Here is a 127,935-nt window from a genome sequence, read left to right as displayed (position 1 = left end):
TCAGTCTGGATTGAATTCATGAGCTACTCTCTTTGTGCAGTTCAAGCCAAAACTAAGCTAATCTGACATGTAGGGCCTCGTCTCCACCCCACAAAGCCCTGCCCATTGCAAATCTCTTCCTATGCATTCTCCTGCATGGCAGGAGTTGTTTCTAACACTGGTCTTGCCGTGAAATCTTTAGCACATCTGCTCTCCTTGTATTCCCACTTGACAGCAAACCGAGAAACCGCTTTTGTCCATGCCATCAGCTCCGCGGGTGTCATGTACACGCTGACCCGGAACTGCAGCCTGGGGGATTTTGACAACTGTGGCTGTGACGACTCCCGCAACGGACAGCTGGGTAAGGAGAGACAAGCCGCCATCGCTCTCTCGTGTCCCAGACAGCAGGAGACAGCTCTTCTCCTCTCCTCCGCTGAGGCCTGCAGAAACAACTCCTCCAGTTCTGGTCCCCACACCTGGAAATAATGCCCAGAGTAGAGCTTTGCCTGGCTCAAACCAAAGTAGCTCTGTGGAAGGTACCTCCAATTTACACCAGCTGAGACCAAGCCCTTGATGTTTTCCGTTACTTTCTAAATGAGCAGGAAAGTAGATGGGGGTTGCAGTTTCCTTAGTTCAAATCAAGAACAACTCTGTTTAAGCTGCTGGAGGGAATGACTTTATCATGCAGACAGAGGAGAGGATCTGATGCCGTGCATCTAAATGGCAGGTCTGGTTAGAGCAGCGCTGCTCAGGGACCTTGGGGCTCCCAGGGTCTGCAGGGCCAAGGTGGCCCCAGAGCAGAATTACCAGGAGGAAAAGCAGGGTGGCACTCATAGACCCCTCCAGCATTTGTCGGCGTGGCAGGCATACGAGAGCACAACCAGGAGAACTGCTGTGGCAGCACACAGCTTTCACCCCGCTCTTGTCGCAGCGGTACCCAGGCCTGCAGCTGCTAAGCACCCCTGGGTGGGGAACCCCAGGCTGCACCATTCCAGCTCTCTGCGCAGCTTTCACAGAAAACATTGACATTTCAGTCTTTTGTTTTGAATGGAAAGAGGTCAAATTTCAAATTATCAAAATCTTTTAAAAGCCATTCCCCGCCCAGCCGCACTGGGCAGTTGGTACATGTCAGTTTATGACAAACTCCTCTAGAGTGTCCAGTATTTAGTAATTTGCTTTATTGACTAATGGTTTTTAAAACAGCCGCTGCTTCTTAGGTGTCCGAGGTGTGGGATAGCCCATCTCTAGCAGAGCAAGACTTTTTTTATCTTCTCTGGAAAAGACAAATATCTTCAAGACAAATTTTATCTTCTCTGGAAAACTGAGTTAGTCATGCTACACTTCTTTTCCCCAAAACATATCTGTTTTTCATGAAAATTTTCCATTGTGAACTTAAAACCTTGGAAGGCAAAGGAAACTTTTGGACTTGTCCAAAACAGTGTGATTCAATTCTAAATGCCGTTGCACTGAACCCAAGTTGGTGAAAGGTTTCCATTCTCCCTTCGGTCCCAGCTCACCCCTGCCTTTCCTTGGGAGAGGGAACTGTGATGCTCTGGGGAAGTCCAGGCAAGGGCCAGGCCTTTCAAGAGAGGCACAAGGCCATTAAACCACAACTCCCAAGATGTACCACCAAGGCACGTTAGGGTCAGAATATTCCAGATTTCAAATCCTCATAAAGAATTTGGCATTTTTCTCTAGGAGGAAAAGAAGCAAACCGCATGACATGTTTCCAGTCAGCCGAGCCAAATTATTGAGCTCCCATGCAGTTAGGAAAAGTACCTTCCACATCTTGCTGTGCCGTTTCCCAGTTCTGTGCTGACTCCTTTGTTTCTGTATGATCATTGGAAAATCAGACCCTTCTGAGATGCCAGACATCATCCCGGTATTCTGGGTGTACCAAAAAGAGGGCCTCCTCAATACAGTTGTTTCCCGGCAGAGGGGAATCTCTTCCCTCTGACCAATATGCCTCCACCAGTTCTCTAACCTACGTTAGCAAGATGCTGCCCCTGTGAGTTGGACTGGACCAGTTCAAGCTGGGGTTTGAGGGAAGGTGATTAAAGACTCAAAGCCTTATCTATATGGCTGCTAATGCATGATAATTAACAGCTTCTGAATCCTGCTCTATAGAAAGCCTGGAAATCCCTGGGTTTGTCGCACAGGACATACTCCTTAGCTGCCTGTATGAGCCACTTACTATCCAGGCCTCAGTAGAAATGGCATGAGCCCAAGGGGAGGGAATCGGGGAGTATCGTGAGGTGACAGGCTGGATTTGCCCCACAGCCCCTGTTCCCTCCCATCACTTCTGAGACCCTTTCTTGTCCCCAGAGCCACAAGCCAGGCAGGCGAGGGGCTGGTTGCCTGACAGCACATATCTTATCTCCTTTCCTAGGGGGACAAGGCTGGCTGTGGGGAGGCTGCAGCGATAACGTGGGCTTTGGGGAAGCCATTTCCAAGCAGTTTGTGGATGCCCTGGAGACGGGACAGGATGCCAGAGCTGCTATGAACCTGCATAACAACGAAGCGGGTAGAAAGGTGAGGCCCTCTCTCCCTCCAGACCTGCCAGCACATACCAGATTGGCTCTGGCCATTCACTGTGGAGAGTCACAACTTGCTGTGGCTAAAGGCACGTGTCCAGAAGAAACAACTACCTTGCTGATGAGAAGGGGATGGCAGCAGTACTGACGCAATGGGTGGTGTTTGTTCTAAGGTAGCAAACCTTCCGTGTTTACACTGTTAATGGCTTCCTGCTGTCCTCTTTCTCCCCGTTCAAGTAGGGGAGTACTGTGGAGAAGCAAATCTGTGAGCTTTAAGCCAACAACCCCTGGGCAGGACTGCTGCGCCAGGAGGGTCAATGGCAAATCCCTCCACAGGCCTGGAGCCATGTTTCTCCATGCACTGCAGCACAGAAATGACCCCTCTGGGCTTTTTCCTGAATCCCCTCTCTCTGCTCACCCTGTAGGCCGTGAAAGGAACCATGAAACGGACTTGCAAATGCCACGGCGTGTCGGGGAGCTGCACCACCCAGACCTGCTGGCTGCAGCTGCCTGAGTTTCGGGAGGTGGGCACTTACCTCAAGGAGAGGTACCACAAAGCCCTGAAGGTGGACTTGCTGCAGGGGGCAGGGAACAGCGCTGCCAGCCGGGGTGCCATCGCCGAGACCTTCAGCTCCATCTCCAAGAAGGAGCTGGTCCATTTAGAAGACTCTCCTGACTACTGCCTGGAGAATAAGACGCTGGGCCTGCTGGGCACGGAGGGCAGGGAGTGCCTGAAGAGGGGCAAGGCGCTCAGCAAGTGGGAGAAGCGGAGCTGCCGGCGGCTGTGCGGGGACTGCGGGCTGGCGGTGGAGGAGAGGCGGGCCGAGATGGTGTCCAGCTGCAACTGCAAGTTCCACTGGTGCTGCGCCGTGCGGTGCGAGCAGTGCCGCAAAAGGGTCACCAAGTACTTCTGCGTCCGCAAGGAGAAGCGGGAGCGGAGCGGGGGTGGCGGGGCCAGCCGCAAGCTCAAGAGAAAGCTCTAACTTGCCTCTGCTCCTCCGTGGTCCTGTCTGCCCCTCTCCTCTCCTGCCCTCCCCATCTCCCCAGCAGCCCCCCGGCACCATTTCCCTTTGGCTTAGCTTTGCCTCATTCCCAATACCGCCTCAGTGGGGCTTGGGCAAGGCAAAAGAGTGCTCATGAGCCCCTGGGCCTTGGCCATACAGGGCATTTCCCATTAGTGCAGTGGGTGATGACTTCTGGGAAGACCCCCAAGTGTTGACAAAACAAGGTGAGATCTGGTCCCTTCAACCCAGAGTCACTCTATCCAGTGACTATGGTTTTATTGCTGAAAACACAGGTGGTCTTGGTGGGCCCTGCTCTTTTGAGCTTCTCTGTTCCCCAAACAAGCACCTGCTCTGGGCTTTTGAGAAAGTGAGATCAACACTTAGGAAAGCACAAAGAAGCCGAGATGGCACCACCAGAGTTCGGCAACTCAGTGAGGTAATCCCTAAAACAGAAAAGGCTTCTAGTACCCTAAAAAAATAGAGGCACTAAAATAAAATTGTTATTGCCTTTTATTAAGCCTTATGCTATGAGGGAATAGAAAAGGTATGCAACTCCTTCCTGCAGCAAGCCAGCCTCCAGGAGGCTCACAGCATCACTTCCCATCCTTTGACAGCTTTGCTAAGCTCCCCAGTGCTTTACTTTGCATTTGAGACGGCAGCAGCAAGACTGAAGATGCTGCTTGACCTGCCCATTAAACAGCTGTCCAGAAGAGGAGTACCATCACTTGCTTTTTACACGCTTTCTCTGTATCTTCTAAGCCTCCAGGTCTGGTCTCTCTTTTCACCCCAGCATCCCTGCCAAAGCCCTTGATTGACGCCATAAAGATGCCCTCACACTGCTCCAGTCCCTCTTCCCTCCCAAATCTCTCCCAGAGAGGAGCTGCCAGCTGAAGCCCGTTCCCCACCTCCTGGTGTACTTGCCGAGCACTCTTACCCTGTCAGCTAACTAACTAAATACTTCCTCCTAGCCTGAGAAAATAATGTCAGTTGCTATTTAATGGTGTTGTAAATAGGAAAGTGAAGCACTTTGAAGTTTAATTTATTGCACAGTTACTGTGATGTATACATAACAGTTTTTCCTCTACCGCTTATTGTATATATTCTATAGGCTAAGCAAGCAGCAGGAAGATTTGGTTGATGCATCTCTGTTCCCTTGCCGTGGTTGGGGTAGGGAGGGAAGAAGCTGTCAGCTGCAGGACCTGGGGAATCTCACTGCACCATCACAGTGATCTCCCTCGGGCTGTGAAGTTATCATCTACTTTGCTGTTTGAAGTGTCCTTTAGACCGATGAGAAGCCAGCAGAGCTAAGTTACTGGCCATTAGACCTGTCTTGTAGCCAATATTTGTAAACCAATAGCCAATGCAATAAATCAGTAGCCAAGTGCTTGCAAAATGCTGTTGTGTCTAAGTAGCTGGGTGGTTTTTTTCATCCAATTGCACGTGTGGATGTATGTAGTTATAGTTCTGGAGACTAAAACCCAGGGGCTTACCCATCTGTTGAGCATAGGAATTGCTGACCAGTTCCCTCCATGCAGCACCACCTCGGTCCCCACCAGGCGGGGAACGGGCCCGCTCTCTCCTTGAGCTTGCTTTAGGTTGCATCCAACCGCAATGCAGCTGCCCGGGGGAAAGGGGATGGGAGAGGGGCAGACAGGGGCCCAGTTGCCCATTTCAGTCTGTGTATGTCTCTTAGTTATCAAATACCCCCTCGATCCCAGGACTACTTCATTGGGGATGGGAATTTGGACCTACAACAAGCTTGGGGTCTCACCAGAGCAAGAGCATTCGTGTCAAGCAAGAATCTAGCCCTTCAAAAAGTGCAAGAAATAATCTTGGCCCATTTTGAGGGAAAGCTGAAACACTTCCACTTCACACACAAACCACCAGCTGTTTGCACAAAGGTTCTTATTAATACAGTGACCCTGCCCACGGTCTCCCTTGCATCTCCACCAGCAGTTCCTCCATCTCCCTGCGGCGGGGATGCATCCTTGGGCAGGAAAGCAAAGAGGTGCAAGAGCCTCTCACCCAGCAGGGGAAGCTCCAGCACCGGCTGGCTTGAGGACCACTGCAGGGCAGAGAGGACAGCTTCTACCCCCCTGTCCCTCTGTGCCCCTCGTTCCACGGCCAGCTGGAAACGTAAGAAAAGGAGATGTGGAAGCTGTTTCTTATTTCCTCCCCCTCCCCAGCACATGGCAGGCTGCACTACCCCATCCCTCACCTGCTGACATTACTGCCCCACAGGATTGCCCCGTGAAGGCCACGGCACAGCCCAGATGCGCCCGCTGGGCACAGTGTCGCCTGTTGGTGAAGGGGACATGCAGGGAGCATTACCAGCCGGAGCCCCACCGCCGCATGCTTCTTTCTCTGGGAGAAAATGGCGACACCGCAGCTGCAAAATGTGCTGACCTCAGCAGCAGGTCGGGGCCCGAGGGTCCCCCCTCCCCGGCACAAGGAGCCCTTAGCGGTAAAGGCACTGCTGCCATTGTGCGGCAGGATTGGATGCTTCCATGTATTCATTTCGGTTTAATGAAGGCGCATTCCTCAGAGGAGAAATATTTACATTCAGCTTCCCAGGTGGTCACCTTCGCCCAGATGACACACAAACAGGCAGCCCCCCACTCCCTTTTCCAATCCAAACCTCTTTAGAGGGCTCAGGGAGGAGGGGAGCAAGGGCAGGGGGGCTGCTGGGCGAGCAGAATAGAGAAGGGAACAAAATGCTAATAAATCAGCCAGCCAGCCCTTTTCCCCTCCCCTCTGTGGAGTCAATGGAAAGTGTCATTTCACATGCTAATCCCCCTCCGCTCTCTTCACAACACCTTTTCCGAAAAGTGTTTGGGAAAAGTCCTTGTGGCCCGTTTACAGCTCCCTGCCGCTTGGGATTCCTTCTTGTCTAAGGCCGTGGCCCCCGTGTGGGTCTCTCCCTCCAGCAGGGCTCCTTACAAAAAAAATCTCAACAAAGACTTTGGAGTTCATCAGCCTCCCACTGAAATTCACAGCTGCTGAACAAACTAATCCCCTCTCTTGGCCTTTCTTCCTTTCAATGGGTTCTTGGCTTCAAAGACACTTTGGGAAAGGACTTTGTGGGGACTCACACTGCTCCCTCAATAGAAGTTAGTGCAAGCATTATCTTCAGAGCAAGTGGCTTTACAAACAAATACTGCCTAACAATCTCTGCCCCTCCAGCCCCCCCAAACACACACAAGCCTAGCCTGCAGACATGATGTTATCTGCAATGGGATTAGAGCTCTGTTCTCTGTGCCCAGGGATCCTTTCCTACCACCCCCCCAATTCTTTGTCAACCCAAAGGCCTTCTCACCTAACAGAAAGCGCTTTCTCTGTCGAGCGCGGATGCTGCAGTAGCATGTGCCCACAGGGGAGGCAGCAACACAGAGGAGCCGCTGTCCGTAGGCCAGAATCGTAGAATGGTTTGGGTTGGAAGGGATCATCTAGTCCTTAAAGATCATCTAGTCCAACCTCCTGAAGCTGTTACCAGCCAGCAGAGATAGTACTACAAATGGAGGAGCGCTTTCCAGTGGGCCTTGCGAGGACAAATACCCCACCAGGGCCACAGAGACGGGGCTTCCGCCACAAGCCTCTCAAAGACCCTCGCGTGGGTCGCCTCACTTCCCCCTGCCTGGTTTCCCTACCAAGTGTTTTGGGGACAGTGCTCGCTGGGGTAAACCTGAAGCAAAACTGAGCAACAGTGGGACAAAGGGGCACGCAGGAAGGACTCGCAGCAAAGGCAGGATAAATGGCCAGTCTCTGCATGAGTCCATGGGTAGCGGGAGCTGTGCGTGCTGGAGAGAACTAAAGTCAAATGCATCTGAGAAATACATGGAAAATCTGTGCTTATTTTGCAGTAGTACAAGTGGCCTGAGTTAAAGAAAGAGAGGGGCTGGACTGCACAGGGTACTATAACTGGATCCAGAAAGGCAGAATCTAAGAAATACCAGGCTTGTTAAATGATCTCAGAAAGCTAGGACTTTCCTTATATACTCATTAAGCAAATGTATGCCTCCGGGGCTACCTGCTCACTTGTACAGCATCAGATGGGGTCATAAAACAAGTGCTGCCTTTGAAAATCAGCTTGCATCTCCCTGACGGGGGACAGCCGAGAGGCCAGACTGGTTGCTAACTGCTCCCAGACCAGGCTGTAAAAGCTCTGCAAGACTCCCTTACACTTGGTGTTTGCCTCTGCCAGCAGCAGAGCTAACAAAGGCTGGTGTTCCCTGAATGCATGTGCTGTGTCCATAACACCCCAGAACTCCCATAAACCCTGGTCCCTTCCCAGCAATGGTCCTTCAAATCTTCCCCATCCAAACAATCTTTCTCAACCTTTACTTCCTCCGAAGTCCTCCAACCACAAGCCAGGTAATACAGTCCTGCATATTTCTGAGTTTCATGTGTGCTGATGGGCTGGCCTGTACAAATATACTAGCCAGCCAGCTGACAGCAAAAAGAAAACAAAATTTTTTTGAGATTACATCAGTCTTTTTGCAGAAGCTAGTTTGATTCCCCCCCGATTTTATCTCAGTACTGATGTTTCACTTCAGCCTTCTTACCTCCTTAAAAGCTTAAATGAAATGAGCCATTATTAACTAATGGTAAGAACTGACAATTCAGTGGTATAAATCTGATTTCCACACAGGTCAGATCCTCATCCTAGTTTAAGTGGCATGGCTTCAGTGGTGTAACATTGATTTCCAACAGGAGAGGATCTCATCAAGGGCTCTCTCTTTAGTCACTGACATACTTCCAACTCCCAATGTCAAGTGTAAAATCCCCAACACTGCTGTGATTCCCCAAGAGAACCTCAGCCATCCCGGGGACCTTCTTGTATCTGATGCAGATGGACAGTCACAACTGAGGTGGGTGATCTGGAGAAGATCAGTTCTCTGACCCTGCAGCCTTAGGGAGTGGGTAAGGCCTGAGGTCTCACCACACCAGGATGGTTGCTGCCCACACCAGCAGAGCCCAGAATCCAGTTTGCCCCACACCGTTCTCAATTGTCCCCCTCACCAAAGCTGAGAACTCTGCTCTCAGTGTGTGGCCCTGCAGGCTGAGGGAAGTCCCCCGTAGCCAGAGGTGACAAGCCTATGAAAAAAAGCTAGCAGCATCACAAAACACAGCTTTTATTTCACTGTTCTGTAATCTCTCAGTGCATCAAACCGCAGCAATAGAAACACCACAGCAGCAACAAGGAGGCACTTTGACCTGGAAAGGAGAGAATGAGACGCGTCCTCTCCCTCCCTTTTCTGATTCTCCTCCCTCCTAAGTCTCATGGTACAGCAGGCTGGTTCATGTAAGTTGCTGAACCACAGGCCCACGATGGCATTATCACTCAAGCAGCAAGCAGAGGAAGCAGGGGCTGGCTGCAGCCAAATGTTGGGAAGAAGCCTTGCTCCCAGGTAGGGCCCAATGATTATGCTGCCTGGTTAGCACGAAAGAGCGTGAGAGAGAGGAAGGCAAGGAGGGAGGAAGAACAGGAAAAGACACACACACAGATGTGCCCTAAAATCCAATCTGCCTTCCCAGACTTCTTCCCCAGGACAGGTATGCTTCATTCATCTGTTTTACCCCAGAGGAAATGCCACAGTGATGAAAAGCCCCAGCACAGCCATACCCTCCAGACCTGACAGCATCACCTCTTGCAGCATATTCCTACCACCATAGTGCCAAGGGGCCTTTGAGAATGACCTTTGCATGTATCTGTTACTGTAGGCAGAATGAATGCACCACACTTGGAGAAATGAGCTGCCCCCCCCCTGCTCAAGCTCAAGCCCAGGCTGGTCAGAGTAGCTTGAGGGGATTCTTTATGGGACGTGAACAATCCCTGCTGCTCTTAAAGCCCCTAGACTGTCTGAAAAGCCCGATGTAGGAAGCCTTTAGATAACACCAGTGGGCAAAAGGCCAACTGTGCTAAAATAAAGGAAGTGAAAAAGGCCAGGAGCCAGGGAGGGCGGCTTTTAGCCCAAAACCAGGATGCGACCGGCTCTGGGGAGGAGTGCACAGAGCAGTCCAACCTGCTAACAATTCTGAATGGGAGAGTCCTAGGAGCTGGAAGGGGAAATCAGCCCTGGGCCTGCAGCTTATCGGGGAAAAGATAAAAAGGAGGGGGGATAGAGGGTAAACATGAGACTCGACTATGAAAAGAGAGGGCTGGGTGAAGAAGAGAGAGAGAACCAAAGCTAGCCCAGAGCAGGCTGGTAGTTAGCCCTAGTTGTAGCAGGATATGGGTGCAGAGGGGTGACAGGGTGAGTTAAGGATGAGAATGAAGAGAAAAGAGGAACCAGAAGAGAGATCCTCACTGCAGCCCAACAGAGTAGGGGCACCTCAGCTTAGGTCCCAAGGGAGCCCACCTGTCACCCAGGCAGTTCACACTGCAGCAGGGAACAGAGCCCGAGTGGCACTCTGTCTGGTGGTGCTGCAGGTGCCAGCCCTGTTTGTCTCCTTAAAAAAAAAAAAGGCAACATGAGCCATGGAGGGAAGGAGTTCCTCCTTTGTGCTGGGGATACAGGGAAGAGGGAGGATCTCTGTGCAACCTGGACAGCCTGAAATTGAGATCCCTGGGCTGGGAAGCAGCCTCAGACTAGTAAGAAGGAAGAGACAGAAAGAACAGTCTTCAGGAGTCCCAGGCACCAGTGGGCTGTGTGGAAAGCAGATGGGGCCAGGTGTGCTGGCCCAGCACAGTTCCAGGCACTGGCACAGACTTATTTCTCCAGAGTCAGAAGGAGAGTCCACAACCTGCAGCACATCAACAGGTGAGGGAGTCCACCAGCTCTCAGTGTGCACTGTTCCAGCTCCACACCTTACACATTCAGCTTGCCAGCAATGGTCATGAGGACTTTCAGGATGGGCATGAAACCAGACACCTCACTGAAACTGCTGCTGCTCACCACTTGGGTGTGAACCAGGAGCCCCTGTTGGTAGTTCCTAGCCTCAATGCAGCGGGCAATTTCATGGAGACCCATGAGGATGGTTGGAGAGAGCTGTGGGGAGGGAGCAGAAATGAGTCAGCATGCTCAGCACTGTAACATAGGGCCCCGTCCCTCCACACCCTTCCCTCCTGTTCTCCACCTCATCCTCACCAAACAGCACCTACACAGTCAAGCACTGGCAGGAAGGATAGCCTGCTTCCTCCCTCAGTTTCCCAGCCTACAAGAAACATTAATCTAATACCCAGGCTGGGTTACAGTGAATGAAGGTCCTAAGTAATGACATTTCAGCATTAATTGAATATCTGATGTACCTGAGGAGGTCAAAGGTCTATCTAGCACAGAATCCTGTCTCTGTTCAGGCCTAATATGGACGCTCAGGGAAAGGGTGTATGTTAAAAGGATTCTTCCCTTGATAACTATCCCTCCAGCAATTGGCATCAGCAGCTTCAGTTTACTAAGACAGAGGTTACACTAGATTCACACTTAACTACCCTCAATTGCCCCTTCCCATCTGGAACCTGTCTATATGCCAGTATACTTCCTGGGGGTAAAAGTACCCTGCAAACACCTCCCCAGCTTTTCCTTACACTATGTCTGGGCCAAGTTAAGGAAGAAGAGATAAGGCTGGCTGGATTCAAGGTGCGTATAAGGTTTGGCACTCCCCTAGCTTTCTCAAGAGGGTATGTGCTGGTAACACTGGGACAGACACCAAGGCCCACAACCTAGTGCAAAGGTGGGATCAGGAACCCGGCTGGACCACAGGGAATGGCGGCATCTACTTACCGCCTGCTCGCGGAGCTTCTCATACAAACACTCCAGCCGCTGCAATGCATCCTCCAGCTTCCTTCGGGTTTTCTGAAGTGAAACAGGTATTGCTAGCTCTGCCAGAGCTTCACAGCCACCTCTCCCAGAACCAAGTTGTTCTCGCTCAGTCCCTCCCCTCCTCTGTTCTTCCCACAGCACCTTACAATTCAGCTGTATCTCCACCTCTGCTGCCTCTGGCAGCCACTGTGATACAAGCCAGCCATGCCCCCACTGTGCACATACACATGCATGCGTTCTCTCCCCAAGACAGGAAGCTGGATTTGCCCCTTTTCCCATCTCCCAGCCTAGACATTCTTCCCTTCTGCCAGTGCTTGCAGACCACAGGGCAGAGTGACTACTTCCAAAGCTTGAGAAACATCCACTAGTTGACCCATGGGGCATTCAGACAGCCTCACCCTGGCTGACCTAAGCAACAGCTTCTTCCTGGTCTCCTTGAGGAAAAGAGGGAATATCCTTCCCACTCTAGGTATCCACCAAGGAAAGGGCCTGAGTACTGAAGCTCTGGTGGGACTGACCCCATTAACCCCACCTTGGATAATCCACTCACAGGTAAATTATACCATGGATAGAAATGCCTGGCTCTGGGCAACACTGGGACAGGCCTGGCAGCCTTAGGAGCTCAGATGCATTGCATTGCTGTACGAACCCAGCTATTCAACCTCCATGTAAGCCAACTGCTTAAGCCTGAATGAACAGGCCTTTCTATCCATAGAGGGAAGCTTTAGGTTATCTCCCAGAAACTGCTACAGTGCACTCTCAGAAAGCACAGAGCAAACATGCCAAAGCTGCTGCTACACACAAAGTGCCTGACTCTGGGATAGCAGTTTGGGCTCAGTGCTCATCCCAACACCCCCTAAACAGAGGTATTCTGGAAGGCTTCACGGTACCCCCAAGATCTGGGAGGACTTAGCAACCTAACATGATGCTGCAAACACTGCTTTTCTGTTTCCAGACAGTCTGGCCTGATACATTCACACAATGTGACATGTATGCCAACAGCCTTCCAGGAATCAGGGTGGAGAAATTACAGTGACTCGGACACAAAGATTGTCTGGCTTTGTCTTCCAGCCAGGATATCTCAGCCTTTCCCTCTAAGCTCTGAGGATATCTGGTAATACCAGCTCTGCAGGAACTATCTACAGATGAAGACAGTGAAAAGGAAGCTGAATTAGCTTGGTCATTTCTTCTACTTTCCTCAGAGAAAAGAGCCAGGAGGACAGAATCATTGTTCCAGAGAGGCAATGAGAAGCATTGGATAAATTCTAGAGAATGCATCTCAGTTCCCAAGAGATGGACAAGCCTACGGCCTAAAGGAAGGAGGCAGATGGAGATTAACTTGGTTATAGAGACAAGACTCTTCCTCTCTTTTCCCAACCAAAAGAAGGAAGTACCAGTCAAACACCTATGAGGGCAAAAAAGCCAAAGATCAGAGAAGGGAAGACTTACTGGATCAGTGGCGACAGCAGAGCAGCGTTGCACCAACCCTTCAAATGTGGCTTTCAGAGCCTGGTGCTCAGGGGGCACCTCCTTCCTCTCCACCCTTTCCACGGGTAGCTGGTGATACTGACAGAGAGAGAAGCAGCTGAATGAATGCAACAGGAGCATGAAAGGCTGGAGCAGGTAGATTCCCCTCCTGCAACTATGAACAGAAAGAATTTCACCCCTTCGCAAACCCAGAGAACACCTGGAAGCACAGAGTTAGATTATCATCTTCAGACTGTGGTATAGCTTCAGGCCTCTTTGGATTCCCAACTCCAAGCAGACCGACAGCCTGCCTGGCCTCCCTCCCTCTCTCCCAGCCGTACCCAGGTGTCATTTTCCACCCTGGTAATTCCTCTAACACTCGGGCAGAGACGTCTTATAAGGGCTGGGGAGCAACGTAAGCCCTGCAGCTGCCAAGTAATAAGAATCTCAAAAGCTGAGTTGTTTTTCTACTTGACAAGGAGCTGGTGGCTGGGGAACGCCCCACTTTCCCTGGGTACCTGCAGGCTGCCTTCCTTGGGTGCTCCTGGGGGTGACTGGCCAGATTCTTGCAACCTGGACAGCTGAGGATGGATCCCTTGGGGCTCAGTGGGCAGGCTCATTACTGGAGCTGTGATGGGGGCTGGAGGAATAAATTTCTCAGGCAACTGTCAGCAAAAAGAAAGAAAAGAAAAAAAATTAAAAAAAACAAGTCCAAGGAAGGAGGGTTAGTTACACTCTCCACAGTCAAATTCAACTTCCTTTCTAACTTGCAGAATGCCCAGTTCTCAAGATGATGTGTAACCCATCCCTGTTCTTTCAGCCCCCCTGACTCAGAGCATGGGGCCCTTCCTCTTGCATCCTAGATGAACAGTCACAGCGACAGTAAGAAAACTCCTCTGGAATTGTTCAATCAAACAGAACCGTTGCCCCTGAAAGCACTGGTCTTCAGAAAGCCGTCTTGGCTCTGCAACGGCACGAGTCCTGAATGTAGAGATTAGCAGCAGTAAAGTGTCCAACAGAGCAAGTGTTGGGGAAAATCCCATGACATGGGGGGAGAATCCTCTTGCAAACACTTCATCGTGCCCCTGCTAAGCCAGAGAGTCAGGATAGATTCGCTCTGACAGGGCTAGATCAAAAGGAGATGGCTTTAACAAGAGGCTAATCCTGTTGTAGTGAGCACAGCCTGAAGCAGGTTCCCAGCTATGCTGCCAGAAAAAGGGCGAGAAGTCTGTTCCAAGCTAAAGAAGAGGAGTGGGGGGTGGGAATGGTGCCAAAGAAGCTTCTTGTCACACCTGCGAGCAGGCAGCAGTGATAGAAATGGGGTGCTGAGAGCATTTGTGAGCTGAGCTCTTTTGCAATAGGTCCTCCAGTGGAATCACTACAAGGCAGAGAGCAGCAGGGCCAACATGGCAGGCAGCTCACAGCTACACCTGTCCCAACTTCTTTCAGCAGAAGTGCCTTATCAGTTGGTATCAGCATCTGAGGAAAATCACTCTGGGTCTCACTGTGCTGAGGGGAAATGCTGCCCCCAACCGTCAAGTGTGAAGTGAGCGTGATCTCCCCAGCCACTATCAAAAAAGGTGTGTGGGAAAGGGGATAAGAATAAATCCATATTTCTAGCAACAAGTGACTGTAGTCAGCCTGGGAAGTACTGACAGAGTATGCAGCATCACAGATGATAACCATGTTACAAAAAAGCCACCCTGGAGAACGGCATGAGAGTTTGGATGGCAAAGGGTCAAGATGACTTAGACTTCAGTCCTAGCTATGCATGTAATGCAGAAGTAGACAGACTAACATGGAATGAGACCTGCTGAGAGTGACAGGGAGCACTTAGAGGAACATATCTGTTGCATGGAGCTCCCTGGCTGAAAGACAACCAACACATATTGCAGCTGAAAGCTTACCTTTTTCTTTTGAAGGCCTCCTCTTACAGCAGAGGGATCAGTCCAAGATTCCGGAGCTGCCAGGAGAGAGAACAAGACACAAATGTCAGACCTTGAGAAGGTGGCCACAGCAACAATTCATGGTTGCTTGCATGGTTTGGAACTTCCCTCAGCAAAAGGGCCCATGGCTCCAATTCCCCCATCATCGCACCTTCAGACCATTTCAACCGAGGAATTTCAGGCCCAGCTCACAGACCCAAGAACTGCTCTTGCTTCCCATTCTCTTTCTTAATTATATTCTTAGCATCCAAGTATGTGCACAGGCTTCATGAGGTGGTATCGGATCAGACTGAACCGGCACACACCCGCTCCCACACAGAAAGCTTTTTCACAACTACCTGAAGCTTTTCACATTCTGCACAGGCTGCAGAAGTCAGCCTCAGAGTCAGGCCTGAACCTTGGTCAGGATCTGCATGCGTGTGCGCATCAGGGTTCAGGGAGTTCCTGGGGTTCCTCAAACAAAGAAGCTAGTGCTGTGGTAGCACAGTGAGGGCTATGTTATGGGTGAGAGAGGGCTTCTCACCAACACTTGCAGGAGTGCCTAACGGTGGCAGTCCACAGCAATGCACGTTGCTGTGATAAAGGGGGGAAAAGTTAGGGGTGGGTTGAAATTTTCCCCTTCGAAAATCATGTTCAGAACCAAAGCTTAGCAAAATTCACTGGCTTCCCAACTAGAAGGGAACAGACTTAACCAGTAAATGCCTTTTAGTAAATGCCTTTTAGTAAATGCCTTAACCAGTAAATGCTGAGCAGAGGGGTGTCTCAGCAGATGCTTCTGTGGTACCTAGCCTCTAACCACACTCGAGGTAATTAAAAATCCATCAGGCAACATAACATCAAAAGACTTGCAACCACACTTCATTCTGCGAAGGTCACATTCCAACTACCTCGTCTGCTGCTGTCCTGTAAGGGTACCTGCATCTCTAGACAAAACCCCAGTGCTTCTTTTGTCACCCCAGTATTAATAACCTCAAGCCCATGAGACAGGAATAATCTGTGAGAAAGTAGCATAATTCTAAGGGGCAATATCAGAATCGCTGGAGCTCAGTGCCACACTTAATGAGCCACTGATCCTGAACTGAGCTTTAAAAATCACAGGGGAAAGATGCAAAAGGTGCTTCATTACTTTAATTACCTTTATTATTAAAATTCTGGCAGCCTCTTTTTGCCCTCCCTTTTCCCATGATTTCAAGACTCACTCTCTGATGAGTTTGGATCAGTAGTTTAATTAAGTTGGCACTTATTTCTAGCTTGGGGATTCTGTGCCCTAGAACTCTGCTGGCCCCCACCGAGCCTGTGGCCTAGCAGTCCTTGGCACTATTCCAACCCAGTGGCACTTTGAATCCTCACAGGAAACAGCTATTTAAATTATAGTCTTTAAGCCAGGCACTTAATCATCAGACACGAGACAAGAGGACCCTGCTGCATTTTGCTGGGATGAAACTCTGACTATCTTGCCTATGCTACTTGTGAAATAGGATTTCTCACCAACCCTGAAAGGAGTGCCCCATGGCAGCAGTCTCCAGCAATTCCTGTCCTAGAAAAAACAAGACCGTCACAGGCTGGAGTCAGGGATTATCCTGGCCAGAAAGGAGATCAGCCAAGATGTTGCTGTCCTTCACCCTGTCCCTGATGCCCCCCAGGAGCGTGGGATTTCTGCAAGTGGAGATCTCTCTTCATTGCACTAGTGAGACTGTGTTCATGAGCTGTTCAGACCATATTCAGGAATTTCCAAAGCAAGCAAGTTTGGCCAGTCAGATCGAGTGATCTTACAGTCCCCTTCCATGCTAAAGAAAAGTACCCATCAAAACCAGAATAATAGCAGGCAAAAAAGCACTCTCAAGGAAGCCAGTTTGCACTGCTGATCTGGGCATGCCATATGCTGCCATTAGAACTGGGGGTAAATGCTGCCAGGAGAAGAGAACTTCCCAGCAGTGAATTCCCACAGGGCATCTTCAGCCCAAGGAAGTGCTTGAAATCCTTGCCATGGAATCATCTTTCCTTTAACAGGGAAACATTGGGTCTTTTGTTTCTCTGCTGAAGGGACAACTCCCTTTCTAGAGCCCCACTCCACACAGCAAGGCTTGCTTGGTGGTGTAAGTGGCTACCAGGTACTCAGATTTCCTAAATAAAGCTGAGACTCCCTGGATAATCTTTTGTGCCTGGCAGATGGTCTTTGGCGCAAGCAGCAATCACTGTGCAGAGACAGCCCACTAAGACATTTGAGCCTTACCCCACTGACAGCGTAGACTGGAAGATACCTACTCTCCATCACCAATGAATCCCAAGGAGAGAAATCAGTACGAAGCATCAGTCTGAAAACCTCTACGGTACAAATTCTCCCCAGCAGGTGGACTGAGATTCAAAGCCAAACCTTGCCCTGTAACTAAAGCCAAAAGGGCTTTCCAGTTCCCCTTAGAATAGAGCCCCCAAATTCTGCTTGGGAAGCTCTACTCCACCACTGCTCATGCTGGGACCCACCTCTTCCAAACCACCTGGGGAAAGCACAAGTGCAAGTAAAGCCATGCATAAGGCTGGGAGTGTAAGAGGGAGAAAACAAGAGATGAGTTACAACCACTGGCCTGTTCCTTGCCTAGAGAACCAAGAAAGGAAAAGGGGCTGCTTCCCTGTCCTGCTGGCCCAGCGACTGCCTGAAGGGACACAGAGACTGAGAATGCTCCAGTTCCTCCAGGACTGGAGGAAAGTAGAGAAGGAAGAAGCTGGAGCCCCTGCTTTCTGTACCCAAACTCATCAGTAAGAGCACGGTGCTTTCATTTCACTTCCAACATCCCCAGCTGTCACTTACTAGTCCTCAGGACAAGTACGTCCACTACCGCAGCTGTATAGCTCCCAAGGCATGCAAGGAAACAACAAATAGCAATGAGCATGCACGCATGCACACACAGTACAACGTGCACACACACCCCACATTTCACTGGAAGCAGCAACATTGCCTCTCCCACAGGCCTGGAGGCTTCTCTGGGTACTACCTGCATGATCCACGTGGGGATCTAGCCAAGGGAAGAAACCTGAAAATCAAGGCAGGGTGGAAGAGTCATCATCACCAACAGCTTTTACTCAGTGAGTAATGTCCCTGGACTACTATCCCTGATAGCTTTTCAGAAGGAATTTGTCCAGCCTTAGCTTAGAGCCCTTGTGTATAGTCCCCACAGGCTTCACACAGTGGGATTTGCTATCCTTGGTTAAACACAACTCAGCAAAGGATTCCAGGTGGAGGCAAACCTCAAGCCTCAGTTCCTTCACTCTCAGAATATGTGTGGCTTGGAGAAGCATCTGCTCAAAAAATCTAAGGATTGTCAGCCTTGTTGTTAGAGATTTCCACAGCCTGGCTAAACCTATCCCCTGAGACAGCAAACAAAGAATTAACAAGCACCAGATGTGGTTATGTTGTGGGCAATAGAAAGAGGGAATGCCCATCCACTGGGAAGTAGGTCCAACAACACACTCGTTTTCTTCATCATGCTAGCAAGGACTTCACAGTACTTGCAGGCTGGGCTGGATTCAAACTACAGACCCAGATGGGAAAGGTTCCAGGTCTAGAGCACTGCACAGAGGAATCCAGAAGCGATTCCCAGGCAAGCACTTTATAGCAACAGGAAAAAATGGGGAGAACTAGAGCATAGCAGACAGGAATTTTATCCTGAAGCTAAGCAAGGGATATCCCATGGAGACAGAAGCAGCACCCTGTTCTCCCAGCATTTCAAATGCACTTCTTGTGTAAGTTACATAGGCAGGGATGAGATCAGCAAGCCTTTCACTAGGTGTTCCCTGGGAACCACCACCCTTTCAGTCAGAGAAGATGCCTCCGGAGTGGATGATTACTCAGGGTGCACTGGGGACCTGAAGAGACAGCATCTCATAACCACAACCTGGGGGACAAAGTAGCTGAACAGGCTGAATGAAACTGTCATCATTGCTGTGTTTCACCACCACAGCAAGACTCTGCACAATGTGCCTGTAAGATTAGCCTCAGCACCACATTCAGCCTTTATGGCGACAGACCAGACCTCAGAAGATCCATGTCCAGTATGTACTGCAAACCCCATCCAGGAGTGTCCTGGACACACAAGTCACACAAGCAGTACTTACCTGTGGGAGGAGGAGGAATGCTGGCTGCTGGCAGGGTCTTAGTAGATGGAGCTCCAGGACCTCCCTGAGGATAACCCATGTTCATGGGGCAGTTGAAAGGTGCTGAAGAGAAACCTAGAGGAGACTGGCTTGCCACAGGGAGCGGACAAGCTGCAGGAAGCTGAGATGATGGGACTGAGGCTGGAGTGAAGAGGGCAGGTCCAGGTGGTGGAACACCAGGAGATGTCATGGACATGGACTGTCCTGGCAGAGAAGGCTGGCTGGGGAAGGGAGCAGGACCAACAGGTCTGACTCCCGCTGATCCAAATGGCTGAGACTGTGGCACAGCTACAAATGAGAAAGAGAGTGTATCAGCATCACTTGTTTCATGTGCAAACTTCTCCTGATGCTCTCCTTCATGCTAGTAAGTCTGCCCTTCTCCAAGCCATACCCTAGAATATCCATGCCAGGCATATCCCCCATAACCCAGGCTACGTCAGTCAAACTGTCACAAAGTTAGCTGTGGCTTCTCCACCTCTATATATGCTTAATATCAGTGGATGTGCAGCAACAGTTGCTAGAACTAGATGTGTCAGAAGCACTGAGAAGCCTCTCAGACAGCTGACTTGTTCTTTGCAAGTACAATAGGCCTGTGGGGAAGAAAGCAGAGCAGCCAGCCACGTTGAAGGCTTTAGTCTAAGAAAACCTGGAGAACAGACACAACTATCAGACAATTTCAGGACTTACCTGGCCCTGAAATGGTTGCTGGAACCAAGCCCAAGTTGTACTGTGGGTACGGGGGCCCTCTGGAATAGACACTTGTTTGTGGACCCGTGCTGGCCTGGGGAGAGGCAATGTGGTGAGGTGTCACAGACATCGCTGGCACTGGCTGAGGCATGAAGAGGGAAGGCACTGAAGGCTGAGAAGGTGCTGAAGGGGCAAATGATGACTGATAGTTGGGCTGCAATTAAAAAACAAAGAACTTGCAAATGGCCAACACAGTCATGTGCATACATACACAAGCAGATGCACTTTCTATCCCTTTCACTTCTCAGGCAAGAGAAGATGCTGCTGCTGTCAGTGCCCTGGATGGATTGGATCAAAGACCTTTCCCACCACATAACTTGCTCAACAAGCTGGGCACCACACTCCTCAAAGTATTCTCTGGCTCTCAAAAGGATTAGTCCTCAGGAGCCAGTTCCCATACAGTGACTTCCTGGAAGCACAAGCAGAGGAAATAATGAAGGAACAATAATGAAGCAATAGAGGCTGGAAGCAAAACTTCCTGAACAGTCTTCTTGTGCAAGAACTGAGATGAAGCCATACTACACTAATTTTACTGAGATATGAAGGTGAAATGGGCATAGGAGAGTGAATCACAGCCCCCTTTTCCCTCAGTATGTAAGATCTCAGTGGATCACTACACTTGTAACAGTCTCCTCCAGTGACTAGATGTGGGACAGGGCTTTGTGAAAAGATGCCAGATAGCCTACTTTTGGATTATCATAGAGCTTGTGTTTGCTCCAGTGAAGGACATCACTGATGAGTTCCTCAATGCCTGTGGTCTGCGTCATCTCATATTACTTCATACGCCTTCCACAACCCAGTAGCCTTCCTCCCTCTCCCCAAGCCATGAGCACCTGAGTTTAAGGCCTACCTTCTCTGGATGTCTGGGACCTGTTTTGTGGGCTGCTCCTTCAGGGGCAGAACCACCCTTGGCTGCTGGAGATGTGTGTTTAATGACACCTACATTGACACGAGTGTAGGGAAAAGGGGGTGGCTGCTGATGACCCACATTCTCTCCTTGAGCATGGAAGAGCCGGTCTCGGAGCTGTTCAATCAGGAGCTGAAACAAACTATGTTTTAGGAGAAGTGCCTTGAGAGCCTCAGATGGAAGGTGCTGGGGAGGCATTCAAAGCAGATCCTGACCCAAAGCACTGAGCATCAACCTGCAAAACTAACCATTTTCCCAATAGCCACCCAAGGAAAAAAAACCACCAACCAACCAAAAACACCCAAACAAACAAACTGTAAGTGACCATATTCCCAGGCAGATGAAGTCTCACCAATCCTTCCCCCAGTCTTCAGAGTATTCCCTCCCCAGCCCCTACCCACATTTGGGCAGTAGACAGATTTTTTTTCAAACTATAAGGTGACCTTCCCATTCCCCTGCATTCCCTTCCTCTACCAGCTAGTTTCAGGAATAGATTCAGCTTCCCTGCAGAGCTGCTTCCCAGTGTTGTTCTCCAGGAACCATTTTACAGTTCTATAGCTCCCTCCTTTTTTCCTGAATCAAAGGTACTACAAAGAAAAAGCAAATGAAGACAAAAGCTGTGTCCTAGGAAAAAAAAAAACTACACCTCTACTCTCAAGTTACCATAACTAAGGTGAAACTTTACGTCCTGATGCATGTCAAAACCCAAGCTCTCTCTTGTACAAAGTATCATTTTTCCCTACTACTCTTTCCCATAACAACCCATTTCTCACTCACCTCTTTAGAGCTGCTGGGTAGGTAATTCATTGCAGCTGCCAAGCATCCTTGTGATGCCAGGAGACTGGCATATTGGGTGATTCGTTCTGCCAAGACAGGGCCTGGCGCTGGTACTGCTGTGCCTCGGAGCATCTCAATGGATCTGCTCAGAACCATCACCTTCTCTATGAGATCCTGAATAAGCCAGGGGGAGGGAAGAAATAGATCACTTGGAATCTGACTTGCTTTACTGGTCCATCTCATGCCGAGACAATACCAGATGGCTCTCCCCACTTTCAGCTGACATCGGGTCCAATGTGAACAGAAGTTACTTCCCTCTGCACCAGATACTATCACCGATGACCGTTTCCTCAGGTACACTTCATAGAGAAAAACAGAAACCAGGAAGCAAACCCTGACATTGCTACTTTTATGGTAAGGCAAAAAAGAAAATCAGAAGCCACAAGGACATTCCAATCAACTGTGGTCTTTTTACTAGGAATTTACTACTGTAACTCTAGGAGTTACAAGCTATCAGCTTGGAAGATGAAGGATTAAAACCATAGCAGGAGAAATTCACTAGGAAAAACCACTACTGCTGACAAACAGACCAGAAGGTTTTTAGTCATTCAAAGCTCCTTCAACTCCTAGAAATCAAAGTAACATTTATAACTATAGAAGGATACATGCATCACTGGCTGATAACTGATAACTGGGAGGAGGCCAGTTTCAAACATAACCAGGAATGCTGAAGGTGCCTTTTTGTTGCTGTTATTCACTAGTGGGGTTGCAAAAACCAGGGAACTCTGTAGCAGAGGGCATTATCTGCAGATATCTGAGTGGAAGACTTGTCTAGTTCATTCTAGCGACTAGTAGACACAACAAGGACGAATGACTTAGCCAGGACTGGTTTAAGTGTAACAAGTAGGTAACAACACTGACTTAGAAGCCCTGATTCATCTGCAAGGTGTGACTTCCCATACATGATCATTCTAATTGCAGTGGGAATAATACAGTCTAGATTTTCTTTTATTGTGCCAGAGGCTGTTCTGAAGGTACAGCCAGATAACTGGAGCATTACAGTTAGACATGATAAGTACAGCAGCAAATGTACTCCCAGGCAACTACGAGTAAGAAAACAGGTACAGTCTAAACTTCCCTGACTAAGAGGAAACTCAGAGATGACATCAGTATACAAAGACAGGTGGGTAGGCAGTAACTCCTGTCCATGGCTGGATTTATGTGCAATGTAATCAGTACTCTCTAAACACACAAACCCTTAATGTTTAAGAGTGCAAGCCTCCTTTAGATGTAAGCCCGTAATCCAGGCTAGAAGGAGATACCTTGGTGACTACGAACAGGTCTCCACTGTCTGCTGGAAGCCAGATACTCTGATGGGATAATGCAAACAGATCAGGGCTACCAGACTGGCCTAAAGAGGAGTCAAACCAACATTATAGAACCTGTACCTGCAGGGCAAGGGGTGACGAAGTCTCATGGTTTTTCACCCAGCATTCCACCAACCTCTCCACATTGCCTGATGAGATATAGCAGAGGCAGGCATCATTGGACAGGGCTGCATCTCCCTCCGACTCTAGGCGGGCACCCAGCATGTCTAGAGAGGAAGAAATACAGCCAACATTTAATACACTCTCTTTTTGAAGAGCTCATTAGCCCTAATGCTCATCTCTTAGCAATCCTACTCTGACTTGGTATGAAAAGGTGTTGACAGCTTTGGATCTGCACCTAATTAGAATCATAGAATCATTTAGGTTGGAAAAGACCTTTAAGATCATCAAGTCCAACTGTTAACCTAGCACTGCCAAGTCCCCCTAAACCATGTCTTTAAGTGCCACATCTACACGTCTTTTAAATACCCCCAGGGATGGTGACTCAACCACTTTCCTGGGCAGCCTGTTCCAATGCTTGACAACCCTTTCTCCTAATATCCAATCTAAACCTCCCCTGGCACAACTTGAGGCCATTTCCTCTTATCCTATCACTTGCTTCTTGGGAAAAGAGATCGACACCCACCTCTCTACACCCTCCTTTCACGTAGTTGTAGAGAGCGATAAGGTCTCCTCTCTGCTTCCTTTTCTCCAGGCTAAACAGCCCCAGTTCCCTCAGCTGCTCTTCATAAGACTTGTGCCCTAGACCCTTCACCAGCTTCATTGTATAATTCTTGGATAACACAGAGAAATGGGCATCATTAAGGAATCCCAAAGCGAACTTAGTTGAAAAAAGAAGCAATTTTTTATATATCTGCCAATTTTTGTGTCTGCCCAGCCATTAAAAGAAAGAAAAACCCTTAAAAATTACAGATTAATTAAGTGAAAAAAATCTAACACTTTTTTTTCCAAAGAGGTGTGGGAATCTCCAGGCAACACTAGTGTCCAGTACCAGGGACAGCTAGTAATCCGGTAGTTGTCAATGTTTAGCAAATGCTAGGAGATAAAGGTGGGCTGGAGCTATCTCACTATCACCACTGCCACAGTCACTTTCCACCCCTACAATTTGGTCTGTAAAAGATGTTGTGTTTTCTTGCATTTCAAGTTGTGTCTTCTTCCTTGTATAAAGCACTGGCATTTCTCCAACAGCACTTAGCTGTTCCTGTCAGCCAGGAGCTAGTTCCCAGCTAAGCAACATGAGTATCTTCATCAGATTCAGTCCCTAGATTGCCCCCTAACTCCAACTCTCAGAACAACCAGTTGCTGAGCATGTTGGACTATTAACAGGACTGAGGAAACTATTGAAGCCATGAAATGTTCATTAACCCCTGTTTCTGAGCTTAAAAGGGAGGGGAATGTGCTGGAAAGGAAAACCTCTTTCAGATGGAGTGAAGCCACCTGACCTTTTACTGTCAAGGAAATCCCTTTCTCCTCAGAATAAAAGAATAAATATTACCCTCTTATAGTGTCTCAGCCTAGCGTCTATCCTGTTTTTTTCCATGCTATTGGTAGAGGTGACAGGAAATATCAGCATATATAACTTTACACCATGATTCTCAGCTACAGTGTGCATCTATCATTCTCCTAACTCAACAGTCCACACTTATTAAATAAGTTCCAGCTAGCTGTAATGAGTTAGGAGTGCTTTCCTTCCTCAACTGTATCCACTTCTTTCTGTAAGCAGTCCAGAGGTGCCCTCCCCTAAGGGAAATTGTACCAAAACTTAGTACGCTGCATACCACAGAGCTGGGTATAGTCCTCATGCTTTGAGTATGTTAACAAGATGGCCAATGCCTCCTTCCAGCTCTGTAGATCACACATGCAAACAATATCTTGCCAGTTCTGCTGCACAATGGAGGAAAGCAGCTGTAAGGGAAGCAGAAGACCTGTCAATCACTGAAAACAAAGATAAGCTGACTGCTTAAGCAAGTGCACCCACAGTGATAGCTCACTTTTGGGCATGCTTCCCACTATGCAGCAACTACCTCACTGTACATTAAGGTCCACCAATCCCAGCATCCCAATGTTAACAGTAATTGGAACCTGATGCCTCTAAAGAAACTAAAAAAGCCCAACAAAGCACTTAAGAGAATATGGAAACAGCCGCACTAGGCCAGACTAAAGATCTATCTAACACATATCCTGTTTCAGAGCAGCTAGTATCAATGACTGTGAATATAATGTTAGGATATCCCAACCCATGTTATACTTCCCCATTTGTAAATGAATAAGCTAGGACCTTCCTAGCTGAGCTGTAAAGGAACAGTATGCTCTACAGGTTACAAGCATGGGGAGCTGAGGCAGAAACCATTAGATTAAAAAAAAAAACAAACCCCAAAAAAACTAACAGAGAACACAGACATTCTAGGTGGGCAACATGAAGTTGTCATAAAACTACCAGGATATTAGAGTAAATGTCAAGTCAAGAGGAGATGCACAGATTCTGCTGACATTCTACTTCCTGCCAAAGCATTTCCACATATCTTCAGACAAACATCTGCCAAGATAACGCATATCTTCCCATGCTCAGTGGGTACACAAAACTGTCACCTACCAGGGAGAGTTTTGTCTTCCGCTTGGCAAAGTAGTGCTTCTGGGTCTCCTTTAGGAGGTTCTCCCCACCAGCTATAGCTAAGATGATGGCATCAGCAAAGCGCTCTGCTCGCATGCACAGCTCCACTGCACCCTCAAAATTCCCCAACAAAAGAGCTTGGCTGATGAGTCCATCCGTATCTACAGAGGTGAGAAGCAGAGTCAACCCACAGGGGCATCATCCAGATGCATTGATGATGCTTGTTTTAAAGAGCAGGCAGTAAAAAACAGTAATGTATGGAAGCCCAGCTAAAAGAAAATTTGGAAACCTGAATCAGGTTTTGCACTTTAAAAAAACCACTGACTCAGCTGTAAGTCTTCCATCATCTAGAAGATTCTCCTATATTTTTAATGGGTCTCTTATCCGGGAAGAGTATTTCTCTGCACAGTGCTGAGATATGCTGCATGACACTGGGAGGGGTCATGCATTTTAAAAGTATCCATCTGCTGGAGTGGACCAGATCCTTCCCGGTCTCTCTAATTTTCTGGTTTTCCCTCCTCTCCCCTTTTCCTAAGACAGCAGAAACACACTTCATGTAACAAACCTTCTGTGACAGGAATCTCCAATGTGCTCATATTCTGTGGGATGAGGTTGTCAAAAAAGGCTGAAGAGGAGGAAACAGCAGCTACATCATCACTGGAATTTATCAAAAGCTGTGCAAAGAGTGCAAGAGGTTGATTAATTCACTGAACACACAGATCCTGCCCAAAACAGTGCAGTGGATTACTGAGTGGGATGGGGCTGCTCTCCATTTGGTTGAGCATGCTCATATAAATCTGATTTCAACTTGGAAACGCATCATGCCTCCTGTCACTGCTTTATCAACCTGCACAGTTTCACTAGGGCAGCAACAAGAGCAGCGCTGCTATTGACAAAGTTTAGGAGATTGACAGTATAAGACATGCAATACCAACAGTATTGCTTGCCAGCATTCATCAATTCAACTGCCAGCCCTTGAGCAAGCTGAACAATTTTGGATGGAATAGAGACAAGCCAAACAAGTGATATCTGTAACTAACAGGAAGGATCACAGCCATGCTTGGTGCTCTATTGAAATGCAGGACACAATTGCCCCCCCTAGAATATCTCAGCCAGTGTTTAAGGTTTGTGAAGAAGATTACTAATTTGAGGATAGCAGTTTTAGATACCTTAGAGGAGCAAAATTTACAGTGCATGGTGAACGAGGCCTTGGAAGGCATCTGAAGATGGACATCCCAAAATCATGTGAGAATACATTTCAAACGATAGAGGTGAAAAGGAAAGAAATGCAAAAGAAATGCAAAAGAAATACCACAGCAGAAGCTTCACAGAGGAAATCCAGAACTGTAGCATGAAGTTAAGCTGAGCTGAGGCTAATTCTATCACTGAAGAAATCAGCACTGGTGAAGCAAGCCTTCTTGCAGTGTTAACAGCCAGGAGTCCGTCTTCATCATTCACTGATTTGTTTTAAAGCCAGAAGGGACCGCTATCATTTAGTCTGACCCTGCGAGGGTCTGACAGGCCTGTGAACTGCCCTCTGCGATGCCTGCATTGAGCCCAACAACTTGTGGTTGGAATTAAACCTTCCTGTTCACTCTGCCCTCCACTGCTCTCCCAGGCTGGCAAGATGTACAGGACATACCTGATCTGGCTGTGCAGCGTTTGTCTCATCTGCCTGAGGAAGGGGCTGTTTATCTGGGATCCCATTACTCAAACATGAGGCAATCTAGAAAAGTAACAGACATGCACAGAGTGAAGCCCCTATCAAAGTTAAACACCCAGGCAGCAAAGCCACCAAGTGACCGGCAAGCTCCAAACACAATTCCCCTGGCTCTTTCACCTGTTTGAAAAGTTCCACCTCTCCCTATTCCTGGCTGGCTGCCTATGAGAGGTTATCCTTTTCAGAGCATTGTCCATGCTGCTGCAAGAGTTTCCTCCCCTGCAGCTCCATCAGTGCTATGCCAGACTGTCTTCATCTGTCACCTTCTTCCTGGCTGAGGAATCCTGAGATGCAGAGAGCTGGATGCTAGAAGAAGCTCTCACAACTGCACTGCTGTTATACACTTCCCAGAGCACCAACAACTGGAAGCAAGACAACTGGGCTCAAGACCCTTTTGGTTTGATCCAGTACAGCTACAGTTTTACCCTTATAAGTGCCCACATTTGCTTTTTAATGGGGGATACCCCAGGTGCCTCTCAGCTGAAATTTCATACAGTTTGGTCTTTTGTGTGCTGTGAGATCACTCACTCATTTCCACTAGGGACCCTACAACTCTCCTGCAGCAGCTTTAGTCCTGTAAAGGTTTCTCTCTGTTGGAAAGACCCCTTACCTTTTTTTGCAGATCCTCTTTACTGTAGCCCAGCAGCTTGAGGAGTTTGGTCCTAGACTCCTGCTCCAGATTCACCTGAGTCCCAAAGGATATTAAAAAGACAAGAAAATATGTGAAATCCTAGACATTTACACACTGCCAACAGTTAGCTGCTTCTGGCAGCAGCAAAGTTTAGAGCTCAGTTTATAGATAAGGAACTCAACTATCACAAGTCCACCTGTGGGACTTCCCACTACTGTGGGAAAATCTATGGAATTTAAATTATAAGCGTGATAAAAGGGTGAAATTCAAGTTTGTCACATAGTTACAATTGAGGTACAACTGCATATCAGGGCTATGACTGTATGCATACCTATTGTACTTGGGCATTAATTGCCTGGATGGTCTAGGGATTGCCAAGCTAATCTCTGCATAGAGACAATGGACTGATTTGAGTCCGGATGAAACTGAGACAAGATGGTTGCCTGAACTCCTAGCTGGCTTCACAAAAATTAGTTAACTAATTGTTACAGAAGCTCCCTCGGTGGGGATTTCAGACAGTCCCAGAGATTCCCACAGGCTGCATGCAGCCTAATTGATAGGCAGTATTTGCATGCTTTAATGCGTGATTAACATTCTGAAAGGAGAATCTGTCTGTTTCAGTAAGTCCCAGGCTGCTCCTACTACAGAACTGATCAAACTGTACATGGATAAGATACTTGTAAACAGTCAGTAGAAATGGTTCTTGCAGATGCAGAAATGGTCATGCAGGACAGTCTTTTGCACAGAAGCTTGGTTTGTAGTTTAAGACAATCAATAGTAATAGATCTTGTATGTGCTGGAGTGGTGTCACAGAACCATGGGCCAGCTGGATTATAAAAATTCACTAGAACAACAGTTCGTTGTACCTCATCCAATGCAGCTAAAGACATTGTTGCAATGACCCTTGCAATGGAGACTACTGCCACCACCTAGACAACACCTGGCCATCCTATTCAAGAGATATGTGATTCCCCATGCAAATGTAATACTATGGAAAAGATCCAAATACTTCGCCCCACACACAGTCTGCCTATAAGCGTCTGTAAACCGCTACCAAGGCTAAGCCCTGCCTCTCCAGAAGGGCAGCCACTTCTCATTACCGAACTCTTTCATATTACCAAATTGTCAATTAAACCATTGTCCTATGTAGGGCTACAGTCAGTCCTCATGCCACCACAGCTCTCTCCCTTATTACTGGGGAATCTCATTGCACATTTGGACTTTGCCTTGAAAAATAATAACGGTAGAGGTAGCAGGCAGATATAGCTTGGCAGTGGGTTGATATGAGAAAATCCTGTTTAGCAACTTGACAGGAAGCCCAAACGAGTCCACTGAAAAGACCATTCCTATTGAAAAATAAGACAATCTCCAAGACCTCAACTGCAAAAACTTTTCTTTAGACAAGTAACTAACTAGCCTGTTCAGTTCCATTTTATATCTTAAAGAACAGGAATACAAAGGCTAGAGGGGACCATAATGAACACATTCCACCCCAGGACCATAAAAGAACTGACCTCTGTGTTTCACCACAGCCATCCTACCTTCAAGAAATTCCAAAGGTTCTCATCAAATGGCAACTTGGCTGTCTGGATCTTGCCCTGGCAGTAGTCAAGGAGGTTCCCTGACTGCAAGGCCATCTGCAGTTCTCTGGATCGGAGCAGAAATTCAGTTTCAGTAGTGACTTGACTGATGAATACCTGGTGTGGGTAAGTCTGCTGCGTTTGCTGTCCAGGAGCTTTGGTAAGACCAAAGGTAATCAGTTTTCCTCCAAACTGAGAAAGACAGGGGGAGACACAGTAAGCATTCTTATAAAAGAAGGTTAAAGCAACTCACTTAGCTCTTCATTTAGCAAGGCAGACTCAAGCTCCAGCTGCGATCACAAGGAACCCACATAGTTTAATGTGTATGGATGGTAGGGACATTGAGGAAGTTCACATCACAAGCCCTTCAGCTGAAGACTGATAACCATGACACTTGTGTATGTGCTATCAGGCCTAGCCAATTGCAAATGCCACGAAGGCACAAAGGAGAAAGTACCATTTGGAACTGTTTGTTCTTTTCTGACATGGAGAGGCAGGTTGCAATGACAAAAACTATCATGCAAATGGCAGACACTAGACAGAGAGAGAACAAGTCAGGCCACAGGCTAAAAGAACAGTTCAGCCTTTTGATTTAGGAGCAAAGAGGTGAAGAAAATTAAATACTTGGATAGGAAGGAGAAAGACAGAGACGAATGGGAATGCATGTCACAGCCTACAAGGACAGCTTTTATGAGTCTTCCTCAGCTTTGTTAACTCCTACTTATAACCTCCCATTCTCTGCTACAGGACTCTTTCTTGTTGGAAATATATTTGAATGTTGAGCAAAAGACTTTTGCTCCATGGGACACCACACTGCACCTTAAACAGGCATTAAAACAACTAGCAACAGGAAGATAAATGTTTCTCTAGCAAAATAAAAGGATTGTGTCACAAGACGACACATCTATTGCATTTTAAGCTAAGGATGCTCCATTCACTTACTGCAAATGAAACCCCCACAGGTCTGCGAATCCACTTGGGTGGCTTTTTTAATGGTGGAATCAAGGTAGTCTGAGCTACTTGCTCTGGCACCTGCAGAGGAGGAAGGATCTGTCCTGTGCCAAAGGGATCCAGGTTGTTGAAGGAGGAAGAGATCTAGAATCAGATGGAGAAAAGAGTAAGATATAATTCAATTGCTCTCTGTACCGAGTAAGCACAAAAAACTATTGCTTAGTAATTAGTTACTTTCCTCACTGATGAAGAAAGAGGCTATTACAGCACCTCCTGCTGGAATACCACCAAGCCCCTATGTGAAAGAAATGGTATTTCCAAACAGTTCCAGAAATTATTTCTCAAGAAAGCTTCACCTTGAGAGATTTTCAAGTAATTTTTCCTTAGCAAGATGCAAATTCCCTAACAAACACTGCTTGGCCTAGAACCCAGCTCAAACACAGGAGTTACAAAATTACTTGTTTTATGCAAGACAGTGACCACATACGGCCAACAGTTGTCCAACTTACTTGTTGTTTTGCTCACAAAGGAATGCTGACTCCCTTTCTGTTGCTGGAGTCTTTTAAATGGGTTAGTTTTAAGGATGTCTCAAGCTTTTATAGCTTAGATGAGGCTGGCGAAATAATCTTGACAGACTTTCTTGCCTAGACAAGAGAGTGTCAAAAGTGGCCCCTGATCTGTATTTCTGACATTTAGGAAGTCAGTGAGCATACATAAAATGCTCTTCACAAGCATTCTTAATTTTTAACATTGTTGGCATAGATTTGTTGTTTGCTAAAGATAACCCTGTTCAAGTTTGACTGGACCATAGGGCATAGCTCCAAAATACAGCTGACCAGCATACCTGAAAGGAAGTAACATAAGGCTGATCAAGCTAAAGTTGCCAAACAAAGAATCACAGGCAAGACCTACATATTTTGTCTTTCAAGTCTTTCTTGAGGGGAAACCAATTCCAAAGAAAGACCATTTCCTGGAGGAACAGCTTATACCTAACAGATCAATCATCCTAAACCTTCAAAAAATAAATACACGCTACCAGGGTACCAGTAACATCAACCACCAGGTCTTCAACAGAGTTTCTGTCCTGGTACCATGGAACCAAGAGGAAAGAGACCTCTTGATCACAAACTCCCCGCCTCCATAATTGTCATTATCTCCTCCTATTTGTGTTCTTTCTTGTTATTCTATTTATCTAGGAATTATTCTACCCTACCGTTCTCCAATTTTGAACAGTGGAAGTGTGGCACATGCACATGAAGAATGCACAGAAAGAAAATTCTCCATGGGTTAAATAAATCCTTAATCTCCTACAGCTGTTGCTCGATAAAGTATTTTCTTTCTCTTGCAAATCCTATGAAACTGAACTCAGTCAGCTGTAAATGACTATATAAATAACACTTAAGCCAGCTCATACGTATTGCCTTAAAACCCGTATTGTAAGGCATTTGTTGGCTGGGAGAGAGGGAGGGAATTAAAAGACTAGACACCAGATTAAAACTAAAATTTTAGACAGTACTGACATTTAATCTGTTCAGAGTTTGACCATCTATTCGTTGGCTAAGTAATGGGTTTCAGTATCAAAATATTAATATGCTCCAAGTTATAGTGAACTGACTTGAGGAAAATTGCCAATAGTAGCTTGTAAGCTACTTTTCAAAATTCTCTTCTGCACTAATAAAGAATAATGTATTGTATTAATTAGTATCAATGTATTTAATTTTAACCTAATGACAAGACAAGCTTGTTGCTCTAACAGGTGTGCTGCTTTATTTTTAGTCTAGTAGTAATAACCATAACATATATATAACATCAAAACTACACTTGATCTTGGTTCTTTTTACACACTTTAATGAATTTTACAAGAAATACTGACACCTTTGTCAAGAGGCAATGTAGTCCCTTTGGGACTTGGTGGATATTAAGTCCCCACACAGGTAGCTTCTGGTTCCCACACCATACAGCTATACATCCTGGTGAGTGGGTCAGACTGCATCACCTAAAAATCATACTGTTACACATGTGTGCTTCTAACGCTTTCGGAAGTCAGGTGAGTAATTGCCAATCTGTCAAGCCATAACATTCACAGGACTTTACCTTGTCAGCCTGTGTCTTCTGCTGAGCTTCTAAGTTCCCACCCATAACAGAATAAATGTTGATCCACCCATCAAAAGTGGCAGCAGAGAAGACTGAAGGATTCCTAGGACACCACTGGACGTCAAAGCACCACTGACTCCGAATGGGTAACTCGTAAACCACCTATCACAGAAAGAGAGAAGGCAGAAGCACAACACAAATAGCCCCCTGCTTTCCCCAAATTACTTGCCCACAGCAAGTGTGTCACACTATTTACATATCACCACTGTATACAAGACTCTTATTTTTGCTCCTTGAAGGACACATTTGCAACTGAGTTACAGTGCACTGAGCCCAAACAGCAGAAAGCCACAGAAAGCTGCTATACAATAGGATTTTGATTGGAGAACAAAATCCAAAAGCAACAAGTCAGTTTTTCTCTGCTTTCTAAGCACTACTGTATCAGAGTACTATAGTATTGTCGCACCTGCTGTTAACCAAGGGAGACACACCAGAAAACAACACAAGAAAAACAGAAGCCAAAAGGCAAGAAGGTGTCATGAGCAAGAACACGTAAACAGAAAGAACAGTCTGGAATAACAAATTTAACAAGGAAAATAAAAGCCTACAGAAAAAAGTAGAACAACAAAACAGGACTGTAATAGGTGCAGATGAACTATGAAGGATATTGCAGCCAACAAGTTTCTGGTCCAGCACTCAAAAATCCAAAGTTCAATTCATGGCCCAGTCACAGACTTCCTGCCTGATGTTGGGCAACTCACTAACACAACCTTGACTTTGAACCTCCAGTTTGTAAAACAAAGAGATTTCCTGTATGCCTCACAGGCACAAAGCACAGAGAATCACAGCTTCCTTCTCTGTGGGAGCATGAGCTGTGTTTTCTGTTCCCAGGTATAAAACCTTGCATCTGCTTATATTAAAATCTAGATTGCTAAATTTAAAAACAAAACAAACAAAAAACCCAAAACAAAACAACCCAAAACCCAAAAAACCCTGAAAAACCAAAAAATCACCAAATAATCCCAAAAAACAAAGAAGTCAACCCTTCCCCCAAACTTACCAGATCAGCCATTCTGTATAACTGTACTGTCCTTACTACTGAAAACCTTCCCAGCTTTTGTATCACCTGAAAATTTTCTGTTCATTGGTACCAAGTCAAGAAGATCTCCCTAACAATAGTTTATGCATAAATGTCTAACTTCAATTTGGGCTCTGCAAATCTACAGCAGCATGCATAAAGATGAGCCAGCGGCATTAAAATTGTTTTTTAAAAATTTTTCCGCAAAAACACAGTGAAAAGACTTTCATAAAAATTAGCCATCAGGAACATTTCAGAGTCTGATTCTCTTCTAACCTCTAGACATCTGTACAGAGTGAGCATGAAATCCCATGAAACCACAACAGCAGCATTTCATGCATTTTATGAAAATGGATTAATTTTTTTCCATGCCCCTAACACAAAGGTGGTCAGCTAAGTGAAATTGTCCCATTAAATGAATCCAGCCTGGGGCTCCCAGCTGGACTTTGTTCAGTATTGTTAGAGTACTTTCCCCATGCTCTCATCAAGATCGACTGCGTGAATTTTGTTCAAAGTTCAAAATTAAGTTTTATCCAGAAATTCAGCATTGCATGAGTAGGTATGCAGAAAAATTTTTACACAGCCCTATTTTAATTCAGGTGATACCTAAATATTTCAAAGATAGCAATTTTGAGACACATGACTAGATAAGCACATGCATGTGAAACCACTGTACTATGAATAAAGTTTACACACATTTTTAATTACATTGTTTCCCTCTCAATGACCCTAACAAATGCTCCTCATTCTCCTTCAAGTTTTCCCCCAAAAAACTTACTACCTTAGGAGAATAAAGAAGAAACAAATGGACACAGAGAACACTACATGTGTGAACATAGCAAGAGTAATCATAATTAGTTGAAACTAAGTTTTAGTTAAAACTTTCTTCTCTCTATGATCGCTGGACAGAGATATATCAGAGAAAATCTCTGCCTGTCTCTGTTGTTTTCAGTCTGGATATGGACAACACTCTCATTCACTCCAGACAGAAAGAGTGCAGAAGACATACTGGAGGAAATTATATTGGCACTCCACAGGGATACAGAGAAGGGACACACACATAGTGTAGACACAACTCTATAAAGCAGACCACATGTACTTATAGCTGTGGTTATGTACCTCCCCCATACTTGGGTTCCAGCACAAGATCCGGTTGTCTTTGGCGCTACTCAACAGCAGTTCAGGATCAGCCTGGCACCAAGAGACAGAGAGAACTCCCCTAAAATAGATCAGAAAGAAACCAGTCATATTTCGTACCCAGTTCACTCTCCTACCCTGTCACCAAGAAAGCAGCATGCACCAGCACTTAAGCTCAGAAATGCTAGTTCTCATCTCCACCCTCAACCAGATTCATCTGTGAAACAAAGCAGCCTTGCAAAAACCCCTAGTTCTCCTAAGTCCAGTCTCCCAGATGTCTGCCTTCTAAAGATTGAGATCCTTGAAAAGGCAACACAAGCAGGCCCTCACCTCGTGTGCCCTTCCAGCTGGCTCAAAGGAGAGGTAGCAAAACGTAAGTCCCATATTTGGATCACTGGGAAGCGGTCATCCTCAGAGGAAAGGACCAGCTGGGTTGCAACTTCGGGATGCCAGGCCATTCCTGAACAATGCATCTAGGGACAAAAATAGCATAGGCTGAAAATTCAGCAAAGCAAGCTGGCAATAGCACAAATGGCCCAGAGCCACGTCATTCTACAGTTAACTCACCTAGAATGCTTGACACAAAGCAAGTCTAGCAATGTCTTGCTGTGGGAAGCAAGTATTTCTACCTTCTCTACACAGCAAAAAATCCACTAACCATACAGAAGTTGAAGGACTAGTTCAAAGTTGACCTAGCAAGACAGCTGGGATTAAAACACAGGAAGCTTCTCATAAATGAGCTGTGAACATAGGAACTGAATGCAAGGGTGCCCTAATTTTAGGAACAGCTAGGTGTCTTGTTTCTCCCTTTCACTAGGGGAAAAAAAGAGAGAGGCGCTTTGATGCTACAGCTCCAAGAGAACCAGTCCCAACAGCTCCCACAATAAAAACACTTGTTCCCAAGAGCCTGTGCCACTGCTTTGCAGTCACATGTGGCATGTTGTAAACTAGTTAGAACCACAGCCTTTCCTCCACTCACTCTGTTGCTGTGGTCACTGACTTTGATGATAGGCTCATTCTTCCTGAGGTCCCAGACGACAGCCTTGCCACTGGGGTGAGCGGAGGACAGGATATGCTGCACCTGCCGATTCCAGGACACCACACTGATGTCTTCATGAGGCTGCCAAGACAGGAAAGGCCACACATCCATTATGCCCATGTTGAGGGAACACTAATCACAGGATTCTGACACTAGCTTAACTAAGGGATTTGATGATATATAGATTCCTCTCTTCAATCACTGATCAACTAACTGTAAATATCAGCAGCACTGACCAGAAAGACTGGGGAGCATGGAAAGTCAGTCTTTACTCAGAGTACAGTGGACAGTCAAATTCTATGGGGGAACGTCACCTGGAAAAGCACCTTTGCCTTTTGGGAGCAGGTACTGGATTCTGCATTGGCATTCTGCATTCTGTTATAAATCAGTCCAGAGAGAACTGCAGCGGAGAGAACATAGATGCTTCTACCCTGACTCCTGGGATGAACTTAAATGGAAAGATGACCTTGCGCAATATTTCAGGAGTGCAGCGAGATGGAAAATGATGAAGTATTCAAGGCTAATTGTCCTTACTGTATCTACCGCAATGCAGGAGATAGGCAAGGAAACAAATGGGAGGCTTATTGGAGGAAAAACCTGGCCTGCTTTTAGGCAAGTTTACTATGATTTTTCCACTTTCAGGAGCTGATTACCCTGAATAACATAATCAGCATCAGAAGATCAGAAAAGTCTTCCTCTTCAAACTCAGGAAACACTACCTGGGAGTAATAGCCAAGATGCATTAAATGGCTCACTGGCTCTGCTAGGGATATTGCTTTCATGAGATATGAAAAGGTTCAGCTGAAGCCTGAAATAAATTCATTCCTCAGAGAAGGTCCAATAAACCTTCTTAATCCATCACACATGCCCCAGCTGGATCACAAGATAAACTGGTCAGTTACTTGATTCAAATCCACAAAGAGCTTATCCATCCATCCAAAGTGAATCCTTCCAGAGCTTGTCAGCCTACCTCCCCTCCCTTTACAACACTCTTTACACCTCCCCAGAATGAAGCTGATCAGTCACTTCTGATTCATCTTTCTCCTGACAGACATCAAGGTCATTCCCCCTTCTGAGACTGACTAGACCAGGATGACTCCACACACTCACATCTTTTTGCCTTGCCTACTGAGATATAAAACTGGAGGGGTATTGCCCAGAGGAAAGCTCGTTTACCTGTGATTTAGCCCCTGGAGTCATAGGCACACTGAAGTTATTCAAGTCCCAAATGAAAATTTCAGAATCATTGGCTCCAGAAGCCAAGAGGTTACTCTGTAGAAAAAAAGAAAAGCTCAGCTGAGTTTCCTGCTCACAGGGAAAGAGGATGGATTTCTTAAAAATAAATGTAAGCAAAACCCCCAAAATCTTCCAAAGTCAGATGACAGCTGCATTTCACAGCCACTGGTAAGCAGAAACATACTAACTGGATTATACACCAAGCACACCTCTGGCCTCTGTGCCTTCAGCTGTGCCATGGTACAGACCTGTTCAAAATTTGTCTAGCAAACTACATGTTCAGGTGGCTGCTGTTACTCATCATGAAACTCTGCCACAGGCCTGGAAGCCACTGTCTCTGGCCAGCGGAGCCTTTGCCCTGCATCCTGGCACCAAGGACATTTCTTCTGAGAAGATGCAGGCTTCCCACAAGGGTCTGCAGACAACTTTCAGTTTGCCTTTGTGCTACCACGAGAACTTGTGTTCTGTTCACTACTTGCTTATGTTGCAGTCCCTTCAAGTGCGATCAGAGTCCTACTGAGTTAGACACCAACTGAACAAATAAAAAAAAGAAGTTCTGATTTCAAATGGGTAATGGTCTAACATGTAACAGTATTACAAGACATGTTTTTACAGAGAGCTAAGAGACTTGATCAAGGTCACAGGGGAATTCAGTGGCAAAGCTGTGAATAGAACCCAAATCTGAATCCCAAACCAGCCTTGTGTCACAACTACCATGCCTCTTTCAAGTTAAAAGCTGTTCCTTCAGTTTATAAATCTCTATACACAAGGGAAAAACATTTTTTAACATGGAGGTTAACTTTCCTTTGGTTATAAGTACCTTAGTGCTGCATACCTGGAAAGGGTTGAAGTCAAGAGCTCGAACAGGACCTGAATGCTTCTCTGTCTGCCCAATTACAGGCTCGCTCTTTGAAGCCAAGATGCGGTGCACACTGTACATTGTCAGTACACCATTATCCCCTCCACCAATGATCACTCCGGAGGGTTCCGGAGACCCATTTCCAAAGTTACCCCAGATCAGCTTATGAAACCTAAAAAAGAAGAAAATAAAGATGGCGTAGGCCACAATATTTGGTGGAAGTCAAGACATCCTCTGCGTTACCAAAAACCACATCCATGTTCCGACCTATCAAACATAACCATCAGTCTGCACCTTAAATAATCATTTCCCTTTAAAGAGGACTGTGGCTCTTGCATGTAAAAAAAGATATTAGCTTCTTTCCAAAGATCTTTAAAGGGAACTTACAAAGGAAGAGCTTGTCTCTCTCTGTTTTGTTTTGTTTGTTTAAAATGTTTAGGACCTCGTATGGGATTTGGTGGGTGAAATCCTCTAACCTACACTATATAGAAAATTAGATTAGAGGACTATGTGCCTTCCTTTCCAGAGCTGTTATCTGAAAAATATGTTTACCCCCTTTAAAATCTGCTAGTTAGAAATCAAGGCTGTGTTTTACACTGGGTGCAAATGTCACCCACACTCATGAGCCTAAGAAATCACCTTGTCTTAAAAAGCTGGAAAATAAGTTTCACTCTGCCTCTAGTCTCTTTATTGCAAATCATTGGCCCCAGCAAATTCACATGATACAGAATGACTCTACTGACTGACTACCATATAAGTCCTTTCAGATTTCTCCAATGGTCCAACTACTCTACTTTTAACACCCAACATGATTTGTGTCGACAAAAACTTTCCATTCTTGAAGACAGAGGTCAACTGATCCAAAAGATCACTTTATACCCCAAAAACATGATCTCCTCCTCTCCTTCCTTGTACCAGAAAAGCCCTTTTCAATTCTACTGACTGATACATCAGTATGAGCCTCTAGTACCTGTTTGAGGCAGGAAGTGTTCCTTTCTGCTTCATGTCCAGGGAGGGATCCCTGAAGTCAACCTCAAATATTTCCAAGGTGGCATTTGTACTGAAGGATGCATCCAGCTGCTGGGCAGATGTTCCTAGCAGAAGTACAAGGGCAACACAAGTGGGCACTTTTTTCAAGAGCACAAGATACAAAAAGAGCAAGGCACTGGAAACCTATTTTTCATAGTCAACACAACCTTGGTGGTGTGCCCATTCAAAGAGAGGACATGTCTGAACACCTCAGAAAGAGGAACCAACAATTACGACAAAGACTGTGAAAGAAATTAGAACTTCTTCAAGAAATTCTGGGCACCAGGGTCACTGTTGCGCAAATAACTTTCTCTCTTGGGATAGATATAATTCACATACCCTCTTCCAAGCAGCCACGGCTTCTGATATTAAGTCCTTATCTAAATTACAAATGCAGTCGCATCACAAAACCCAGCTACAATTATGATCCCAAATGCTTCTATATACTGCTCCTCAATCATGACCAGATGTCTTGATCAGACCTTCTAAACCTAGTCTACAGCTAAAGTTCTTCAACCGTAGCCAACTAAACACACCCCAATGACCCACAGACAGCTAGCAGTCACACAGTGGTGGCTTCCTTCCTTCTAGCTTACAGAATAAAAGCTAAAAATTGATTTAACATTGCCTAATGGGACACTGCCAGGCAAACAGTCACCCAGTTACCACAGGGATGCTTTGTAACTGCCTATGGCATGGAAAGTGCCCAAGAGACTATTAAAAAGCAGTACAACTTATGAAACTATGCCGTTTCTGATCTACAGCGCACCGAAGCCAAGACCTTTGGTCCAACCAAAACTCTGGCCTTATTAGAGAAACACAAAATAGACTATTTACCCCAAAAATGGGCACGTTGCTTTTAAGGCAACAGTTGAACTTTTGTCACTTTCTTTTGATAGTCATCCCTGAAAAAAAGTCAAAACAACATGGCAGTGCTGCACAACCCAGGCAGGAGACAGAGCTGACTAGTTCTCATGTTGGGCAGACAACTGTGGTGGGTTGACCATGGCTGGATGCCAGGTGCCCACCAAAGCTGCTCTATTGCTCCCCCTCCTCAGCTGGACAGGGGAGAGAAAATATAATGAAAGGCTCATGAGTCAAGATAAGGACAGGGAGATGACTCACCAGTTACTGTCACGGGCAAAACAGACTCGACTTGGGGAAATTAGTTTAATTTATTACCAATCAAATCAGAGTAGAATAATGAGAAATAAAAACTAAATCTTAAACCACTTTCCCCCCACCTCTCCCTTCTTCCCAGGCTTAACTTTACTCCTGAATTCTCTACCTCCTCCCCCCCAGCAGTGCAGGGGGATGGGGAATGGGGGTTCCAGTCAGTTCATCACACGTTGTTTCTGCCGCTCCTTCCTCCTCAGGGGGAGGACTCCTCACACTCTTCCCCTGCTCCAGCGTGGGGTCCCTCCCAGGGGAGACAGTCCTCCATGAACTTCTCCAATGTGAGTGCGTCCCACGGGCTGCAGTTCTTCATGAACTGCTCCACTGTGGGTCTCTTCCACGGGGTACAGTCCTTCAGGAACAGACTGCTCCAGTGTGAGTCCCCCATGGGGTCAAAAGTCCTGTCAGTAAACCTGCTCCAGTGTGGGCTCCTCTCTCCATGGGTCCACAGGTCCTGCCAGGAGCCCACTCCAGCGCAGGCTTCCCAGAGGGTCACAGCCTCCTTCAGGCATCCACCTGCTCCTGCATGTGGTCCTCCACAGGCTGCAGGTGGATATCTGCTCCACCGTGGATCTCCATGGGCTGCAGGGGGACAGCCTGCCTCACCATGGTCTTTACCACGGACTGCAGGGGACATTCTGCTCCGGTGCCTGGAGCACCTCCTCCCCCTCCTTCTTCACTGATCTTGGTGTCTGCAGAGTTGTTCCTCTCACATATTCGCCCTCCTCTCTCCAGCTACGGTTGCTGTCGCACAGGGTTTTTTTTCCCCCCTTCTTTATGTTATCACAGAGGCACTACCACCGTCACTGATGGGCTCGGCCTTGGCCAGCAGTAGGTCCATCTTGGAGCCGGCTGGCATTGGCTCTATTGGACATAGGGGAAGCTTCTCACAGAAGCCACCCCTGTAGCCCCCCTGCTACCAAAACCTTGCCATGCAAACCCAATACAACAACCCAAGCTGTCAGTTCCACACAGACACTAAACTCACCTACTGCCAACTCAGTGAACAGGCTGACTTTGTGCTTCAGGAAATAAAATTACTATAACAATAGTAAATAATGAATAATATCAACAAAATGCAAATGTAAGGTTTTGCAGAAGTATTGCAAATTGACTATTAACCAAAACAGGCAACTTTAGAGAGAAGAGGTTTCTACTATTTGATTGTCAAGCCACGTGATAATGGGTGAAGACCAGCAAAAGTAAAACTGAGCTTAAATGAACATGACTAGAATGGACTTTTTTCTTCCCCACAGACATACCAAGTATGTAACCTTATTTTGTTTTATTTTTCATAGCAAGCAGGTATTGGAGTTCATACAGACTTAATTAGAAGTTAGATCAAAAAAGCCACATATTCACCCTTTGAAAATCATTGGCCTTTAAGGTGTCAAAGTTGGGCATAAAAGTAAACCTCTACCGGTCACTTTAAAAAAAATGAAAGCTGTAATGTTTTCAGTATATTGCTTGTAAATTTTCTAGAGATTATTAAGGTGGGAACTGTTGAAAGTTAAAACCAATACAACTCTACATAAAATCTCTCTGTGACTCATACCGTAATATTTACCAATTGTGAAGACCTTTACCTGTTGCTAGATAAATGGGGTGGTTGTTTGCTGGACTCCATGCCTGGACAGCTGTTCGCTCAATTTCCTTTAGCTTCATTTTCTAGGCTCTAGAAGAAATTTCACACAGTGGTTAGAATAGCCACACAAAGCCAACACGAAAATAATCACACCAGTAACAAAATATCCCCCTTACCAAGATACCATGAGAACAAATTGCTCTCAATAGAGAGAAGTTACTTGCTACTTCCTGAGGTAGTGAATACAGTTTTACTGGAATGACTTAGGGTATTTTAGAATTAAAAAAAACCACAATCCCAGCTGTCTGACCCCAGATTTTCTTTCATATATAGCCCTCTTTTTCATATGCCCCAATTACAGGAGAGTTTCAGAAAAAGGAAGGGGATCTAAATTAAACAACATACTCAAGTCTTCAGTCCAGGCTGGTTTAAATCAGCTGCAGAAATTAATTTAAACAAATGTATTTGCAAAGCACTAGTTGCTCTTTCTGAACAAGCTGATGTCAGTATATACATTGGCAAAAAGGGAGCAGAAAGAATCTCAGGGCAGGCTAAATTCCAAGCAGAAAAGTGACGTGGCAACAGAAAACAAAGTGCAATGCTGTCGTGTGCCAATTCCGTTAATGTACTTTGTTCTCGCTCCTCTGAGAAGCAAAAGGAAAAAATCGTTTGACTTTCTGCTTGGGTTTGTAAATGGCAGAAGAAGGTGAGAAGAAGCGATCCAGAAGTAACTACTGGGTTTCAATCTCAGCTCTGACAACAATTCTTCCTATTTACTCTGCATAGATCAACTAACACCTGTAAAACAGGAACTCAACTTCCCCATGTCACTGGAGAGAGATTAGTTGGGCAATAATGTAGCAGGATAACTGAAAGTCAAACATCAACAGCAGGCAGCCAGGAGGCTGCAAAACTGAATATAAATACAAATTACTGTTCCACGTAGGATTCCATTCTCACTGAGAAGTACGCACCCAGCACCTCTCCATCCCAGAGTATGCCCAGGCTTTCTAGGCCTGTGAGCAACATAAATGATGTGTGGACATATAATTCACAGGCTAGCGGGGTCACTCTCACAAGCAGTTCCTAAACCTTTCAAGCTTGGCTGCAGTGCAGCCTTTTAACTCTAGCTGAACAGAGCTGCTAACTATGCACTCAGATGATATCATGCTCAATAAAGTAAAACTGTCAGCAGGCAGCACAGCAAAACACTCTGCATCTTGCCAGCTCACTGTGATTAACCTCTTCTGGTTACTTGACACTGTGTTAGCCCAGCTGACAGTTAAACCACAGTCTGCACCACACAGCCCTCTGTTCAGATGCAGGGCTACAAGCGTCAGTGCTTCAGAGTTTGGCCTTACTCAGGCCAGAGTATGGATGTTTATTTGTAACCAAGTTCATAAAGGTAGCTTGCTGTGGCCAGCCCACTGTCTGGCCAAACCATCCAAGAAAAAAAACAACCCAGTTTTGAAAAAGCCTTCTGTCACCTTGTGGCTTTTATGAAGCTATGGTCTCCTGAGCCCCACACAAGGGGAAATCTGGTCAGCATGACTTCCTGGGCTCAGACCTCCTGGCTAATAACTCCACACCCTTTTTAGGGTTTCTTCACCACCACCAGTCAGAAGATAAGGACGGACACTCTCTCTCTCTCCCCCATGCACTATCAGGATATGCTGTTTGATTAGAATGTATTTAATGCTTTTTAGCATTAGCCTGCAGCAGTATCTCCCAAAGCTCAAACTGCCTCTTGCTATTCTCACATTAACCTTATCCCAACTCAGCTGAGGCCCAGAGGAATCTGAACAGAACTCTGTACAATAAAACAAGTGCAACTATTTCCTCATGCAGCCTAGGAACAGAGGTGGAAAGGTCACCTCCTCCTCATCACTATAACAGACCTCTAAAGCTTACTCTCCAATCTTCTAGCACATACTCTGCAGGCTGCTCATTAGGGCTCCATCACATTTTCTCTGCCAAGAAGTTCCAGCACCTACTCATCTGTCTCCTATACTACTGCAGGAACACTGTCCAGGTCTCCTCCCTTCATCAGCAGGGGGGAATGAAAATATCCCCAGGAGGAGTCAAGTGAATCTGCTAGCAACAGCCTACTGCACAAGGCACTACCTGACTCCCCTGACGTGGGGGAGCAGGCCAGCTGGTATGTTCCTTACCAATCCCTTTCTTGCCTCTTCCTCCTCCAGTTACAATCCATCAGCTGTGGGAGCTGGCTGTACATACAGGCCTCACTGCTTCTTGGCTTTTAAGAGGGCAACTCCCCTGCAAACCTTATTAGACAACAGCCAAGAGACCTCTTCCCTCTAGTAAATTAACTGGTAAGGAAACAATGAAGAATACAACCATCACAAACTTAGCCAGGTGAATGGTACAAGCTCCCCCTCTTTACCCTCTGTGCTGGACCGACTGCATGGCTGGCACAATTTGCATTTAACATGCAAACAAAGATAAGCCACAAAAACTGTGCAAAACCATATTGATCAATTGTCCAGCTTTTCTTGTCAATAGAGCATTTTGCATAAGAAAGTCAACATTACTGTTCTCTTTTCACAAACTTAAGTCAGGACAGAACGTGAAGGTAAAGTGTCTTGCCCATGGTAACTCACCTAGACATAGGAAAGCAAACAAGGCACCATTTAGAGTGGCTCAATATCAACAGAACAACTGTAGGAGTGCTGAATCATAGGTATTTAACAGGTACACTGTGTCCCTGGTCCTCAAGGCAAAGCAGCAGTAGTGCCAACAGACTTGAGAAGGCCCACAGGAGACGCATAAGAAGCCAAAAGATCACAGTATCACACCATCTCTTAAGCACCTCCTACCAGTTCAGCTCCATTGCAGCTGAGGTTCTGCAGGGATGCAGCAGCACCTCCTCCTTAAGTCAGTGGGCTCTGAGTTTGGAAGGGGAAAAAAAAAAAGCCTGATTTGAGTCTTACTCTTAGAGGAGTGATCCTTCTATACACTGTGCATGTCTGTATCCAGGACAGGACTCATGATCCTTAAAGCAGAAAGCCCTTCTTTAGCAACCTCTTGTGGCTGCCTGAGAAAAATTCACAAGTATTGAACTCTTCCACAGGAGACTTTTTAGGGAGAGGTTGCCACCTGCTGTCATCTCCCAAAATAGCATCTAAGACTTCTGAGAAAGCTCATGCTTTCCTCAGGACCTCTAATTAATTAATCATGACAATTCCTCCTCCTCCTCCTCCTTCTACAGACATCCGATTACAGATCTAACGTATTAACGAATCTCAGCCCCAAAGGGAGTTGCAGGACAGAAGCAGCATTTCCCCGCAGCCTCCCCCTGCCATGGTTTCCTGCACAGTGTCCTTAAAAGGTAACAGTGTCTGCAAAGCAAAACCCAGCAGGTCAGAGCACTCCCCACCACTAAGAAATGGAGAGCACACAGCTAAACAGTGAAAAGTAAAAGCACGTGTTCTCAAATCATGACGGACCCTGTAAACAATGCTGACAGAGGCAAAAATTCCTCACCTATGTTAACTTGAAATACTTGTGGCTTTAAAGTACATTATAAAAGACCGTGGTTGTTGTTGTATCAGCTAATTGACCCTCAAAGCTGCCATGATAATCATCCCTGTATCGCTCTAGTGAGGCCTTCTCTCTCTTGCACCACCCAAATACTGTCAATCAGAAACCCTGTCCTACTGACTTTCCCAATCCTCCTCCTGCCACTGGGCACCCAACTGTTCCTCTTCGAACAGTTCCTGCTGATATTGGACTTCCAGCACAGCACAAAAGGGAGCTGATAGCCTGACTCCCCTTAGTTAAAGGTGAAACTTGGGCAGAACAGAAAAGACTTGTCCAAGGTCACCCAGGTGACAAGCAGCCACCCTAAGAATCAAAAAAGGCCTCTCAGCCATGACACAACAGTTAAGACACAAACCATCCTACAGTCTCCACATCCCAGGGTCAATTTAAAACCTTCGTACTGCCCCTTCCCTTTGCATTGCTCTGACCCTCTCCTTTCGCAGCTCCCCAATACCCTGCAGCCAGGCTGTTGTCGTAAGTGCTTATTATAAACCCCGATTACAGAAGGCACAGAGACACTAATCTCAGCTAACCATTGGTGTTTGCAAGGTGGGGCTGTTGCAGAGCAGGGCTCAGCACATTCCTCCATGACAGCTCCCATGGTATATAAAGAAACTTCTTGTGCTCCGAGCACTTTCAAAAGCTATTGCTAAGTGCCACAGCATTGTACAGATGGGAGTGTGTATACACATATCTAGTCAGCTTGCTCCACGCAACAGCATTACACTGTGAAAAAGAGGAAAAGCCTAGGAAGAAAACATTGACCTCGGACACCGGGTGTCACAAACAGGCTCTCGGCTACGCCAGAGGCCTCTCCGCGGCCCAGGTCAAACAGCGTAGCTCCCCGCAGGCGCTCCCCGCCTGCTGCTGCCCAGAAGCCGGCCCGCCGGCGGAGGGGAAACAAGCTCCGGGGCTCCCGGGGCAGCGGGGTCTGGACAGAGCCACGGGACCTGGGGACGGAGCCGGCGCAGCGACAGCAGGGCGGGCAGGGTAGCAAAGCAGGCCTGGGTTGCGGGGGGGACGGGGGCGAGGAGCCCGGCCCCGGGGCGCGGCAGGGCAGGGGCGCCGCAGGCGGGGGTGGGCCGGCCCGGGGGCGGCTCACGGGCCCCTGCCCCCCGTGGCGGGGCTGAGGGGCGCGAGGGCCGGGGCAGGAGCAGCCGCTCGCGTCAGGCCGAGCGGAGCGGAGCGGAGGAGGCGGCGGCAGGGGAGGAGGAAGGAGGGGGAGGCGGGCGGCGGCCCTTACCGGCTCGCTGCCGTCCCCGCCGCGCCGCCGACCCAAGCCCGAACGGCTCCCGCAGCTGAGCCCTCACGACGGTGGCCGCCGGGAGCCGAAAAGCCCCCGCCCGCGAAGCGCCGCCCGTGACCCCGCCCCCGCGGCGCCGGAGGGAGCGCGCGCCGCCCGCGCCTGCGCCTGCGCAGGAGCCAGCCTCAGGCGGCGGCTGGGGGTCTCACCGCTGCGGTACCGCCGGCCGCCCCGGGGCCGCCGCGCAGGGCGGGAGCCGTCACCGCCGACAAGGGTGCGGGAAACCGCCCCCTTGGGGGGTTCGGCCGCTACCGCCCTTCGGGTGTGTCCCGAAAGTGTGTGGGGGCTGCTTTCAGTCTCTCCTGAGCAGGTTCAGGGTGCCTCTTCCTCAGCCGCGGCACCACAGCCGTGGGCCTCAGCAGCAGCCAGGGCTCAGCACGGGGCTCCCAAGCCAAGACGCTCCCAGGCACCATTTCTGTTTTTACGGTACTTGAATTTGCTCCATTCACTAGTCCGAAATGGTTTGTGCTGTTGAGCCAACTAGGGCAAGCGCCCCGCTGGACCTGTAATTTGTGAACAGAGAAGGACTTGTGGGTGATGTGACGGTTGTCTTGGGCATAGCAATCACAATATGTTAGGTTTTGATTCTTGGAGAAGTAAGGAGGGGGGTCAGCAGAACTGCCACCTTGGACTTCCGGAGGGCAGACTTTGGTCTGTTAGGGAGACTGGTTGACAGAGTCCCTTGGGAGGCAGGCCTGAAGGGCAAAGGAGTCCAGGAAGGCTGGACATTCTTCAAGAAGGAGATCTTAAAGGCTCAAGAGCAGGCCATCCCCAAGTGCCAAAAGATTAGCTGTCGGGGAAGAAGACCGGCCTGGCTGAACAGAGATTTGGCTGGAACTCAGGAAAAAAAGGAGAGTTTATGACCCTTGGAAGAAGGGTCAGGCAACTCAAGAGGACTACAAGGGTGTCGTGAGGTTATGCAGGGAGAAAATTAGACGGGCCAAAGCCCAACTAGAACTTAATCTGGCTACTGACATAAAAGGCAATTAAAAATATTTCTATAAATACCTTAGCAGCAAAAGAAGGGCTAAGAAGAATCTGAATCCTTTATTGGACACGGGGGAAAACATAGTGACAAAGGATGAGGAACAGGCTGAGGTACTTCATGCCTTCTTTGCCTCAGTCTTTAATAGTCAGACCAGTTGTTCTCTGGGTACCCAGCCCCCTGAGCTGGAAGACAAGGACAGGGAGCAGAATGAAGCCTCCATAATCCAAGGGGAAATGCCTAGTGACCTGCTCCACCACTTAGACACACACAAGTCTATGGGGCCAGATGGAATCCACCCAAGGGTACTGAGCGAGCTGGCAGAAGTGCTCACCGAGCCACTTCCAATCATTTATCAGCAGTCCTGGCTAACTGGGGAGGTCCCAGTTGACTGGAGGTTAGCAAATGTGATGCCCATCTACAGGAAGGGCTGGAAGCAGGATCCAGGGAACTACAGGCCTGTCAGCCTGACCTTGGTGCTGGGGAAGGCTATGGAGCAGATCATCACAGGACACGCAGGTGATCAGGCCCAGTCAGCATGGGTTTATGAAAGGCAGGTCCTGCTTGACCAACCTGATCTCCTTCTATGACAAGGTGACCCACTTAGTGGATGAGGGAAAGGCTGTGGATGTTGTCTACTTAGACTTTAGTAAAGCCTTTGACACTGTTTCCCATAACATTCTCCTGCAGAAAGTGGCTGCTCATGGCTTGGATGGGCGTACTCTTCACTAGGTAAAAAACTGGCTGGATGGCCGGGCCCAAAGAGTGGTGGTGAATGGAGTTAAATCCAGTTGGTGGCTGGTCACAAGTGGTGTTCCCCAGGGCTCAGTATTGGGGCCAGTTCTGTTTGATATCTTTATCAATGATCTGGACAAGGGGACCGAGTGCACCCTCAGTAAGTTTGCAGACAACACCAAGTTGTGTGGGAGTGTTGATCTGCTTGAGGGTAGGAAGGCTCTACAGAGGCACCTGGACAGGCTGGATCGATGGGCTGAGGCCAACTGTATGAGGTTCAACAAGGCCAAGTGCCAGGTCCTGCACTGGGGTCACAACAACCCCATGCAACGCTACAGGCTTGGAGAAGAGTGGCTGGAAAGCTGCCAGGCAGAAAAGGACCCAGGAGTGTTGGTTGACAGCCGCCTGAATGTGAGCCAGCAGTGTGCCCAGGTGGCCAAGAAGGCCAATGGCATCCTGAGTTGTATCAAAAATAGCGTGGCCAGCAGGACTAGGGAAGTGATTGTCCCCCTGTACGCAGCACTGAGGCTGCACCTCGAATACTGTGTTCAGTTTTGGGCCCCTCACTACAAGAGAGACATTGAGGTGCTGGAGCGTGTCCAGAGAAGGGCAACGAAGCTGGTGAAGGGTCTAGAGCACAAGTCTGATGAGGAGCGGCTGAGGGAACTGGGGTTGTTTAGCCTGGAGAAAAGGAGGCTGCGGGGAGACCTTATCACTCTCTACAGCTACCTGAAAAGAGGTTGTAGCGAGGTGGGGATCGGTTTCTTCTCCCAAGCAACAAGCAACAGGACAAGAGGAAATGGCCTCAGGTTGCGCCAGGGGAGGTTTAGATTGGGTATTAGGAAAAATTTCTTCACCAAAAGGGTTGTCAAGCATTGGAACAGGCTGCCCAGGGAAGTGGTTGAGTCACCATCCCTGGAGGTATATAAAAGATGTGTAGATGTGGTGCTTAGGGACATGGTTCAGTGGTGGACTTGGCAGTGCTAGGTTAATGGTTGGACTCGATGATCTTAAAGGTCTTTTCCAACCTAAATGATTCTACGATTCTATGCTGTAGGCCAAGGAACACCATAGCTGGAGCCAGGGTCTGCTGCCTCTGAAGTCACCCCCCCAGAAGATCTTTGCCTCAGCTACAGATTTAAGCCTTCCTGAGAGGGCATGCAGAAGGGAAAGGTGCACAGCTTAGGAATATATTTTCCTAAAAGCATTTTAGTTGCCAGGAAAAAAAAAAGCAGAAGGGTCACCTCTCTCCTTTTTTCAGAAAATGTGCCTATACTACAAAGCCCATTTTTAAGGATTTCTGAGCCATATTCTCTGCCCAACTCATTATGCCTTCCCCATGAAGAAAAACATCATTAAGATACTGGTTAGAGATGGGCTGGATGTGAAACTCCCCAGAGGAGGCGGCAGCAAACAATGCTGGGGCAGGGCAGCCATGTGGTGTGCTGTACAATAAGCTAGATGGGCCTCAACCTGCCTCTGTGCAACTGCTGCATTATTGTTTTGTATACACCAAGATAAGGTTCCTGTTACTGCTCTGATCATTTTCATTTTACTTGAAGACTCTTAAAACTCTCACAACATTGTATATAGTGCTGTCACATAACTGCTATGGAATGATAATTCTTACTCAAGTATCCCTAAGGAGTGTTTTCCCCTGCATAACACTTTGTAACAGAATGCAGTTTCAAGGTCCCCACAGCTCAAAAAATACTTTAAAAACCCTTCTGGGGTAAAACATCATTGTCTGTAATTTAAAAGTAAGCATTTCTGTACCTAGAAGAAAAAGTGACAGCTTACAAAAGCCAGGAGGAATGGTGATGGTTCAGCACCTCCAAAGAGGTTAGTTTATCTCCACATACATATTTGTATGTCCTAGCATTCAATCATGTAATTCCCTTGAACATACACCATTATAGAAACACCTACACAGAGATCAAGCTAACTATCCTTTAGAATCTGGGGTTAAAAATCATTATAGATTGAAAAATTGTGAATCACTGTCTTCAAATACCTGCTTCTCTTAAAACACAAAACTATGAGTCATGACAGGGTGTTGAGAGCAGAGCACAGCATCCAGTTTATAGGAAGCACCCAAAAGAGCCCAAGCCCTTAGCCTTCTGTGATCACCCACTCCTGCAGCCAAACAGCGGGGTCCAAGACATAGCACAGGGGAGCTGGGAGAACTTTCACTGTAAATCAGTACTGAAGGTACTGTCTCCTCCAGTAACAAGGGGAAAAATGTATGTTAAGGGAAGAGTGGAGCTGGAAAAATATAGGAGCTTAATAAAATTCTATGTATAACTTTCCCAAGCAAACTGCTGATGAAGCCATAGGAGGCCCTAGACCAGTGGTTTGCAGCAAGACAGGCAGACTTCATGGGTCAGACATAACTCCAACCCTGATGGATGAGCTCAGGCCATCCAGGAGCAACTTGGGCATCTGTGCTCTTGGACCAAAGCCCTAGGCGCAGAACAGGTCTGGCCAGAGTTGGACTTGCTCATGAGCCTTTTCGTACCACTGCTGTCCACAGCTCTGCTGTCAGCGTCAAGCCGTACGCTGCAAGGCTCTGTGCCTCACTAGTGCTCCCTACTGGTTGTACAAGCTTCACTTAAGAGGGCGTCTAGAGCAGGAAGAGGTCAAAGCCAAATCCCCATAAGGACAGACAGTTACTCACACAGTGTAAGACTCCCAAGCACTGGCACTTGCCAGTCTGGTTCTGCTTGTCACTTCACATTAAATGATGACACTCTAGTTCAACTCCAAGCAGCACCTGCAGGAAGTTGGTAACACCAATATCTCCTACATAAACACGCCTAGCTAAGGAATGTTTGTGCACAAGGTACATGAACTAGCAGCAGTGCTAGGACTGCACTCAGAACTTTGCCCCACAGACACTAGCCCGTTTAGAAAAATGGCAAAGGTCATTCCATTTCATTGGCCACCGTTCCGCCTCCTCAAAACAACAGAAGATAACTAGCACAGTAGGTATCATCGATATATTTCACTGCAGTTAGTGGTTGAACATTGAAGAACAAGTGTTAACATATGCCGCAGTGGACGCTCGGGAAGGTGCCATCCCCAGCAGAGCTGACACAGGAGAAACATAGCACTTCAACAACTTTCAGATTTCATAGTGCGTCACCACTGGTGGCTCTTTATTGGGGTCTCCTCCTCTCTCCAGATACAGGTCATTGAAGGGATATTGCTTCGGTCCCTACAGGGAGAAATGAAGAATGGCAAATTCATCACATTCACCAAGCAAGTTAAGGGGTAAGGGGAAAATGTCTCATCCCATCCCACCCCCACACAAATCAAAGCTTGTCATTTACGACTTAAGCTTCTATTTAAGTGCTTCAGCAGGAATATTAGAGTACAAGGAAAGTAAATTCAGAGATAGAGTTCTTTGTATAAACCTGTGTCCTTTAACAGAAACATCAAGGTGGTCTTGCATTTAATCTTAACCAACAGTTTGTCTCACAGCATGAGGATAATATACTGCAAAAGCTGTTTGTGTATTCAGATGTATTTTTCAGAAGTACATTCCAAATAATCCAGATCATGAGATACAACTAAAAACACAGGGCAAGAGAAGAGATAAAGCATCTCCCTTGAGCAGATGCACACAGGTAAGGAGAATACCTAGACTAAAGAAGGGATACTATAAGAAGCATAGCTTAAAATTAGTTCCCTGTGAACAGGAACTGCTCACTATGAAACAGAACCTGTGAGCTGAGCTGAGCCAAGCCAGTCAACAGACCAACTCAGGCTGGATGAGGCCTTGGCCCATCCCCTGCCAGCAGCAGGGTTTTGCATTCACACTCATCACTCAGCTTCAACAAAACCACTCTTCCAGGCATCAGCAGTGACAAGAAACACAGCTACTTCTCCTCCCTTTACCCAAGGGTGTCACTCACCACAGGCCTGTAAGATGGATACATCTCTCCAAGACCAAACATGATCAGCATGGTACCCAAAAAGACAAGGAAGTGTTTGCGCATGGTGTGCCAGGGAACTGGAGTGGGGGTTGTATCAACACGGTTCCGAATATACATGTCAAAGTCCCAGTGCATCTAAAGAACAAAGGAAAATGGCTGCGCATTTACCAACAGTGCTCAAGCTGCTTTTATCAAGGGAAGAAGTGCTTTACAGCATTCACAAAACTGCCAGAAGCTGTTTCATGTCTACCCCGCAAGTGGAGATAAAACCACAAAGGAGATAAGTGATTTACCTACAGTCACAGCAATTTGTCACTTACAGTAAAACTCAGGACTCCAAATTCCATCCTATGCTTATACCAGGCAATATGCTTAATTATAGGATAGCAGCAGCTTTTATTTACATGCATAATCACTCCACCTTAGATTTGTTCCCCAGCACTGTTGAAAAGGCATGGTATAAATCAGTACCCTCGTTTATGGAAGTTCAGTCACATACCCAAACAGAAGTAGCAGTGTTATTTCAAACAAAGCAGCAACTATACCTGCCACTTGGAAGCTGGTTCCTCAAAACAGGTAGAGCACCTGCCACTGTTACTCCATGACAAAAGCAGGGCTGGTAGCAAGCTAATGCCCTTCCTGATTGAAGCAGGAGGGCATTTAAGCTTCTGCCTTGAAGTATACATAGGCAGAACATGCTTGGGACTTCCCTATAGTCTCCTTTCACATTAATGAAAGCAGAGAACTCATTAATTTGCAGCTCAAGTACTGCCTCTAGCTCCCCAGCTTTCCCCTTTGCACACAGAGCCGTTTGCTATCAAAGCCAGAGAGCCAGACTGAGCAGAATTCAGTTGCCTAAACAGAGGCATCTGCTGACACCTGGAATGCACCCGTATATTCCACTTGGTCCCCCACTGCCAACCCCATGCACAAGGGTACCTATACAAGCCTTCCTGTACCAAGCACCACAACAACACAGAATTACCACAGGTTTTTTCATGTGCTTCTACAGTCATTACAACATGCACTTTACTGTGGTACACATGCTATGATGCTCTGGCATGTTTATACTATGATATATTACATACACATGCTTAGATAATCTCTGCTTTTAGTCAGGAGAGCTCAAGTCAATTACCAAGTTCAGTAATCACCGTTAGATTCCGCCATTCACAGAAAGACCACGCACTAACTGAAAAGTTACTCCTGACAAGGAGTTTGAGGAACTTAAATTTTGAACTTAGTTAACATAGGTGCTCTATTCATCCATTTCTCTTAAGGATATCTTGCAAACTTTCTTCAGAGAAAACCTCATTTGTATTCTATCCCAAAACAACCCTGGGGTAATAAAGCAGCAATAGCTGCTTCCCCTGTACTAAAAGGGCTTTACTCAAACGATGGCTTCTTTGCTAAATGATTCTGAACTAAGCCCTTAAACTGAGCCAGATCACGCAAAGAAAAGGGATGAGACTTTCCTATTCCTACAGAGAAACTTAAGTTTGTACAGTCTCCCTCCTCCTATGTAATAAGATGTTCACATTCCTCAGCACTTTCAAAATATTTACCTCTTTGGCCATAGCCTAAGTTTCCCTCCAACTGACCATCCCTGCTTGCATAGGCAACGCACACCTGCACTTGGGAATGCAATTACACAAATAATTAAACAGGAAACACTAACAAGATGTGCATGTTAGTATTTAGTAACAGTATCATTGTAATCATAATGAAAAGTACTGTTAGCATTCCTACCGGCTCTCCCCAGTTATGCCTCATGTCTGGCTGGTCCCACTGGTACCAGGGGTCTCTCTCATGAAGGGACTTATTAGGGAGCTTGGGATAGTCACCATACCTGTGAGAAACAGACAAAAAACCAAACATACAAGAAATGTGTATTAATTGAGAAATATTTTGTAGAAGACACTATAGGATAGGCCTATGGAAATGGAAGACTTAAATAGTACTTTGTTTTTATACCTCCTACATATATACTTTTTTTTAAATGCATACATGCAACTAGCACAACAATCATCACCTTGATACCAGTCATTGTAACAAACAGCGTTCCTCAAAGTGGCCTTTTTGGGCTATACTAGCTGGAAGAAGATGCAAGCTTAACTGAAATACAGAACCCTAGTTGTCTAGCATTTTGCAGATGTCAAAGTACTCCCCTGAAATCTTTATTCCAGAGACAGCTTTCAGTTCATCCCTCTTAGCCTTGCATTACAACACCATACGAAGTCTCTCATACAGTATTTTATTCACACAGGCCTCCAACTCATTCCATTTGTTCCTGTTTTAAAACACTGATGTGTGCCTTCAAAGCTCTAAGCTCACAGCACAGTGTCTCCAAGCATTCAACAGAGACTACCAGCCTGCAGCACCTCTCCACAAAGGCAGGAGGTGCTGGCCTTGGCCTGCTCCCCGGCTGCAGAGCCACGGCACCCCCCAGCTCACCCAAAGCCGTCGTCGGGGTAGGGCTCGTAGTCTTCCACCCGCATGTTGTACTTCTTTGCGGCTGCTGCCCGCTCCTCCGGTGTCCGGGGGTACGGCCCGGGCATCAGGTCCTTGGACATCTCCGAGGCTGGCGGAAGAGCAACAAGGCAGGGTGGCCGCGGGTCCCGCCCGCAGCCGCAGCCGCAGCCAGGCTGGGGAGGTCGCGCCGCCCTCACACCCCGACCCCGGAGTCACCGGCCCACCGCCCCAAGGACACCCGCCGCCGGCCGAGGCCGCCGGCCGAGGCCCCCCGCTTCCGTCGCCCCGCTCACCCGCCCGCGCCCCTGGGGGCACCGGCGCGGCGGCCCGCGCCGCCCACAGCCGGGCGGCCGCCCACTGCCAGAGGACACCACGGGCCCCGGCCGCCGCCATCACCTCCACCGCGCAGGCGCGGCCGACGGTGGCCGGTAGGGCCCTAGTGGGGCGGGGCTAGCGCGGGGGCGGGGCTAGCTCGGGGGCGGGGCCACCCCGGCCACCGCCTGCGCTGAAGGGTACGAATCCCCTGTCCAAGGCATTAGTTAATCAGCCGCTGTTATTATAATATTGACATAAGAGCTAATGGACGGAAGGGGCATCGGTGCGATATTTTGCTCTGCTGTCATCATCTGAAGCGGGGTAATGGGAATTTATGGCAGGTATTACCTTCCAGGCGCGGGGCAGCCTCCTGCGGAGCAGCTGGGTCGATGCTCAGTCGGATCAATGCCGTGGCTGGCAGTGTTATGCAAATTGCCTTCTTTGTATCAGTATCAATATTGTTAAAGTTAATACCCGAATGTAATCGTCTTATCCCGTGGAGCCAGGGAAACGCGAACAGCTGAAACGGCACGTTAATTTAGTGATGCTATTCTTCAAACATAAGCTATATATTATTGTAGATAAAATCGATATGAGCATTAAAGGATTTTGCAGTTTACTTCATTATGTAAACTCTGTGGTAGTTGAACTCATTTTCCTTCAGTTATTCACATCAGCCATAATGGGTAATGTCTCTATAACGATCTACATTAGAAACCTTTGCAGATCAAAAACTATCATGGACAATTTGTCAGTAAAGTCATTCCTTCTAATAACAACATTAATTGTAAACCTACTAATTGAATGAAGATAGTGATGAACCACAACAATGTATCTGAGATACAGCGTGCCTGAGGTGGGGGCATTGTCACAGGCTAGAATAGGGTCCTTCCACTTATCCCAAAGAAAGGCCTTGTCGTGTCGTTTCAGGGACAATGTCTTAATTCAGCCAACTCCCTTACAACCGAGTGTGCGGTGAAGTTACTATGTCAACTAGTTATTTAATAAAGTTACTAACTCAGAGCCCAGCCCTCCAGCGCAGAGGCTGCTGGTGTTTTCCGTGGAGCAGCGTTGGGTGCCTGTCCCACCTCTGCAGCGCACGGCGCTTTGGGGACAGCAGCATCGCGATGGAAGCGGGGACCTTCGGTTCCCGGCTGTGCCGTCGGCCTGGGCTCAGACCTTGCTGCAGGCTCGGATCGTGGTCGGCTGCTCCTTACATCGGCTCCTCACCGCTGGGTATTCATTTTCTAGCTTAATGCTTCAGTCTTCCACAGATGTGGCTCAAGCTTCCTAAGCACTCAAATACGTTTGAAAAACATTGTAAAAATTTGTCTTAACCTGTACAGGAGTAGTGCTGTAGATTTAAAGGGCAAGGGGGCACTCGTTTTCCTAGAAACTAAGCATATTAATAAATATTGGAAGGACAGAGGAAAAAAGATTGCGTTATTCTCATGAAGGCCAAGCTCTACACAGCTAGAACAGCAAAGCCATCTACTGTAAGATGAAAACCACTGAATGCCAGAGACCAAGACTTTCTCAAGAGCTGATGCCTCATGTGGCACTCATTCTTGGGAAAGAGCGATCATCGTTCTTGCTGCTTCCAGATTAAAAGCAAAATGCAGGCTTCGTCTCATGTAATAAGCATACACTAAAAAAAAAATTCAATCGCTCTGGCCCTAGGCACGCAGCTCGTCTTGCTAAAACCATGTAGTCACACAACGTCCGTTCACGACCGAAAGGCAGAGGTTGGTTACACTGAGCAGCGCTACGTAGTTTTTCGTGTGGCAAGTGTAATTAAGCTCCTAGTTTTCAGGCAGGAACCGCGGCTGTACGGCTCCTGCGGACGGAGCGGCTCCCGCGCCCCGTCAGCCACGGCGGCGGCGAGGGGAAGGGGCCGGCAGCTGAGAGCAGGCGGGGCGGCGGGGGCCAAGCCCCGAGGGCCGCGGGGGCCCGCACGAGGCCTCACAGACCACCCTTCTTGTCTTCCGGGGTGGGTTCTCCCCGCATGCACCCCCGGCTCGCGCAGGGGCCCAAAAACCCCGAAAAGGGCCAAAACGGGGAGCGGAGCAGAGGCCGCCCCCTCCGTCTCCCCGCGAGGGGGCGCTGCTCGCCGCCGCCGCCGCTCCCTCCTGCCCTCTCCACGGTACCCCTCTGCCTCCCGCCTTCTCCCTTCGCTTCCGGCGTTGCCATGGGCGGGCAACTTCCGCTTCCGGCTTTCTAGTTCCGGGTTCTCCGGTGGAGGCGGCGATGGCGGCGGCCTCCTCCTCGGCGGCGGCCGCGGGCTGCCGGGAGGGCCCGGCGGTAGCGGCAGGGCCCGGCTGGAGCGACTCCCAGTTCCGTCGTTACTCTTTCGAGACGCGGCCCATCCCGCGGCTCAGCCACAGCGACCCCCGCGCCGAGGAGCTCATCGAGAACGAGGTGCGGTAGGCAGCGGCGGCCCGGTCCGGTCCGGCTCGGCCCGGCCCGGCTCGGTCGGCCTGGCCCGGGGGCTGCGGTGGGGCCGGGGGGCTTGTGCTTCGCGGCGTGGGGGCTGCCAGCCGTGCCCGTCAGGCCGGGCAGAGCGGGGCCCGCAGAGCAGGGCGCGGGGCTCTCCCGGGTCCTGGTGCCGTCCGGGTGCGCTCCTCTCCCCATCCCGGCTCTGTGCCTCTGGACTACCGCGCTGTCTGCCGCGGAGCGCCCGCCATGCCCCCTCCCCGCGCCGGCTTGGTTGTGGCCGCTGTCCCGTTCCTCTTAGTTGTAGTGGACGACATTTCTTTTCGGTGCCACAGTGTTGAGTTGTGAAACTTGCAGGAAACGTTTGCTTTAAGTGCTTTGTTGTCCAGATGGAAATCGTGGAAATGTGTAAAACCATGGGCGCACATTCGTTATTTTCTAAGTGAGAGTGGCCACAGATGTGAAGGTTGCCTTACAATAGCGGCTCTTGTATTGGTTCTGGACAAGCTCAGCCTGTTTTGGTAATATTGCTAGTTGTTGTTTTCTAAAGAAAGCCTGCAAGAAGAGAAGTTGTGCATGCGCAGCTTGGAAGCACAGCAGCTGTCATTCTTGTTTAGGTTGCTTACTGTTTATAGGTGAGGAGATAGGTGATGTCCTTTGTCTTCCTTTTGTAGTGGTTCTTTTTTTGGTGTAGAAGAGATGGGGTAATCTCAGTTTTTTGATGGCTGAAGGTTATCTGCGATTCTCTGAGAAAAGAGATGAGTGCTGTCTCTGTTTCTGGATTCAGAGTTATCTTTCTGTCAGCATTTACCCCTTCATAGCTGAGGCTGGAAGTGACCAGACAGAATCTACTGTGTGTCCTTGCTACGTGGCAGGACCAAGTAGGCCTAAACCTGTTCCCAGCTAGTGTTTGTCTAACCTCATGTGTTAGAGATTAGCTAAGTAGATAGTGGAATCTGTCCTATTGCTAGCAGCAGCTTGCTTTGGGAGCAGGCCACCACTTTCTTAAAACTTCCTATCATGTTTTGCCTGTTTTTCTCCCTAGGCCAAGGCATCTGTTTACTCTAAATGCCTTTTCCAATTCCCTATTTTCAAAGAGAGTTTGTGTGGTTGCAATAATTAATGTGATAGTTCTCAAGTTCAAGAGGTCCTTGAATCAATAAACTTCTGGTTTCTCTCCAGGAGCCAGTGGTGCTGACAGATACAAATCTGGTTTATCCTGCTCTGAAATGGGACCTGGACTACCTCCAGGAAAACATTGGCAATGGGGACTTCTCAGTGTATAGTGCCAGCACACACAAGTTTTTGTACTACGATGAGAAGAAGATGGCCAATTTTAAGAACTTCAAACCTAAGTCAAGCAGGGAAGAGATGAAGTTTGCTGAGTTTGTGGACAGACTCAAAGAAATACAACAAAAAGGGAGTGCTGAGAGGTAAGTGATACGTAGAGGTTTCTCCATTTCTGCAGGTCTAAGTAGCAGGTAAGTTTCTTTTCAGTGAGTGCTGATGATTAAAACCTCTCAAACTTTTCATTTTTTTATAGCCTTGCTTTTCCTGCAGGGCTGCTACTTGACAGCAGCCTTGTTACCTGATAAAAAAAGTCACACCATTAGTTAATCAAACTGTTCACGTTGTCTGCAGAGACTTTTTTTTTTTTTTCTTCTCTGTCGGGGACAGGGTTTGGATAGAGAAAGCCTTAAGCTTCACTTTCTTTTGGCAGGCTATGGTATTGGTAGAGGAGCTTAGTTATCTGATTAAAAGGTACAGGCTATAGCACTCAGCCTTTTTTACAGAATACCAAGGTAGCTGGTGCTAACCCTCTTTCAGAAAGATGAGAAAAGGTTGCATACGTCCAGTGTATTTGTTGGTGGTGATGGCCTACACCACTAAGTTGTAAGTTGCTGAGAAGAGCTTCACATTTATATGGAATATATTATTAGCAACTGCACTTAAACCCTCACTTAATTTTATCAGTCACCAGCCCTCTAAAAGGACTTAATTGTGTCTTAATTGGAGGAAACTGTGTCTGTGTCTACTGGTCGTCTGTGCCTTTCTCTTCTTTCTCAGATTTGGGTGTGCTTTCTCCAAGCGAGAAGGCAGTCCTTGAGCTTAAAAATGCATTTTTCTTCCAGCATCGCAGACAGTAGTCTGTAATACTGTGATCGTTAATACAGATGTTTGATTCTTCTGATCCTCTATGTCTAAATATAAATGTGGTTTTAAAGTAACTTGATGCTGAAATGTGCTGGGTTTCCTGAGCCCTTTTTTACCCTCAAACACTTCTAGTAGAAGAGGTAACTCTTATCGCAGATGAGTTAGCATGGTTACATTTATCTGGGGATTATTCGTGAGTGTGTTTGATATTTGATAGTGGCCAGTCTGTTTACGGTTTCCTCTTCCTGGACTGTGAAGGGATCATTCTTGCTCTAAAATTCTTTTTCCCCTATGATTGTTCAAGCAGAACTGAGTTCTGTTCCCTTCTGTACCAGGAAATCTTTCAGCAAAGTTTGGGGACTTTTTGAAGCTGTTTCCTTCCACAGGTGTTTATGGTGTGTGGTGATAGAACAAAATCTCTAGGAGTTATGTCTCTCTGTTTTGAAATATTTCTGAAGAGATGCAGAGATAGGTCTTTATGTTCATGACAAAGCTTAATACTTGATTTCTGCTTGTCTCTGGGAAAATACAGGCTATATCTGCAGCAAACCCTGAATGACACAGTCGGAAGGAAGATCGTGGTGGATTTCCTTGGCTTCAACTGGAACTGGATTAACAAGCAGCAAGGGAAACGTGGCTGGGGTCAACTGACTTCTAACTTGCTGCTTATTGGCATGGAAGGTAAGCAGTTTCCTCTGACAGGAGGAGAAGGGGAGAAGATTTGGTCAGCAGTTCTGTATTTCAGTTCCAGAAGGTGTTTCAGATGGATTTTTCCACTAGTTTCTAGGTGTTTCTTCAGAGCAGGCAGTTTAAAGCTTTGTGTTGGGAGGGGACTGTTGTCACAACTTAACTTGGGTTATACAGAGGAAGCAACCAAAGGAATAGCCTGTGTTTCCCCAGGGACATACTATGAATGCCTGGATGTACTCTGCTCATGGAGAGGCTCTGTGTGATGCTGGTAGGGCTGTGTTATCAGTAATTGCTAATTATATTCTGAGATCTGTTTATTGTTTGAATGCTTCAGATGCTGTAGATTTAAAATGCTTAGAGTCTGCAGATTTAAAATGCAAAAGGGTTTGCAATTTGAGCAAAGTTAGTCTTCTGGGCTCTTCTTAGCATGTCCAATGTCTACCCAGGAGGAAATGTTGATTATTCTGTGAAGCATTTGTTCTTATTTGAGCTGGTACACTGTGCGGAGGAATTCTTTTTCAATTAAAAGCTGAATTTCTTCTTGGAAGGCTAGAGGGCACTGGAGAACTTGAAGATGGATAAATCCCAAAAATATCTAGATAGAGTGAAATTCCAAGTCCATGTGGAGACTGACTCATAGGCAGGTGCATTAGAATACAAGAGGTACTACTATGCTGTTGAAAAGGAGAGCATTCTAGTAGAAAGTAATCTCAATAACTGGGCAAGGAACGTACACAGTTTTGTGAAGTGGGATGGCCTATAATCAGTGTGGCCGTCACATTCAATTATAATTATCCACTTATAATTACTTGGCAATTTATGGCTGTTCAGTTCTGACAGCAGATGTTTTTTCCCCTTTGCAACAAGTCATACTCAACTTACAGTAGTTTGCCACTTGTTTTACTAGCTGGGAGAAGAGAACTTCATATAAAAGCACTGCCCCAACACTTCCCTCCAGGTCATAATAGGATCACTAAAATCCTATTATCAACAGGTTATGCACAAGAACCAAGTAATTGTCTTGAACCAGTGTGTGCTAGAAAAAGGAGTGTCTTTACAAGAGCATGTGATTGTACGATCTATTTAATGAAGTTATGGGGTTAACTGTTATCTTAATTCTCTTTAGTGAAAATATATATCGAAAGCAAACTGAAAGAGTAATATCTGAATTGGCAAACAGTCTGAAAAATGTATTTGTGAGGGGTGCAAAATGACCCACTGTATTTAAATATTTGATTAAATTTAAGATCTAGTGGCAAGGGTCAAGCTTCATAACTGTTAATCAGATGGAGGAGGTGCTATTGGGACTCCTGATGACAAAGAGATTTGTTTACTTGTTTTCTTGCAAAACTACTAGGACTTTTTTCAAAATCAGACTGTTAGACTCCTTTCGTCTAGACTAATAACTTTTGAAAGTCCATTCCACAACTTGTCACCTAAACAGTGTTTTATGAAAAAGCTTTCTGTCAACATTCACCGTCTGCTGCTCATGGAAACAAGCTGGAAATCCTAATCCTGTAGAGCATAAGTTGCTGAATATGGATTTAGAATGGAAATTAAGTAGGATAGCAACGGCTCAATAAAGGCTAACTGATACAGTGATCAGTCTGTAATGTTCCTATGGTCATTTTCCTTGTTTAGTTTTCTGAATATGTGGGAGTGTATTTACTGTCTTCAGCAAGGAATGTAACTTGCTTCCGTCTTTCATACCTGTACGTGAGACTGTCTTGATTATTGTCTTTTCTCTCTGTGTAGGGAATGTGACACCAGCTCATTATGATGAGCAGCAGAATTTCTTCGCTCAGATTAAGGGTTACAAGAGGTGTATCCTGTTCCCTCCTGATCAGTTTGAATGCCTCTACCCTTATCCAGTGCACCATCCGTGTGACAGACAGAGCCAGGTGAGAGTAGCAGATCTGCTCTCTGCTCCATGCCAAAAAAGGGCATTTGCGAAGATGCTAGGTGGGAGGAAGCTGCACTGGAATTAAAGCTGCACACCACTTGCTGAGCTTTTGCAAAACCTGTGTTCAGATCTGTTAACTGGTGAATACATTGAGAATAGATGGAAAGACTGGTGGTGTTTCTGTTTGTGTCTGGTCCTGACTTGCAAGCGCTAGGGCTATAAACATCTCCTTACTGATAGCACAGCTGGGCTGCAGTTGTTGCTTTCTCTGTTCTGTTTCATTGATCACTTGGTCAAACACAGATTTGCTCAGAGACAAATCGCAAGACTCCTGTCTAAGTTGGTGGTACTTCAGGGGTACTGCAGGACCTCGCAACAGAGTTAAGACACAAATGGGAATGTAAAAGCCATATAGGGAAGATAAGGAGGATTTGATACTGAGAGCCAATAATGAGAACTGTCATTGCAGGAAGTTCATCTGAGTTTCTTAATGTTTTCTTCTGTTAGGTGGACTTTGACAATCCTGACTATGAGAAGTTTCCAAACTTCCGGAGCGTGGTTGGATATGAGACGGTGGTGGGTCCGGGGGATGTGCTATACATACCAATGTACTGGTAAGAAGGGTGGCAGGACTGCACAGTGACCAGCAAACAGAGGTTTAAAAGGTCGTCTGCTTAAAGTGTTGGGTTGTCTCTTCAGAGAGTTTTGTTTTGACTTCTCCAGCAAGTATGATATTTTCTGTGATATTTTGGGCCAATCTGCTTCTACTTCCTATCTGTTGGATGGGAGTGGTAATTCTCCCTGACACTGTGTTATTGTGGAGTACTCCACTAATGTGTGCGAGAAAAGGATCTATATTTAAATAAGGAGAGCTTTCCAGAAGTTCTGAGGTCTTGATGATGAAAGTATAGGGCAAGGCTTGTCTAGTGTAGTCTGAACTCATCCATCCAAGGTATTTCACTATAAGCTACAGCAATCGTTTCTTTTCTTTTTTGCATGGTTTCCATGCAGGTGGCACCACATTGAGTCTCTCCTGAATGGGGGGATTACCATCACTGTGAACTTCTGGTACAAGGTGAGTACAAGCACCTTGTTGTACAGTTTGGATAGCTCTATCCCAGAGGATTTTTTCAGGTAGATGTGTATTAGCATATGTTGTCAATATGAGAACTTCATCGCACCAAATCCTTTGCTTGAAAGCTGAAAGCTACTTTCTCCCTTCTGAGTGGTGTGTGAAGAACTGGGTGGCTGGGAGAAGGTGGAGTAATCTGCCAATTCAGGATGCATGCAATGAGCTATTTTTGATATTTCAGGGTGCCCCAACCCCGAAGAGAATTGAATATCCATTAAAGGCTCATCAGAAAGTGGCAATAATGAGGAACATTGAGAAGATGTTGGGAGAAGCCTTAGGAAATCCACAAGAGGTACAAAAAAGAACCATATAGTCACTGCTGTTGAAATCGTTATGGCTTAATGCAAAACTCGAGATGCCAACTATTTGGCTCTGCAGGTGTCACAGTGAGGGTAGGAGAAAGCAGGGTTGCTCTGTTGCTGTGAATGGTTCTTCCTGCTGTCTTCAGAAGGTCCTTTGGCTACAAAAAGGCAAGCTCTTTAAATTATAGTTCCGGAGAGGACCACTACAAACAATGGAGTAATTGTTCTTGGATGTGGGGGAGGGTGTACTTTGGTTTGGGCACTGCCAGTAAAGTGTTGCTCCCAAACTCTCCTTAGCCTTCTCTGCAGCAACAATACCCAGTATTTGCCAAAAAAATGAAACTGTTTTACCTGTTGAATCCAAATCTCTTAAATAAGAGAAATCTTTTCTATTAAGTCATGCACTTCCCCCCTTCTCAGTCATCTCTGAATTCTTTGCTATTTTAACCAACTGGCATTTCAAAAAACAGATTGAAGTACTAAGAGTATGTTTTTGAAGATCTCCTGCTGATCTGAAAGTGGAAATACTGGATGCAAATAGAAATGTTTTCATGGTCTGTAACCCTTACCACTGTGCAGGAACTCCTCTTTAATGCACTCATGTGAGATCATGCCTCTCCCCTGAGATTACCTTACTGCCATAGCATGCTGAACTTCCCTCAGTGATCAGGCAGTGCTGAGAAATGGGAGAGGTCTTGACTGAAAACAAAACCTTAGCAAAATCGTCAGTCCTAGCCTTCCTTCCAAGTGACACCAAGGACCAGAGAGGATTCAATGAGTAAGAATGTTCCTTCTCTGCCCTGCAAAAAGCAACCCCTGATGACTAGTGGCTCCTTTTAATAGCATCTACTGAGAAATCACAAATCTAGGGTGGGAAGTGAAAAAGTTTCAAACAAATACGGTGGATGAAATGTTTTGGTGACAACTGAAGTTGGGTGTTGGCAGAGAATTTTGGTAGGGTATTTGAGGATGTGCTCAAGGGTGTCCCAGTGTTTTATCTACTTTGAAACTGATTCGGTGTACCTTAGCCTCAGTTTGTGCGCTGAGATCCTCTGTCTTGGGCTGCTCAGCTCATAAGGTGGTGTGATATGGAGGGAGCAGGCTCTGGAGTTGCCATTTCTGTGTAGCTGTCCTGGTTAATGATGTGCTTTTGCTTTGAACAGGTGGGTCCCTTGTTGAATATGATGATTAAGGGACGGTATGACTAATGCCTGGCTGCCCGGGTGACTGATGTTGGAGCTGCTTTGTTCACAAGCAACGGAAGATACTGAGCGCTAGTATTGCACGCAGCACTTAACAGACTGATGGGTTTCCTGGCCCATCCCTGCCCCACTACAATAAAGGGGGCTACTGGAACTGCAAAACCGTTAGTACCCCATTCATCCTCCACTCTCATCTAACCGAACCTCCCAAGAAAGAGTCTGCACTTATTGGAAGCTGGATTCATGCTCACTAACTTGTTTTTTCTCCCTCTGCCCTGTTTCCCACAACAAGGAGCATGGCTTCTGGCACTCGGATGTGTTGCTTCAGGATTTTCAGGCATTTGAAGAAGAGCTTGGAGGAGAACCAGGACTGATCTTGCTTCCTCAGCCTCATGGGGTTTGCGCCTCCTGGCTGGGTTTTGTGTTGGTGCCTGCAGTGGATATAAGATGAGAAGTGATAGGTTTCACAGTCCTCTGTTGTTGGAGGACCTGTCCATGCTCAGCTCTGGCACCTTTTTGTATAACAAACATATGGGGTGGCCTGTGTGTGATGAGCAACTGGACAAATGATTCAATTTCTTCAACTTAAGACATCTATGCTTTGGACTTAGTACAGGGTAGAGATCAGAGTGAATTCATCCAGTGTGTGAACGCCAAATCCTATGCTCTCCAAATAACATCTGTGTTGTAGGAGTCTAGATAAACGTCCTTTCTGACAGCTTTCTCTGGGGAGTGAAGGCTTCTCTCATGCTCTTCTGAAGCTGCAGTGTGGTTAAAGGAGGATGTAGCATTATGAAGGCAGATGCAGAAATGCCAGGGCACTCTCCAAGTCTTGAATGATTAAGCCACGTTTTTAAATTAAATTCCCAGGGGTGCTGAGCTAGACTGTCAAAACACAGGGTCAGATAGGTACAGAGCCTCCCTTCTCCCCACCAGGGGTGCTGGCTCCTCAGACTAACATGGGAAAGTGCCCTTTTTACTGAAACTGCAAGAACTCAAGTGTGTGTGGCTGCGCACAGGTGCGCGTGTTTGTGTGATGGTGTGTGGCTCCTGTCCATCAGTTAAATCCATGCCAGTGTGTGGTTCCCTTCCTTGTACAGTCACATGAAAGAGGTCAGGGCTTTCTGTTTAAATGTGGTTAAGTTTATCTTGATCGTTTTTGTGTTCCGGGACTTTGACATGGCAGGCCGGGCAGTGACAAGACCAGGGCATAGGAACCAGACAAGCCTCTGTAAGAGTCCTCAGCAATCACTCTGAAAAATCATTTTGCCTTCCTCCTCCTCCTCCTCTTCCATGCAAAAGCCTCAGGCTCATATGGAGGCTGGCATTTTATCCCCTGAGGTGTACTGCACTGCTGTCCCTGGTTTGGGGGGTGGTGCAAAGGTCTTGTATATTTGATGCAGTTGTAATGGGTCCCAAGAGCTAGAGGTGGGAGGAGCTGTTTCATAGCCCATATATCTCATCCCAGAGTATAGTGGGGATTTTGTTCTGTTGAGACTTCCCACTGTTTTCCCCCTTGTCTTCAGGGCTTGTTCTGACATGGGATTCTGATGAGTGTGTTGAGAACATGCTGCTCAAGAAGCGCTACATCTTTGGCCTCAGGCCCCACTTTTGCTGGGACAGCTTATGCACCACTTGCTGTGAGCTTGTCTTGCACAAAGGTGAAAGGCTTCTTGAACAGGAGGTCCCAGGGGCTAGTTTTCTAGCTGCTTTACAGGTTAGAACAAATGAAGTGTAATTGGCAGCTGCAGGGTCCTTGTTTAAGACCTATGTCTGTGTCACTGAGTAGTCTGACTGCCATGTTACTTGTTGCAGACTCTCCAGAGCTGTGATTAGATCCAGACAAAGGTCACTCAGCTGGATACTTGTCAATGCTCAGCCTTTGGGCAGGTGGGGAAGAAGGCTAAGCTGCTGACTCTGGCCACAGGCAAGGCCTTCCCAGGAATCCTGGGCACATGTCCTTGGTTGAAAGATGCTCAAATGAAATCCCATCTCTGTGCTACTTATTCAGCACATGGTAGTTTCCAGTACTACTTGTTAGGCACCATCAACTCTTGAAGCTCAGGGTGGGAGTTCTTATCCCATGTGGAGAGAGAATGGTACTTACAGAACTTTAGGATCCTCTTTTTTTTCTTTATTTGCCAAAGGTCTAACTTTTAAAGCGTCTGAACAGGTTTTGCTGCACTTGACTTTGTGAAAGCTCATTTACAATGCACTGATGGACTGACTCCCCCCCTTCCCTTTTCACCTTGTGCTTTCAATGCCCCTTGCCATGGTATTGGGAAGCTGTGTGTGTTCTCTGCTAGGGGTGTGTGTGCAGGGGGTGGGGTGTGACAAACACACGGTACCTTCTGAAGTGTAGTTCTTAAATACAACCAATGTTGAACAACAGAACTGTGTGGCTTTTATTTTCTGAGTAGCTGTATAGGAGAGCGGCATAAGGAGATGTGTGTATAAAGCTACCTTTCAGTCTTTCTAATAACTCCACTTGTGTTCTTCACTGGTGAAAGCTGCTGGTCTCCAGAACTGCCTTCGAAACAGCAATACCAACTCCATTATTGTGTGTCTTCACGACTTTCCCCATACTACTTCTGTAAGCCTGAAAGGAAAGCTGGAAATAACACGGTATCCTTGAACCCTCTCAACAGCAAGTGTTGGTGGGAAGGGAACAAATTCCCCTCCCTGCTGACCTGAATGATGTCACCATGCTTGGGTCACTGACAGGATGACAGAGCAAACTACACTATCAGGTCTAATAACAACTATCAGTTGCTTATCTCTTGGGATATCTTGGCCTCCACTTGGTCCTTTGTCCAATTCATACTTTGGTCAAGGAGATTGTGGGAGGACGTTTCCTCTGTGTACCTCTGCTGCATGTTAGCAGCCTTGGGTGGTGGAGTCTTCTCTATCTAATAAAGACACAGGTTATTGTATGGTAATATTAACTCTACAGCAATCTTGTCATCTAACCATCAGTGAAATGTTGGCTAAATCCAAACAAGTTTCTAATGTGTAGTAAAATGGGGAAGAGTTGAATAGGGATTAGGGATGTTGGGGGTAGTGAGGGGAGAGAGAGACAGCTGTCTGAGCCTGGGATACCACGATTGGCATTCTCTCCTTAACGCCCTTGGGGGACAGGGTGAATGTGGACGGAGTAGGAAAGACAAGTGGATAAAGTCTTCTGTGACCATGGGCGTTCACGCTTCCCTGCTGTGCCTGCTGGGATCGTCATGTCTGAACACACACTTGCTTCTGTTCCACTGAACTTAGTGGTCTGTTAATGTCTGATCCTGTAGTCTTTCTGTTGTGCGCATGCCTCTTGGGTAACATGCATGGCTGGGACCACAAAGTTCAGAAATGTCTCGGGTTGTGCAGAGAAGCGAGGAAACTGAGGTATGAGAACTGTGTCACCTGAAAACCAGATCAGACTCCAAGATTTTTCACTTGTACTTTTAGTCTTTTTCTTGTTTACTTTTATTACCTTAGGTTCTATAGTACTTCTCTTTTGTTTCTGCTATTTCCCTGTTCCTTGAAAAGTGAGATTTTTCTAAGGAGAAGTGACCTTTCTCTTAATCCTTGTAGACCATGGCTGCAGGATCTTTCCCATAGAAAGAGAAGAGCATGGAGTTTTAGACTGATGCCCTGTTTTACCTCTTTGGTGATCAGGGTCAGGCTCAGCTCAGTGATCAGCCAGGAAATTTGGAGTGATAAAGCAGGTCCAAGGTGAAGCCAGCGGGTCAGGATCAGGGCCAGGGTTGAGGAGGTATGAGACATAGCTGCGATGCAGGGGCAGCCTAACACAGGTGGGGGTGAAGGAGGAGATCCTCAGCATCAAAGCAGCTCTCGAGGGAAAGAGGGACAGGCCTGGGCTGAGACTGCTGCTGCTTTTCTTTACAGCAGTTCTTACCAATGAGCAACCCAGCCTTGAACACAGCCAGCTGCTCTTTAAAGTCCTAGAATGGGGACGGTGCACTCAGGGTCTTGCCATTCTCTTGGCATGCCTCTGTGTTGATGCACGGTCAACCCATGCTGCTGTTCCAGCCCTGGAAGCAGAGCAGCAACTGCAACAAGGAGTATGGTCTTTGCACATGTTTTTTCAAAGCACTTTTCTCTAAGCCTCCCTTCTGCCACATGTGTGTGGGGAGCTTCCTTGCGCTCTGTTTGGTTTATGCTCTTCATCTTCCGTTCCTGTTGCGGAGATGGCACCTCTCCCATCAATGTCCTGGGAAGTCCTGAAGTCACCATCTTCCCTGGGTGCTTTTCTGCATTGGTGCTGCCTAGAAGGAAAGGAAAAGAGATGCTGTTACTGTGACAAACACATGCAAAGTAAGTTCTAATTACTGCCTCGCAAAGTCAAATATTTGTTGCAAGCAGAGGACTAATTGTGGGGGGAGGGAGCGGAAGTCGAGGCTCTTGGAGTGTAAGTGGAACAGATGCCCGGACGCCTTGGGGAAACGCAGCTTTCCTCTACAAATCAGAGCTTTAAATTACAAGGCTTTTACCAACGAGAACAGTTGTGGGAAGTCGTCTGCTCTCATTTGCGTAATGGCTTCTGTCACTGGTGATTAGACACAGGATGAAGGAAAAGAAATTTGACAATTAGGAATGAGCGATCATTAATCAGAATCTTTGTTAGAAGGAGGGAAGGGGGGGAGAATATCCCACAAACAATGGAGGCAGCCACTACAGCCACAGTGAAGTCCATGAGATGCATAACTCTGAGTGCTACTGTTGCTCTACAGAGCCCCCTCCGCCTAGGTATGGAGCAGCAGCAAGGGTCTTGGCTTGGTTGGAAAGCTTGCGGAGGAAGGCAGCTAGGCAAAATCCTTCCTGTGCTGTTCAGTGATTCTCAGCTATCTACTTAGTAAGGGAGAGAGCACATCTCGGAGCCCTCTCCTTGCCCCATCAACACCTCGTGCTTCCTTCTCAGTGCCTGGCCACAAACTGCCAGCAAAAAACACAGAAATAGCTTCTTAAATTTTTGTGGTCTCCTTTCCCCACACCTTGCATGCAGCCTTGCAGTTTCTGGTATGGAGGAGAGCAGGCATGGGCCTTGACTGGCATGCAGAAAGATTAGGACAAGCAATGTGAAAGCAGTTCCAGGCTCTTTTCCTGATAATGCCATTTCCTACAAGAGCATGGAGGAATGTGATGGGCTGCATGATAGGTAAATAAAGGAAGGCAGTTGTGACTGTGTCTGCCGTTTGCTGGCTTAGCTCATCATCCAGCCATGCACAATCCCATATATGCATTTGTGGGTTTTGATCAAATTATTGGTACACATGAAATCTATGTTACCTATTTTTCCTACAGCTGTCATTCAAAGTCTTGTCAGGTTAAACATTTTGGTGTAGTTTACACTGCCTCTGATTAGATCAACAGTTATAACGTGGGAGGGGGGATGACAGACCATTTGTGGGGCATATAAGGTTGGTTGGTGCATCTCAAGACTTAAGCTTACTGGATTCATTGATTTCAGTGACAGTTCCTGTCTTTGCAAGGCTGGGTCATTCACTTGAGGCGGAGGTCTCTGTCAGGGTGATTATTCTTTCTGTGACTGGAAATCAAAGCAGATACCTTCAAAGGGGAGAGCTGAAGCCATGTTGCCTCATTCCCAGCTGGCTCCGAGCTCAGACAAATGACGGCAGCTTGGATTTTCAGCCTCTTCCCGTGGCTAGTGGTGTTCACCACAGGAACTCAAAATAAAAGAGAACACAGTGAATCTCAGGATCTAACAGGGCTTTTCATCCAGTGCTCATCAGGAGAGAAGTTAGGAGAATTCTTGGTCACATTGCTCAGGTAGTGACTTTTATCCCCTCTTAAGCGTGTGAGGGGAGGGCTGCTTCTCATTCACAGCAACGTTTTAAGTGCGTGCTTAAATTTGGAGGAGCGCAGCTCATGCTTTTTGTGGATGGTAAGGCAGCTTGTGGTGATGTAGGGTTGCTGTTGGAATTCACCTCACAAAATTGCTGTAAACCCTGAGAAAGCCCAGAATTTGACATAGTAGGGTACTGCCCTTGCTGTAGGAAATGTCACTGTGCTGGATGGCAGGAGCCACAGGTATGACTTTCATCTTGAGCTTCAGTTGTGTTTTTTCCTGGATAGTCAGGGTTTGCTATTGAATGCCTTGACAGGGAGGACCTTTGGATGTGACTTGAAACCCCTTGGGCAGCCAGGAAGGGAGGAGAGCGTATGCTATCCTGTACATGGGTAATCTGTGTTACGAGATCTGCTGCACGCTCCATGCTCCCCGAGCTGCTTAAGCACCGCTGGCCTCATGCAACGAGCTGTGGAGGACTCTAGCTAAGCCGAAAGCAGCTAAAGGAGTGAGGTCAAATCATTTGCTTCTATAAAAGGACAGTCCCTGTGCCCACAGAGAGGGCACAGGGGGTTATAACAGCATCTGAGGGGGTAGTTTCTGTGGGAGAGCTTAGTACCACGGGTGATAGACCGATTCTGCCCAAGCTTGGCTGCTCCCAGTTCCTCTGCCAGGACCTTTGCCAGTCTCTCAGAAGCTGCTCCTATCCATCTGTGTTTCACTGGAGTAAAATGCTTCTGGCAGCAAAGAATTACTGGTGCTGGTGGGTATTTAGGTCAAATGCCAGCCACTGTAGGCTCTGGAGCTGGAGGGTATGGGGCGGTAAGGCCTTGCTTGGCATTTGAGGTAATAAGCTTCTGGTCTGTCAGCTCACGCGAACTGCAGAGATTTGTGGGGCTAGGGAGTCGCAGGGCCGTGTTCCTTGGGCTGTCAGGGCTGACGCCGCTCTGGCAGGGCAGACCTTAGTGCTCTCTGAGCCTGTGTTCGGGGCTGGTGCAAAGCTGGGGGGTGAGCAGGGGCGGGGATCTCCAAGTGGAGTTCGGGGCTCTGAAGGACCCATTCGTCTGCCATCAGTTCACTCCGAGCGCAGCCTAGGGCCCCTTGCTTCCACCTCCTCCCCAGCACAGAGGCAATCCTGTGTCTCCTGCTTTTGCTGTTTGTTTATAGCTCTCCCCATCCCATCTGTCTTTCTCTCCTCCTTCCTCCCCTTCCTTTTCCCTCCCTCTCCCTCCTCCCCCTCATTCCCTGTAAGCGATTAATCATTTTGACAGGCTCGGCGATGGCCTTTATTTCCTTGAGGCGGCCAAGAAATGTCTGCGAGCACCTTCTCTGACACCCTCGTGTTCTCTCGCCAATCAGATCAGCCACTTCGCTTGGAGTGACACCACAGAAACGTGGGGAGGGGAGCGGGGGGGAACTCCAGCAGAGCCAGCTGGGGAAACGGGCAGTGGGGCAGCATCCAGTTGGGGTGCCACGTGGGCCCCCGTTAGCTGTGAGAAATATGTCATTTCACTGTAGCTTGGATGTGTCATACTTGGCTCCCTCCCTCTCCCCAGGCTCCCCTTCAAATCTTGGTTTCAGTGCAAAGGCAGTTGGGAAGAAATCCGGCTGCTCAGAAAAATATCAGCCTCCAACAGAGTGGCTAGAGGGAAAAGCTGGCGGAGAAGAAAGAAGAGCGGGCTGGGATCATCAAGGGAAAAAGAATGGGGATGATTTTGTAGATGGATGTGGAAGCCTTCCTGGGAAACTACCCTTTGTCTTGTGCAGGAAGGAAGTTGCCTCTGTCTTTGTCATGGTTCACTTGGACTTGTCATGTTGCCATGAGGATGCCTTCCATTCACCTGCAGCCAGGGGAGCTCTCAGGCCATGGTACACGCTATTGCAAATGCTCTGCCACCTAACTAGAATGCACACAGGGTGGATCAGGGTGCATGATGTTCCCAAAGGAATTTATCTGCTCTAATCAAGCTTTACAGCATCCTCCTTCCCCTTGGCATGGGACCAAGGGATGCCATATCTCTAGAGTTATTCTTTCTCCTCTTAGCATGAAAGCAGATATTGTCCACAGTGGGAAGGAGAGGCCCAAGAATAACCATTCTACCCAGGGCCTCTGGGAATGTCTAGATGCAGTCAGATGGAATGTGATGTAAAGATCTTGCATAAGGTGGTCAGGTATCGTAAGGCAGAAGACTGGATATAGTGACCCAAGGGATCTTCTCTAGTCTGGTGTTCCTATTAAGCAAGTAAATAAGCCCTGAGCTGAGCATAGAAGACAGTGAACAGGCTCATCCTGGACGAAAGGCCATAGACTAAGACTGCCCCAGCTCTTCAAGAAGGGCAAAAAGCAGGGCAGATGGAAAGGGGTGTCTGTGCTTTAAAGTCGCCACCTCTTGAGATGGGACAAGGCAGCACCACAAGGCGAAACCCCCTTGCTCAATGCAGCTACACCTCTGGGAGGAGCAGCCAGGCAGGTGATGGCTCCCAATTGACTCTGGGAAGCTCACACCCTCTTATGAAACATCAGTGCTCGCTATTCACCACATGAGCTTGAGTTCTTGCCCTACATGCAAGGCATGAGAGTCAGTTTTAACTGCAGGGCCTACTAGCAGCAGGCTGGATGGGTTCAGTGGAGATGCTGAGGGAAAATCACAACCTCACTCCTACACCTCCCTGTTGGCTGTTTTCTCCTTGTGAGAAGGTTGCCCTTCAGGTACAGACCTAAAAGCTGATACAGCCTAAGTCCAAAGGAAGGGCAACAAACTCATCTGGAGTAAATGTCTTTGCCCCTTGTAGGCTGACTCTGCATGAGATCTCTGGAAGGTAGGAAGACTTGAACTAAAGAGGAGTTAACAGGCACTTTCCAGCAGATGAAAAGGCAGTGTGGACTCCCTCTGACAGACATGCTGCCCCATGTCTTGGGAGTGACCTCTGCCAAGGTCACTGCTGAGTTTCTCTAAACTAGCATTTCTCTCAAGGAAATATTGATTTTGTGCTGGTGGTGCTAAGCACTGTTGAACGAGAGGCTATAAATGCTTGGCAGAACAGCGGTGGCCCTTCTTGGCAGCTAGACTCACTGATCTGGCTTGCTTTCTGCAGGCTTGTGCTCATGTGTCCAGGGTGAGGAACACTGGCTTTGTGCTTCCAGGCTAGTGACCACTAATGTCTTCAGTGCCTCTTCTCCAGTGTGAGGTAGTAGTGTTTGCTCCCTTGTGTTCGGTCAAGGACAGGAGACGTTCATTAGCAGCAGAAAATGCCCTGTCCCTGGACACTTTACATCCATGAATAGGCTTCTTTCTTGAATATAACACAAGAAGGGAACACGGCAGAGGTCTTAAACAGTTTATCTCCATGCTGGGAGTTTTCAGAGAGAATGTATGAGATCTTCAGAAATTAAGTCCAAGCCAGCAGTTAACGCTGGCTATCCTAGAAAGCCTGTTTTAAATCATGACCAGCCCTAGTGAGATCTAGGTCTTTAAGGTTCCTGCCTGTTGTGCGCACTCAAGGCTTTGAATCACGAAGACAAAATTGTGACAAAATTTGTGGTTTTGCCCTCCCAAGCCATGAGCAGCAAGCAGAACACAATGCTGTTTGTCTTTCCCTTCTCTCTTTACGAGGCCAAACCTTGGAAAGAGGACCCTGAGAGTTTGCAGCAGTGCGTTCTCACTGTTGCTTTCATCTGTTAAATTCAACTTTGCTTGCCCAGAGAGGTTGTTGTGTCTCCATCCTTAGAAATATCAACTTGACTGGCCAAGGCCCTGAGCAACCTGATCTAATTGTACCTGCTTTAAGCAGGAGGTTGAACTAGATGATCTCCTGAGGTCTCTTTCAACCCAGATTATTCTATGATCCTATGGGTTTGCCCAGGAGAACTCATCACCTGATGTGCTGTATTTCATCCCACACCATAAAATTATTATAGAGCTCAGATAATCCAGAACATAAGGGAAGTATCAGGTTACTTTATGTCTCTAGATAGAAGTCTTTGTGGCAGGGTGTTGTAGGCTACTTTCTTTGGTCTCCGGGGTTAAGAAGAGTTTCCTCACTGAACTTGCACTATGTCTGTCAGCAGAGCTGGTCACTAGGGCAAGCTCAGGTAGATGGTAATGGATTGAGAGCTCTTGATCATCGCGTGGCAGATGCTTGTCGCTTCCCCCCAGTGAGTGTCCATACCATGCAGCAGGCAGGGTGGGACATCTCAGTGCGAGGGCAGAGTTGTTTGACTGCGGAACTGAAGTGGTATTGCCACATCAGCGTAGTGCTGAGGCTTGGTTCACTACTGCAGAGGTCTTATTGCTGCAGCTGAGCCTGTGTCCCTCTGCTTGGTGCTGTGCTGAACTGATGAAGTAAATGAGCTCTCATGGGGATGTCAGTGTTGCTGTGTAGATGCATCTGTTGCCTGTCCTCTGCTGGAAGGCTGTGGCCTGGTTGCATGAGCACCGCTGTGGCCCCGAGCCAGCTGGAGTTAAGGGGAGCTCTGTCCTCAGGCAGGGGCTGACCTTCCTGCCAGGGTGCTACGTGCTGTGATGAGGTGGTGAGATGACTTGCCTAGTTGCAAATGGGAAGGTGTTGCAATCAGGAGCTGTGATCCCCACTATGGACAGGCTGGACTGTACCCAGTTAGCTGGAGGGTGAACAAGAACTCGCCCCTGCTTTCAGGGGTGCAGAATCCAATTTCAGAACAGGTCTGTGCTGCATGCTGCATTGTTGCTGTCCCTATGGATTTCTGCAGCTTCAGGTTCAGGTGCTAAGCATCCTTGTACTGGTCTGGGTCATCCCCTGTCTCCTGGAAAATCTGAGATATCCTTGGTTATTGGCAAGCATCTCCAAGTTGTGCAGCTGTTCCAGACTTCTGAGCAGCACCCGGTGCTTAATGGGAATGCTGGAGCATGAGGCTAACTTTGCATGTTCCTTTAGGTGACAGAGGTGCTTGTGCCTTTGGGGACTTCAGAATTGGAGGCTGGGTCAGTTGGATTTAGGAATCTCACATTTTGATGTGCCCTGGCCAGCAGAGACATTTGTGTCTGGGCTCTGTCTGTCTGGGCTGCTCTGAACGTTATGGATGTGTTGCTGCTGTCTTTGCGGAGTGGATGAAAGTGTTTGTGGTAAAATGTAATCAAGTGGAAAATTGCAGTGCATATAAACACATATGGCACTCAATGACTGGGCATTAGGCACAGTGACTGCAGGCAAAAAAAAAATTATCTGTAAACGTTTCGCAGCAAGTTTCGAAATCTTAAAGAACAATAAGATATTAGCAATTTAATGGGGTGATTCAGCGAGGCAGCGATCCTTGGGTTGGGAGAACGAGGATGCATGCAGCTGCAGTGACGGGAGCGGCTGGGATTACTCAGCCAAACTCAACAAGCCCTGTCTTCCAGCACAAGACAGCTGCCAAAGGTTTCCTTCACGTGGCAAGGTGGCTGTGCTTGGAGAGGAGAAAGCCAGGAGGTGGCCCATGAACCTCACCAGTGCCACCTTCCAGCCTCCTCCAAGAGCCTGCTGTTTACAGCAACATTTGGAAGAGGTTGCGTTCGGTCAATGAGGCAGAACTGATGGGCTAGGTGGATCAGGCCTGGCTCAGGTTGGGAGCTGCGGAGGCACTGCAGGTTAACGGCTGGCTTGGCCTCCCAGAAAGGGAACGCTGGGTCCTGTTCACCGCCTGTGCCTCCAGGCTCCATCTGCTTATGTTGCCCAGGATAGCACCTTCCCAGCTATTGCAGAGCCCACAGCAGTTCAAATCCTTCCTGGGGGCAACTATTTTGCACCCTGCCAAGGAGCTGTGTCATCTACTGGAACTGCACTTGGGTCTTTCACATCTAACACCATGGGACTTCACTGCCTGAGCTGGTTGTCCATCTCCAAACCTCTTGCTTTGATCCCGCTGCTTACAAGGGACAAAGGCATGTCAGGGCAGTGTATGAAAGTTGAGTGACAGAAGTACCAGAAAGGTGTTTTTCTTCTCTTGCTTTCTATATGCTGACTTCCCTTTTTCTGATGTGAAGAAGGTTGCCTGTGAGTGGGAAGAGAAATGCACCTTGCCAGTGCCACCTGGCTGTGCCTTCCCCAAGGGACACAGGACAGTGGCTTGAATACTGGGAGGAATATAGCCTTGGTGGCTCTACTGACTGCCCTGAGGACCTGGATTTGGTGGCCAAACTTGCTCAGCAGTTGATGAGGGAACAGCTTCTGAAGAAAGAGTGAAAGAGGGCACCAAATGGGAAATCCCAAGGGTATTGGCAGCTTGGTCCAACAAGGCCTGGCTGATTCCAATTATGTCTGGGGAGAAATCTTCCCAGACTAACCAGAGACAGTAAGAACTGCCCAAATGAAATAAAAACAGACAAAATCAGTGTTTCTGAGCCATAAGAGAATGCTTCCCAGGAATGTAAGGAACATAGTGGGGCCCTATGCTGATGTGAGTAGAGCAGTAGGTTCTCTTCGCCTCTCGCCATAGGACCTTTCATTTTCATACTAGTTTGTATACAGCCATGAGAACATGACTTTTCTTGGATCTGATCCTGGAAACTGAGACCCAAGTGCCTGGATCACTAGCAAAGTGCGGCTTCAGTGAGATTATAGGCAGGCCTGTATTGATGTCTTTGGCTTCATCTGGCAAACTGCCTAAGGCTGGACTTCGGTAAGACAACATACCTGCCACACTTGTGTATTCAACTCTGGATAGCATTGGCAAGAATAGTGGTAGGAGAAGCTTTTAATGAATTGCTATTAAATGATGTTTATTTTCATTAAATGTTTTATCCATTTAAGAAACTCCTGCTTTTAATCTTATTTCCTTAAACATGGTATATTAGAAAGATTATATTTCTTGCCTTGTGTCGCTTGCTGGCTTAGGCACTCACAGTGTTTACATCTATAAGCATGCTTGCTCGTGTTGACACATAAGTACCATAAGGAAGTCATTGTCCTACTAGCAAATTGAGCTGAGACATGCACACCTCTATTGAGTACAGATACATTTGCCTACAGAATTATCCTTTCTTTATAACCTTCAGATGAAGCCAGCCCTCAAAGGACTGCCCAGAAAACCCATCAAATATTCTGCTATGGTCAAATTCAAATGTGCAGTTCTTCTCCAGACTTGCCCCTTTTAAAGCGCTCTGCATTTGCTTGAACTATTCCACACTCTGCTTTGCTACCTATGGACAGTAGTTTGTTGCCAGCTTGGTCTTTTCTCTGGGTATTTCTGTGCTGCTGCAGCACTAAACCCAGGGGGTTTGAACCTCCCTTCTGCACATGAAAAAAGGGGTTAATAATCCCTGCCCTCTGCCTGCTTGATCTCATCAGTCTGCACATAGATCTGGAGGCAGAGGTCTCCTAGACCATGTACCATATGAGGTCTCCTAGACCATATGGTGCCCAAAGCAACAGAGTCTTTACCTACCTATCTCAGCTCTTACCAGCTCTTACCTCCTGCCAGCTGAGACAGGGGATCATATCTGCTGGGATTTTGGTGGAGATGTAACACCCAATTTCCACAGGGAAGTGCAGGACTGTAGAATGTACTGTTTCTAGGTACATTGGTATCATCAGTCCTAGCTAATATCTGCCCTCTTCTCTGTCCATCACGTAAGTCCTCTTGTGAGCCTTGCATGCATGATGCTACATGAAAATTCATCAAGACCTATGGACCTCTCAAGGCTGTGATCTATGTTTGCTTCAAGTTCCCTGGGTTTCAAATACATCAGAGGTGAGTAACTTCATTCATCCTGCCCTAGAGCTGGATTCAGATCACTTGTAGGCAGGAAGCCTCTGGGTGAAGGGAGCAGAGCTGTGGTCCGGGGTTGAGGGAATTCAAGTGCAAATGGAAGTAAATGTGTGAGGGCTGGATTTTCTTGGAGATGTTTATTATGGTGTATTTGCCTGAGGTGTGAATTGACCTCGCTAGAGGTCTGGAGCATCTGGCATCCTAGGGAGCTTCTACATGAGCTCTCAGTCATGGCATTGCTCTTCAGCATGAGTGAATGAACAACAGGCTGAAGCAGGGCCCTGCCTCAGGAACTTACATATACCAGTTTCTTTGGGGAGTTGCTGGGAAAATGTGGGCTTAGTTGAGAGAGCCTTTGCTGAGCGGCTCACAAGGGTGAGGTACTTCTGAGGACGACTAATGGAGGGGGCACTTTATGGTTCCCTGTGGATGACTGGTATCTTCCCCTGGGCCTGAAGTGCAAATAGGTCCTACCTGCATTGGCAGCTGCTTCTGTGTGCAGCGGTTACAGTACAGTTGCTGTCACCCTGGTGAAGGTCCCCTGGAGGATGACACATGGGTCTTCCTTCTGGCTTATGACCAGAGGAGGAGACAAAGTCCATGAGCAATTGTGTGAGACTTTCTGGTGAACCAGCTGGTGAACCAGAAGACTGCTCCCTTTGAGTAGGTACAGTCACCTCCACTGCTCCTGTCACTCAACTGCACTGCTGAGACAAGCAATTGGTGGTGCTCTTTATGCAGGTCAAGAATGGAAACACGCTGTTCTTGCTTGCTGTAGCAGGTGGTTTGATGCTCAGATAGGCAAACTGGAAATGGTAGGGTTGATAGAGTGCATGTGCTGGCTGTTCCTGTGACAGATTATGAAGCCACCTGAGTCACTGTCCCATTGTCCCCACCCACATGGAGGCTACGGTACTGGAGGCAGGTCTGCCTGTCACACCTGAAAGAGCTGTACAGCTCAAGCACAGCCAGGGAGAGATTTTAAGTCAAGAAGCAGCTGTTCAGTCACTCGGTGTAAGCTTGAGGGTAACTGAGGGAATTCTCCTGGTTTCTTTTGTCTAAAGCCCTCCTTCCCAAAGGGCCTCCTGTCAGGGTTTGAAGACACTGGGACAGAAAATATACTGCTGCTCTGAGGAACTTGCTCCAGAGGTGAAAGGCCCCCGTCACTTTGTGTAAAACCCATCACTGGATCTCGTTTTTGACTAGAATTTGGTTGTACTGCAGGTTCTTCTCTTCCTCTTTCTCTGTCAGCATCAGGAACCTGTGTGGAAATGGGCATGCTCCCCTGGCCCTCAATAATAAGTTGCCTTTGACCTCTGGGTGCTGTTCCACCCACTGGGCTGATTTTTGGTTTATTTGGCCTGCAGCTGCCCTTGAACAGCAGCCAGACCTTGCAGGTCAGCCTGGCCCAGCGTACGGAAGGATTTTCCATCAGGTCGGCTGCTGCCTTTATGCCTGCCTGCAGCCTCTGCTGCTGCAATGACAACCTGCCTGTCCCAAAGTGGGTCCCCAGCTCTGCGAGGGCCACTCTGCTCCTCAGAAGCAGCTGTGATGAGCTGTCTCCCCTGGTGCAGCAGGCCAAGGCATTACTGTCACCTCTGGCAGTTGCTGTACAGCTCTCAGACCCTCTCGCTCCTTCCTGCGCAGGACAGAGCTGCTGCTAGCGCCTGCTGATGCTGGTATTGCCTCCTGCATCCAAGAGGCTGGACGATTGTTGCTGGTTTATTAGACATTGCCCTGGGAAGGCACCATCAAACACCAGCCTTGCACCCTGGGCACAGCCAGGCAGTCACTGCCCAGCAGTTTCCAGGCACTGGGGCAAAAATATCTACCTGATGCCGGATGCGTCTGCCAGGGCCCATGCACCACTGGGACAGCAAAAGAGCAGGGGTGGGCGGGCAAATTCCCACAGTAATCCCTGGCCTCAGGGTGCGGCCCTGCATGAGGGTTATGATGAAAGGTGGTGGCTGTGGTGGGATACGAAAGCCCCAGGACCTGACGGCTCAGGGCATGGCATTGCGCTTCAAATGCTTAAAGGCAGCTGAATAATTGGAGAGTGAGTGAGTGAGAGGGGAGCCGTCCTGTGGGTCCGAGGAGAGCTCAGACCCAAAGGGGCTGAGTTTTGAAGTGTCTGGGCTGTGACCAGGTGTGGGGACACCAGTGCTGATGAAGATCGAGGTGTCTGAGGTAAGCAGAGGAGGAGAGCAATGGAAAACCCTCCTGAGAGGAAGGCACAGAAGGACAAAACCACCACCCTCCCTTGTAAGAAGGACGGCAGGAGAATGGATGGGGACCTGCAGCTGTAGGGGTGTGTGGCAGTGACAGCCGCGGGTGACCCGCCGTGGCGGGGGCTGGCGGTCCCCGTCCCGGAGCTGCCGTGTGCTGCTGCGGTCTGGCCACAGCGTGGAGCCCGCGGTCCGCGCGGAGCTCGGCGGGGCTGCCCACGGGGGACGGGGCTGCCCACGGGGGACGGGGCTGCCCACGGGGGACGGGGGCTGCTGAGAGCTCTGGAGGGGGGGACGCTCTCGGCCTGCAGCTGGGGACACTCGACCAGATTCCCGGTGGCTCAGAGCCTTGGGGATGGCCCATGGTGATGGGTTGGCACATCCTGGAGCACCCAGCTCCTGCTGTCGGTTGAGCTGGGGGGAATGGGGCAGTGCTGTGGCGAGGTGCTCCTTGGAGCACGGCGAGAAACGCGGCTGTGCAGGCAGGGAAAGGTGAAACAACGGCCCCATCTCCTGGGCTTTGGGGGGTTCCTGGCGCTCAGAGTTGGGGGAAGATGTTGGGACCCCAGGTGCCAGAACCGCTGCAGGGGTTTCAAGCTGAGCTATCCAGGAGGGTCAAAAACCTAATTCTGAACCAAGGTCTCACAGGACCAGCTTTCCCGTGAAACTCCTCTCCCTTGGCACAGAATCCTGATGTGTCTGAGGCACCAGGCATGAACTTGAATGCAGTTTCAGCCTCAGCTTTGGAACCCAGATGCTAGACCTAGATTGGGCTTGCCTCTTTTAGGCCATACGTACAGGTGGTGGGGATATACATGAGAACAGGTACGCACACTTGAACATTGGCGTTGCAGGATGCATGCTGACAGCTGTGCTAGGTGCTGTACAATTGCAAGCATATGACGCAAATCACATTTTCATTGTGCCACCTATATTATTCTAAACCAACACAATCCTGCTGAGGTCTGTGTGTACTCTAGTTGCACTGCTGGGAGGAAATCTTGTGTGTGTAAGACCTAATGTTGGCTACTCACATTCCCTTAGTGTGGGGGGCTTTTTTCCCCACTACCATAAAACAAAAGAAAAGTTCTCCCCCGTTTAACCTGCTTCTCTAGCAGGTAAATCAAGTCCAGGCCTGTTTTACATGGTTCACATTGCTTTGGGTTTTTTGCACCACTGGCTGCTTTTCCATCTTTCCCAGCACCAGTAATAACACTGGGGCGCACTTCAGGCTTGGAAGAAGCTTTCAGGACCTCGCTGTACTCACAGCTGTTCATCAAACACCCCCAGCAGCCTGTGGACGCACTGGGCTCAGCTGTGATGTCTGCCCATCCAGAGGACAGGAGGAAGGACAGATGGCCTGTGATGCCCCTTCCAAAGTGGAGGTGATGCTCTGGCTCCTGCGATCTCTGGCGCAGGGGGCTCTTGTTCCTCACCCTCTTCCACCACCAGCGCGGTTGGGACTGGGACCTGCCCGATGTCTTCCCCGGGGCCCCTCTGAGCGCTCCCTGCCCCTCTTCCCCCGCTCCACACCCACAGCAGCGAGCTGCCTGCCTTGCCCCCTTGCCCCTCCTCCCGGCAGGAGGAGGACCGACCTGTGCCTCGGCTCTCCGCAGGAAGGGTGCGGGCGAGGGTGCTGCGGGGGCCGGTGCGGGGTGCGGGGGCTGCAATGTGCGCGCTGGGCCCGCGAGGGCAGCAAAACACTGCGGGAGAAGCGGGCCCTCCGCCGGGGCGGCCGCGGGCTGGTGACAAAAGGGACCCCGGCTCAGGGCTCCCCGCAGGCTGGGGGTTTTTCCAGGGCCGCTGCCTGGGAGGCTCAGAAGATGCTGCGGGAGAGGTCAGGCACGCTGCCTGCCTCGGGAAAGCCCCGTCCCCAGCCCCTCCTGGGACCAGAGCTCACCCCGGACTTGCCCAGGGTCTGTTCTGTGCATCTGAGACTTAGGGTGGTAGGAATGGAGCTGTGCCCCAGGCCCTGATGCCAAGGGGATGGGGCTGACAAACTAGCGTCACACTGGCGTGCCCTCGCCCTAGGGCCTGTTGGAGCACTTCTGTGTCTGCCTTATGCTCGGCCATCAGCCCCCTCGCAGAGCAGGTCTGTCCTGGGAAACACACTGGAAGGGGGTTTTCTCTGCATCTGCATGCCAGGGCTGTGTACGTGGCTCTCGCAACCCTCACCAAGCATCAGCTACTTTTCTCATGGCTCAGAGAAGCTTGAATGCCCTCTTCGGTGCACCTCAGGTGGAGAGCATCCTGCCTCTGGCCAGGTGGTGCAGTCTGTGGCCAAGCTCGTGCCTTCCTCCTCTCCCAGCAGAGGCAAAGCCCCTCGGGGAGAAACAAGAGGGAGTCAAGGATCTGTTGAACTCCCTGGTGGAGCCACAGAGCTCTGGTTCCCCAGAGCTCCTGAGGCTTGGGGATGCCAGAGGCTAAGGCGAGCTCGGACCTAGACTGCAAATACAAAGCCCCAAATAAAGCAAGGCAGTGCTCATCCCCTTTTCCCTACTAGTTACCACCACATCCAGGTCATGGGCCCGGGCCCAGCGGGTGCTCCCCAACACCCATCGGGGCAAGCAGCGGAGGGCAGGGAGGGCTGCTCGCCCTTCCTTCATGGGCGAGATGTGGAGGGAAGGTGCCACAGCACAAGAGCGTGCAGAGGAGGAGGCCTTTGCTTCCACAAAGCAGGGTAAGGCGGCTGCGGCAAGGGACTCAGAGACCCAGACAGCACAGCCAGCCAGCGCCATCCCAGACCTCTGCTCGCCAGGGCTGTGCTCCCAGCCCCTCTCTGCAGCCCCCACCCTTCCCTTCCTTTCCAATCCTCTTGTACTGTTTTCTTGGCAAGGGTGCTGGCTTTCAGCCCCTGCACCTCATGTGCCCTATTGATAGCTGGTAATTTATGTAAATCTCCTAATATATGGATTCTGGGATCAGGACGGAGGGTTTGTGTGTGAGATGAGATTAATATGTTTGCAGATTCTCTCTGCAAAGAGAGGGAGAGAGGCAGGCAGGGCCAGGACGTTCACCCTAGGTCTCTATTAGCACCTCTGCGTGCACCAGCCACGCCGGGTCTCTGCCTCCCTGTGGCCAGCGGTGTGGGGGGCTCTCCCTGCTTTGGCCACTGTGGTCACTCACAGCCAGCCCTGCTGGCCAGCTGCCCCAGAGAAAGCCCATTTCTGGGAGGCCACAAAACGCCTGGTAGCAGTTTCCATCTCTGTCTGCTCCCCTGAAGTTTCAGCATCTCCGGAAGGTGGCCGGGATGAGCTGTGACAGAGGCTGCTGCCACCGCAGGATCGTGTGGCCCCTTGGAAGTGCTGGAAAACTGCGTCTTGGCTTTACTCTCCCTGTGACAGTTCAGGACAGCAGAGGCTGCTTGTAGCCACTGGCCTCTTGGTGCAGCTGGGGCTCGGGCTCTCCTGGTCCAGGTCAAAATCGGGGACAGGGTGGTGTAAGGAGCAGGGCAGAGGCTGGGGGGACTGGCGTGCCAGCAGGGTGGCAGGGCACAGGGCCCCGGGCAGGGGGAAGATGGTGACCCCAGCGCCTTGCTTGGTGCCCACTCACTGGGCTGACGTGACAGGCCGAGGCTGAAGGATGGGCAGGGGGATGCCACGTGCCCCTGTCCTGTCCCTCCTGGAGACTGCAGTCCCTGGGGTGAGAGGTGCTACATCTACACCCAGCCCCGTGCCGGGGCTGCACGCCTTATCCGTGCACATCTCCCAGCCCGGCACGTGTGCTTGGCTGCCTAGGCTCAGCGTGGTGCTGTGCCGGTGGGTCGGGCGGGAGGCAGAGCCCACCGAGGCACGCTGGGGTCTGAGCGGAGCTGGGGAGCAGGCAGTGGGGAAGGGAGCCGTCCTCTGATTCTGATGTTCCCGAGGACTGTCCGTTTCACACCTGACATTTAGAAACCAGGAATCCTGCTGATGGATAGGATTTGATGTGGTGGAGTATATTTCACACTGTGTCATTTATCCTGGTGCTGCCTCATGTGAAATGTCAGCCGTCCAGGAGCTTTTCTGATCGCTCTTTGAAGTACTGGTTTCTGATAAACTCGGGAGAAGGATGCATTTTCCCCCCTGGTCAGGGACTAGGAGTGGCAACAACTTTTCTCCTCTCTGCGCAGGGTCCCTCAGTAGGACCTGCCAGCTCAGCCCCACATACTGAGGGTTGCAGTGGGGGTCCTGCTGCCCTCCTTTCCCCTGGTACACCCCTGCTCCTTTCTGGGATCATACAAACCCCTTTCTCCCACCCCACCTCTCTCTGACAGCACCCTGCCTCGTGCTTCCTCTCCCTGCCTGCACCTGGATTTGTTCCCAACACTCTTTTTAGCCTTTGGAGGAATATTTTTAACTCTCCTGGGGTTGCTGCTGTTGACAATGGAAATCTATTGTGTTTTATGTGCCTGGAAAATGAATTTCCATGTCAGAAGAGGAGAGCAATTATCACAAGCAAGAGAGATCAAATTGGGTCTTTAAAAAGAAAATAAAGTTCAGATCTTATCTGATTAATGAGATTTCTTCCAAACCTTAACAAATCTTAATTACAGTGACTCTGCTGGAAGGGATGAGGTAAAGCTAGGATTGCGGGCTATCTAAACAGAACCGCTCTCTTCCGAGCTAGAGTACATCCCTGCATGAAAGCAGCAGGGACGGCCATTGAGTGCGGAAAGCTGCTCAGCTGGAAATCAGCAAGGCAGGATTCTCCATGGAGCCCGAGCAGCTCCTTCCCCAAAGGCCCGCGGCGCTGGGGGAGAGCCCGCCGGCCCCGGCCGGCAGTGAGACCGCTGCCTCGCTCTGTCCCGCATCCTGGCATTGGTTTTGCTTCGGATCCCTCCTTGCTGCTACAAATTTTTCACCTTTTTTTTTTTTTCTGTAATAAGAATGATTGTTCAGTTGCAGAGGATTTTTATTCTCACTTCCCTGATTTTTTTAAAATAAGCTGAGGGACACGAAGTTGTTTATTCAGTTTATGACCACAAAACACTTTCAGATTATTTGATTGGATTGCCTGTGTTACATGGGCCAGAGATTGTCCCCCTAACAGGGGGACAATCCTTTACTGGATAAAATACACCCTTTATTGAATAAAATAACTTTCTTCTTGAAAGAATACGAGTCTTGAGCTGAAGACATTGAGAAAGGGAGACTCCAGCGCTTCCCGTAACAGCCTGCTCTAATGGTTAATCACCCTGACTTCCTCAGACAAAGTAAAACAAAATAGAAAAGGTCCAGTACTTTATTTTTAATTGGGACTTGTCTGGCTTCAGCATTTATCCATTGGTTCTTGTTACGGCTTTCTCTGGCAGATTAAAGAGTTTTTTAGTACCTGGTATTTCTTCCCTAGGAAGCAATTTATATGCGGGAAGCAAGTCACCTCCTGATCTTTTTAATAAATTAAACAAATGGCTCCCTTCGAATCCTTGGTGTTGTATGTTTTTTCCCCCAGTTTTGGGTAATGTTTGGGGCTCTTCAATCCTGTCACCAGAAAACAAGCTGAGAAGAAAAGAGGAGGAAACAGAAATAAGTCCAAACCCCTGGAATCAGACAGCCAAACCCTCCCTTCCCTTTGTCTGTATGAATACATTGTTTCCCTTCCCATTGTCTTTGGAAAAAAATTGGGAAAATATCACTTGCCTAAAAGATATTTTCCCAATCTCTGTATGATTTCAGATTAATTATTAACAGCTATTACCAGAGATGGAGCCGGCTGTCAGCATTTGAGTGAGGGGTAAAAATGACAACAGATCTGTGTATTTAAGCACATGTAGATTTTCAGGGTATTGGTGGGAATTACAGGACGGGTTGCGGAGTGCCCGAGCATCTCCTCTCACTCCGCTGTGCTGCTCCGATGCAGAGCCCGGCTGCAGCAGCGAGCGAACGGGCCCCGATGGGAGTTTGTTCTCCGGTCGGCTCTGGGAATGAGGCAGCCCGAGCAGCTGAAGTCGTGTGAGAGAGGCAGTCACGGCAGGATCTGAAGAGGAGGAAAATAAAGCAGGTACCGATGATGCACACGCATCCTCTAAAAACTTTCTGCTGTTGGACTCCTAGGATCTAAACCTAGTGCTTCCAGCTTAAACTGCCAGGCGAAAATTTTGCTTGTGTCCCTGATTTATTCACCAAGATTTCACCCTCTCTTCTCAGCCCTGCAAAGTTTCAAAATGTGTGAATAATTTAAATTATTTTTGCCTCATTTCCACTGTCTGATATGATTTTTATCTGCCTGTCTTGTTTGCCTGATTTATGAAGGTTTGGTTTTTTTAGGCATTGCCTCCATTTTTACTAAGGGAGAGAATTTTTTTATCATTATAAATTTTGTTATTTATACTGCCAGCTTTCTCCTCAAGGCCCTGATTTGGTGAAGCCTTTCTGCAGTTATTCCACTTTAGACATGTACTTAAATCTTCTCAGAAGAAATGGTCTTGGGTACAGAATTAAAATGAAATATTTTCCTAAATCGAGAGTCAAATCTCAGCAAATATCCCGACTTGCCCTGCTCCTAGTAGTGATTACATTTGCAACCTTTAATTTCTTTCAGGACACTGGGAGAGGAACAACCACAAATACATTTAGAGAGAACTGTCGTTTTCATTCCATTTCTTTGTACCTTGCAACGAAAGCTGCTTCTTGCCTGTAAAAAAGGACACTTCTTCCCTACTATTAACAACTTTAACTGTTCAAAAATCAAAGAGCAAGCCCTCAAACCAGCAAGATTATAAAAATAACATAGTTGGGATTCTTGTACTGGCTTTCTGTTTTAAGAGGGTGCGTGCGTCACATTTTCAAGCCATTCTCTGCATTGTCCAAGGTTAGAAAGTTACTTTTTAATTGAAGGCTGAATTCCTGATCCTAACACGTGCCCTTTTTCTTCCTGTGCCTCCTTCTTCCCCAAACTCCGCTATTATTTTAGCTGGAAGGATCTCATTTCTGCTTGTGATACTGCTCTCCCAAGGCAATGCCACTGGGTTAGGAGCAGGCAACTGGGCACTGAAGCTCACCAAGCCAGTGTGAATCTACAAGCAGAGCCTGGCTTGACCATGCCAACTCTTCAAAAATCATGGGATTGATCCCTATTCACCTTTCACAGTTGCAAAACTGGCTTAAAAATCACCATGTTAAAAAAAAAAAAAAAGGAATTAGCAAGTGGCTTCTTTTCTGATGCCATTGTGTTGTGGAACAGCAGGCCAGCTTTCAAGCTTTTTGCTGCATCCACAACAAACAGTTATTTCTTAAAAAAAAGGATTAAAAAAGTCTGCTCAGAGCTTTGCATATAATCCTATGACTCCAGGACCCAAGGCTTTGAGTAATATCAAAATCGAAATAAATTCTCCCTGTGAGAATCATAAGAATCTGCCAAATTAGTTCACGGGGGTAAACAAACAGCCAAATATTAGTATTCCACACTAAGAGCTAAATCCTATAAGTGGGGCCAGGGTTGCACATGGATTATCCTTTTATAGTTCAGGCATGGATTTACCAAGGGGATTATAGGCCTTCCCCTGCCCACCCTCCCTTCCTCCCCTCCACCCCTGGTGCTGCCCAGTGCTGCACACTCCCACCACACCATACAGCTCCTCCCGCCGCCCTGACACCCTTCCCCGGGCCCGGGGCTGCATCTGCCCCCTCGCTCCCCCGTCCTGAGCACCCCAGGAACAGGGGCGAACGGTCACCCCCGTGTTCAAGACAGCAAAAACAGGACCGGGAGTGATGCAGAGGTTGGTCCGCTCCAGGTCCTGAATGGGTGCAGCATCCCTGGGGGATGGGGGATTAGTCCCCAGATGTCCCGACCTCCTTTCTTCCTGCCACTGCTTTGCATTGCCCAACGCAGTTTCCTGAACGGGGATAACGGCAATTCGAGCTGACACCCTGCTTCAGTTTTCCTTCCCTACTGGTCTGATATTGCAGTCCTGATGGCTTGTCACTCTTAATATCCTGCACACTTCCACTGAGTCCCTCGGAGCGTCAGAAGGCTTTGGTTGTGCCCAGGGTACTTTGCATGATGCCGAGATGCCACATACTTACAGATTTGATGGACTTATTCCCTCCTTGACTCTCTTTCCCTACTGCATGCACATATATAGATACATATATATATATAACTGCATGTGCACGCACAATCACACACACACACACACATTTTACTATCAAAGTAAACGTAGCTATTTTTAACTGGATTCTTGCTGCTCTTTTCAGGCAGAAACAATTCTGCAACATCACTTGCTTGCTCTGATCCTTTTATTTGTGTATTTTATAGATTATTACTATTATATAAAAGTGCCCAGTGCTTTACAAGACACAAAATACAGATAATCTCTGTCATGAACAGTGCGCAATCTAAACAAAACAGACAATGTAGACAGGGCTCCCTGAGAAGTACAGAGGAGTGAAGATTAGTCTTGTTTCGTTTTTATAAATATATTGCTAACATTATTGGACAAGAAATAGACATGTTTTCTTCTTCTTCCCCTTCCATCCTCCCATTTAATAATACTTCCCTCTCATTCGCGCAATAGAGTTATGATGCAACATGAAATAAAGCCTGGTTTAGGCTGCTGGCCCCGATTCAACAGCCCTGAATCCCATCCTTGCTCCCAAGCGCTCACGTGTTTAAGATTTCTCTGGATTGGTGCCTTAGATCACGCAGTCTATTGACAGCTGCCCTTTCACTTACAAATGAAACCGTCCCTAAATCAATAAGAAAAAAACCTTATTCTCCTCACCTGTTTAATGCCACGGCTGTGGGTTGCTGTAAGATTTGTGAACAAGCTGATGTCTACAGAGAAAGCAGTAAGAAAAAGAACACCTTCCCTACCAAAGGGAGCGGGTGTTCTGTGTTTACATACAAATCACCTTCTGGGGCTTTTGTTGGTTGGCTCTAGAAATTTGCTGGGTGGATTGACAAGCAGGGGCTGTTGTCTGGTGTATTTCTGCCCGCTGCAAAGCCCCATCACTTTAAATGGACACTCACAGCTTGACTACTGATTTCAGCAAGGCACATTTTGGAAAGAATCTGCATTTGGGTAATGAACGTTTCTCAAATCACTTTTATGATCCTTTTTTTTTTTTGAATAAAGGTCATTTCTTGCCTCCTTCCTCCATAACCATACTTACCTCCCATCCTAATGGTTTTAAGGAAGTGGGGGGTTGTAAGGGCAATAGAATTCTGTGATACAGAGGAAACCGTGTACGTGGTCCTGTACAAAGGCAGTGGAATAGGGGTCAAAGTTGGTGCCCAACCAAATCAAGTGCAAGTCCCCTGGAGTGGAAGAATTGTCTGGCTGCAGGGGGCTCACCTGGCACTCGGCTGACAGATTTAATGGCATTTTCTTGCTATGTGACCCAGGTCCAAGTCACTGGATGAGTCCTATGGCTCAGATTCCTAGCTGGAAGACAGAGATGCCTTGTGAAGTTAGGGAAGTTCATGTGCACAGAAGAAAAGCAACTGGCAGTTGAGATGCTTTGCACATGTTTCTCATCTTGGCCTACTTAATTGCTCAAACTTCACTGCCTTCATCTTCCTGGATACAGTGTGTGGAAGGACCTCTCCCCTGGGCATCAGTCACAGAGGTTTGGAGAAGAGGGCTGGCTGGGGAAGGCACGATGGGAGCCCCCACAGGTATCCCTAGGTGGAGGAGGACACTTGAGGAAGGGACACTGGCAAATGCAGAGATGAAGCCGGGATGTTCCCATTTGATCTCCCCTTCCCGTTTTCCCTGTAGGTGCTACAGCCTGGAAAGATGCGAGTGTGGCAACAGGGGAGGTCTCAGCCAGAGCAGGATATGGGAAAGGTGAGCCTTCGTTCATAGGTGGGCACCCATCAATTCACATATGCAGGCATCGTCAAGACAGGTGTGCCCCAAACCCTCTTTCACGTCACTTGTGATGCCCAATGAAAGCCTTCATGCCAGTGCCCCGGCCATGCCATGCAGAGCCACTGGCTTGCCCATGCCTCAAGCAGCCACTCATCTCATGGCAGGCCTGGGATGAACTATTTCTGCTGATGGTCTCCCTGGTGGAGTGGGATAATGTGTGGGATTCCCTTCCACGTCAAGATTTGGGTTTTCTCTCATGACCCTTCCCCAGCACGACACAAGGAGGCTCCTGGCGCTGGCTGGGGGAGGTGGGAATGCTGGCCGTACCTGCGGCTCTGCAGCTGGCTTGCAGGGTGGCCTCGGCCCGGTCACTTATCCCTCTCTGTGCCCTCTGGTCTCTCCCTTTTGTCACCTGCCCTGTTGGTCAGCATTTTGGGCAGGCAAGTCCTCTCCTTTGGCCATCCACAGTTCTTGGTTGCTTAGCGGCACATCTGCGGCACAAGGTCCCCTCCCTCCTCCTCCAACCGGAGCGGCAGTGGGTCGCATTGCTGGCATGCCATGGCCATGATTCAAACTCTACTGATGACCCACATTTGCTTGTGCACCCAAGTTCTGCGTCCCGCATCAGACCGGCCACTTTGACAGGAGGTTTTGGCTACTGCCCCGGCGAGTTACATCTCAGAACCTGTTGTCTGATGCTGAAATAGGGACCTTCTCCCTGGAGGGTGTCTAAGCTGTCGTGGCTAACTCGGCCGCCTGTTGTTTTTGCCCACGCACAGTTTCATTACCAGCACATTCTTCTTCTGAAACTGATACATCAGTTTTAATTAGTTAGGTTTTCCTTTTCTATCTAGAGGAGCCTCCTACCTTCAAAGACCAACTTTCAAACATTAACTCTTCTAAATGTTTCCCCCCACATGTGAACCCCTCCCCATCCTGCCTTGTAAATTATGTTCAGTCCTTTACTTTTAGCAGGCAGGTACTTAGTGAGATAAACTCAGGTTAGTGCCTCCTTAAGTGTATGTATGTGCGTGTGTATCTGTGTGTGTGTGTGTGTAAAGAAGGAGCAAAACAAAGTTGTATCGAGCCATAAATTGCTGCTCCAGCACCATAAATTGCCAAGGGAAAGCTCCATTTTTGGACTTTTCTTTCAACTAAATGAGATAATTAATGTAAGAGAAAAAAAATGGGGGAGACCTTCCCCCTCCCTGGAGCCCTTTGCCTTCATGTTTGGCTATGAAACGTCAAGATTGCAGTGGGGTGGAGATCTCAGTTCTGGAGCCGGGGGAAACACCAAAGGAGCTGGAGATCTGGGAGGGTGGGGGTCATGGGGACGGGCGAGTGTTTTCATTTTGCCAGGGCTGTGGGAGGGACTCTAATGTGAGCTGTGACCCTATTTAATAAAATGCCTAGGAAAGCAAGGGGCCGGGAGGGGGGGTGAGAGGGAGACGCAGTGGCTGGGGCTGGCAGGAGACTGTCATGAGATGAAAGTGGCCCTTCGTCCATTCCTTTCCTCCCTCTCTGCTGTCAGCACTTTTTAATGTCAAACGGCACGAGTGGTCTGTGGGGCTAGTTTCTGTCTCCACATATGTATTTTTTTCACTTTCCCCAGAACTGCAGCCAGATTAATTCACTGCTTGGGAGTGACTAGAGAGCAGTGCGGGTGGCCCTGCAGGCATCCTTTTCACCAGGACCTTGAGCGGAACTTTTTTTCAGGGCTTTCTCTGAGGCAAAAGCTTGTCAGGGAATGTCTCCTTCCCGGCCTGCCACCCTCAAGTCCTAGACCACCCTGGGTCTAAAGCTGGTCTTACACAAGCTGCCACCGAGACCAGTGTGGGCATCACACTGTGAATACTGTCCACATGATAATCCGGTCCCTGTACACCGGATTGAAATTTAGCGAACTTGGGTGTCTCTGTGGTCCCTGCCACCAGTCTGTTGGGAGACACTGGGTCATCCATCACACAGTGCCTCAGTTTCCCTGTCTTTAAAATGGGGGTAGTCATGATTACTTCATTTGTGATGAACTTTTAGACTTATAAACAATAAAAGGTAAGAAACCGTTGCTTTTATCAGTTGCGGTAATCTGTAGGTGAGCTGGTACCATACAGCCCAAACATGCCCCTTAGCGAGGTGGCTGGCCATGCTGGGACCGTGGCCACGGGAGTAGGTGACCCCGGAGCAGCAACCGGTGGTGAGTGTTGCTGCAGGGCCACTGCACGTGTGGCATCAAGTTCTGCACATCTCTGCTGTGGCTGAGGACCTCGCCTGGCACGGACACGCGGCACCAGCTGCGCACGGCTTCAGCGTGCTCTGAGCAGGCACCCACGTGTGGGTCTGACTTGCACGTGCGGGCAGCACCAGGTCCTGCTGTGGGCATGTCTTCTGTGCAGCACCATGTACCCCTCGTGCTGTATGTGAACTGCCTTGGGGGGTGCTGGGTGTGCGTGTCTGTGGGTGTATGTACCGGCTGGTGGCAGCTGCTCTCAGCTGAAGAAAGGCTGCAGTTTTGATATCCCCATCCCTTGTAAAAGCAGCATCAGGCATCCCGCTTTCCTATGCTCCAGACGAGCACAGCCGTGTACCCCTCAGCGTAAGAGCCAGCACCGCTTGGTGCGTCATGCATGTACTCTGGTGCGTGCAGGCAGTCTTAGGATTACCCCAGAAGATAAGGAGACCCAGGTCTGGGCTTCACTCCTCTTTCCTGGTGCAGACTTCCTACATGGCCTTAGGACCTAGCTCAGCCCTGGTCCCTCTCTGTTTTCCAGTCCTGGCCCAGAGGGCATAGTACCAGACCATCACAGCAGCATTGAGAGAGTAAATACTTCCTACACTGGGAGATGCTGCACGTAGGCGTCTATATGGTACCAGAAATGGTGACAGTGGTTCCGTGTGTTTGGGATGGGTTGGCAGAGCATGGAAACTGGCAAGAGGTACGCTGACATTGCTGTTTTCCACATAGCCTGTGTGGCCTCACCTGGTAAACCTGTGTGCTGAGCCACGGTGAGGGACTCTGGGTGTGGGTTCATTTTTGATTGCCCCGTGGTATTTCAGAAGGCCCAGAGGGACTCAGCCCTCATGGGTGAAGACAATTAATCTTTGCAGTGGAGCTGGGCCACAAGACCCCCAAGAAAAGTGATTTTTGCAGCTTAGCTGATAGGAGCTACCTGATTAAACTGTGGTGAGCCGATTGCTTATGGTCATGAGCCTGAGCTGTGCTGTGTTCTGGAGTTGTAGATGAGGATACATTTTGACACTGATGAAACCGAAACCATCACCTTTTTGTAAATTTAAGCTCAGGTAACCCACCCTAAGCTATTGCACTGTCTGTCATTTGCTCTCTTCCTCACCACAATAATGTTTAACTTACCTGTCGATGTCAACCGTACTTGGCACAAGGACGGAGCCCACCAAACTATTCTGTGCCTATGAAATGTGTCAAAATTAATGATGGGGTAAAGAAGAGAGGTTCACATTAGTGCCAACGATGGACTACTCTGCTTCTCTTCTCTGCTGGCCAGCCAACACCTCCATGCCCAGTGGCCAAACAGGACACGGCTTGGAGCCAGTGACAGCACGTAAGCTGAGGGTCCTTCTCAGGCAACAGGAGGCACTGGAGGAGAGGTTGTCCACTGCAGTTATTTCAGTGGTGATAGAGGGAGGGCAAAGGAATCAGGACACAAAGCCATCAGAAACCAGGTTTCACTAGTCCTGCTGATCCCAAGACTTGCTTTGTCTTCCCTTTCTTAGGCCTATGGAAAATCCTGCATCTGCTTTCTGGCCTAGCCATGGGGTTTGCTTCAGTGAGTCAACATAAAGCTGTAAATCATTTTCTACCTGGAAAGGTGCAGCTGGGAGGAAGGAGATGGGAGGGAGGGGAAGGGTCTGAGCTGGGCACCTCTTTGTCCCTGGTGCGGGGGCCACACCTGCACGTACCAGGGACGGTTTGGGGCGGTCAGAGGTCCAGGTGTGTGCGCCTGGGTGGGAGCGCTGCCACCTCGGCCGTGCGGTGCTGGCGTGGGGCACGGGCCGAGGGGACGCTGCTTGTTTCTCAGGGGTGAGTGCGTGGGCTGGGGGGAGCTGGGCTGCCGCACGCCGGTGCGCTGGGCTGTTTCACCGTGGTGTGTGTTTGGTGAGGAGCTTTGGCTGTCTTAAGCACCTTTCGAATACATTGGGCACAGCTCATTGAATCCTTTAACAATCCGGCTCCTGTCTCCTCTCCCCGCTCTTCCCCACAGCCAGCATCTTTTTTCATGAAACAGCAACGACGCGGGCTCCCCTGCCCCGCGCCCCACGCTCCTGTGGGCTCTGTCCCCATCCCTCCCGCCCAGGGACCGTCTCCCCTCGCCGCCCCATTTCACAGAGCCACCTCTGAAAAGAGGATTTTGTTGCTGGCATAAGGTTCCTTGCTGGTGAGGATTTTCCAGAACTCAGCAATTCCCAGGCCCTACCCCTGCATGGAGAGAGCTAGTTAATGGGCCATTAACCAGAGGAAGTGGAACTCTCCAGTGGCTGCGAGCAACAATAACAACAAAACAACCCAAAAACAACAAAGCATACCCAAGAAAAACGCACCAAACATCAGGAGGAGTTTCAGGGAGAGAAGGGGGAAAAAAAAAAGGCAAATCCTGAGAGATGTGATTGTAAAACCTTGGTTAAAAACCAAAGCCTTGGTAAAGTAATTGCCTTCTCTGGTGAACAGGAGAGGGGTTTAGACTTGACTCACACAGCCGCAACAGCTCCTCTTCCCCCTGCCCTCTCCAGCCCTGTCCCAAAATGCTCGCTCCCAGCCTGGGGACACAGGAGGAGGACAGTGAGGGGTGGTGCCTTGGGACCCCAGCATCTGTGCCCAGGGTAGTGGCCCGGCTCTGGGAAAGGTAAGAGGGTATGTAGGACGGTGAGGGAGGGAATGGATACAGACTCAGGAAGGTGGGTAGTCGGGGAGAGGGTCGTCTGTGGGGAATGCATGGGTATGTTAGGGCTTGGGGGGTGTGATACTGGGTGAGCAGGGCTGCAGAGTGCGTGCAGACAGCAGCTATCCAGGGAGGTATTGAAGTGCAGGGGTTTGAAAATGAAGCAATGCAGGAGCAGGCATAGTACTTGCAGTAGCCACCATGTCCCTGAGCTAGCTAGTGCCAATGGCTTGTAAATCTTTAATGGCCTACCCATTTAGTTGAGCTGTGCACCCGATACAATAAAGCTCTTTGGGCAGGGAATGAGCACCCACTTGGGAATTAGACCTGTGTTGCTGTGCTGAGGCACTTGTGTCAATAGTGGGTGCTGGGGAGAAGCTCTTTTGCAATACGATTGTGGAGTGCCTTGCACAGGAGAGCCCCACGGTGTCTGCAACCTCCCAGCGCTGCTGCAATACAAACAATGCAAATCATTCTTTCCAGAACTGCATCCACAGTTTCACTGTTCTCATTGCAAATTCACTTGCTTTGCTCTCCAGCTAAATACTTTGCACCTGCAAACATGCACTTGAATGCCATTTTGGTGGTGCTGCTGGTTGGAAATCAATATTAATTTACTTGTGCATGTAAATACAGAAACGTATTTATAAGTTTCAGATCAGTTGCAAACACATGCAAATTCTGTACATAAATTCTCACTCATTTATGTAATCTGTTCAGTAATATCATTAAAGAGAGCACATCTACTGCCTGACTAGACTTACATTTGCAATGCGCTGAGATCAGCTGTGACTATTCACTTACCACACTCCCTTGCCCATGCAGCTCGCAGCAGTGGGTGATGCTCTGGCTCCAGGTACCTTCTGCTCTTTTCCTGTGATGTGCTATTGCTTTTTTAAAGCTTTTTTTTTTTTTTTTGTCTTTTGAGCACAAGTAGGTTTGGTTCAGGCTTTTGGGAAATCTGTGGCTTGTGGCATACGGAGGGATATTGTGGTTTCTTTTGGACTAAACACCTGCTGCAAAGTCACCTGCGATTGCAGAGGTACTGGACCTGATCACATCGTTGGTCTCCTCCAGTCTTGTGTCCCTCCAGCTACAGATCCCAAGAAGAGTAGGAAATATTTACAATTCTACAAAAAAGAAACATGGTCAAGCAAGACATCATTAAAATACACTCTTAACAAGACATGGTGTGTGTATTTCTCAGCGTTGTCATTTGAGAACTGCCCACTAAATTACTGCTCAGAGAAGTAACTCTGAGTGAAAGGAAAAATCGTCTGGTTAAACATATTGTATGTCAGTGCTGAGAAAATCATTAACATATATATGCTGTAGAGAAGAGAATTCACCGGCTAAAATCTATCAATAAAGATATACCACATTTTTATGATGCTGGAATTAAAGAGACCTCATAGAAAAATACCACACTCATTTTATTAAAAAATATGGTCTTGTCAAAGCTGTTTCCTTTCCAGGATAAATGAAACTCAGCCATATCAATATTACTGATTTTAAATTGTCATTTTTAAGTTCAATGCTTTATTATTTGTAATTATTTAATAATTCCAGCAGATGTGAATGGGTCAAACCCATGATTTCTTGGTAAGCCATTTTGACTATTGAAAATACTACGAAAGCAATCCTGAAAAAAGGCACTGAATTTTATAGGCACAACAAAATATTCCTTAGTATTGCCACTTTTCACACCAAAATGTTTCTGAAGAAGGCTTTTGGTTCAATTAATAGGTCTGCATTAAAAGTTGTAAAATGAAGCACTCAGGAATGAAGATTCTTCCTTGTATGTACCTAAGGTGGAAGAAAGTGTCTACTGTGTTGCATTATTTGATAGGTAATATATAGCTGTAGCAGCTGACAGAGTTTTGCCCCAGGGCAGAATTAAGGCTAAATATTCACTTTTGGCATTTTTATTTCCTGTTGTATAGGAGTCTGCACTGCATGAACATGAATGTTTGCATTTGTTTCCTAAACTCGTTTAAAAAAGGAAAAATTAAACAAAGACGAACAGAAACAAATAAAACTCAAGAACAAGTGCGTGGCTGATTGCCAAAAAAAGGGACTAACAGCTTCAACCAGCCTACATTAGGTCCAGATACTCAAGCATGTACGTATGTTAAAATATTCTGGGTGATTACTCAGCCCAAGGAGAGGAACCAACCCACCCTGCTTACAGGAAGCTGGAGTTCTCTCTGCTTACCATGGTAGCTTCAAGATTGAGCTCACGATACTGTGTCTCTATATAGGGCATATTGGTATTAAAATAACTGTCTTGCAGATATGTTTTATTGTGCAGTGGATACACGAGATCTTTGTTGCATACATGCTGGCTCAGTTTTTCTGCGCTGAGGACATGAATTGTCCTCCAAACCGCCATTAGTTTTCATGAGACCTGGGTGGCTATTTGACTCAGATGTCTCAGCCGACAGGAGTAGATCACACTGGAAAACATTGCTGCAGAAGCACACACGCACCGCAGGCAGGTTTTGCACACTGTCCTGTGGCTTTGGTCTGGAGCCAGACGGAAAGCAGCCCTGGGCAGGACGGTGGAGAGGTGTGGGGCAATCTTTGTTTGCCCACACGTCGCGTTGAGGCGGCAGAGCTCCTGCACGTAGAAGGGACGTGTGTCGGTTACAGTCCGTACGCACGTGCTTGTTAGTGGGTAATCTGATGGTGCACATTCGCTGTGGCTTGTGCAACTGAATGACTGCACACAGGGGGCTGGGTATTAATTACACGCTTGAGAGACGTGTGTCTGTATGTGTAGCTGTGGTCCTGGGGAAGATCCCTGAGTTTGTCGTGTACTCCTTGTGTTCGTGCAGCTGCGGCATGCGGTGTAGAGCCATGACCCCCTATCTGCACCCTCGATGGGTGTCACAGACCTCACCGGGCAGCTTCTGCGTGGGGCGGTGCTACGCTGTGTGCAGGTAGGGTAGGTTTGCTGCCCACCGGGTGGGTTTTATAGACTCTGCGTGTGCCTTCCTGAGCACAGCTCTGAGACTACAGCCAGCCGCTGAACTCCGGTGGTAACAAACAGCCCCATTAATGCAGTGTCACAGATTTCATTAGGGCGTCAGTCCCAACCAACATGGCCATAAATCAGGGAGATGGTACAAGGGCTTGCAGGCCCTGGTTTCAAGGGCCACATAGCCAGAGACTCATAACGCTCAAGAGGAAATGATCATGAATATTATTTAAAAAAATCAGAAATGTATATTAGAAAATCTCTGAGCTTATCAGATGGAGTGAGGTTGGGTAATAGCTGTTATTTATACTGCTTGTGCAGAGTGATAAAGTGGTGCTTTATGACCTGTGGTTTATCACTTAGAATAAGAGTCATGTGACTCCATTAAGGTTCCTTCTGTAGAAATGAAAAAGGGTAAATTAATGTGGTTTTTTTATTGTTAAATATTTGCACTCTCCTAAACCCAGTTTTTATTTTCTCTACTTAAGAAGTAGTGTATAAGCACAAATAAGTTTAAGTTTTGATTGATGGAGAGGTGGGGTGAAAACTCCCTTTATGTCAAAGGCTCTCTGGAGTGAGCCAGCCTCCCACCCGCTCATGTCTATCAGCGGGGCTGGGTTCAGAGAGGAGGGAAAGGCAACACAGTCAGCACGGTTACACCCAAAAAGCCGCTCCTCTTGGCCTCTCCGACCCATCATCTGCTGGAGAAACATACTGTAGTCCTGCTGCCGCCTCAGACCTCATCGCTGCTCTGGGAAGGGAGAGGGAGAACTGTTGGAGACCAGGGGTGGAAACAACCCTGGGTGGCCGGAGCGATGAGAAGGAAGAGCTGTTGGCTGAGACAAGACACTCCCAGGAATAGCACACGCTCTGCCCGAGCAAAGAGAAATTGGATTCCTCAATGATGTCTTGAAGTGAGCACTAGGAACTGTCCTTACAGACATCCATATGGGCCCTGCCATGGCAATGAGCTCCATGGAGAGCCATGGACAATCTGCCAGGACAATGCAGTCGCTGGAACCTGAATGGGAGAGCAAAATCACGGCAGTGTTATTCAAGAGGCTATACCATTGCTGTGGGCATATGCCCCGCAAGACCTGTGAGCTGCAGCTGCCAGGAAGGCAGTGGGCACACACAGAGCTGGTGGGCAATGACCAGGTGCCCTGGGGCATAGGAAAGCGCAGGAGACCAGCAAACTCCAAGGAGTTGCTGCGCTGCCACAGGAGTTGCACACAGACTTTCCTTAGGGCTTCTGGTTTAGTCTGAGATGCTTGCAGATGGGGTTTCAGGAGGGAAGCAAGACTGAGCTGCTCAGGAGGAAAGCATGATAGCAGGCAGATGCAGCCAAGGGCTTTGCTGAGTGACAGTGATGGACACACTCCTCTGTCATCTCTCGTGACTCCTGTGTTTACAGCTCTGCACCACCTACATGGTGCTTCAGGGAACTGAAGGGTCTTTCAGCTTCCTACGGGCCTCCTTTAGCAAGGTGATGAGCGTGGGTCAGCAGAGGAGTGGAAGCAGAGTTAGGTTATTAACAGCGCCTTTACAGCCCCAGCTTTACAAGGAGATCAGAGCACACTGCATAGCTAATTATGTGACTCTGCAGTAAAAAAGAAGATGCCCCAGAGTGGCAGGAGCCCAGTGCTTGGATTCATCTGTATGTGACTCAGTTTTCCTGCTTGTGAAGTGGGGTTTACCATGTTCACCTTCATCAGAACATATCTGGCAAGGATAATTTAAAAAATACCTGTGGAGATAAAAAGGACCACAAGTTTGCTAAATTTTTTGATAAAATTTTCTCAAATTTTCTCTCTCAAAATCGGAATCTTTTTCTGTTTTGAAGAACAAAACTGGTTTTGAATTCTCAGAACTGGAGGGAAAAAAAGTTTCAGTAGGCTAAAAAAACCCCAGGTGGAAATGTGAGAAAATTGTCAGCACATTTTTTGCCATCTCTCTCCCCTTAGATTTTGAAAGAGTGAGTTTGAATACTCGGTGCTTGTTTTAAAATCCAAGTCTTCAAGAGCACTTGCAGGGAGGGAGCTGCCTGGAAGTGCGAGAGGGATGGTGGACCAAGTATTACAGGCACACAGAGTAATCTCTGCCTTTCCCAGGAGTGCGCTGAAGCAGGGTTTTGATGTGGTGGCCTTCAGAAAGCCCCTTCACCCCTCCTCTTCCCTGCACACACCTCCATGTTCAGGGATTTACCCCTCCACGCTGTATGCCTGGTTTGTCCATCCGCAGCATTTGTACGCTTGCAGGACCTACAATCCCCAGGGCAGCGCGGTGCCCACGGCACTGTACGAGCGCACAGCAAAGAGGTAGTCCTTCTCTGGCCATACCCCAGGGCCCAGTTCACGCCAGGCATTGGCTGGTACTGCAGAAGCCACTGCCACAAAACAAAAGAAGGGAAAGGGAAAACAGTGACAGCTTGGGAAAAGAAAACAACAGACAAAAAAAAAAGAGGAAGATAACCAGATTTTTTTTTTTCAATCAGTCGTTGGTTATGTTTCATCTCTAATGTTAAAGCCTTCTGAAGCTGGCAGTGAAGCCATAAGGACAGTTGCTACAACTCTTCCTTGGACTGAGTTACAATTTAGGGTTCTGTTGTGTTAAGAGCAGAGTGTCTCAGAGTCATAGAACCGTTCACGTTGGAAGAGACCCCGGGAGATGTCTAGACTAGCCTCCACCTAAAGCAGGGTCAACCCCAAAATCAGACACAGTAAGAAGCCACTCTTCTCTCCAAGAGTAGGAGCACTCTAAGGAGGCAGAAGGGGCTTTGCCAAATCAATGGCATAACAGGCAGGAGGCTGGGGTCTCTATCTTTCTGGCCAGTAGATGCCAGGTCCCCAGAGGACTCTGCATTCAAACTGCACCCTGCAGCCAGATGTGCCCCTAGGGCCGTTCAATCTGTTTAGTTGTGCGTTCTGCCCAGTGATGGGGGTGGCTTTTCTCTCCAGGTGAGGATCTGAGCACGGGTGGTGGCTTTCAAGTGACCTTGTCTGTAGGCAGAATTCAGCCTGATGTCTAGCTCTCTCAGCATATTGCCTGCGTGTTCCTCATAGTCATTTCCCATCATGGCTACGTGCTAATTGTCTCTAGGGGAAGTGAGGAGAAGGCTTATTAATCTGTGCACTCAGGAAAGGTTGTAAATCACCGTGTGTCTCCAGCGATAAAATTGGCTAAATAAATTAAAACAAGCACTAATGACCCAAACAGAGCTCTGATGTAGTGGGAGTGGGCTGGGGCATATAGCTGTGTTTGGGTATAGGGTACACCTCAATCACATACTTTCTTTCTTCTGACAGCATCCTTGGATATCTCCAGCCAGAGTCCCTTCACCCCAGCTCATGTGCCCCAGTGCATCATCAGTATCGCACACTGTTCTCTCCCCTCTGATGCAGCGATGGTCTTAGCTTTTTAGCTCAGTTTTTCTATTCCCTTTGCTTTTCAGTCCAGCAGAACTTGGAGTTAATTCATCCTTGTTCTCTGGCACTTCTCAACAAACCCAGTGAACTTTTCTTTAATGCAGATATGCTAAACAGCATCGAAGCCAACAGAGATGTATATGCATTAACAACAGCACAGCTGTCCTTTTAGATAGTAGTGTAAAAAGATTTCACACAGTAAATAAAAAGACAGGTTTGCAAACAGCCTGTCTGGTGATGAACAGCCAGGGTGGAAAAGTCGCCCCATAGTCCTGTTTTCCAACAACCTCTTTCATCTGGGAGGCTTGCAAAATCCTTCACCGACTATTCATCAAGTGCCACTGAAATGTCTGATCTAGCTCTCTAGAGAAGACGTTGGTACCAGAGAGTTCTATGTTTTCTATGCAGTAAGTGTCCCTACAAGAAACCTTCTGAGAATATCCTCCAACATTTTCTGGGATGATTAAATACTACTCTGTTTTGCCTCACCATCCAGCTTCAGCCTCTTGATATTAAGCAGAAATGACTCATTTTATACCCACCAACATAAGAGCTGCTTCTCAAACCAGCAGCAGTCTGCTGCTCCTTAGGACAGCTCACCTGCTTGTGGATGTACCTTGCTGCCTTCCTTGGAGACCATGTCTCTCCAAAGAGATCATAAGGAAAGGAATTTCCTTGGTATGACCTTCACAAAGGATGCACTGAATCAGTGCATCCCTCAGTCCCTGTAAGCTCACCAACTTTCTGCTTTTTTCCCAGAAGATGTGGGTCTCTGGGCTTTCCCTTCCCAGCAGAGGCTGAAGGAATGCTTCTGCTGCAGACGGCCACCTCTGCTGGGATGTGCACAAACGTCGACAGCAGAACTGTGCAAAGGTGAGGAAGGTGAGGTGCTGCCATGTGAAGTCAGGGTTGTGAGCAGAGGCTCCTGCTCCACCATGCACTCTCCAGGCTCCAGGGTTGTCTGTTCCCAGGATCAGTCCAGGCAAAATCCTTCTCTTCTTTCCTCCTGGGTGGATTTGGTGCTTCTAGACGTCACAGACAGAGGGTCAAGACACTGGATCCAAGGGTGGCAGTGCCTGTGCTCCCTCGTCTGTCCAGCCAGAACCACAAATTTCTCCAGGAGCTGAGTCCAGCAGCATAACTAGGCATAGGTTCAAACCGCCTGCAAGGAGCTCACTAAACCATGGGTGCCTCTATCTACCACGCAGGAGGAGAGCACCAGCTGTCCACCAGCCTCAAGCTGGACTCGGGCAGCACCTCAAAAATAACATAATTTATCTTGTATCAGTTGCCTGAGTCCCGTGGGCCCAAACTCTCTGGTTTGTATTTGTATCTTATAAACATAAGAACTACTAAGAAAAGTGTTTTTAAAGTGGTCAAAACAATTAATTATGTCTTTCTTTCATTTATGCTTCCTGTGAAAAGCATACAAATGGATGCCACCAGCCCAACCAAGCTCAGAAGTCTGAAGAGCTTTTATTCCACTTGGTATCACCACTGCACCAGTCCACGGCAGACACCAGCTCAGTCTCTTGGGCCTTATTAGAGCTCCTTTCTGTGCTTCCATATAGCAAGTTGGCTCACAATCTGTTCTTGAGAACACAAAACTTTTTGTACATAGTTGTCCCCTTCGGAATTTTTTTCCATATCCTTTACTCAAAATATTTTCTCTTTTCATTCACTATATTTAATTTTTTAATTTTTGCCTACTTGTCATTCTTGCCCCTTTTCCTAATTGAAATAATTTTCAAAATCAGTAGTGCTGAAGGACAGTAAAGAGAAACAGAAGAGATTATCCCCCTAAAAAAAGAAAAAAAAAGATCCATTCAGAAACCCAGGAAACAAAATCAACAAGGAGAGCTTTGAGCTTTCTGTTGTGCTCAGAAAATTGTCCATTCCTTTTGCACCAAGTGCTGGGCCTGATTCTTCTCCGGCAGAGTGCAGCCAAGAATTACAAAGCGAGTCAACAGACAGTGGAACTGAGTTCATCTGAAAAGTAGCCAGAAAAAACCTTGGGCTATGTTCGAGGTGTCCATTTTTAGAAGGAAATTTGCTTAGGCAGAGGAATACCAGCATATTCAGGGTGAGTGACTCTCTGTGTGTGCGTGTGTGTTTTGGATCTCAGCACAAGGAACGGGTGTCTTGCCACCCCCAGGGGTCGGGAATAGTGCATGCATGGGGAGGACCTATTATATTATTTTTCTTCCACCTTAATGAACTCCTCTCATGTCCACCTCTGATCAGTGGAGTATGACAGAGGGTGATTGAAGGCCAGTCTCCCAGGAAATGAAGTTTGTTCACACAGCCCAAGTATGCTGGCCCTACTGCTGCCTGCCTCTGATTTATAGGACCGAAAATTCCTTCCTCTGGTAACAATAACGCTCTTAAACTCCAGACCCCTCTCCCTCACAGAACCTCCAGACAGGGCAGCCCGATCCCAGGAGAGACGGGAGGCACCCAGCAAATATATCCATCAACACAACTCGGGTTTCAAAGGAATACGAGACCCCACAGGGTTAGGCTCACAAGGCAGGGAGCGGAGGAGTCCGGCCACCACCCTGCAGCACCTCCTCCTGGGAAGGGGCAGCAAGAGGAGTGACTATGCCCCAGAAAGGGGCAGGAGCCACAGCATCTCCTATGAGCCAGATGGCACAGAGAGCCCAGGGTGGTGTTTTCAGGGGAAATTTGGGCCCTCTGGCCGATGCTTGATTCTGGGGCTGGGAACGAGTCTGCTCTGAGCCTCCTAACGTCAGGTTTCTTCCTGGAATGTCTCCTCTGGGATGGGGCTGCTGGCTAGGAAGCAGTCCAAACGCTTTGTCTCTCTTTCATGTTGTGCTTGGTTTTGAGAGGGGATTTCCTCTGAGCTCAGTGTGTTTTATAGCACTTAAAGGCAGCAGCGGATGGCTGTGACTGCTGGGTCTGCAGCACCGTGGCTCCCGCATGGCACGGGGCTCATGCTGAGAGAGGCCATCACGGGAAAGCATCACACCTCCCCACTACACCTCAGGAACCATCCTCTCCAGAGCATGATGGGGCCCTGAGGTGCGGCATGCAATGGTGTCCAAGGGTGCACGGCATGCTGGCATGGCGCTGGAGGTTTTGTCCATACTGTCCAGTGGGGCTGGTTGGTGGCACATGGTGTGGCCAGGCACTGCCTGAGAGACCGAACCATTTCCCAGCCAGGGAGCCTGTATTAATTAAACAGTACGGGCGACCTGGGGGCACGTTGTTTCCAGGCTTTCTTTTCTTTAGTAACATAGACATGGACCTACACTGTGGCTAGCAGGGCAGCCTCTGAGCTGGCAAAGACCCGCACACATGCACACACACATGCACACTTTTTGGAGTTGGGGCCCCATGTTTGAGCTTAATATTACTGTCAGGGTTTTGGGTCGAGGGGAGGACAAGAGCTTGAGCCCTTTTGCAGCAGGACAGTTGTGGTTGCCAAATTGCAAGGCAAGTCCTGGCAAGGAACAAGTTCATTCTGTAACTTTTTTTTTTATCATTTACTTATTAACAGCTCTCTCTGGCTCTCACCTGAAGCTGCTGACCTGTTCCTCCTAGACAGGGCAATTAGCAGGGAGACAATGATCTGCAGAGGGCAAGGAGCAGCCTGTGCTGGGGCAGGGGTGGAGGTGGGGAAGGGCCGCAGGAGGGCGAGGGTCACAGAGGAAAGAGCTATTTATGGCCCCAAGAGGGAGGATTCAGTAAAAGCCCATCTAGCTTGACTTGACTTCCTCTTGACCTATCCCTTCTGGGAGATACTGGTGTACCTCCCTGCCCCCATGGGCTTCCAGTGTCCCCAGTGGCTGGGAAAAGGGATAGACAGATGAAGGTGGCAGTGGGCAGAGGAGACTGTGGTGGGCCACGTGCCAGCTCCATTAAACCTGTGAGGTGGTCTTTTAAGCGGGAAGGAAAAGATCTTGCCAATATCTTGTAGTCTTCTCAACCGCTAGCCTCAGTAACTGCTTCTGGACAGAGAGATGGGAAAGCTCTGCACTCTGCCCGTTGGAAAGGCTCAGTTTCCCCTCCTAGTCTCTACTGTGGTTATTTCGACAGAAGGTCTGTGGGACAGTAACTCTGCGTTCATGCTGGTAGCTAGCACAGAGGGCTCTGATCTCTATCTCACAGTCTCCTGTGCTAACCACAGTGCAAGTAATTGCTTGACAAAGAGAGAGAGCAAGTCTGGCTTATACATGTGTATCTGACCTCCACATCTGGGCCAGCCCCTTGATGACCTGCTACAAACACTGTTTTGGAACATACCCCTTGTAAATTATGAGTCTTTGCATATTTGTGTCCTTCAGACCACCTTCCCTTCTTTGCTGGAACCTGCTGAGACCGGTCACAACTGCGGGGGCCTTCCAAGGCTGACACGTTGGCAAGAAATGAGCTTCATGGTGTAGCTGAGTGACAACGTATAAGAAGAACCCGTCCTCTAAATAACTGCCTGCAGAGAGGAGGGTTAAAGGCATGATATTAAGTTAGATAACCATGTTAAATTGCATCTAAAAAGGAAGTCAGTAATCCCTAATATATTTTTTTATGAAAAATTGACCTTTTTTAAAATGAAAAGCATTTTTACGGAGCAATCCTGTGAGATGCCAAATGTTTTGGCCCTGATCTAGCTAGATATTTTACCATGCACTTCATTTCTTAAGCTGCTCATGTGCTTAAATATTTTGCTGGATCAAGTCCAGAGCTCTCAGCATTCTGCGTGGTGTCAAAGGACCAGGTCTGCCTTTGCAGCAGCATTACTGAACTCAGCCTATAATGATTTCAATCATCACACAGAAAGCATTTTCTGCTAATGTACTATCCAACAAAAAACTTAAACAAATTTCCTTGGGATTTCTCTCTTAGATGTGTGTTTTCTGATGGTGTTCTAACAGACAGGTTTACTAGCCAGAGTATTTGTGAAACAAGGCACTTTTAAGTAAAATTTAGTGGGAACTAATGGAAAATTATGTTGTTCTAATAATTACAAGATTGTCACCCAAGACCTGACTTTAAAAGTGACTGAAGACCCACAGGGAAAGAAATGGAGTGCGTGACCACTCCATCCAGTCAAAGCTGACCAAGATAGTTTGAATCATTCACAGAAATAATTTAGAAAATAATTTCAAACAACAGATGGGGAGGAATTACCAGCTGATGGCAGACAACCGGTGAGCAGAGAAAGAGACCAAGTTCTTGAGCAAAGTAGTTCTCTGCAGATGGCTGGGTTCAATAAGAAAGGATAAAAAATGAACCTGACCATTAACAAAAAGTGAAGCGGACTAGCTGAGTTTCACTGGTCCTACTGAAGGGAGTGCAAAGAACAAGAAACAAACAGCACTAGGTGGGAAAAGGTGAGTCTGATTTCTAATCTTGTGTGTTGTAATTACGGTGTTAAATGTGCAAGTGCAAAGCGAACAGATGAGATGGCATAACTAGAAAGAATTTGTGGAAGAGAGCTGAGCAGAAACAGGCTCTGTCAAAGCCAGAAAGGATGCATGCCAACGTTGTTTCTCTTGGCATAGGTCAAAAAGCAGACTGTGTGACAAGAGAGAAATTGGAGAAGACTGAGATAATGCCCAATTAGATCATGCAGTTCACCTCCCTGGGGCCCGTGACAGACTGGTAAGGAATTTTTCTGCTCAGGAGGGAAAAAAGTTCTCAGAAATTCAAAAAACTTTTTTGCTTTCCTTCCCCCAAAAAACTTAACTCAAAACAAAACCCCACTGAAAAATGTTGTTTCCAGCTTAATATGTTCACTCCCTGCTGACTCTCTTGCAAGAAAAAAAATCAGATACTTACTGTGAAAATGCTCAGTGAGGCAATGTTCCAATTTCCTGCTACGACAAAATTTTGGGAAGACCCAATTGTGCCTCTTGTTATCGCTGAAATCCTTCTCAGTCACGTGTAATCCTGACCCCATTGCATCAGAGCGTCACAGGTGTGTTGTTAGAGATGTTCCTGATAGTGCACGGCCAGAACAGAGCCTGACTCGCAGGTGCCTGGGTTAGCCCAAGCTGGGACAAGCCATTCGCCCCACAAAAATGAGTTGCTTCATTCTTGTGGCTCCTTTTCGTATATGGTATTATGACTGCCAGGAACTCTTGCAGCTCTGGAGGGAGGCTGACCACCTCTGTAGTTGCTTTCAAGTGAATTGTGAGCCTGCCTCAATTCTGAGAAGACTTTGGGGAATTATTATCATTCTCCTGAGCCCGGAAGTCATGACGCTTAGTTTACATCTAACTGAGAGCCTGACTGGCTGGTCTAAATTTGGCAAGAGACTTCTGTATGTGGACAGTAGGAGGGATGGGAGCAGCATCTGGGTGTGTGTTGAATTTAGTCTGCTGTGAGGCTGTACTGTGAGCTGGTATCAGGGCCAAGAACAAAACTGTGATTCCCCAAGCCCTGTGCTACCTATTGCACCACAACGTCTGCTCAGGCTCCTCTGGCACCAAAATATTCCCTGTAGCCTTTTTCCTCAGTGCAGTCTTCAAAAGCTTTAAATAGCGAAGATTCCTAGTGGGTTTTGCTGCCAGGAAGTTTCTCCCTTAATTTTATGCTGCTTCATTTGTATCTCCTTATCTTTAGAGAGAAGTCCCTGCTGTTATCCTACCATCCTACCTAGCCCTGTTTTTGTTGTTACCTTCCACCTAAACTTCCCAGGTTTGTCTCCATCTTTAGCAATGTTTTTAACACTCCTGGGACCTGGCACTGAAATTCTGCTCTGTGATGTGCTGGTGGGGATGTAAATCCAGCTTACCAGACAGTGACAATCAGAATTATGATTTATTTTGGAAAATGCTGACTATGAAGTATTTTCTCAGCATTACCGTATTTCCTTATTGCCCTGTGTAATAGGGTGAGTTGAAGACACCTGCTGCAGGGAGGGAATGGCTTGTACATATGCGGATCTTCCCTCAGAAGAGGAGTGGTCCTGCTCTTCGTTACACTCTATCGGTGGGCTAATGAGTACCGGCACCAGTAGCAGTAGCTACAGTAAGACTGGTGGATTTGAACCTGAGCTGGTCAGACTTTCAATAGCATGTGCAACCGGAGGGAAAACGCTGGGGTTTGTGACTGCATCTTCAGAACAGAAGGAAGCAGAAGAGAGAGGAGCAAAACCACCCCAAGGGAGGCAGCACTGCACATTTGTTAGGAGGTGGCTGCAGCTGACTGATCTCTGGCTCAGCCCTCCAGCTAAGCGTTGAGGAGAGCTCCCCGGGTGCGGGAACGGCCACCCTCTGGGCTGGAGACCTCAGTCCCTCCCGCGTGCGTGGGACCAGAGGGGTGGCTGGCAGAGGGGGCTGCTCTGACATTTCCTCTCCCAGCGAGGAGGGACCCTGTCCTTGCGAGGCTGTCGAAGGCCAGCTCAACCCTGCGTGACCAACTACAACTGCCGCTCCTGTGTCCTTTCCCCCCCGGGTGCTGCGTTCATTAGCTGTGAGGCCTTAGTTTTATGGGAACCCTCCCACCCGGCTTCCTCTTGGCTTAATGACAGGCCCATTAAAGAGAAGCCAATAAAGCCACAGTGCAAGAACAGCGCGAGGGCCGGCTGCCCGCCTGTCTTCTTCATGCGCGAGCCGGGTCTGGGGGCAGGAGGAGGCAGAGACACCCCCGAGTTACGCAGAGGTGACCCCTGAGAGCGGGGAGAGCCCGCAGCTTGAGGGCCAGCTTCCGCGCTGCGCTTTGGGGCTCTCTTGCATAAACTTTTCCCAGTGTGGGGTTGGGTTTTTTTGTGGGTTTTTTTCGTCTCTGAGGGAGGAACAAGGTCTTTTAATGAGGGGAGGATTAACAGGCCATAAGACTCAGCCCTGAAAGAGCCGTCGGTCTGTGGGGCCGCTCAGCAGGACGCAGGGTAATTGGATTGGATCCCAAAGAGCACCTTGAATCGGTTCTGAGGCGGCCGCGGCGGGTTGCTCCGGAGGGGGCCGGGGGCCGGGGAGGAGGGGAGCGTGTGGCTCTTTAGAGAAGCCAGAGCCAAGATGGGGGATCAGCCGGCTCATTAAGGGATTAGAGTGTTTGTTCTTCTCAAGACTTTTGTTGCTAAAACACTTTGCGCAGCATTTTCTGGAGCCTGGGGAGCTTAAAGAGCTTGTCAGAGCCCTGCTCTTGTCCCCACACAGGAGCACAGACGCTCTTTCCTCTGGCCTTCCTGCCGATGCCAACAGCAGCTATTGCTAGTGACAGCTCCGCTCTCCCAGCCCTTCCAGTCTCTGGTCATAGCGCTTCTGTCTCCTGTGGGTTTTGAGGTAAAGGGGGAGGATGACAAAGAGGACGAAGCAAAAGCAGCACATCAGGAGGGAGTCCTTTGACAGTGAGGGATACTCTAACTTGGGCTTTTTCTTTAGTATTTATTGCATGGACAATGAAGGACTTTGCATGCTCTGTGGTGCTCTCTGCAACCTTTTACCTCCCCATGGGCTCTGTACTTGGTCTCCAACACTTGTGGTAGCAAGTTTGGGGCACAAACTTCTCTAATTTGTGTATCTGGCCTTCATATGGATGTTGTGGCTAGAAATTGTTGCAGAGACTAATTTGCCTACCAACATCGTCTGAAATGGGCTGGCTGTTGAGATGCAGTGCTAGAAGAGGCTGGACAGGGAAGGAATGGTGCAGTGAGACCTTGCCTGAGAGCACAGCTGGCCAAGAAGCTTGGTTCTCCTCTGGACCGTGGGGAGAAGCTAAAAGCTCTGAAGTCCAAATCAAGAAGCGCTCAGATAGCAGTATGGGCTATTAGGAGAAGATGTCAATGGCATATGTGGATAAAGCTCTGTTATCAGTTCATCCATCCACATGGCCCATGCAGAGACTTCTCACCTGACTGTCCTTTACCTGGGCTGCCGTGAGGCACGTGGCTCTGGGCATGGACAAACCCTGCCCTGGCTGGCCAGGGGTGGAACTCTGGAGCCACTGACAGAGCAAAGGCCAGGGGAGGAGGTAGAGGGGCTATGCAGTACTGGGGACTACCCCATTTTAGGGGCTCTTTTTCCCTCCCATCACTGTGGAATTGGTGAGTGAGCACCAACGATTTCTTGCATGGGTAGCAACACTCGTGGCGCAAGGGCAATGCCGTGGGAGCTCTCCCTCCTGTCTGTGGGATGGGTGCGTTGGCGTGACCTGGGAGGGAGGGAGTTCTCCTGTAACTTCCTTACAAGGACACGTGGAGGCTGAGCCCACCAGGTCTGGAGGTTCACCCCTGGGTCCTGCTGGTGGGGCTCTGGCTGGTGAACAGTTCGTACCCGGAGCCTCAGCCCCCAGACGGGCGGTTGCGTGCCAACTCACCACCTTTCCATGCAGACCGGGATGCAGCCCCCTTCCTCGCAGGGCGGCTAGCTGCAGGCACAGGGTGAATTTGGCCTCCACCTTTAGAGAAGTCTGGGGGCTGGGCAAGGGGGGTTTAATCGGTCGTGTGGAGCAGCAAATGGAAGGGAGTTCAGCAGGACCTCCCCAGCTCCCAGTGTAAGTTGCACTCCCACCTCCTGTCTCTGCTGAGCAGGAGTTTAAGCTGGCGAGTGTGTACATGGGGAGGGAGAAGGGGACAGACAGGCAAGCAGGGGAGGGGTGGGGAGGGGACAGGGTTACAGGGAAAATAAATGAGACTCCCCTGAAATTAATTGTTTGAAGGGAGTGCCCCACTCGGCTGTGAATTCTGAAATGATTATTGGATTTGCAGGCAGACGGGGAACAGAACGGGTCGGGTGCACGATTAATATCTTATTGATAGCGGATTAAGAGAGCGAGATCAAATCTTTAACTGAGTGGAGATGCAGTTTATCAATTTGTCACAAAAAATGTAGCAATCAGAAGTGGAGAACATCAGGGGCGGCTTGTGGATCGATCTGTGTCAGTGCCTCACAGCACAGCCCCGCAAGGAGGCTGGCTTCCCCCCAGGTGCCCAGAGAGCTGGAGGGGACTGGGTTGGTGCGGGCCATGCTGAGAAGGGCAGCCCCGGGGACAGCCGGACCTCCTGGTGCAGGAGCACCAGCAGGAGAGCTGCAGGCAGGCGATGTCATGCTCCCATGGGTGCTGCGCTGCAGTGTGGGGTGCAAGCAAAGCAGCGGTGCCTGGGGAACCCTGGCTTCCCAAGACGGTGGCCGTGGGAGATGTGAAGGCTCTGCCCTTAGTACGGCAGCAGATGGTCTTGCAACCAGCCAGAGCTTCCCAGGCTTCAGGGCAGGGTGGGGAACCTGCTAAATAAACTTTTCAAAATTACTTCAGGTGCGGCTAAATGGTATTTAGAGAGGAAAAAAGAATGTGCTTTGGGCCATATAATGCAAAGCTGTAGGTACTGCCTGGCTTACTGGTTGTGGGCTTCCCACTCCTGTTGGAGACCTGGTATGTTGTTAACATCTGGATGTTGGTGCTTCTGAATTCTGTTCACAGCTCTGCCATCTTGGTCCTGCTGGTGAGCCCTTTCCTCTGAGCAGCCTGGCATCAATGTGTGTTTTGGGAGTCCAGTCTGTTGACCAACGCCTCAATCTTGATCTGTCAGTATTCATGGCTCATGCATGGAAGGTATTCCCAGCTATTGAAAACATCTCGATAGCTAGGGAAAAAAGGCAGGAACTCCACCAAAAATATCCAGCTTAGGAAACAGTCCTTTCTGTATCTTGAGGTAGCTCTGCAACATGAAACTCCTTTTGCCAGCTCTGAAGAGTGTATTGGCTACTTGGGGTCTTCTCAAAAATCCTGATCAAGAGTTAATCAAGTTGAAAATCTCAGGTTTCTCAATTAGAAAATAAAAATCACTTCTACCCCATGTGGCCATAAGCTTTTCAAAGTAACTCTCAAAGGCTAAAAACAGAGGGCAAAGGAAGAACAGCCCAGAGTTAGATGGCTGGTAGTATTTGTTTTTATGAAATCAAACTTTTGATTTGCAGCCCTCCCTTATAGATTTTTGTTGTGAATGTTTGGTTTTAGCAAACAGGGAAAATAAACCCAAGGCAAATGTTTAATGAGCACCTCTTTCAGAGCAGGCACTGTAAGCAGCTGTGATGTCTCTGCAGCGGAGCCTGGCACCAGACTTCAGTCACCAGTTGGACTCCAGCATTTTTTATTTTTTATTGCTAACGTAAAACTTCCTGCTATTCCAACAGATGGGGGACGGCCTGTAGAAGCCAGCAGCCTCCTTGGTGGGCTGTGGAGTCGACAGGAGTCTCTGATAGCAATTTCCCTTCTCTTAAGGCCTTGCAGAGCTGTTTCAGTCCCTTGGGCCTTTGCAAAAGATGTTGTGCACCTGGGTGAGGCATGTGATGGTGGAAAGGCTGTTCATACTGAAGGCAGTCTCTCACACCGGCACTGCTAGCTTTGGAGGCAATTACATTCTTGCTAGAGTTGTTGGGTTTCTGTGTGAGGCCTCCTGGCTGTTTGCAGTCGTTCTCAGGGTCCTGGAGTGTGATGGGGGCCTCTGGGGCTTGGGGATGTACAGGTGAGAAAGGGGCCCCAGCTGGAAGCCCTTGGAAGCTGGATAGAGAAGATGTGGGGGGGAGGAAGGAAAATCAAAGATGAGTTGGTTAATCCATGGGCTTGGTTTGCTGCCTGCTGTTTACTCCTCTGTACCATGCTGCTTTTTCCCCACCAGCGTGTCAGAGCCTGTGAGGGGCTTTGACTCCTGCCAGGTTTCTGGAGCGCTCTGAGAGCCAGTGAGGGGCACCACGCTGCCATGAGGGCTGCAAGCACCATGACGGAGGGTCTGGGAGCTGATGAATCCTTGAGCTTGGTAATGCAGCCAGCTAAATCAGGTGATGTGGTTTGTTCTGCATTGGCACCCGGACAAAAGGCTGCATGTCATCCTGGTTTAACTGGTATGTGTTAACTGAGTGAGACCAGTGTGTGCTCGCTGCAAGGATTGGAGGTCTTGGGGTCTGCTAGGGTGCAGACCCCAGAGAGAAGGGAAAGAGCAGGTATCACACAGAGGTGCAGGTGTGCACTGAGATGCCCTCTGCCTGGGCTGGTTCATGACGGAGACCATGAGGTGGAGAAAGCTGTTGGCCATCACCTTTGTGTTTGCAGGGGGAGCCAAGTAGGACAGGGCTGGGGAGGAATTCATGACCCAGCCACCTGCCCTGGTCTTCACGTGTGACCTTCCTCTCCCCCTGGCTCTTTCACTGATCCCACCACTGTCCCTGAGGTCTCATACAGCTCCCTGTATCTCTCTCTGTCCCTTTGCTAGGCAAGCGAAGGCTGGTGCATCTCTGAGCTGCCTTGCTCTTTAGATGGAGAAGACCACATGGCTCTGGTGCAGCCACTGATTTAACCTGGGGATTCCTATTTGACCTGAAGCATATGGTCATCTTCTCCCCTCTTTTTACAGAACCCACTCTGGGACACATAATAGCATGGCCTCTGCTAAGGCTTGAGTCTGATGTTGTTCAAGTCCAGGGGAAAGAGGTGAGAGCTAGGGCAGACTCTTCCCTTTGCCAGCAGTAGCTTCCTAACATGTGGCAACTGTGCTAGGACTCTTGTAGCCACGAGCTTCCCTGTGCTGAGTGTCCCCAACTGGGAGCCTGTGGGGCGTCACAGCTGTGAATGCCTCACAGTAAAGCCTTGGGAAGTCCCTAGAAAGCAAAGCATGTGTGGTAGGGGAGAAAAATGTGAATTTGTAGCAAGAAAGGGTCTGAAGAGAAGGAGACAGTGCTGAAGATGTGCTGAATGTGTGGGGAGGGAAGGTGAAGAGGCAGGAGGTAGGGAGGGGGCCCTTGAGATGACACTTTGCTGCTCTTTCTGTGCACTGTTGTGTAAACACGTTGAAAGCCATAGAGAGGCTTTGTTTTGGAAAGAGCCCCGAATTAATTGTGATGTACAGGCTGCCCTTCAACAAGCTCTGGGCCTCTCATTCGTTTCTCCCCCCAGCCTTTCATAGAATCGACCCCCAGAAAGAGCAGAGCTGGGCAGCCCCCCTCCACCCTGCCCCTGCTGCACCTCCAGGGCCGGCAGCGGAAGGCAGACCCCTTCCTGAGCCTCCTGCACCACCGGGTGCCCTCACAGAGAGGGGTGCTGCAGGCCTGGCACCCCTCACCCAGCCCAGGCTTCCCTCCCCGCGTCCCACCCGAGGCCGTGGGGAGGAGCGGGGCGCGCTGACACTCCCTTGAGGGCCAGGCCACTCGTGGCTGTCATATGACCGGTGTGGCCTTTCCCAGCACCAGGCTTGGGGGGCTAATTAGCGCATTCAGGGGCACTGCTGGAGTGGAAAGGCGCTTGTCTGGCGGCGGGGAGCTGGGAGGTGACCTGGGGGGCTGGCGCTCCCCGCTCTCCTCTTCCCCCTTCCATGCCGCTGGCCAGGTCTCCCCTGTGCCGGCCGAGGCGAAGGGAGGCAGCTGCTGGGGAGGGCAGGAGGAAGGGGAGCGAGGAGGGGAAAGGCCGCCGCGGCCTCCCTTCGCAGGCGGTGGCTCGGCTAACGTGCGGGGCACGGCGGCCGGAGGGGCCAGGGGCGGCCGGAGGGGCCGGGGCCGGCAGGCGCTGCCGGCCGGGCGCTGCGCTGCGCTGGCGGGCGAGGGGCGCCGCGGGGCCCTCTCCTTTCACTGCCTGCCGGTTCTGCTCCACAGACCCTCCCTTTGTCAGCCCCCTGAATGGGAGCCCTGCCTGCCCGCGGCCCCGCTTTTAATTAGGGCTTCCGCTGCCCGCGCCTGCCCCTCCGCTGCCGCCCGGCCCCCCTCCGCCTCTCCCCCCGCCGCTTTTAAATTCTTTGACACAGTTTAGCGCTCCCTCTCGCTTGCCCTGGCTGCCGGCCGGGACGGGAGAAAGGCGAAGAGAAGCCAGCCGGAGCGCCAGCGGCCTGGCACGTCCGGACCTCAGCCGGAGGGGCAGGCACGGGGCCGTCCCGCCGCTGCCAGCCCGGGACAAAGCCAGCACGTCCCGCCCGGCACGCCACCGACCCCCGGGCTGTGGGCCTGGGGCGCTCGGCCACCCTCCTAAGGGTTCATCCGGGGAGGATGCACACAGCTGAAAACCCGCAAGCCACCTCTCCACCCCACGGGCTCTGGGGTGGTTAGGTCTGGGTTTAGCCCATGACACGTGGCCAAGACGTGATTTTCCTTTTTCTTTCTTGTAAAAATCTGAATCATACATCTTGTGGCATGTTGGTGGCTCTTGCAAAACAGCTCCTGGAATTAGAAGTTCTTGGGAAGCCCTTACTGGAAAACGTGGTTTCACATTTGGGAGGCAAATGAAAGGAAGCCCATGTTTTGTTACAGTTTCTGTCTTTGCTTTGGACTTCATGGTGGGAGTTGATGGGCAATTCAGGAGTTGATGAGCGGACGGGAGTTTCACAGTCACATCCTCCAGACTTCTCCAGACCCCAGGTGTGTCTGTAACGAAGGCAAAGTTTTGCATCTTTTTTCTATGCAAAACACATTTTGGTGTCCCGCACAGATGCATCTTCAAGAGACTTGAGAGACAGCGTATGACTGGTCTCTTATGGAGAAGGGAGATGCTATGTTTATGCAGATAAGCACAAGGAAGGAAAGCAGATCCAGCCAGGATTTACAGATCCTTCCCAGACAGAAATCTCATCTTGTTGCCTCTTCCTTGGGACACTTGATCCAGAAGCCTCCCCTTGGCATTAGCTTGTCACTTTGGATATCAAGGCTCTTATTTCCTTCTGAGGTGACCTTTCATTCAGGTGAAATGCAATTGTCCCCCCAGAAACAACAGCTTGTGCCTCAGGGACAGGCAGCTCTGTTGCTCCTTGTCCTCATGCTGTCTCCGTGTGATGGGCCACTGAGAGTCGGGGCTCTGGGGTGTCATGCCCTGCAGGGACCCTTCGGTCTGCATCGCCTGCCATGGGTGGGCCGAGAGGAGACCGAACATGATGGGGTCTTTACATCAACCGTGGTCCCATCTGCTGCTGGATGGGTTTGTGGGTGACTGTGGAGGGTCTGCGGGGGAGAAACCTCTCCAGAGTGGGAGAGGGTTAGGGGACAGACAGAAGTTCCTCTTCATGTTGTAATTCCCCCGCTCCTTTCATCTGCCAGCAACTGTTGGCAGGTGGGAGTCTCAGCTCAGCCATCCACCACGAGCATGGGGCCGGCGCTCCAGCCACTGGAGCCCCCCGGCCATCTCCCCCCTAGCACGAGGCATCCCAGGACCACCATGGTGCCAGCAGCACTTGGTCAGAAAAGCGTGGCTGCTTCCCAGGCTGCTAATACCTGCGCAGCCCCAGCCCTGCTGCGGCCAGCCCGATGCCAGCTGGGTTTGCGCCATGGCGGTGAGAGCCGGCAAGCGCGAGCTGAGCGGATGCTGAGGTGCGGGCCAGGGTGGGTGGTGCGGTTTGGATGTTTCTACCTCATCTGAAACAATCAGCATAGCTGTGCACATGAGAGGAAAGTTGTTCGATAGGAATGACCCATGATGCTGGGTTAATTCTGTTTACAAAAGAATAAATATTATAGCAGTGTCTTATAAAAGAGAATCAATAGCTTCCCTTTGCTGGGTGATCCCTTCATGTCTTTGAAAATCGATTCCCCCCCATTCCCCTCCTCCTTGCTGCACAGCTATCTGTTTTTCGGGGTGACGGGGGGGTCAGGCGATTATTGAAGTATATGTGAATTTACAATATTAACGACTCACGACGGTGTGTCCGCAGGTTCACGGTGAATTAATTATCTGTTTAAGAAGCCATGAAGAAATCAATCAATGAAAATTTCTCACTCTTTTGAGAGTGAGGGAGCTTGTCAATTTTTTTTTAACGTGCACCACATTTAAAGGAGCAGTACAGCTTTTTTTCAGCAGAGGAGGGGTGGGAGGGAAGCTGGTTTGGGGCTGAGGGAGACCTGTTCGGTTCGGTGCAGCACTGGCAGGAATGGCAGCCCCATTTGCTGGCCCCCTCAGAGGGCAGAAGGCACTAAGGATACATCCCGAGGTGGTTTTGTCCTGGAGTTAAGCCAACGGTGGCCTTCTCTAGAGGGAAAGGGAAAGGCCCGGTGTTACACAGCGTGTGCTAGCAGACACCATTCTGGTGGGGCTGCACTGGGCTGTGGGCAATGAGGTCTGTCACAGACGTGATCTCCTCCCAGCTTGCTGGCCCTGCTGCCCCTCTCCTGGAGACCCATCTGCCGTTGCTGAGCTGGCAGAGGGCAACATGTGGCTGTGCATCAGCTGCTCCGGCCTGGGGGGAGCGGTACGTGCTGCCATGATGGAGACGGGAGACAGGGAGTAGCAAACAAAAGAAGAGCAGCTGAAAGCAGTACTATCTCAAATCACCTCAAGATGATTTGAGAAGTCTGGCAGAGTGCTTCATGACTCAGCCTTCAGCATTGACTGCCATGTCTAAATTTGGGAGAGGCACTGGTGAGGGTGCAGCCATGAGGCATAGGCTCAGCACGCCTGAACACAGCCCCTCTGGGCCTCCTCCTCAGACGCAAGGTCAGGCAGCTCTGGCCAGCAAATGGCCCAAGACTGCTCGTCTCCCCACCTGGTGCTAAAGCTGCAGCCAGGGGAGGGCCCCTTGTGTTCACACAGACCTGATCGATAGTTGCGCCACATCCCCAGGGGTCTTGGAGTCATCCACGGCATCCAGGAGGACAATGGCGTGTGCTGGTTGATGGCAACGTGAACTGTTAACAGCATCCGGCTGAGGTCCTTACATCAACTTGATGACGTTTCTCTGTCTGGATGGGGTTTGACGATATTTGAATACTGGATTCGAGCATTTTCGCTACATTTTAGGCTTTGGCCGGCAAAAACATACAGACTTTGATGCCGGACAAAAAACTGGCAGGGGAAGATGGATCCTAGAACTGCTAAGGGGGTGAAGGAGTTTGTCTGTAATTCCTTATGCCTGTCCTGACCCTCTTAAAAACTGCCCCATCTCACCTCTCATTACATCTGCGGAGGATGTAATGTATTGGCACTTGGGCAATGACTGATATCCCAGTTTTAAAAGGGGAACAATTGGGGCAGGGAGAGAGGAGAGGAAGCTGAAAGGAGGAGGGGGGTAAGGGATGCAGAGCCTTTGGCAGGAGAAGTGTGTTGGACACTGCCCCTTTCCCTCATCCCTAACCACCAAACAGGCAGCAAGGCAGGGATGCTGCAGAGAGAAAGCCACAGTATTTGGGTAGCGGGGGATAGGGGGAAATGTGTGGGGGTGGCAGGCAGCTGGAGACCCTAACAAACAGGCTAGAGGAGGGGCGGGAGCAGGAACAACCTCTGAGGCTGCTTCTGCCCTCGCAAGCCCAGGCAGACATGGCCCCTTCCCAACCCCATAATCCTACTGGCCTGTGCCGAGAGGAGTCCCCGCCAGGCACACCCATCGCTGTAACCAGAACGGAGAGAAGAGCCCATATTGACACAGGAGCATCTGTGTCAGTAATTGTCATGCAGCCTGGCAAATTGCTTCAATGTGCCATCCCCTCCAGCCGCACAGCTCAGCAGTGGCAGCAGGCCTGGGGGGGGCTGCGCTGCTGCCAGAGAGATGGGAAGAGCCCTGGACCCAGTGGAAAGGGTCAGGACCCCACAGGGACCTGCTGGGACCTAGCCCAGGTCCCTGCATCTTGACAAAGTCTCGCCTGATGGCCGCTTGGCAGCTGCAGTGGCTGCAGTGCTCTGTTTTACTCAGCTCCATCGTCCTCAGAGCAACATTCCTCATTCAGACCACAATGAGAGAGAGGGTCAAAATTCTCGTCATCCTTTAGGCTGCCATTTACAGCAGCCAAAGGAGGTTTGAGAGAGGGTCATGCTGTCCCTCCTTCCCAACCCTTAGTTGGCTGCTGGGAACAGGGGATCCTCACCAGTTTACTCCAGATGAGCACCCAGCTTTTCTGTCATCCATACATGCAGCTGCTTTCTGAGTGTAGACAAAGCTAGAACAGAAACAAAAGGTGAGGTTTCCAAAAGGGATTAGGTACCCAGTCTGAGGCTATGTGAACCACAGCTTTTGAGATGTCACAGGCTGGAGCCCTTCAGTGCCCTTTGAAGTCACCAGGTTGACCAGAGGTGACTGTTTTAATTTCCCTCTGTTCTTTTTTAATAATCTCTAGTTTTGTATTTCCTGTGCTTGTTAATGGCAGTGCAGTTCCAGCAGAGATTATTAAATTTGCGTCCACGGATCCAGGCGTATAACTTTGCAAAAGACTCCAGGCTTAATCATGACATTCTGAGATGAGCAAGGCCTCCAGAATTTGGCTTAGTGTAGGAAACTCTTTAAAAGATGCACTTATTTGTAAAAGGTCATGGTTAAAGCCAGCCTTCTGATCTGCTGCCGCTGGATACGTGCCCCTCCACCTAGCAGGGGTCCAGCCCCTCTTGTGCCCTAGCTTCTTCGGTGATGAGAGAACCAGCCACCAATATAAAAACCAAAACCAACAACAAAACATCCTCAAGCCCAAGCATAGTAATTCAATTTAATACTAATTACTTTACCAGCACTCCTTTAATGGCTATGGATTTTCCCTATCTATCGGAAAATGTCTCTTGAGATGAAGAGCCCCTAGTGTCTTCCAGAGGAGGTGTCATTGGTCAGAGTTGTTCCCAAGACATGATATAATGTGGGACTGCAAGGTCTCCTGGACTTTCTCAATACAGTCTAGTCTGGGGTGCAGTTAGTGTTGTGACAGAGGAAGTGGGTACAGCCATCCATCGTGGAGCTTGCGGAGGGGTAGGAAGTAGAGTGGTGATACCTTGCCCTCCTCTTTGGATCGGCATTGGTCCAGTGCTTTGATTTGCTGCAAGTGGGTCTCTAGCCCTGGCACAATCAGCACGGTGATTTCGTGTGCCTGGGTCTCTCTACTGCCCACAGTTAAGTATTATGTCCCAGATGCCAAATGGATGCAAGTGAAGGAATCCATGGATTTGAACTCAGTTGACTGCTGAGACCAATATACTTCATTTCTCTCCAGACCTCCCAAGGAACCATATAATAGCCTGTTAATGGGGCAGTTCTGTCCCAAATTAGAGGTGGCTGCATTAGAGAGGCAGATGAAATGACTTCTTAAATACAGGAAATTCCAGGTATTTGCTAGCACCTACACAAGCAAATCAACTGTGTAAGATATCCCTGTTAGGCTCTGGGACGATGACGGGTTCTGACAGAGCTGTGCTATGAAAACCAAATGGATATCACGTGCGCAAGGAGTGGCATCCCCGTGAGTGGTAGGCAATGTTTCAGATGAACCACACTTTGCCCTAGGTTCACTACGAAGGAAAGCTCCAGCTGCCCTTTAGCTACATTCCTAGCAGGTCAGAAATGCCACGGGAGCAGTCAATGGAAAAGCCAAGCGCCATGGCTAAAGCGTCGATTCAGAAGACCTGAATCAAAGGAGGAACATCATGGTTCGAAATAGACCTTCTGTGTTTGATATTACTGGACAATAATATTATGCAAAAGGAGTGAAGAAGCTAAGAGGATTAGATGCTAATACACTGCTAGGAAATATAAGCAGCTGCTCTCATGGAATATATTTGTGGCCCTCACATTGCAACTACTGCCGGGGTGAGGACCTACCAGGATAGCTGAGGAGTTCATAAATTTGTCCAGTGTGTGAGTAACCAAGACACAGCAGATACACATTCTGAGGCCTAGCAATGGGCTTGTGTTACAAGAGAGAGGTGTTTCTACAAATGCTTCAGAGACCAAAGTCTTTCTAAATGGAGGGTCTCCGTTCTTGAGATCTGATTTCTGCCACTTCCTTTCCTGCTAGAGCAAACACAAACTTCAATGTGACTGACCCACAGAGTCCTGGTAATAGCTGGGAGGCTCCAGTCAAAATAACATCCATCATTTACAAAATAACATCCATTCAGATACAAGCCCATATGGGGGCATGTCTGCCCTGCAAAATAGCCCAACCAGAGGTCCGCAAGCTCCTCTGTCTAGGCACGTTCCTCCAGGGCTACGCATGAACAAATAAGCCGTGCCTCTTGCGTCCAGCCAACTCCAACTGCTCCTGCATACTGCCATGCTTCAGAGCTTAGCTCTGACTGTACCTGCCAGCACGGGCACACCCAGTGAGAGACAGTGCCTGCTGTCAACTGTTGACGCTGAGTGGAGATACTTGGCCAAGGACACAGAGGAAAGGAGTGGAAGAGCGAAGGCTTGAACCTGGATCCCAACCAAGTACACTCTCCACTTGTGATTGAATGTTTGAAGAACAGCAACAACAAAAAGGTTATTTTTCCCCAGGGAAAGCTCTGTCACTGCAGAGTTGCCATGGCCTTTCTGGCCCATTGGAAGCAGATGTTCTGCCAGGGAGCCAGCCTGACTCCTTCAGTTCTGTGTGAGGCAGGGAACGAAAGTTCCCCTCGGCCCCCGAGCTGGTGCTTCGTGGCAGACACTGTTGCAGCTATACTGGCTGCCCTTCTTTTCTGGGAGACCTTCCAGACCCACACCTAGAGGAGGAGTTCCCAGAACACGGCTTCCAGCTCTTCAGCTGGTGGTAACAGATTGGCCTCTGCTATGAACCAGGCATTGGGGAGGGGGGTACATACATACAGTGGATTACTTACACTCTGTGTGTTTTGGTCTCCAATTGCTCCTACACCAGCTGTCATTCCTACCACCGAGAATCTATTTCTTTCTTTTCTGTTCCTTTTTAATGCTTAAATCCCAAGGGCTGGGTTCTTCTCTGGGCTATGCCAGTCAGAGTGAAAATCACTTACAAGGAAGATCTATCAGAATCACATCAGAGTGATGAAGATCAGGATCTTTAAGCCAGAGGAGGTTAATTTACAGCTTATAAGTTAGTTAACGTGGCTTAAGGAAACCCACTGAAGCCCCAAGCTCCATCTTTGGTAATTTGCATATTGAGTCCAGTATGTCCATCACCAAGTGTCAGCAGGCAGATGCTGGCGGCATGTCCCCTTCCCCACACATCACTGTGTGAGTACAACAGGATATCTTAAAGGTATCATCTACAGCACAGACTTTACCACTGCTCAGCTTCTCAGATGTTTTCTTTCTGGGTGCACAAGGCAATGCTGTGGCAGTGACAGGAGAGGCGTCACCCGGTAGGTCTTGTGATGGGGAAGGGCTGTGGTGCTGAAAAGGATGGGTTTTTGAGATCTGCATGGTCTGCATGGAGCATAGATCCCTCTGCATGCCTTTTTCCCTGCTACAGTGAGCCCCAGCCTCCTTCTCTGCACCACTTGTGAATCCATGGGCAGCCCTGCAGCTCCACAGCTTAGAGCCATGTCCGACCAGCTGTGTGAGGGTCAAGTGGAGGGATAACCAGGTGTGCAAAATTCAGGCCCAGCTGCTGTGAAATGCAAGGAAGGAGGCAACTGCAGGGGTGGCCCGCTCAGTGCGTAAGATGCTGTAAGCCTGTGGTGTCTTTGCGAAGAGAGGTTGCACCTGTCTATTAAACCAAGTGCTATTACTGATCGGTGGGGAAAAATTGAACAGGTTTGGCTTCCTCAGGTTGACTGCAGGAGCAGCCTCAATGGGAGAGCTGGTGTGGCCATGACCAGAGAAAGGGTTGACCTTCTCTCCACCCACCCACCTCAGGCTGCCCATCGTCTCGCCCCCTCAGCCCACCAGCAGTGCTTGGCAGAGAAGGCTTTGCAGCCTCCCGCTGCCAGGGTGTCCAGAGCTGGAGAACCAGGGGGTGACAGTCCCACACTGTCACTCCCCGTGGGGCTTTGGGAAACCCGCGTTAGTGTGTGAGTGAGGCACATGTGCTCTGGGGAGGGGCGTTGTGTACACACTTCTCCATTCACACTGGCTTAGCTCAAGTGCCCCCCTCCCTCTCCAAAGCATCCCTGACACTCTAGGTGAATATTTGAAAGACAGGATCGGGGCTTTGGTTCGAGAGCCTCTTTGTACAGTGCTAACTGGTTTCAGGGCTGTAATTATCTCTCCAAGAGAAGCTGTAAATTGGATTAAGGCACTGAGTTGCAGCTGAGTGAGCTCCCTCCATTGCCCCACCTGGTGGGCTGCTGAGCGATAACAAAAAATGCCGAGAAATCGGATTTGGATTCTGCTTCACACTCATGGCTTCCTTCTGGAAAAAATGAAATTTTTCCGGCAGAAAGGGCTGGCATGGGTTTGCTGGCAGTATCAGTCCTGGGCTCGTATCATCTGCTGGCGCTCTTCCGGAAACGCGATCCCCTCCGTTATCAGAGAGAAATAAATAAATAAACAGCAGGAGATGTTTTGGCAAGGAAGGAGGAATCGCACCAAGAGGCGTGCGCATACGCACACACACACACACACACACACACACACGCTCACCTCGGCACCATGTCTTCACAGCCTGGGCTGTCTGTCACAAGCAGAGGAGAAAGAGGGAGGTGGCAGCACAGGCACAGTGAGATGATTTTTTTCTTTTTTTTAATTCCTGTCCTCTGGGCTGAAAGAAGGGCCCATTTTTAGCTGCTGAAGGCATAGAGGGCCTGGGCCTTGTATTGCTCTTGAAGCAAATCACTGTTCCCCCTACACCCCTACAGCATTTCTCCCCGTGTCCTTGAATAAAGGTAATGTTCCTTTCCCATGGGTGCTTTCAGCCCAATATAAGAAGGTACAAAACGTATATTGAGAGGCAATACAAGTTCCCTGGCTGATTTCAGCATCTTGACCAGGACAGACTAACATCGAGCTCATGGGACTTGATCCTCTCCTTTTGACACAGGAGAGACTTCATATCTGGGCTCCTTTTTATACAGAGAGGTGTGTGTTTCCCTTTGGAGATGGAGGAGTGCTGTACTGCAGGTATCTTTGGGGCAGGGGTCCGTAGGAAACCCAGCAGGGATGGGCAGTACCGATCAAGGCCCCCAAGCGAAACCATCAGGTTACACTCTGAACTTGCGGGACCCATGCAGAATAACACGGCTGATGGCTTCATTTCCAGTCAAAGTTTATGATGGAGCATTTCTGTCCACAGAAGAACCAGATTAACCTGGGTTTGGAGGCAGTCTAAAACACTGCCTTCTCTTCACAAGTTGAGATCCCAGGACCAGCTTTTCAGGTGAGACCAATCAGTAATTTATCCATAATCTGATTTATTCTGGCTCTTAGAGCTATCAGTTGGGCTTGTGTCTGCCTGCAGCCTTTTGCACTCTGCCATCTGTAGGGTTTCCTCCCACTGCTGGGCAGCTCCGACCAACAGGGCAGCACCTTCCCACCCCTCCTGGCCAAGGGGACACGAGGAAAGGCGTCCCTTGGTGTCTGCGGCGGTGACGCCTGTTGCCCATCGCATCTCAGGAGCGAGGCGGACGCCTCTGCCCATCAGCTGCCCCTGCCAGCTGGCAAGGAAGCACCGCTGGCAGGGACTGCGAGGGCTGCCCCAGGCTGCGTGACTGCTGAGGGAGGAGGGGTGCCTCCGAAGGGAGACACGCTCCGACAAAACTAAAGGGGAGTGACAAGCCTGGGGAAGCAAGCCCCCAGTCAGCTGGCACCTCGCGTGTACTGCGAGGCCAGTAATCCGCCGTACGGCTTCGGTGTGTCAGCCAAACTGTTCGAATGCTGTGGAGATGTTCTCCAAACTGCCTCCTAACGTAGCTTCTTCCCCCTTGTGTACCCAGATGTCCGGGTCTCGGTTAAGTCCCTGTAATTCCTCTTGTCCTGCTGTCTGAGGGCAGCTGCTGCACCGTGTCCACATGGCCTGATGCAGCCCTGGGAGGGCAGCCCGGGCCCCGAGGCTGAAGGATGCTCTGCCAAATGAAGCCTCACTGGACCTGCACAGAGGAGGCCTTCTGCAGCCTCGCTGCTCCTTGGAGTTGGTTCTTGCCTTACGCTCCTTTATGCTGGTCCCGATCTCATGCTACAATGCGGCACCACAGCACGGTGCCTAGAGCAGCCTGTCGGCCTCTCTTCTCTCTCCTGCTCTCCTGAAACCACCTAGAAACCCATTTTCTTCTCTGCTGAGTTCTTGGAAAGCGAAAGAAATGTCCAAGGACTCAGCACTCGCAACTGAGTTCAGCTCGGATGTACACCCTGAAAATAAAAAGGCCACATCCCTCATCAGGACCCAGATCCCCCCAGGATATATATAGCCACACTTTCAAAATATCCCAGCGATTCCCGAGTATCCTACAAATTCTCCCCAAAACACGGTGGGGTAGTGAGCAATTTCCTGCTGGAAATTCTGCCTTCCTTGGGTGCCATCTAACGCTGATCTTTATGTTTCTGTCAGCTTAACTTATTATTTGGTATTCAATTTGGCAATAAAACTTTTATATACCAGGTACTGTGTATTACAGATACACAGATAGATACGTGTTTATGTGTGTGTGTTCCTGTAAATTATAATAAGAATTTTGTTATTTTGTTCATCAAATTCAGCTCCGTTTTTCACACCTATAAAGCTGTTGCAAATCCTAACATGGAGAGAACAGATACACCGATTCTTAGTACTGTTAAAACTTCTTCAGTGATAATGTTTTGGTTTCTTTTGCATTTAAATATTGAAAGACACTAGTAGGAGAGCTGCATATTTAACTCCAACCTTCCAAAGAAGGACTGAACGTTCATAAGTTATCTTTTTTGTTTCATTAGTCATGGACTCGACCATTCCTGAACGGAGAAGGATTTAAGCATGTGCTAGGAGTTCAGCACATGCTTAAGCGCTGGGGACTTAAAGAGGAACTTTAATTGCTGACCACCACGAGTAAGTAAGATGCTGAATTCCTCCCCAGGAATGACTGTATTTTGGTGATGATTTAGGTGGTCCTTTATTGCATCTTGCCAACCTCTGCTGGAGTCCCTGAGCTCATGAAGTCTGCATGGCTGTACTGATGATCCTGTCTTGACAACTCTCCCTAGGAGACTGTTACGTGCCCTCTATATAGTTTTGGAAATTATTTTATACCTAGAACATTGTCTTTGCAAACATTTTCCCTCACCGTATGTGTCTGTGTGTCTTTCATGTCTTTTACTGTGTGTTTTATTGTCCTTGCCATTTTAAAAGCAGGAACATGATTTATAGATGAAATTAATGAGAAAATCACCTGATGCTGAACTGATCCTGGATGTCACAGTACTTTAGACCTGATGCTGCTGCAAACAGAGCACAGACATCTGGGCTGCTCCAGATTCCCAGTCCTCCAAACAATATGGCCTTGGGATCAGTCCAGCTAAGGCTCTTGCTCCTGCACGTTTTCCTTTCTGCAGGATAGAGGAGTGCATAGTTCTGATAACATCTTATTTTCTGATCATCAGGCTGCGGTTGGGTTTGTGACTACAATTAAAAGCAGACGGCCAAATCCCTCTGCGGTTTAACAGCTCTGAAGTCAATGGGGTTTCTCCAGTGATGAATTTGGCCTGAAAACTTCTGGTCTGGTTTTAGTCAGCTGTCCACAAGCCCAGCTCTAAGGCATGTCTTGGGTGGATTTATATTTATGTTTGAGAATGAGGAGACAGTCAAAGAGTGAGATGCCTTTCACATCCAATATAAGTCATTAAAGGCTGCAGAGTCTTCTGCATGGAAACAGGTTCCTTTACTTCTGTTGCTCTAGCAGGTTATTTTTTGTCTCTCCATGACTCTTACTTCACATAAAGGACATAGGGCATGGCAAGTAGGATGCCTCAATTGTGCCAGTGCCTAATGGAATGGCTTTGGCAGTCTTTTAATCTCTCTTTCCTTGAGTCCAGCTGCTACGTCTCTGACCTATGTTGTGTGTTGTTAAAGCACACTTTCCTTTTTACTCGCCCAGACAGCTGTAAAGAACCAAGTGAAAACCTCCCAGGATTTGTGTTAGAGCTGTACAGATAGTCTCTGCCCCAAAAAGCTTGTAAGCCAGGAGGGACAAGTGTGGGAAGGGAATGAACCAGAGGTCCAGCTTTTAGATGGAGGATTACACGTTCCCCAGAGTGGATTCTGTCTTCCTGCAGTTTCAGCCTCCCTGGTTCTTCTTACCCATGTAGTAAATATTTCACAAACACCCATTCTTCCCTTTGCTGAAATTTAATGTCTTTTCTTCCTCCTCCACAAAATCCAGGCTTATTCCTGATCTTAAAGCAAGCAAGCAGGAAAAGCTGAATTTTTGAGCTGGGAGGAAAATGAGCCCTATCTACTTGTAGGTGTGCACCATTCTCCCCTCGCCCCTGCTTGGCACTGCAGGGCTGGCGGTCGGACTGAGGGCTCACCCGTCCTCACTGGGCTCTGCAGGGAGATGGGACTGTCCCTTGGTGAGAGACGTGGATGTGGACTCCAAGATGAGGGTATTCCACAAACATGAGTGAGGGGGATTTCTAGAGAGGAGGAAAGGCTGACACAAACATGGGGGCAGAAGGGATGCAGAAGGGAAGGGAGAGAACGGTGGATCGGCAGGATTCCCATTTCAACTTTATCTATACAAGAAACTTTAACTGTAGCAGCAGGGTAAACACAGTACATTTCCCTCCAGCATTCACACTGATATAAATAGGCTTTTTACCAGTTTAACTTTATTCTCTTGTAGGCATGAAATTAAGCTACACAAGTGTTAGGTACACATATACCAGTATAACTGCTCACAGTCTGAGGGGGGTTATACTGATTTAGCCACAGGGGTTTTTAAGCAGATTAAAGAAGTTAAAAGATGGTATTAAAACCATCACTAGTAATGTACATCGATTCCTAGCTGCAATCTTTCTTTCACCCATGTACACATTTTCTGTACTGACATACATACATGCA

The 127,935-nt window shown here is 48.5% G+C and overlaps 4 protein-coding genes across 6 annotated transcripts in view; 2 read left to right on the top strand and 2 right to left on the bottom strand.

The window, feature by feature from the left end:
• WNT8B (Wnt family member 8B) overlaps positions 1-3,503 on the top strand; it is a 12,475-nt gene extending 8,972 nt beyond the window's left edge. Inside the window, exons 4-6 of the mRNA XM_072869508.1 lie at positions 215-340; positions 2,369-2,511; positions 2,939-3,503. Of these exons, the coding sequence (XP_072725609.1) occupies positions 215-340; positions 2,369-2,511; positions 2,939-3,496 (827 nt within the window). The 3' untranslated portion in view covers positions 3,497-3,503. The remainder of the gene's footprint in view (positions 1-214; positions 341-2,368; positions 2,512-2,938) is intronic.
• Positions 3,504-8,633: 5,130 nt separating this feature from the next.
• SEC31B (SEC31 homolog B, COPII coat complex component) lies at positions 8,634-46,300 on the bottom strand. 3 transcript variants are annotated; one of them, XM_072870128.1, is made up of 26 exons: positions 46,189-46,299; positions 41,386-41,474; positions 38,565-38,688; positions 37,571-37,766; positions 36,676-36,771; positions 35,440-35,580; positions 34,791-34,933; positions 34,443-34,542; positions 32,246-32,407; positions 30,143-30,295; positions 29,162-29,392; positions 27,600-27,674; positions 26,912-26,995; positions 25,835-25,943; positions 25,252-25,430; positions 24,437-24,563; positions 22,719-22,864; positions 21,271-21,444; positions 20,437-20,625; positions 19,527-19,740; positions 18,801-19,127; positions 14,652-14,707; positions 13,263-13,409; positions 12,727-12,843; positions 11,239-11,310; positions 8,634-10,506 (listed from the first exon to the last, which is right to left on the bottom strand). In XM_072870128.1, the coding sequence occupies exons 2-26, from the start codon at positions 41,462-41,464 to the stop codon at positions 10,327-10,329; spliced, it is 3,621 nt and encodes a 1,206-aa protein (XP_072726229.1). In that variant the 5' UTR covers positions 41,465-41,474; positions 46,189-46,299; the 3' UTR covers positions 8,634-10,326. The 3 variants fall into 3 exon arrangements, 2 of the variants coding, with proteins under 2 accessions (XP_072726229.1, XP_072726231.1); XM_072870130.1 differs by lacking the exon at positions 46,189-46,299 and adding an exon at positions 44,222-44,241; XR_012043787.1 differs by lacking the exon at positions 8,634-10,506 and having other exon boundaries at positions 12,727-12,919; positions 46,189-46,300.
• A 4,652-nt stretch (positions 46,301-50,952) lies between these two features.
• Positions 50,953-54,812, bottom strand: NDUFB8 (NADH:ubiquinone oxidoreductase subunit B8). The gene is made up of 5 exons (XM_072870099.1): positions 54,672-54,812; positions 54,361-54,487; positions 53,656-53,755; positions 51,886-52,041; positions 50,953-51,185 (listed from the first exon to the last, which is right to left on the bottom strand). The coding sequence occupies exons 1-5, from the start codon at positions 54,769-54,771 to the stop codon at positions 51,093-51,095; spliced, it is 576 nt and encodes a 191-aa protein (XP_072726200.1). The 5' UTR covers positions 54,772-54,812; the 3' UTR covers positions 50,953-51,092.
• A 2,090-nt stretch (positions 54,813-56,902) lies between these two features.
• HIF1AN (hypoxia inducible factor 1 subunit alpha inhibitor) lies at positions 56,903-67,270 on the top strand. The gene is made up of 8 exons (XM_072870098.1): positions 56,903-57,111; positions 58,309-58,559; positions 59,813-59,961; positions 61,726-61,871; positions 62,381-62,487; positions 62,885-62,948; positions 63,187-63,297; positions 64,471-67,270. The coding sequence occupies exons 1-8, from the start codon at positions 56,941-56,943 to the stop codon at positions 64,513-64,515; spliced, it is 1,044 nt and encodes a 347-aa protein (XP_072726199.1). The 5' UTR covers positions 56,903-56,940; the 3' UTR covers positions 64,516-67,270.
• The last annotated feature ends 60,665 nt before the right edge of the window (positions 67,271-127,935 follow it).

The sequence above is a fragment of the Ciconia boyciana genome, chromosome 8 (genome assembly GCF_034638445.1).
Source record: "Ciconia boyciana chromosome 8, ASM3463844v1, whole genome shotgun sequence".
Taxonomy (NCBI): Eukaryota; Metazoa; Chordata; class Aves; order Ciconiiformes; family Ciconiidae; genus Ciconia; species Ciconia boyciana.
This window is presented reverse-complemented; position numbering and strand designations above follow the sequence as displayed.

Excerpts from the sequence above, each read along its gene's own strand:
- SEC31B (XM_072870128.1), bottom strand. The coding sequence starts at position 41,464 with ATGAAGCTAAAGGAAATTGAGCGAACAGCTGTCCAGGCATGGAGTCCA. Across the intron at positions 35,581-36,675 it reads CTCCAGGGGCTAAATCACAG|CCTCATGAAGACATCAGTGT; the intron begins GTAAACGAGCTT and ends CTGTCTTGGCAG. Across the intron at positions 34,543-34,790 it reads CAGCTGGAAGGGCACACGAG|GGGAGTTCTCTCTGTCTCTT; the intron begins GTGAGGGCCTGC and ends GATCTATTTTAG.
- HIF1AN (XM_072870098.1), top strand. The coding sequence starts at position 56,941 with ATGGCGGCGGCCTCCTCCTCGGCGGCGGCCGCGGGCTGCCGGGAGGGC. Across the intron at positions 62,949-63,186 it reads CTGTGAACTTCTGGTACAAG|GGTGCCCCAACCCCGAAGAG; the intron begins GTGAGTACAAGC and ends TTGATATTTCAG. Across the intron at positions 63,298-64,470 it reads CCTTAGGAAATCCACAAGAG|GTGGGTCCCTTGTTGAATAT; the intron begins GTACAAAAAAGA and ends TGCTTTGAACAG.
- NDUFB8 (XM_072870099.1), bottom strand. The coding sequence starts at position 54,771 with ATGGCGGCGGCCGGGGCCCGTGGTGTCCTCTGGCAGTGGGCGGCCGCC. Across the intron at positions 54,488-54,671 it reads GCCCCCAGGGGCGCGGGCGG|CCTCGGAGATGTCCAAGGAC; the intron begins GTGAGCGGGGCG and ends CTCTTCCGCCAG. Across the intron at positions 52,042-53,655 it reads GGCATAACTGGGGAGAGCCG|ATGCACTGGGACTTTGACAT; the intron begins GTAGGAATGCTA and ends TTTGTTCTTTAG.